The 144,179-nt window shown below is 35.7% G+C and overlaps 2 protein-coding genes and 5 non-coding genes across 7 annotated transcripts; 1 reads left to right on the top strand and 6 right to left on the bottom strand.

The window, feature by feature from the left end:
- Positions 1-4,666: 4,666 nt before the first annotated feature.
- Positions 4,667-4,739, bottom strand: Trnar-ccu (transfer RNA arginine (anticodon CCU)). The gene has a single exon. It is a non-coding gene; the product is annotated as a tRNA-Arg (tRNA).
- Positions 4,740-25,885: 21,146 nt separating this feature from the next.
- Positions 25,886-29,896, bottom strand: LOC128985310 (uncharacterized). Its single transcript, XM_054404702.1, has one exon. The coding sequence runs from the start codon at positions 29,894-29,896 to the stop codon at positions 25,886-25,888; it is 4,011 nt and encodes a 1,336-aa protein (XP_054260677.1).
- Positions 29,897-32,371: 2,475 nt separating this feature from the next.
- On the bottom strand, positions 32,372-90,632 carry LOC128985309 (histone acetyltransferase KAT7-like). Its single transcript, XM_054404701.1, has 8 exons — positions 90,599-90,632; positions 89,732-89,845; positions 67,080-67,150; positions 66,921-67,014; positions 43,035-43,181; positions 42,095-42,201; positions 36,158-36,296; positions 32,372-35,410 (listed from the first exon to the last, which is right to left on the bottom strand). Exons 1-7 carry the CDS (start codon positions 90,630-90,632, stop codon positions 36,177-36,179), a joined length of 687 nt encoding a protein of 228 aa, XP_054260676.1. The 3' UTR covers positions 32,372-35,410; positions 36,158-36,176.
- Positions 71,503-71,584, bottom strand: Trnal-aag (transfer RNA leucine (anticodon AAG)). Its single transcript has one exon. It is a non-coding gene; the product is annotated as a tRNA-Leu (tRNA).
- Positions 90,633-126,848: 36,216 nt separating the features above from the next.
- Trnai-aau (transfer RNA isoleucine (anticodon AAU)) lies at positions 126,849-126,922 on the bottom strand. Its single transcript has one exon. It is a non-coding gene; the product is annotated as a tRNA-Ile (tRNA).
- An 84-nt stretch (positions 126,923-127,006) lies between these two features.
- Trnai-aau (transfer RNA isoleucine (anticodon AAU)) lies at positions 127,007-127,080 on the bottom strand. Its single transcript has one exon. It is a non-coding gene; the product is annotated as a tRNA-Ile (tRNA).
- Positions 127,081-129,310: 2,230 nt separating this feature from the next.
- Trnar-ccu (transfer RNA arginine (anticodon CCU)) lies at positions 129,311-129,383 on the top strand. The gene has a single exon. It is a non-coding gene; the product is annotated as a tRNA-Arg (tRNA).
- Positions 129,384-144,179: the final 14,796 nt, after the last annotated feature.

Raw genomic sequence — 144,179 nt, 5'->3', positions numbered from 1 at the left:
TTAATAGTGCTGCACCCTGTTGGTAAACCGTATAACCTTTTAATGCTATTGAATATCATAGAACCAACTTGTGTAGTTGAAGCAGCTGGCAAAATTCTTTAATTCCATTTAAATGTGAATACCTATAAGGTTAACATGGAAATCTCTAGAGCCACTGGGGCGGAGCCCGTTTAGGACTTTTGAGATAAGAATATGTCTATATATTAATCGGGAATGTGAGCTATCATCATGCCAAATTTCAACCCAATCCGAAGAGTAGTTAATGTGTGATTGAACTTCAAACAAACATATTCTTTTGTATACTGAAACCATTTACTTAGGGGCGTATTTTAATTACTATTGTGATACTTATTTAATACTTAGCTGAATATAAAACTTAATTGAGTTTAAAATGGAGTTAGATAATTAGTTTTGTTGGGAGTAATCTTAGATACTAAAAAACTTTTGCAAAACTTATGACAGCTAGCTTGACCATACCACTGGACCGAATTACACGTGGTTGGTACCAAATTAAAGATATTTACCTGTAGATGTGCAGAATCCCTTTTTAAATTGAATTAGGCTCACAAATAAGCACGAAAAACGAATTTGAAATCTTTAAAAAAATAATATGGGTCTTATGGGCTGGTTGGGTTTTCAACCACGGGGCGACCTCTAGGAACATATTACATACTTAAAAATACTTACCATAAAATACTTATGGAGATTTAACATGTGACAACATTTTAAAGCTTACGAAAGCTAGCCTGGCCATACTACTGGACCAAATTACACGCGGCTGGTACCAAATGTAATAGTCCATTTTGCTTCGATTTAAGATATTACTTGACTAAGTGTTATAAAAACAAAAATTAAAAAATCTATTGACAATTTAACATGGGTAAAATTTTAAGTCTAAAAGGAGTGAGATCTGGAGATCTATTGGACAGATTTACATGCAGGTGGTGTTAAATGAAATTTTTCCCATGTGCCTGAAAAGTTTACTATTCCTTTAGTGAATCTTATATATTCAAAAACTTTTGGAAAACTTATGACAATCAGCCTGACCATATTACTGGACCGATTTACACGCGCGTTGTACCAAAAGAAGGTTATAGAAGAAATTCTATGCCCCCAGTACACTCTCGCCGAGGCAAGGCGAGCGTTGGCGAGTGCGAGAGTGTACTCGGTGCGCTCGTCTTCTCTCGCCTCGACTCGGATCGCCTCGCCTCGCCTAGCCTAGTGCTCGCCGGCGCTCCATCTGGAGTCGGTTTTTTGGCACGAGTCAAAGGACCCGAGACTGCACGAGTGGCGAGCGCTACTTCCACATCGATGTTTGCTTCCATTTCGACTGCGAGACAAAGCGAGAGTGTACACGGTTACCTCGCATAAGCTCTCGCCCGAATTACTCGGCGAACGCTTCGGCGAGGCGCCTCGGCGAGCGTCTCGGCGAGAGTGTACTGGGGGCATAATCACATGTTTTATTTACAGCGTGGGGTTAAAATAGGGAAGTTTGCACAATACATACTTTTGGTCACGGAGCGAGCTCTCATATAAACTACTGTACTTTTTTTAGCCAGGACCAATTATTACTACCATTGATTAACAGTTGTTGGGATTATACGGAGTTCAAGAAACTATTATATCTAACTCCCAGCATGTTTCTTTATTATTCAGAGAAGTTCAAAGTAAGAACAAGACAGCGACAGCGCCAATGGATGTTTCATTGACCCCGGCTGGAGAACACGGCATTGCGACGATCGATGATGACGTCATCGTGACGTCAGGATACCATACTCTATGGTGACGACACCGAACTTTTTCAACTTTATGTGGGGCTTAAACGGTCTCAGTAGCCATTAAATGTACTTTTTTACGATACTCTATAGTGAAACAGCCAACAAATAGGTCTCCATGTTCTGGGTCCGAGACAGCCGCACTTTTCGTCTAGGATCCAAGAAAATTCGGTTTTGAATGAACCAATGAGAACGGCACGGTGTTGCCAAATCTAATAATACCAGCTGATTTGAAAATATTGCTTTGTATATTTTAATTTGTGTTGTCATTGGCCATGTGGCAACGACGCACTAGCCTTGTCTTGTGATTGGCTGCCACCAACTGCAAACTTATGTGGTCCCGACTGTCATATGTATTAAATATTTGGATGTAATTAAATTAAGTGCGTAACAACAAACGATGTCTTCTTTCTCGTGGAGTTAAAAATTAGCTTAAATATTCAGTACTGTATTAAACAAAACAATTTAGGTTTCATAAATATAATAAAATCAGAAACCCCACCAATTTCTAAGGATTTCAGGTACAGCATACTAGTCCTAAAGTAGTTAGAGTAACACTGAGTGTTATTACAGCAGTTAGAATTATTACACATGGTGCTACAGTTGCTAGACTAACGCTAGGTGCTACAGTCGCTACGCTGGGTACTTTAGTAGCTATAGAGTAACGCTGGGTGCTACAGTATTCAGAGTAACACCATGTGCTATAGTATCAAAAGGAACACCAGTTGCTACAGTATCTAGAGTAACACCAGGTGCTACAGTATCAAAAGGAACACCAGGTGCTACAGTATCAAGGAAAACCAGGTGCTACAGTATCTAGAGTAACACCAGGTGCTAGAGTATTTTAAGGAACAGCAGGTTCTATAATATGTAGAGTAACACTAGGTGCTACAGTATACAGAGTAACACCAGGTGCTACAGTATCAAAAGGAACACCAGGTTCTACAGTATCTAGAGTAACACTAGGTGCTACAGTATCTAGAGTAACACCAGGTTCTACAGTATATAGAGTAACATCAGGTGCTACAGTATCTAAAGGAACACCAGGTTCTACAGTATCTAGAGTAACACCAGGTGCTACATGATCAAAAGTGATATCATGTGCTACAGTATCTAGAGTAACAACAGGTGCTACAGTATCTAGAGTAACACCAGGTTCTACATTATATAGAGTAACATCAGGTGCTACAGTATATAAAGGAACAGGAACATCAGGTTCTACAGTATCTAGAGTAACACCAGGTGCTACAGTATCAAGGAACACCAGGTGCTACAGTATCTAGAGTAACACCAGGTGCTAGAGTATTATAAGGAACACCAGGCTCTACAATATGTAGAGTAACACTAGGTGCTACAGTATACAGAGTAACACTAGGTGCTACAGTATCTAGAGTAACACCAGGTGCTACAGTATCTAGAGTAACACCAGGTTCTACAATATGTAGAGTAACACTAGGTGCTACAGTATCTAGAGTAACACCAGGTGCTACAGTATCAAGGAACACCAGGTTCTACAGTATCTAGAGTAACACCAGGTGCTACATTATCAAAAGTGATATCATGCGCTACAGTATCTAGAGTAACACCAGGTGCTACATTATCAAAAGTGATATCATGTGCTACAGTATCTAGACACCAGGTACTACAGTATCTAGAGTAACACCTGGTTCTACAGTATATAGAGTAACATCAGGTGTTACAGTATCTAAAGGAACACCAGGTTCTACAGTATCTATTGTAACACTAGGTGATACAGCATCTAGAGTAACACTAGGTGATCTAGTATCTAGAGTAACACCAGGTGCTACAGTATCTAGAGTAGGCCTAACACTAGGTGCTAGAACTACAGTATCAAAAGGAACAACAGGTTCTACAGTATCTAGAGTAACATCAGGTGCTACATTATCAAAAGTGATACCACGTGCTACAGTATCAAGAGTAACACCAGGTTCTACAGTATCTAGAGGAACACCAGGTTCTACAGTGTCTAGAGTAACACCAGGTGCTACAATATCTAGAGTAACACAAAGCAAGTTGCTACAGTATCGAGAGTAACACGAGGTGCTACAGTAGACAGCTAGAGGGCGATGGCCGACTATTGTAGTCTTCATTATGGCACAAAGTAGTTCCAGGAATCAGCACATTCCTGTCACCCCTCCCCCCAACATCACCTCTCTGGTCTTTACCGCCAGGAAAAATTGCCGGTGATATTCATGCCGTGCGGCGGCTGCGGCTGCTACACACAACATTGGGCGAACTGTCGCCACTGCTAGGACAAGGTTGAAGCGTTGATGGGGAATTAAAACATTTATTTAAGCCTAGTTTACACTAGCATGTAGCAGTGGCGTCACTTGAACCGCGCAAGTTTTAAAAGTGTTATGCCACTAGAGTTATACATCATTGTTAATCATTTTCCTAGTTGAAGTCAAACATTGATAATAAATATACATGAAACTCAATATAACCTAATTATTATTGATATTGTCCTTCAAGATAAATATATGCATAATTTAGCGATGGTAGGATCGTTGAAAAAAGAAATGAAAAGCAAGTTGAAAAGGTGCCAAAATTTAAACCTTTTTTTAATTTTTCTAACGAACGGTTTTGTAAACTTTATCCAACCCAAAATAATTTGTTTCCATAGCGAAAAAGTGCTTGATGTGATATATCAGTTGAATTATTTTATCTCGTCCTGAAGATGGATGGATCGCTGCCACGCAACTGAAACGTAGGCAATATTTATTTTTAATCACTGGTGTAATTGTTTTTGGAATATTTTATAATAATAAACTAATTAAAATAATAACAAAATAAATCAAATTCTAAAATGAAAAAAGATACAACATTGTAAATAGAAAATTCCATCCATGAGTTCGAAACAAAATTTTACTTACCCCTGGTGGGACTCGAACCCACAATCCCCGGTTTAGGAGACCGATGCCTTATCCATTAGGCCACAGGGGCTTGCAATTCGCGGAGCGTATTGTACAGTCATGGACTGTTTATCAAATATAAACATTAGATGCAATATGATCGATGCCAAAATAATGATATTGTAGGTGTAATAAGTAGTAGCAGTGTAATTTACTATCCATATTCCTTCTGTTTTAATATATTTTAATGCATTTAAATTATCAATTAATTGATAACTGATCTTGTTTAGGCAAAAATAAATATGGATAAAGAAATTAAACTGTTCCAAACCAACATAAGATAACTAACCAAACTTGCTGTACCATTTGCTTACAGAAAAGTCATCTGGGGAATATCAAACGGAATTTTGAAGTGTTACAGCAAGTTTGGTTAGTTAGGTAAGTTAGTTTATAATAGTTTCATTTCAGTGTATTTTTTTAAAATTGTTTGTTGATACTGAACATTATTTATTGATCGTAGTTGTAAGCTCATATGTTTCAATTCTTCAATTTCGTTATATCGGTCCGAAAAATACTTTAAAATATTGATATATCGAAAAACCCATCGATAATAATGAATGTTCACTTTAAAGCACCCTATAAGATCACTTAAATATGTGCTTTTAATGGACAGTAACGTATTGAAATTAGCAAAGGACAACACAAACAACAATGACTTTTTACTACCAATAAAAATCACCGAAGATGTCCTAATGGCCTTATTATGTAGTTTTTATCAATTATTCGAATTACATGAGCTGAAGAACAGCTTGCTGCGAATCATAGATAAACTGATGTTAGTATACTTATAAGAACAGATTTAAAATTCACTTCAGCTTTAAGGAAAGCTGTGGCTTAGTAATATGCCAAATAAAGATTCTAAAAAATAATCAGTTTGCTCTATACAACTAGAGACTTGCTATAAAGAAATGCTGTAGTATTGAGTTTATGAAATAAAAGAGGAATTTTTAATGCTGCCTGCTTGGTTCTTTGATTTTTAAAATTTAAATCCGTAATAAGTTGGCACAATGGCGTTGGGGGATTGATGTTTTCAGGTCATTTTTTCGTCTGAGAGGACGATTCGGGCATTCAACTCCTTTCGAGATGCTCTCTCGACGTATCCTCTCCTTCCCTCTCAACATTGGAACCCTAAAACATTAGGTACCTACGTTATCTCAAACCTACTACCGGAGTGCGATTTAAATAACCTGTAGGAAAAAATATATTTATGAATATTTTCTATATTTTTTAAAAGTTTGTATCTACTAATGATCTTTATTGAAGATTATCTTTGGATATAATCGTAATTAAATACCTTTCACTGCCAGAGCGAATCTTAGTCCTAAAGGCTAGGCAAGACTACAAGAATAGAAGAATCACTCCTGCAGAGATGTATCTAATAATATCAATTAAAATCAATACAGTACTAATATCCATTATAAAAATTATTAGGAGGCTTACAAAATAAAATTATCTTGATTGTACATTTGTTATACAATGGTCCTTTCGGCCACGTATCGCAGGTGAGCAAAGGTGTTGGCGAGGTTAGGTCGATGACGTCACAGTGTCTGGGCGCTGCATTCCTGCAAGTTCGCCGATCCCCCGCCAGGCGCGCCACTGTCGTCACGTAATGTACCTTCAATCACCTGTCACGTGACCCAAGAATCTGCCGATTGCCAACAATGGGAGGAACTACTTTATTGTAGCAAAAAGACTAATGTGTTGAGGTGGGGACACACCTACAGGTACTGTAATTGCTTATTTGATAAGATAACAAATTCAGCCTGTTTTGGAATCACAACTGACGTAGCTAAGCTGAGCTACCGACACAGTGCGCTGATAAAGTATAGTACTATAGGGTACAACCATCACAAAAGACCAATAATTGGTCTTCGTCTTAGGTGATGTGAGCCACCGGCATATTGTGCCTATCTAAATTGCGAACTTCTATTGAATACATGAACTTTATTGCCAAGTAAAACTGACAGAACTACTTATTTTGAGCTATAGCAACTGTAATGATCTATCTACTATCAGAAAAAATAAGGTAGAAACACATTTTTAGATACTAGCGCATTCTAGTTTACACAACTTAACTAGTTATATTCTTTTTTTTAAATTGGCGAGTACCAAAAACTAAAGGAAGAAATCTATTTTTTACAGAAACGCATTACGCATTATGTAAGTGACTCCATCAAGTTCAACTGTGTTCAAAAATATTTGACTACATGCATTGACTAGTGTTATGATTGTGCTGATTCCTTGTTCACAACCAAATGCATGGAATCTTCAGTCTATAGTGTTATATAGTCAATGCTACAGGTGATCCATCATGTGGCATAGAAAAGTCAATGTTTACAGCCTTACAAAGTCAAGTTTTATAGTTAGAGATTACTTTTTGCTGACTTTCAACTCCACTAAACTGCGGACGGTTGAGTTTTAAGACTATACACAGAAATAGACTTCCCATGTAATGTAAAAATTTGAAGCCAAAAAACGTGCTGCAATCTGTTGAGATGGTCACCAACTAAATGGTTTTAAGACTATGGTTTTAATAAGTGCTGTACTGTACCAAAAACTAAAGAAAATCGAATTTCGTCGGTTGAACTATCTGTTTTCTCATTAAATATTATCTATTTAAACGAAAAATGGCTGCTGCTGGTTTACATGTGGGATAATTACCACAGTATTCAAAATTCAGTGATTATTGGCTTACAGAATCAATAGATGAAATGTCTACGTCGGGATCCAAAAATAAATTATTACATGTTTTCATAATCAATACAAATAGGTAGGATGTTTACCTCTACCTGAGTATATAGAAGCTATGCTTACTGATAGAATGTCTACCTCCAAGACTACAAAAGTCAATGATTGCAGGCGTTCAGGAGCTTAATTTTCGCAAACTCAATCCGCCATGCGCCGCGCTGGTGGGTGGCTGGTGGCTGGTGGCTGGTTGCGCGGTGACTGGTGGTACCTGGCTGGACCTTGGCCTGGTTGCGTCGTCTAGACAGCCAAGGCCGCGACCAGAATACGCGCTCCCATTCCCTGCGAAAACTTCGCGAGCAATTAATTGCGAGGCCGATACCCAGGCGATAAAAGAATATTGGGAATTTTGCAACTTCGAGGATGGTTTCAGGTTCACGTGTAAATTGGTATTGTTAAGCGAGACTTTGCTTGTGTCTACGAAAATGAAAAGTCTAGTGGAAAAACATCAGTTTGTAGCTATTTCTGAACGCACACACACGAAAAAGTACAAACATAGGTCCAAGGTTTGCACACATTCATTAAATTGAGCAACCATTGACTTTCACTGCAGTAGATATAACATCTTTATGGACCACCCAGGCAAGGATTTGTCTTCAAATGGATTATAATTGAATACTCACAGAGTTTGATACATATTAAATAAATAAATTCTCTCAAAATTTCTGTTACCTATTGTGGTAATTAAATAAGAAATGGAAAAGCTAAAGTTCACGAAAAATGCTATCCGTCAGAAATCAGTAATTTACATCAGCGCAACCTGTCAGTGATTCATTCAACTACGGAATGGAAGGTTTAGTTTGTATAATGTGACCGTGATCTACTGGGACGTAAAATGGAAACGTCGAAGAAAATAAAACATTCAATCCAAAGTGCAAGTGTACACCCCTGGCTGCCGTTGTTTTCAATAAAGAGCACACGAAAAAAGTTTCCAAGTATGTAATGTAAACTATGTGTGGAAGTAATCTTGAATGGAAAGAGTTTAAAAGTGTTTAAATGTAAATACAGTTTATAATAGACACGAAAAAATGAGTAGGTAATGCTTTCAACATAGCATGATTTTCTTTGTGGTTCTGTACATGAACAGATACGGATAAAGTGTAGATCATAAAAACATTAGGCCTACCGGCAGTAAAATAGAGTCTTCCAAAATAAATTTATTAGAAAACTGGATGCGAACAAGTAAGATGGGAATGAAATTATCATTATGGTTTATATTATCACAATGATTATAATATTACTCACAAAAGGTGCAACAAAGTCTACACTACATTTAATTTGATATTGTATACGTACATAAATAGATGCAAATATGTAGAGTTTCGATTCTAAATCAAAGTACCGGCAGTAAAATATTTTATTAAAAAACCAAAACGACTTAACAGAGGCTATGGAAGCTTTAAATTCAAAAGTCATAACATTGACATTAGCCAAATGGCGACCCAGCAGACAGGCTAATATCACCCTTGTCAGGTAAGGAAGGACCATCCTATCCCCTCCCACCCCCTTGGGGCCGAACAGAAGTCGATGATTAGGAGCAATTAGGATGATTTCTCCTTCCCAGAAATGATCAGTTGTGTCGTGTGTCAGTCCCGACCAACGCCTACTCCTACTGTCCTGCAGATTGCCTATGGTTGTGTGCAGTGTACAAATGTAGTTGGTAATGATGTGTCACAACACTATCATTACATTGAAAAAAAATTATCTATGTCCAATATGGCGGATCCAAGATGGCGGCCAAAAACATGTTCCCTATAAAAATGAAGTACTAACCACCCAATAAATACAGGCGGTGGTCCCAAGTCAATATCCCGAAAAATGTGCATAAAAAATGCATGTGAAATATGTTTTTTTAGTTTGTCCAATGTTGGAAAAAGCCGCCATTTTAATTTCTGATTTTAGTGGTTTTCTCGTGCACCGATTTTTGGCAACTTTTAGTATGTCATTCTGCAAACCCAACTCTACAAAATAAAACGTTTTCTTGCAATTTTTTGTAACGATCCCTATGTAAGTTTGATTGGTTTGCTTGGACTATATACATATGTACAGATACAGATATGTCTATCTGTAGCCCTGAGTTAGCGTAGCGAACGAGCTAACCTGAAGGCAAGTGAGCGCAGCGAACGAGCTCCAACCTAAAGGTGAGTGAGCATAGCGAACGAACTTCAACCAGGACGTGATTGAGCCATGCGAACGAGCTCACTTATAAAGTTAAACGGGGCAAAGCCCGCGGGCGCGGGTACAGCTAGTACTGGATACTTTTCTTGTAAATTGTTATTGTAAATGTATGGTTATCATTAAGGGATTATTCTGCGAATTTCATAGATTATTGAACGCCTACTTCGTTTTAAAATTCTGGAACATTTCCGAGATTAATTGAATTTTCCTGCCCTGGAGTATGTTATTTTGCCCAGAAGATATTTTATACTAAAGAATTTGTGAGTTTTTTGCTGCTTGTATCATTTTCAGGGATTTTGTTTACCTAACATTTGCAACGCCTACTTGCGCCTTTTTTCCTCCTCGGTCGTGCAACATAGAATGCCTTTTTATTGTACTATCACTATTGATTCATGTTTATTTCTGAATACGAATGTTGAAGAAGTTGCAATTTCCTCTATGATTTGTGATAAAAACATTTTATTTTTTTTTCTAGCAGATTATATAGAACAGTAGACTATGATGTAAATGTAACACACTTAAATTGTATAACCCAGTGTATGGCAATATTTGAAGGAATGTAGCATAGATCGTATTGTTTGTAGTGATGCAATTTCCATTGGCTCTGGTACACTGTACAGTTACAGTGTATTGTATTATTGTTTGTACTCAGGAAAGCTGTTTAACGTCTGACAACAATGACCAAGCCAACGGGTTGTGATTATAGCTCGAACGTGTTTCTTCTCTGCTTCACTTTCCTTCTTGGAAACATTACCGTAATCTCTTCGTAGAGTCTGTCTTCATTTCAGCTGTCCTAGTTGCTAGTTAGTTTGGAAGCAAAGATATTTTAGTCAGCTCGTTCGCTACGCTAACTCGCCTCCAGGTTGATGTTTGTTCGCTACGCTCACTCACCTTTTGGTTGCAAATTAGCTGTTGCCATAAATAAATACCCCCGCCGCAGCAAACCTGCAGACTAAGCGAATTTCCATTTGACTGATTGGATTTACACTGAAATGTCTACTTAAAAATATAACATTTATTTCAGATTTAAATAGAATTAGTTTAACAAGTACTTAGGTTTGCTGCATCAGGGAGGGTAAAACTGTTTTTTGTCAAATGTGAATAGTTAGTAAGAAATAAAAACATTTTCCAAATTTGATCAAAATATGTTCACAAACAAGCAAACTACAACAGTTTACTTATTCTCCATAAGAATAACATGGGAATTTTAAATTTACAATTTTTTGGAATTTTCTCTGTAACCATTAGGCCCATAATAACGCTTCAATATACTAAATTTTTTGTTTTTTTAAGCTCTACAAAATGGTTTGGAAAGAAATTTCTAAATTTGATGTTTTTTGGGTCAAAAATGGGAAAAACCTATTTTTACCCCATAAAACCCCCCGTAAACCCCCGTTCCCATGGTCCGATCATGCTGGATCGCGAACTCGTTCGAATAAACGTACGTTTACACGTTTGTACCAAATTTCATCAAAATCGGATCATTTTTGCTCGAGTTATCGTGCTGACGGACACATATATATATATATATATATATATATATATATATATGAATTTGAACGGATGGTGTTTTTGGCCTCTAAGGACCTCAAAACGAAAAAAAATCGGTCCCGCGTCCAGGTCTTACCATGAGTACTACGGTAATAGCTTATTCCCTATATGGGAAATTCGCTAAAACAAAATAATAGTGCTGCACCCTGTTGGTAATCCTAATAACTTTTTAATGCTATTGAACATCACAGAATCAAGTTGTTTAGTTGATCCAGCGGGAAACTCCACAGCCACTGGGGCGGAGCCCTTTTGACGGATCTGCACCCAACTTCACACAAACCATCCTTGAATAAATGCTTAATAATGCCTGAAAGTTTCATTACAATCTGTAGAGCGGTTTCGGAGTCAATAAACGACAAACAAACATACATACATTGGATTTTATAAATAGATTTTTTACCAAGTTTCTTCAGTAAAGACCAGTTTTCAAAACAATTTTTTTTCAATAGTAGCCTATGTTTAAAAAGAGGACAAAAAAATTACTTGGAAACCTTAACTAACATTTTTTTGTTTCATGATACAGAAGTCCTTTACCATGAATTGATTTAGTTAATTATTATTGAAATATGATCCACAATTTCCAGGGTTAGAATAATTTTTGTTGAAATATGCTGCGTCGGTGTATTTCTGTGGTCAACGACTCGTCTATTGCTGGTAGGCTTATGATGTTACTTCTTTTTTTGGTGACTTCTTATACACGTGTCTCCTTTATGTACCATTAACCCAGAATGTCTCTTTTGCAACTTGTTTATCATACTGCATTCGTACTGAAAGATTTCCCCCCATTGGTATAAGACAATGATAAAACATTGGAAAGCTGTTAGAGTTTCCAACGATATCGTCAACTAGGTGCGCACTTCATACATCCCCGAATATCAACTATAATAGCCCGAATATCAACTAAGGGCCCTGAGTGTCCTGTAAAATTATCATTCTATAACCGTAGCTCCAACCAAGCAAGCTCTAAAATAATTAATCGAAGAAGCTTCTGCGGTCAAGCCCGGGGCAGACACCGGAAGTTGGGGTGGGGATTTGATCACTAATTAGCCAAGGACAGCCACGTGACCGGAAATATAACCTCGTTTGACGATCAATTATCCAAAAAATTTGCCAACTTTTGGTTCGAATACAGCAATAACGCTGCTGACCTCCGAAGAGTAAGCATTATAATTGGCAACACATAATGAAACTGCACTACTAAATTGCTCTACAACACGATACAAAATAAACATTCTTCATATTATTAGACAAACACACCTTAAAGTGTCAAGAGATTCCTCCTAACTTAAAAGTGCACAAGAAACCAATAACAATATGATCAACAGACAATTGTTCATCTCTTTTGTTGGTCAATATAGGAAGCTTGTAAAAAACCCAGGATTCCTATCAACTTGGATCACAAGAATAACTATGAAACTTAACACTTTTCCCACTTTGTAAATCTTAAGGAATGGTGAGCTCATAACAGGCTCAGGTTTCGTCAGCTCAATGTTCAAGTGATTTTTGAATCAATACTTTATCGCAAAATATCCATACTTTTCATGTTTCTTATCTATACAGGGTGTCAGGTAATCACTTCATTCGAAGGCCGTTACCAGATTTCAACAAATAAAAAAAATATACAACACACGATGACATAGAACGGACACACGTTTACAAAAACACGAAACATACATGGGACATTAACAAAATCGAACGTGACCGGGTTGATGAAAACTTGTTGCCAAAACAGCAAGACAAGATTACTATATGCAGGTATTGTAAAACATTTTAGGTATGATACAGTAATCCGGATGCTTAACAAGTCTTTCCAAATGTCATTTTTTAGACACAGTTTTTTATCTTTGACTTTTTGACTCGTTTCCCCAAAACTGTACAATGGTTATAATCATTATCATTTTGTAGGCCACTGTTTAGGCTATCCAAAGGCCCCAAGCTCCTTCCACATAATGCTTCATTGTCACTCGTTGCTTGATAGAGGAAATAGCGGAAACGATACATTTTGCTGATCACATTACGACGTGTTTCCCAAGTACCTCTTTATCTTACCGCCTTCTACTTTGAGGAAAGCTAACAGGAAGTCCGCCATGACAGTTCCGGCCGAGAACGGGCTGCTAACGCGATGTCTTCATTGTTGTAATTAATAAGTAATTGACGAAGAGTCAGATTTAGAAGCGGACATCCTGAGTCGAGAGAAACTATAGCGAGACAAAGAGGGCATCGAACTGGAGGCTGAAAGGATTTAATGCAAAATTGTAACGATGAAGTTATATTTTTTGTAGTGATGATGTGCCTCATCATGTGCCCAACTAGATTTGACACATGCAATAAGTCATATTCTTATTCAAAAATACAGAAGTAGTCTGTGGAATGGCATTTTTGAACGTTACGAGTTTCCTATCATAAATAAAATCCAGATGGATTTTCAACATAGAGCGATTGTTTTAACTCATTTGTGTGATTTTTTGTTTCAGTGCGTTCAAAATAAAAAGGCTGGAGGAAAACACTGTTTGCATTGGTATGCCTAAATATTATATTAGCTGTAAAAGTATTTTATAGGGAAATATCAACTATACGAAATGAATTGAAATTTGCAGTACAAATCAAGGATAGCTGGTATTATTTTATTTTTTACAACTAGACATTCCATCCCCATGTTAAATTTGTAGCCAGTTTTTTAACCAAAATCGTCGTAGTTGATGTGAACCACCGACAGATTGTGGCTCTAATCTAAATTACTGATTTCTGTTGAATACACAATCTTTTTTACCAATTCAAACTAATGGAATGAACTATGGTGTGCTCTAGCTCTAGCAACTGTTATGACCCATTAGCTTGGCCAGTAACAAAAAATAAGGTAGAAAAAATAGTTTTAGTCACTAGCGCATTCTGTGACTGGCTCACACAACTACATTCTTTAAAAAAAATGGCTACAGCTGGTCCATGGTTTTACATAAGCGTTTATATTGTTAACTAATTATTACTACTTTTAATAGGTGTGTGTTAAAAATGAAACTAGATCCATCGCGGAGGATGTTACCCACCGAAATATCACCTTACAATGTATATTACAATTGTTTGAGAAAGAAGATGGGAGGTGTTCATTTTCCCCTTTTTAGGAACAGTGAATCGTTGCCAAATGTGCTCATAGTTTATACATTTCAATTTATTCTCTGTAAAGTTGTACTTTACTTTCAATATCAACAATGATAATCTTTATTTTTTCACAAATTGTAAATAGTGTTAAAAAAACGGGTTGTCTATAAACAATAATAACATACTCTACTACGTATCAGTTTTATATTTAATAAATAATAATTCCAATGTCTCAGGGTTTGATGAAGAACACTTATATGACAATAATTTTTATTTGTTCGCAGGTGATGTATCACGCAGCTGAGCGGTTTACGGGTTCAGTCCCCACCAGACAAGGTCAAGGCACCCATAACTGCCGTCTGTCTGTCTGTCTGTCTGCTAATTTATAATTACTGCCTGTGTTAGTCTTGGCTTGATTGTCGATACAACTAAAAAACAAACAACCTTTCTAGAACCTTGGGGTAAAATAAAAATACAAAATGGATAAAGTAGGGTGTATTCCCTAGTCCAAAGTGTTTGTATTACTGTATTTTCTTTGTTAGAAAAAACCATTTAAAGGCTTCAAATCCTGTCAACAAACCTTTTAAAAACAATTAAGTTTTGGTTGTCATACTGCAGCAAAAACAGCAAAAAAGTAACCTAGCATTTTACTCTCTGGGGAGTAAAAATCAGCTGTTGTATACAGTTGTAAATCTCGATTGTGGCAATAGTATCGATCAAAATTATTTATCAATTGGTTTATTAAGTAAGGAGTTTGCCTACTGTTGTCGATCGCTCTACATATCGATGGGATAGATTGAACATACTGTAAGTTTAATCTAAGTGAGTATGTTTAATCTATGGTATAACCTACTGTAACACAATCATAATATATTAAATGATTGAATCACTTACAAAACAGCTGCTTATTTGTATTAGCAGAATTGAAAACAAGCTGGAAGTCGTTTTGAGAGGTTGTCTTTAAATAAAAGTTATTTCGTTTTCTAGCTTAGTTTGTTAATTAATGATGCAATATAACGAAAAATATTGTTCACCAAACGGGCAAAAAGTGTCCTCAATTTCTGACCTCGGCTTTGCCTCGATTGTAAAACTGGACCTCATGTTAAAAAGAGTCACTTTAAGGCCCTAGTGATGAAGCATACTATTTCTCTACTCACCAAAATATTCATGGTCCTTTTCTCTTGACTACGATAATTGACTATTGGATACTAATGTGTGGTATTATGTATCAATACAGTAGTCAAAGCTACAATGTAAAATCATAGAATATCTTGCCTTACTGCCAATATAAAAGAAGCCAAATGTATAGTAAATAAATATCTTGAGATTTGTTTTTAAATATCTTCATTGCTTTTTAACAGTATTAGTATGATATTAACAGTTTTCATTCTAAATTTATATTCAAGAAAACAGATGACTTTAATTATTGTTTCTTTTATTAGTATTGAAAAGAAAAATTATCCAAAAAATATGATAAGTCAGTCTATACAAATCTAAATGACATATGAATATCGACCATGAAATATTTAAATGTATGACACAAATAAAAAATTAAGAATACCCAAATCAAATTTGTATGTTGATTTCCATTGTTTGGTCATTTTAATATCAGTAGTAGTCATTTTGTACGTTCTAGGACAGAGGAGGGAGGAGTGTAGACCACGTGGGTTGAGGTAGGTAACCTCACTTTGCCTAACCTAACCTAACCTTACAGGCAGAGACTGATCCTCTGATTTGGACGACTTTACAGAAACGACAACAACTTTTGAATCTCATTTTATATAGGACCACCAATAGGTTCTCAACTGCACAAAAATGGCGCCGATTGCATCATTCGGTGCTCATGTTTTCACTAGAGGATTTGTATGAAGATGCAGTATTTCGATCTCAATGTATACTGACACGCCATTTGAAACTCACGTTCTAGGACAGAGGAGGGAGGAGTGTAGACCACGTGGGTTGAGGTAGGTAACCTCACTTTGCCTAACCTAACCTAACCTTACAGGCAGAGACTGATCCTCTGATTTGGACGACTTTACAGAAACGACAACAACTTTTGAATCTCATTTTATATAGGACCACCAATAGGTTCTCAACTGCACAAAAATGGCGCCGATTGCATCATTCGGTGCTCATGTTTTCACTAGAGGATTTGTATGAAGATGCAGTATTTCGATCTCAATGTATACTGACACGCCATTTGAAACTCACGTTCTAGGACAGAGGAGGGAGGAGTGTAGACCACGTGGGTTGAGGTAGGTCGGGAAGGGAGGTGTGTCCATGACGTCACATGTAAACAGAGGATGATCTTACAGACAGAGACTGATCCTCTGATTTGGATGACAATTTTTTTTGTGTAGATATAAAGAACGTTAAATCAGTTCTCATTTGGTATACTTGTCGTATAATAGGATCTCACGGCTGAGATCGAAAACGACAATAGCTTTTGAATCTCATTTTATATAGGACCACCAATAGGTTCTCAACTGCACAAAAATGACGCCGATTGCAACGTTAAATCAGTTCTCATTTGGTATACTTGTCGTATAATAGGATCTCACGGTTGAGATCGAAAACGACAACAGCTTTTGAATCTCATTTTATATAGGACCACCAATAGGTTCTCAACTGCACAAAAATGGCGCCGATTGCATCATTCGGTGCTCATGTTTTCACTAGAGGATTTGTATGAAGATGCAGTATTTCGATCTCAATGTATACTGACACGCCATTTGAAACTCACGTTCTAGGACAGAGGAGGGAGGAGTGTAGACCACGTGGGTTGAGGTAGGTAACCTCACTTTGCCTAACCTAACCTAACCTTACAGGCAGAGACTGATCCTCTGATTTGGACGACTTTACAGAAACGACAACAACTTTTGAATCTCATTTTATATAGGACCACCAATAGGTTCTCAACTGCACAAAAATGGCGCCGATTGCATCATTCGGTGCTCATGTTTTCACTAGAGGATTTGTATGAAGATGCAGTATTTCGATCTCAATGTATACTGACACGCCATTTGAAACTCACGTTCTAGGACAGAGGAGGGAGGAGTGTAGACCACGTGGGTTGAGGTAGGTCGGGAAGGGAGGTGTGTCCATGACGTCACATGTAAACAGAGGATGATCTTACAGACAGAGACTGATCCTCTGATTTGGATGACAATTTTTTTTTTGTGTAGATATAAAGACCGTTAAATCAGTTCTCATTTGGTATACTTGTCGTATAATAGGATCTCACGGCTGAGATCGAAAACGACAATAGCTTTTGAATCTCATTTTATATAGGACCACCAATGGGTTCTCAACTGTACAAAAATGACGCCGATTGCAACGTTAAATCAGTTCTCATTTGGTATACTTGTCGTATAATAGGATCTCACGGTTGAGATCGAAAACGACAACAGCTTTTGAATCTCATTTTATATAGGACCACCAATAGGTTCTCAACTGCACAAAAATGGCGTCGATTGCATCATTCGGTGCTCATGTTTTCACTAGAGGATTTGTATGAAGATGTAGTATTTCGATCTCAATGTATACTGACACGCCATTTGAAACTCATTGTTTTCATGTTGATTTTTACGTGTCTTCTGAGTGACTCAGCACGTGGTTCCGACCACGCCAATCCTTCGGAGGCGAAAAAATATTTTTTTGTGTTTTTCAGTTATTTTGCGTATTTTATTTCTGTTATATTAGTTTATTGTTGTAAACTCGATCTGACCATGGCTTTTGGGTATCAAAGCAAGTTTTTCATTGACACCGTTGTTGTAGTTTCTAATCATGACGTCTGTCAAAACGTTGTTGTACCTGCATGGGAGATACAATTTTCTTAGATTGCCACAAGGGTCTTCTTCGACAGTAGCAGTTACCGAGGGACCGTATCTCGTCACGACTCGCTGCAACTCCACTATTCTGTAGGGATGCTCATGTCGCAGCTCTTCGATTTTAGTGTATTTGGGTGCTTGGCACGCGTTAAGTAAATCTACCAATTGTGCCATGTCTCTCACTTATATAAATGTGCAGTTACATCACCTTGATTATGTTCCTTGATATGTCGTAGGCAAACGCGTTTTCAGAGACTACGATGACATATGCGGTAGTGCCTGAATCGGCCGATGGTGATGCGATTGCGTTTGTGAAATCGAATTCTATTTGAATGTCACTTCTAGAACGGTCTGTATTCATCGGATGAAGATGTGTGTCGACAACACACAGTGGGTAGTGTGAAATAAACTCGCTTGGGTCAATGATCATTGAGCTGTCATCGAAATTCACCTTACGATATCTCATGAATTGCTCGTAAATCACTCTCCAACGTCCCTCGAGGATTGCAGCGTTTTGTAGTTCTTGAGGGTAACGTTGACCATTTATTTTAACTGCAAAGTTTTTTATATTTTCGCTGTCAAATTGCGCTGGGTTCTTTTTCTGATCATTCGTGCGGTTAGTTTGAAAGCACATGATTACGAATCTAGGGTTGTATACGTTTCTATAAACGTTTGTAATGTCGAATGTGTACGTAGATCCGAACACACCCTTTTTGTCAATACATTGCCACTGATAATAGTTGTAGACCAACTCGTCTTTTTCACTAAGTTTTGTTAGACCATCGATTAGTTGGATTTTGCTAGTTGACGTATATTCCACTATGGGAACTCTGAGAACGAAGGAAGTGATTTTCACTTTGCCATCCTCAGGTTCGGTAGCTGCGGCACCGGTTCCTTTCCAATGGTATAGAGCGTCGTTATCTTCAGCTCTTGTGAATACAATCTCGAATCCACCTTTGTACATGGGGTATCGCATGTGGTCAAAGAACCCTAACCCGAGATGCGCTAAGGTTCCAATTGCTTCGAACTTGCCACCACCAAGCGAGTATCTTGATGCGAACCCACAGTTTTGTAAAGCGGGTTTCATCGATTGAGGATAGTTTAGAATACTTTTGATAGTGCTTGTAATTCCCGGATGATCGACCACATCGATTGTTGTGTTGTGTTTTTTCAGTTCGATTCTTGTAAATAGGTATGGTATGAAATTGTCAATAAGGGCTATAGTGGCAGTCGCATCATATGCTTTACCATCGGATTTTTTTACTACCTCACCGCAGATGTGATATTGAATTGCCGAGTCGTAAAACGTGTCTCCGTGATCGAGTTTGAAGATTGTGTAATTGTTTGGTGTGTTGAAATTCAACTCGGATATCGGCATAACAGCTCGGTACTCGCTTTTCACCACTCCAGTGGAGAAACGTTCGTACAGTGCTTCCATTGTCTACAATGACTTAATAACACAGAAGAACAAAAAAAATATAAGCTAATTATTTTTATTTATTTTTTAATTACATGGTATATATATATATATAGGCTTACTCATCGAAATCCTCTTCAATGTAAGCTTTGTGATCATCCAAAAACTGTTGTGAAACGATCTGGAATTTTTTAATGTATTCCCAATCGACTTTGTTTGCGTAGTCGTGTATGAACGACTCGGAAAGTATTTGGTGCTTGCTGACAGCAAACCACGCATGCTCAAAGTTTGGTGCCATCTCACGAAGGAAGCTCTCACTGAATTTTTGCCTCTTCAGAATAGGACCCCAGTCAACACGATGGAAGTAAATACGTAGCATATCGATGGAGAAATCATAGTGAACTGACAACAGGTCCCAGTTGAGGTACCTATCGAACTTCATAACGAGCTCGTCGGTGAGTACACCGTTCGGTGCCTTCGGTTCGCGGGACAAGATTCGCCAAGCGTTGTCCATGCTGTTCACTTATATATACCCATTTTTTCTACAGGGATATGAACACGCGGATGTACCTAAACCCATCCCTAGTTTACGTTTCAACCACATCGCACCTGTGGTCGCGAGGGCTACGCTCCTCTCGTTAAGGTCCGCGTCGCTAGACGTCACTCTATCCCACGCCGCTTTCTGTAACGCTTTATCTGCGACCCATCTGTCTTCGGGCTTCCGGTGGTCTCTGTACCATATGTCGTGCTGTTTACACGCATCGTCTAAAGGGTTCACACCCTTGTCACCACGACCTAATCGTTCAGCGAGCTTCGTGCCTGGACCGCAGAAGTTGTACGTATCGAATTTCCAGTTACGCGGGGCGTGTAGTTCTACAGGTAATTTGTTGATGATGTCGTTCAACAATCCCGAGCCTTCTATCGCGCGTTCAGGCAAGGCTGACAAACATCGTACTACGTATTTGACCCCGTTCGGTTGGTCAATCAGTTCTTGCATACGGTCGGATATGAATTTAACAACAGATAGTTTTTCGTTGTGAAAGTTGTTGTTGCCTGCAACCTCCTCTGCGTAAATAAAATTCAGACGGTTGATGAGCTCGTTGAGGTCTTTGATGTAGCGATATTCAACCGGACCGTCATGGTAGCGTTTTAAACCGGATCCCGTCAATAGATCCCTCTCCATATCTTGTTCAATCGGATCGGTCGGTTTGATAACTTCGTCCCAAATAGGTTTTATCATTTTCCGCCATTTTTGTCCTGAACTAGATTTTGGACGTCGTGTAGTAGGATCATTTTTCTGGAAGATAGAGTTTGTCATCAAAAGCATATCTTTATATGTCTGCCAATCGTTTGATGTGTATTCATTAGACTGCACAAACCCTTTCTTCGTTAAAAGTTTCCAAAGTCCTTCAGTACCTTTAAATCGTTTGTTGTTTACAATAATATCATCATAATCAAACCCAATCGGTTCAGAACCGATTTTTAGTTGCTCATCTATCTCATCGAAATAAATGCCGAATTGAGAGTCACTAGCTCGTGGTAGATATTTAGCTCCGACCACTCCGAGATTAACGACCTTGGTATCCATCAACTGTTTTATTGATTGATCCGCAACTACTTCCATTTTTTCATCTTCATCATCATCGTATTGAGTGGAACCGATATAACCAACTCGGTCTGGTGTACTAGAGACTGATGGTCTAAAGTTGCGTTTCATTAGCTGGTTGTATTTTTGTTTTTTCAGCATTTCTTTTGTTTTTTTCTCCAGTACCTCATCCTTTTCTTTTTTCTCTTTAATCGCTTTGGTGATAGCCTCGTACTTTTTCTCCCTTACACGTTGTTCCTCCATTTCCCTAACATGTATTTCTCCGAACTGGTTTTGCAGAGTGGTTTGCAGTTGCTCCAGTTGTCTAGCTTTTTCAACTGTCAGAGGTTCATCTCGCGTTTTACTTGTTACTCGTGTTGGGGGTTTTGTGATGTCTTGTATTGCATGTGTATTGGGATGGGAGTTTGTAATCTCCTCCAGTTTCTTAGCTCGTTCTTTCTTTTCCTCCTGTTCCGCTGTCCGAAATTTTTTGACGAGATTCTTTTCTAGAATCTCAAGTCGCTTAGCTTCTTTTGCATCCATTGTGCACTTAGTAACACATAAACACAACGTAAGATTCACATCGTTATTCCAACATGTACATGTGAAACGTTTATTGATTGTAGAAACGCTCTTTACATAAATATGACGTTTATTTAGTGTAGAAACGCTTTCGATAAAAATATAACGTTTATTTAACGCAGAAACGCTCTTTAATTTGAAATATCGTTTTTTAGCATAAACACTATCATTTAGTGTAAATACGCTCTTACATATCAAATATCGTTAATGTAACAAAATACACGTATTTGATGCAAAAATGTTTTTATTAGGGATATAGCGTTTCCTTAAACATACATCTATATTTACCTAGATGCGTTTTTTTAGTAGTGTCTATTGACATAAAACCGTGAGGTTCCGCCCAACACTTTTTACACATGCCTACAAACTCTTGGTATATCATATCGGATCCAACGAAGTCGTTGTATATCTTTTGTGTATAGTGTTTGTTCTGTGTGAATATACACAAAAGATTAACGTTATTCCTTATTACTTGCATGTCTACCCGCCCGTAGCTCTGACTCAAATAAATGCAAGATACCTGTTTATGACGCCCTCGTATGAAATAGTCTTTTATTTTTGTTTGTTCTTCTAAAAGACAATCGTCAAACACCACCAAAGAGTTGGACTTACATTCGTCTAGAGGTATCAAGTCACTACAGTTTGAGTAAAAGTATGCAATAGTTGTGCCGAGTGCGTGCTCTACTTTTTCATAGTGTTTACGTAGCTGTGTGTATGCTGGCTGATCAATGGATCGGCTGAATACATAAAGGTTTTTGAACTTTACACCCTTTACGTTATAGATAAAATTGAGCAATAGGTTTGTTTTTCCACACCCTGATGAACCGACTATAAGGCATCTTAATGGGTGTGGTAATAGATTATTTATGGATCCTTCTTCGATGCAGTACACATTGATATCCATTTTAGGACTTATATAAATCTAAAACTATTACACATTCAACGTTTTCGTTTTGAAGCAAGCGATTGTTTTGATCTCGGAGAGTGATGTCGATTCGGTTGATCGTTTGTAAGCCATTCCTCAGAGGAACGTACAACTTCTCCGTTGGCACTTCATATATCTTGTAGCCATGTGCTACATTCAGGAAGAACGTGTACAACAGTTCTGCTTCCACATGTTTGTGTCTGTGCTCATCGTGGTTGATGTAACTGTGCTCTACGATGTTGCAGTGTACCTCTATGGCGTCTACAGCCCTGAAATTGGGTGCGTTTGGCGCAACCAGAAGCGTATTGGCATCGTAAAACGATTCCTGCTCGGTTAATGGTTTCTCTCCAGGACTTGAGAATCCGAGGAATGAAGCCGCCTTTTCGTCGAGATAAAATTTCAATGGACTTGTTATTGCAATACGATTGTTTTCTCTTTTGATTGAAAATTGGTTGGTAGGTACGTTAAGTTTCAGTGCAGTAATATATTCGTTGATTTTTTCATTTAGTTTTTCAATAGTCCAATATCCCTTTGAGATCGTAAATGACGTCGAGATCAGATAAATATCGCTGTCCCAAAAATATATGTTACCCGGTTCTAACACGTTGTTTATGTAGTTCTCCGACATAAAGCTAACTAGAGCTAGTCGGCACTTGCTACCATCACTGAGGCGGATAGGGTGTTCTGGATGGAATGTCATTTGGCATCCTTTGCCCCGGATTTTCACTAGCGGCATCTTTGTCACTTATATCATAACCATTTTGTGCTCTCTTTAAATTTATAATGTCATCGTGTATATTAACCAATATCGTGTTAAGGTTTGTCTGGAATGTAACCAGTTTTTCATTTAACTCGTTTAGTTCTTTCTTTACGATCACGTCATAAAGATCTTTTGATCTGCTGACTTTTCCTATTCTTCGATGTCCGTTTATATTTACCACCTCAGGGTTCGAAACATCGAATGTTTTTGTTAGTCTATCCACCGTTGATTTGACAGTATCCAATTGATATTTGTTTACAACATCATGTTTATCAATTGCATTGGAGACGCTAACCAAACGTTTGCTTTTAAAACCAATGAAATTATCCTTGATGTTCATCGTAGATTCTATTTTACCAAGTCTATTGTTTAATGCTACATGGCTCGAATCGTCGTTAGGTGTTCTCATCATTTTCTTCATTTCCGAAAGACCTGATTTGACAAGATCTCTAATTTCAGACTTTGTTTGTGATTCGATTTGTTGACGAATTGAGCTTTGGTAGTCCACCTCGTCCCCGAATCTATTGAACACGAATCTTCCGCTGCCACCACCAACTCCATACTTATTTATCATCCCGTATAGCTCTTATGATATCATCCCAAGGCTCATCACTAGAGTTTCGTCGTAAAACCTCCAAACACAAATGACCACAGATAGGTGGATCATTATACTCTTGAACAGCAATGTCATTATAGAAGAGATCGTTTGAACCTAAATAGTCTATTAGTTCTAGTGGTGGGGGTGCGTTTCCAAACGAATCGAAATAGAACTTTTTGTTTTTGTCTTTAACATAACAAGTCCAATGGGTTCCAGAAGAATCGATATTACCCAGATTCAAGATTCCACATTCAAACTCCATAGGGGCTTCGGGTAATATCTGTCTCATAAACACTCCTCGAAAGCCACGGATGCCTAATTGGTTAGCGTAAAGCTCTATTTCTCCCAGTGACATAGGTTCAAACGATCTTACGGGTTTTTTAAAAGAGAGTCCAGCTTGTTGTTGATGCATCGCTTAAGGCCGGCTCCCTTGGGGTCTTTTTCAATTATTGAATCTAGCTCGTTATCGATCAGGTTTTTCAACCACGGCACGAATCGGTTCTTGAGAATCGGTGCCACCTGATGTCGTATCAATGGAGATATGAAACGTTTTCCATACGGCACCTTTGATTCAACCATTTCCAACATCTCTTTCAAAAGACCACCCTCTTTGTTTTTCAAAAGCTGGTCGTAGCTCACAGCCAGACGTAGACCGGTTTTGTTCCGGATAGCTTTTTCAACAGCCTTGTGTTGTGCTTCGTTAAGCAGTATATGATCCGCTCCACGTGAGAGGCTATCATTAGTTAAACCAATTATAGCAGTTCTACGCTTCTTAAACGCGATGCGTAGCTTACGCTTCTGACCGTCGGACAAGTGAATTCTGTGTCTGTGCAGTTCACTCATTTTTAAGTGTTTCCCACTTATATAAGAGCCAATGGAAATCTACTGTATGAAATGCAAAAGGAAAACCACGTCTCAAGACAGTGGGGAGTATGTCAAAACCGTTAACAACAAATGGCGTTTAAATACGACATGCAATATTTGCGGTCAGCGTAAAGGCGCCTTCGTCAAAGTTCCTAAGCCCAGTATGGCCGCCAAGGAAGTACATAGACCAGTGATCAAACACTTTCCTCGACGACGTATTGTTACCCTAGGTATAGACGATCTGTGGGCCGCAGATCTGGTTGTCATGAGAAAGTATGCCAGTGAGAATGATGGCTATAATTATATGTTGAATGTGATTGATACCTTTTCAAAATTCGCCTGGTCAGAGCCGTTGATGACCAAACGGGGTGCAGAAGTAGCGGAATCGTTTATGCTCATATTGAAGCGAGCAATTGACGTCAACGGTCACACCACTCCCAGACTGTTACACACCGATAAGGGCAAAGAATTTCTTAACCGTGATTTTAAGTCAGTTTTACAATCGTACAACATAAAAATGTATCATACTGAAAATGAGGAAAAGAGTGCAATCATTGAGAGGTTCAATCGTACGTTGAATGAAAAAATGAAGGTTATATTCGAGACTCGAAATTATTTTCGGTGGTTAGACATAGTTCAAGACTTGTTACATCAGTACAACAATAGTGTCCATCGTACAATTTGTATGAAACCTGCAGAGGTTACTAAGGCGGACGTACCTAGATTGCTTGAGAGGTTCTCCAATATTCCTCATACACCTAGAAAAATAAAATTTCAACTAGGAGACAGAGTGAGGATTGTGGCAAAAAAAGATACGTTTGCCGATAAATACAGTCGCAATTGGACTAGAGAGATATTTACCATATCCAAAGTGCAAGACACCTTTCCAATAACCTATAGAATCAAAGATAAAAGTGGTGAAGAAATAATTGGATCTTTTTATGAGAAAGAGCTACAAAAAACCTTGTGCACACCAGGGCAATAAATAACAACAGTGTAAAACACGAAAAAAATATATTTTACAGGAATAGTTTTTTTTACATTTTTTATGTACATTCAGTAGGAATTCTTCTATGTCCCCAGGGTAGCGTCCTTATTCCGTCTCGAAGAACACACCGTTTGTCGTCCTTTGGCGAAAGTGATTTCTTGAATTGTGTCATACTATAAACATCGTGCAGGTGGCTTCGGATGCTGTTGATTTGTCTGTACACATCTTCGAGAGTCTTCAAACATCTGCGATAGTCATCTATTGTGATTTCATTTTCCACCACTGATTTCTTGATTCCTTTAGCCTTTTTAGATGTTTTTATACAATTCAAACCTTCCTCTACGTCAGTGGCATACATTTTTGACTTCAGACCAACGTATTCAACCATGATCAGACCTTCCAGCTCATCTTTCATTTTTCCGAGAACCTTTTTGTTTACTCGAGGCATACCAAAAGGGTTGGAGCTTTGATATGCACTCGTGTCGAACTCGTCAATCATTTCTTTCATGTCCATGTACCAGTCTTCTGTATATATGATGTAAATCAGTGAGTCGGTATCAGTATAGGCGAGTATGATCCGATCACCATATCTGCTCTTCATCACTTGATAGTGGAAACGGTATATAAGGGTTTTCGACACATCTAGAATAGCCGCCCCCACGTAAATCGGTTTGTTGAAAAGAAGTGATGTTTTGGTCATGTGCACAGCTGCAAGATGGTCCGTAAATATTTTCCTACTCTTGAATGTAGGTTTGGCAATGAATTTATCCGCCTGTCGTTCATCAGTTACCAGACGAACGTCCACTCTATTCCGAAGGTTTTCCATAGTTTTCCCAAATACCGCGTTATTCATAAGCTTGTAGAAGTCAATTTCGAATTTATTCTTTGCCTTGGTCCTCATGTTAGTGTTTAAATCGATGTATGGTTTCATCCACGGTTTTTGAGAAAACTCAAGAACCCGATGTATATTTTTTAGTTTCATTCCGAGGTTGAGATACTGTTTTAAATTTCTGTAGTGTACAACGTATCTAGATCGGTCGTACAAAGTGGTGACTAGTTTGGGTATTTTTGACCCAGGTGGAATCATGTTGTGAGGTGCCAGTGGAAAGTCTGCATGGTGGTCATGAATTTCTTCAGGATACTCGAGGTCAACTTCGAGAATGTAGCCGGTGGCCGCGTCATCACTGATGTCTAAAACATTTATTTCAGTATCTTTTCGCCATCTAAAGTCACCGAATGGCATTGCCTGCGACATAGCCCAAGCATATAGGTTATTCGCATCTAAGTACACCAGGTAGCTAGGTTCTTTGTTCTCATCGAAGCCTTGACTCATGTACTTGTTGTTGGCTCGAGCTTGTCTCAAGCAACACTGCGAAACACCTCCACGAATTCCTTTTTCAACCATTAGAATCATATCGAGGTCGGTTAGTAACTGGAGCTCTACATCAGTGAGTTTCAGCATCGCCGACCAGGCTAATCCGGGAGCTGTGAAGTACCACGCTGGATCGAGACTATATGTTTGAAGGCAAACGTCTCTGAAGTTGTCCATAACATCTGCCAACTGGAGGACGTCAATCTTGTTGTAAAACAATGTGTACTCTCTCATATCTTTGATGTTGAACTCATTCCAAACCTTTTGAGCATGCTCATAATCTGATTCTGATACATCACACTTATTTAATTTGTTTTTGAAATCATGAAGTTCCGGCAGAGTTGTCATATCATATTTTGTTATGTTATCCATAAAGTCATAGGGATAAACTCCTTTTCTTGTTACCAACTCTATCTGTGATGATCTGACAAATCTCTTTGTATGCTCCAACTGATCTGTAGTTAAATTGTTAATCAATTGGTCTAAACTTGCACTTAAAAACTTAAAAGAGTCCAAGAATCTCAGTTCCAACCCTCCCCTAACTTGAAGGGTGAATGATATATATCGCTCATCATTTTGGGGAATCACTTTGAGTTTCTCACCTTGTCGTCCTATTTCTTTGATGAACTGATGTATGTCATAGCCAGAAAGGTTGTGCAAGAAAACAGGAATAAATTTGGGCTTAGTAAACAATAAGTTACATTTGGAATGGGCAGGGCCTCGATACAAACCGGTGAGGTGGTCGTGATCCCTCACTTTGTCGGTTTCATTGAGAGGTTCCTGGCAGATGTGACAGGTTACCGCTTCTCTATGTCTACGTATCTCTTCTTCCTCCAGTGGTTTCATTGGAATGATCTTTTCGTAGATTTGTTTTATCTCTACGGCCTCCTTTTTCAACACCTCGACAAACTTTCGTCCAGCATCTTCCCCGAAATATGTCGTTGGAGGCTTTTCACTGCCAGAGATATAGTAACAGAAACTTATAGCTTCGTGTTTCTGATAGCTGTATGTGTACGATCTCTTAGCACCGTTTTCATCAACTCCCGATGGTTCACAAGTAGAAATCGGGAGGAGCATGCTCTCCAGATCAGCATAAATGACATAAGGAACTTTCATTGATTTATTGTGTTCCGTAAATCTTATTTTGTCATTTTTTCCAGCGGTAGGGAGCTTTATTTTTAAGGGATCATGTCTAGAGCAGTCCTCCATATGTGTCTTCAAATTGTCTTCGTTATGAAAGTGTTGAAGACAACGTCTGCATATATAGCATTTTCTATCATGTTTTGTAGCTTGACTGTGAACTAAACGAGATAGGTTTTTGATTAGACAGTAGTGTGAGTTCGTTCCATCTTTAACCAACAACAGGTCTACATGCACGGGCTTTTCTTCATCTGTTACACACAAGGGAAAAACATCACTATTTTCTTCAAGACCGTATACATTGATCGATAATCCTGCACGCTTTTCGAATTTTTTTACATCAGTCAGTTTGACTGGAAAATCTATCCCATCAAATAACTCAAGAAATCCATCAACATAAGCAGTGTAGCTTTCGATCCGCTCCGGGTGTACCTTTGGAGGGTGGAGTGCTGCTAGACAACACCACATGAAACAACGCTGATCATTGTTTTTTATGTTTACAACAGCACGTTTCAAGCGAATTTTTTCTGGCAGGGCTATGTAACTAGACCCTTTCAAAGGCTTAAGTCGGTTGATATGTAAAAGAAGACATTCAATCGTTTTCATGTTCCAATTGGAGCCTTTGTGATTAAAACTTTCCATCTCAGTCAATAGTTTTTGTTTTGCCTCATTTAACAAATCTGATAGATTAGAATCTTCGTAAATGATGATGTTTTTCGTTTTGAATTCAAAATCAGATTCGACTTTTTCCGTAATCCCTTTAGCGAACTTTGACTTAAGGATAAGTTGGATTTTCAATGAAGTTCCCTCATCACGAACCTTTTCAATTATAAGTTTTTTGGAATCTTCGATAAAAGTTTCAACACTTTTGTAACCATTTACTTTGACATTATTGATCTCAAACGTCTTCATTCGACCTCTGAACGCCGTTTTAGATTGGATGATTTCAAGATTAGGTGGTGGCGGAGGCTTACGTGGGACTTGCACTATGATGGATGGCCGAACTATGATGGATGGCTGAACTATGACGGATGGTCGGTTTAGTTGCTGTTTTTGTATCCACGCCGCTTGGTGAGCTCCACTCCCAGTATGACGGGCCCAGTTTTTCCTAGTAATACTGAGGTGACATATATCACAGAACTTTAATGTTTTTGTATCGGCTCTCCTGACAGGTAGAACCTGCACGACATCCGAAACATCTTCTTCCTGCTCTTGAATGTCCATCATCTCACTAGCACCTTGTAGTTGTTCCGAAATATCCAACTCACTATGTTGGGCTCGACGACGCTTCGGTGATATAGGACGGGTCTCGTTATCACTGTCGTTGTCTGGAGGAAACGACCGCTTGATAGCACTTTGAACAACCGGTGACACATGATGTTCTCCGTCAGAGACCGAGGCAACATCCAAGCGGTGTTCTTCCCTAGCACCTTGTTGTTCCTCAATATCGTCTTTATAACGTTGGAACCAACGACGCTTTGGTGGTGTAGGAAGGCTGTCGTCATCACTCTCGTTGTCACTAGGAAACGATCGCTTCGTAGCACTGACACTAGCCATCACCGCAAATCCTCGTCACACTTATAAATGGTTGAAAACTTACTTTTCACGCACTACACAATTTCAAAGACTCGAAAAATAGCACCTCTCACAACCACCTCTCAGAGAAGACTGACGCAAGACCGCGCGGGCTGTTGCACAATCGTCGAAACACATGACCATATATGGTAATGTTCTCGAACGTTCCAAGATGATCACGTGACCTATCACGTGGCATTTCCTTTTATGGTAATGTTTCTAGAACATTCCATGATCACATGATCCCAAGACAAGTGACGTCACTAAACACGGAACGACTCAACTCAGAAGACACGTAAAAATCAACATGAAAACAATGAGTTTCAAATGGCGTGTCAGTATACATTGAGATCGAAATACTACATCTTCATACAAATCCTCTAGTGAAAACATGAGCACCGAATGATGCAATCGACGCCATTTTTGTGCAGTTGAGAACCTATTGGTGGTCCTATATAAAATGAGATTCAAAAGCTGTTGTCGTTTTCGATCTCAACCGTGAGATCCTATTATACGACAAGTATACCAAATGAGAACTGATTTAACGTTGCAATCGGCGTCATTTTTGTACAGTTGAGAACCTATTGGTGGTCCTATATAAAATGAGATTCAAAAGCTATTGTCGTTTTCGATCTCAGCCGTGAGATCCTATTATACGACAAGTATACCAAATGAGAACTGATTTAACGTTCTTTATATCTACACAAAAAAAAATTGTCATCCAAATCAGAGGATCAGTCTCTGTCTGTAAGATCATCCTCTGTTTACATGTGACGTCATGGACACACCTCCCTTCCCGACCTACCTCAACCCACGTGGTCTACACTCCTCCCTCCTCTGTCCTAGAACGTGAGTTTCAAATGGCGTGTCAGTATACATTGAGATCGAAATACTGCATCTTCATACAAATCCTCTAGTGAAAACATGAGCACCGAATGATGCAATCGGCGCCATTTTTGTGCAGTTGAGAACCTATTGGTGGTCCTATATAAAATGAGATTCAAAAGTTGTTGTCGTTTCTGTAAAGTCGTCCAAATCAGAGGATCAGTCTCTGCCTGTAAGGTTAGGTTAGGTTAGGCAAAGTGAGGTTACCTACCTCAACCCACGTGGTCTACACTCCTCCCTCCTCTGTCCTAGAACGTGAGTTTCAAATGGCGTGTCAGTATACATTGAGATCGAAATACTGCATCTTCATACAAATCCTCTAGTGAAAACATGAGCACCGAATGATGCAATCGGCGCCATTTTTGTGCAGTTGAGAACCTATTGGTGGTCCTATATAAAATGAGATTCAAAAGCTGTTGTCGTTTTCGATCTCAACCGTGAGATCCTATTATACGACAAGTATACCAAATGAGAACTGATTTAACGTTGCAATCGGCGTCATTTTTGTGCAGTTGAGAACCTATTGGTGGTCCTATATAAAATGAGATTCAAAAGCTATTGTCGTTTTCGATCTCAGCCGTGAGATCCTATTATACGACAAGTATACCAAATGAGAACTGATTTAACGTTCTTTATATCTACACAAAAAAATTTGTCATCCAAATCAGAGGATCAGTCTCTGTCTGTAAGATCATCCTCTGTTTACATGTGACGTCATGGACACACCTCCCTTCCCGACCTACCTCAACCCACGTGGTCTACACTCCTCCCTCCTCTGTCCTAGAACGTGAGTTTCAAATGGCGTGTCAGTATACATTGAGATCGAAATACTGCATCTTCATACAAATCCTCTAGTGAAAACATGAGCACCGAATGATGCAATCGGCGCCATTTTTGTGCAGTTGAGAACCTATTGGTGGTCCTATATAAAATGAGATTCAAAAGTTGTTGTCGTTTCTGTAAAGTCGTCCAAATCAGAGGATCAGTCTCTGCCTGTAAGGTTAGGTTAGGTTAGGCAAAGTGAGGTTACCTACCTCAACCCACGTGGTCTACACTCCTCCCTCCTCTGTCCTAGAACGTACAAAATGACTACTACTAATATCTATTACGTTTTTATTAATTTGTGTGATGTATCACACAATTGTAACCAAGACTAGATTTTTGCATTATAAAAATAATAAACAGCTTAAGATGATTTGCTGAATAGTTCCATTAACAGGTGGAAAAATTAATAAAAACGTAATAGGTACACAAAAAACTTAAAAAATAAAAATAAAAATATAACAATGTATGAAACATTTAACACAACCAATGATCAAATGAACAAATAATGATAAAATAGCAATAACATATTTTCAGTAACTTAATAAACAAGCACAATAAAAACATATATAGTTAAAATTGTGTTCACTTAAAAAAATATAAATAAAGTAAAATATGAAAAACAAAGAAAAAATTATTACTAAGATTTAAATTTTACAAACAATAATAAAAAAGACCAAGTATAAGACAGAGGAAACAATCGGGATCAGGTAAGCATGAAAAATAATGGAAAACTATTTCTAAAAATGGGTTTAATAAAACACACATAGAAGGTTCTTTCTTATCGATTTTAACAATGTGAAAAATCTTTGAGATTTTGTACTTTTAAAGAGGCTTCAAGTTTGAATTTTTAAAATCAACATAGAACTTGTAAAAGCTTGGCTTGAATCAGCATAAAAAAAACTTACCGTACCGGTATTTAAAATTTAGAAATTATAACAGTAAAATAAATAAATGTTACCTGCAATGTACTGCATTAAAATCATTTTCTTCAAACATTTTAAAGTTTATATATAATAATACAATGATGTAATTTTTTCTATAAGTATTAACAAAAATCATAATTTTGTCAACAAATTAAAAATAATTTATTCAGTTCCACTTTTTACATACTGTTTAATCAGCACTTAATTAATGTGTAAGTTTTTAATAATATAATTAGTTATTACAATATCTAAGCATTTAGTTGTGGAACTGTACTTACAAATTTTACAGAAACATTGTGGTCTTACTACCTTTCTTTTAAATTAAAAAATACTAAATTCCAAACATATTTTTTTAAAACCAAATCGACTTAACACATTTCCAATATTCTATCCACACTAACTACAACAGCCCTGTATACAACTTAAAAGTATCAACATTCATCGTTTACATTTTATTATATGTACACTTTCATCGCATGATGATATCACTACAGTTTAAGAAAAATTATCTACATTTTGGCCGCAATTAATAAAGACATAATACAACATTATGTCTGCTATTTATATTTATGTACAACAATATTTAAAATTAAATAACGGATTATAAGCAAATCAATTTCATAGTTGATTATCTTGTTCAAATTTCTATTTTTTACCCTCGTAACTATTCAATATTTAATTTAAATTTAGTCAGTAAAGTAGAATTAAGATAAGAATACAGTATTCAAACTGTAGAAATGAATAATGTGGTTATTTAAATCTACTGCAGTACACCAATTGATTGTTAGGACAAAACTTTATTGTACTGTTCAGTTTTTTTTTTCTTTTAGGTAAATTTATTTTTGTGTGCCAACAAGGTAAAATTTATAACTAGGCCTACCTACCAAAATGTGCGAAAAGTAAACTAAAACATTTACTTATTCTTCCTGTTTCCATAAATACCAGTAAATATTTACTTAAACATTTTAGTAACTGGTATTTTAAAAGTATAATATATTATGTAGTATTTTAGGTTCATACTGTACAGTTTTAGCCAAATTTGTCAGATTTTTCATTCATTCCGAATTCACACATTCAAACATACATCAAACATATCTTCTTTATGAGACTAAATGTCCCATTACTTTACAATCAACCAAAGCTTATAATGACTACATTTAAATTCTTTCAACATGGCAAATTGTAAAAACTAAGCTAATAACAGTTTGTTAAAATCATGCAGTTAAAATGTATTACACAGTAATTTGTTGAGCTGAATCCTATGTATATAATATGTTTAACAACAGGTATATAAAAATAGAAATATGTACAAACTCTCTTTTAGACTGAATAAGTAAAAAACAATTCAGTGTTAAGTTAAAAATTTAAAAAAGTTAAAACTACACTTTAAAAGATTGCTATGCTATCTAACTAAATCTAGTTCAACTAGTTCAACAGTTACGCATTCAATCAACAAGGAACTAAAGAACTACACATAAATTCACAATTATATACAAGTTAAAAGTTATTTAATGACCAAAGTAGTCAAGAATTGTCTGTTACATTTTATCCTGCTTCATTCAATGAAGTGAACTGGTCTATAAAATCAATGTTAAAATTATCTTAAACAATATTAACAATGTTAAAAAAATTTAGCCGAATTAATTCCTATATGAAAAAAATATGCAAAACAGGTACAATTGTTAAAGCAATCTTACAAAAAATAACAGAGCTATTTTACTTAGGAGATAAATGAATTAGTGACCACAGTTTAAATATAACTTATACAAATAGAGCTAACTAAGTGATCAAAAGGTAGCTGGTTAAATCATGACAAAAGTCAGTAGCTTTTAATGGAAACTGCATCCTGCTGTTCTTGATTGTTAGGCAGCGAGTCATTGGTGCCTAGACAACAGTTAAAAAACTACAAAGAAAATTTCTAATCCCACATAGCATTAGATATTTAAATTACAAGCATTTTGATATTTGAAAAAAATATTTTAGGATGGCAAATTATATAATTTGCTTCAGCGGCTGTTTGAAATAAACAAAATTAACATTGCTGTTACGGCAAATCCAAGATGGTGGTTTGCCTCCATGGACTCCCTTGGAAAACAATTAAAAACTACAAAGACATTTTCTAATCCCACAGTGTCCTAGATATTTAAACTACAATTACTTTGGTGTTTGAAAAAATATTTTTGGATGATAATTAACTCTTCAGCGGCGGTTTGAAATTATCCAAGATGGCCGCTAGCCTTCATGGACTCTTAATAAATGGTCCTGGCTAAAGAGTAATCATAGTCAGTAACAAAGCTTCAAAAAGCATCTCACTCCATTCTACGGCCATACCCATTGGCACTGCAGGAAGCGCATTAATTCCTTCCCCAATGGGTTAATCATAGAAACACATAACATTGTATCATTGAGTAAACATCCCTAATGACTAAGTAATAGTACTTTCTTCAAAATAAAACCAATTTCTATCTTCAACCCTTATTAGAGTGTGAGCTTTTGTTACTGATCAAAAGTTCCTATGTCCGGAACCATTGATCAAAATAAGCTCCAAGATCAAAAACAGCTGTGCCCAGTTTTGAACCATCAAAAAGCTACTGACTTTTCCCTAGATTAATGGATAAGCACTATATTCACTAATTCAGCCTCACTCATAAAGCGTAGTGTCATGGAGAAGATTGATTCCAAAAACATTTGGTCCTAGAGAAAAACAAGTAGATGTAAATGTGTTGACTTGTGAGATACTTTGGTTCAGAACACTCAGTGGATCAGAAAAGATAAAAGGAGCGGACGGCAGACGCAGGCTTGTTCCATAGTCTGGCAGATATCTCTGCATGGGCAGACACAAGGGCTCAGCTGGACAGCTCCCCTAGACAAGTAATACAAATAGTTGTAGTACTATTTTTTATTTAAATCATTCAATCAGTCAGATTTGGATTAAGTAATGTTTTAAAGATAGCTTATGATAGGCTATGACAGATTTTAGCTAGGGTATGGTTCAGTGGACGGATGTGGCATAGGTTAACTTATGCTGAGTTAGGTTAGTCTGAGTTTTAATCAAAATCATTAATTTGAATAATTACAAATCAGGGATTTTTTTTCATTTTCCTCCCAAATGGACAACAATCTGGTGTTTGAGAAAAAAGCTCTGCTAAAAAGACTAGTTTAAAATAATGGTACATTTTACTGTACTACGTCCATGTATGGGATTTGTAAAACCCATAAATAGAAATCTAGAAATTATGTAAATCCTACAAACCCCTAATGATTTGAGTACTGTACCAGAAGCTTAAAGAGTAAGACCATAGGTAGGTGGACTAAACACTGAACGTAACAATACGTTTTCAAAACAAATTAGGACAATATTTGAGACTTTTGTTCAAAGAATTGGAAGCTCTGTCACCTTATTGAACTCATATTAGATAGTGTAAAATATCAAAGTTTAAATTATAAAATATAAAATATTATAATTCACAATATTAAATGAAGAATTCATGTCCCAATTTCTTTTCAATTACACAGCATATTAAAAAGCATATAGTGCAGAACTATTGGAACGTATAACTATCGAGTAATTTTATACGATAAATTTGTTTAATAAAAGTTGTATTCCTACCTTGTGCCAACTGTTGCCTTCATGTGCTGGCTGGGTTGTGGGGGGCCACAAACGGGGTCCATTTGAGACAGGCGGGGTCTATCTCCTTGTAGCTAGGCCCCCGCCGCTTGGTCCTCTCTACATACTCCTCTATCACATCCTGTGGAATCATCAGTTAAATTGAATAAATATACATAAAATATAGAAACAAAAATTTTAAAAGTTTACCCAAGAAAAAAAATTTTCTGATAAATATCGGTGTTAAACTTAAATTAATCATATTAATTTGGTTTTAGTATGGAATGGAGAACAAGGCTGGAAAAAATTCCAGTTTCCGTCCTTGAGCTTGAGCTCTTGAGATAAAGAAAAACTATTTTTGCAAATGATAAAATGTGTCTGATCCAACCGAGCAAGGCTTGGTCCCCCGGTACTTTGGTATTACAAACAGAGTAGAGCATTAAAAACTGTATTATTATTTTTTTAATAATGTAAAGCATTTAAAAAATATTTTGACTTAAAACTAATATTTTAATGTTTAAAATGTTTCTAAGCTCAATAATGGTGTAGGTAATTTCTATAAGAGTACATAAAGTTTAATTGCACACGTTTTTATGTAAATATTTTTTTTTATTTGTTTTCACTATTTATTATTATTTACACGTATTAGAATGGAAGAATAAAAATATTTTATATTGTTAAAATACCTTCTAATTAATTAAAATTAGGCATTCAATTTAAATTATTTTAGATTGTATGTCGATTAATTCCCATTTGAATTTGGCAATAGCCATTCATTAGTTTTAAAGAAATTGAGTGCATTACAACAATACGTTGCAGTTTCATAGTAAAAATAGTAATAATTCTGATTTAAAATCAAAGCATAAGTTTGATTAATAAAAATTGTAATCTAACAGTCAAATATTTTTTTACCCTTTCTTGGATGTAAAATCAATTTTGCAAAACGTTAAACAATGAAAATGGACAAACAACTAATATTTACTTCAATTCAGTGCACTATTCAAACGAGACGGTAGGCAAACAAATAGTGAATGAAATAATCTAAAAGTGTGTAAATTGCAGACAAAAATAACTGGGGAAACAAAGCTCTATTAGTTGGCAATGTTTATCCCATCCAGGCCACTTACACCCACACTTTATATCTGCTGAAAACAAACTGTTATCACAATTAAAATGTAATGTAAATCTTTTCCAAAACTATTCTAGTTATATTCTTCTATTCATTTATTGTATAAGGACGTGTTTACTAACTATGTAAGTAAGTTAATTTAATCAATAATAAAAAAATTTCCCAACATAATTTATAATTATTTGTTTGTGTATAATATTACGCGTTTTTCAATCCTTTGGCATTACTATAATTGTAAATACACAAATAAATACACTGGGTTCATTGTTATTAAAACATTATTTATGTAATATTTCTAAATCATTAATATTATTAAGTGAAAAAGATTATTATTTTCTTGTAAATCGTAATTTATTGTAAATTTATCTGCGGTAAACTACTGTAAATATAACAAGAAAAAAATATGTTAAAATTCTTTAAATAATGTAAGAATAGATTTTTAAATGTCTACACTGTCTACATAATTAATGAAATCAAGATGTGGCAATTTTAAAGATAGTCAAGGATTTAATAATTGTGTTACATATGTGTTGGATAGAGTATGAAGTCAATTAGTAGGCTTAAATTAAATTACAGTATGTTGAACAGAGCAAGTATTTACAAAGATTAAATAAATCATTTGGATGTTATATTCAACAATGGGATATGTCTATTCTATAATGATATTGTTATTAGTATTTTCAATTAATCATTTTAATTTATATAATTATTAGAACCTATATTTATACGGTAATAACCCAGGAAAAGCTGTACTTGCATTTATAAAGCAGTAATAATAAATAGTCTTTTTGAAGAAAATTAGTAGAAAATTTATGGTGAATGACAGAAAAACTTTGTCAAAGAATAAAGGGTAAATAAACATTGTTTTCAAATGAGTTTACAACAATCGTTATAAATAATTAACAACTCCTTGTAAAAGTTTTTAAACAAATAAAATTCAACGTTCAATGGAAAATCTTAATTAGACTAAATGCATGAAACTTATTGATGAGATTTTAGTAATATATTTTATAATTTAATACACAAGATTTAATGAAAACGGTTATGATTTTACTCTTTGTAGACTAATGACGAAAAGTATTCTACTTTACGACTAACTCTAAAAAGACGCAATCATAGTTTAAAAGTTTAGAATAAATCTACGTACAAAAAGACCTGCATATGAAATAACTATGACGTAACTAATAATATAACCTAGAAACAGAATAGGGAATAAAAATTCAGACCTCGAAACACAAGAGAGATAATACAGTCTGGAGCTTGGAAGGGGGGGGTAAAGAAATGCTACAAATGTGGTCGACGGGTCTGTATTAGGTTGGGGGGGGCTTATCAAAGTCTGGCAAATAATGAATGCAAATTTCCACAGAACCCTGCGCCACAAGACCCCATTGAGAGGGTCCCACTTAAGTGTTAACTGGCAAAGAGACGATCACATTTTAATGAATTTGCTCAGCCTTTGTTTCGATCTAAATCCTGTTAGCCTGTTAAGCTGTTTACGTCAATCGCTTGTGTTTGAAACAAATAATTATCTGAAAAAGTCTTTTGATGTATCAAAAGTGGTTGAAATTTTTCATGTGACAAAGGTAAAAAATGCAACTCTTTAGTGGAAAACGATGAAAAATTTCGTTAGTATATTTTGTCTTTGAAATTACTTTTTGACTATAGTTGTAACTTTAATATTAGTACGGTGCAATTAGACCTAAACCGGGACATTCAAAAAAAAAGTTTCAAACCAGTGCCAAATTGTTGAGTACACTTCCCTCAATATGTAAACAAAAGTTACACTGATTTGAGTGTCGGGTTTGGGGGGGAGGGGTGAAAATGGGGTGAAAATAGGACTTTTTTTACTTTTTCGCAAATACCTCAAAAACGGTGCGTTTTTCTTAGAATATAATGAATTACAAAAATAATCTACATTAAATTTCGAACAAAATGATACCATACAAAACCTATCTACTATGAACGGTTCAGGTAATATTGAGGGGTAAATGTGATTTTTTTCTTAAAATTCTAAAAAAGTTGTTTTTTAAATGGAGGAAACCCATGGACACCCATAAAAAAAGTTTCTAATGAGTGCCAAATTGTTCAATAAACCTCCCTTAATATGTATAAAAAAGTTACACGGATTTGAGTGTCGGATTTGGGAAGGAGGGTTAAAAGAAAAAGGGGGGTGGATGGGACTTTTTTTACTTTTTCGCAAATACCTCAAAAACGGTGCGTTTTTCTTAAAATATAATGAATTACAAAAATAATCTACATTAAATTTCGAACAAAATGATACCATACAATACCTATCTACTATGAACGGTTCAGGTAATATTGAGGGGTAAATGTGATTTTTTTCTTAAAATTCTAAAAAAGTTGTTTTTTAAATGGAGGAAACCCATGGACACCCATAAAAAAAGTTTCTAACAAGTGCCAAATTGTTCAATAACCCTCCCTTAATATGTGTAAAAAAGTTACACTGATTTTCGTGCCGGTCTTGGGTAGGAGGGTGTGAAAACGGGGTTGGGAATTTTATTCATAAGTAATTTTGTAAATTTTGTTAAGTAACACTTTTTATTTTCCATTTTATCACAAATATAACTACAATATAATTAAATATGACTTACCTACCTAAAAAAGACAAACCTACCTAGATACGGGAACACGGTGAACTTTCTACCGTTTGAATTCTTAAGAAGATGAAATAAAAAATAACTGAAGTTACAACGATTTTTAGTTGTAAAATTATTGTGATTAAGGCTACGCTATTCAGGGTTGCCTCATTTTACAAATAAAAATCGTAATATTTATTTATTTTTTATTATTTTAAAAGCTTAATAAAAGTGTTACAGACATTTTTTCATAAAATTAGCCATTTCTAGCAATTTCAATTTGAAAAAATTAAATGGCCGCCATTTTAAAATTTTTATTGGATTAAGATATTTTTTTCTAACGTGGGTCTATTTTACCTCAACATACATATTAAGTTTGTTAATGATCGGTAAAAAAATTCAGAGATGAAATAATGTTTTTGTGAAAAAAACAAAATGGCAAATATCTGGTTAACGAAGCGATTTTGAAAAAAAATACTCTTGATTTTCTTTTTATTTTCACCCATAGAACCATTTCCTGGGGTTTGGCTGTTTACTTACAGGACTCCCTGAATACAGGATGTCTCACCTAAAGTGAACCAATAGCTAACTTTTTTATCATGGGTTATACAGTTAGTTGACTTCTTATGGGACACTCCCCTTTATTTTTTTAGATGATTTGGAATGGTTCCCAATTTTAAAAATATGTTCGCCATTTTCTAATATGGCCGAAAACTTTGTTATTTCTTATGGAACACCCTGTAGTTTATGATTGTTTTGGTATATAAATCCAATTTAAAAACATTTTTAATTTTGACATTTTCTCTTAAAAGCTACTCGTTTAGGAGTTACAGCATGTTACACTAATGGAAAAAGGCTTGTTGTGTACATTCCGCATCCTGTAGCTCATAAACGAGTAAGTTAATAGAGAAAATGCAAAGAACAAAAACTTTTTTATGGGTATCCATGGTTTTCCTGCATTTAAAAAACAACTTTTTTAGAATTTTAAGAAAAAAATCACATTTACCCCTCAATATTACCTGAACCGTTCATAGTAGATAGGTATTGTATGGTATCATTTTGTTCGAAATTTAATGTAGATTATATTTGTAATTTGTTATATTTAGAGAAAAACGCACCGTTTTTGAGGTATTTGCAAAAAAGTAAAAAAAGTCCCATCCACCCCCCCCCCCTTTTCTTTTAACCCTCCTTCCCAAATCCGACACTCAAATCCGTGTAACCTTTTTATACATATCAAGGGAGGTTTATTGAACAATTTGGCACTCATTAGAAACTTTTTTTATAGGTGTCCATGGGTTTCCTCCATTTAAAAAACAACTTTTTTAGAATTTTAAGAAAAAAATCACATTTACCCCTCAATATTACCTGAACCGTTCATAGTAGATAGGTATTGTATGGTATCATTTTGTTCGAAATTTAATGTAGATTATTTTTGTAATTCATTATATTTTAAGAAAAACGCACCGTTTTTGAGGTATTTGCGAAAAAGTAAAAAAGGTCCTATTTTCACCCCCTCCCCCCCCCAAACCCGACACTCAAATCAGTGTAACTTTTTTTACATATTGAGGGAAGTGTATTCAACAATTTGGCACTGGTTTGAAACTTTTTTTTGGATGTCCCGGTTTGCTCTTTTTTTAAGCTAATTGCACTGTACTATATATGTAAAACCCTTAAAAACAGAACGAATTTATATCCTTTGTATGACATTTATTGGTGGTCAGGGTAGATTTAAGGAATTATGACAGACCTTTTCCACCACATAAACTTTATGGAAAATGATGTAACGACCGCTGAATAACATACGCTCTAAAGAGTTAAAACTAATATCTGTATATCCACTACGAATATATATCCATTGTTAGACATTTATTGGTGGTCAGAGTAGATTTAAGGAATTATGACGGACATTTCCCATCACATAGACTAGACTGAAAATGTTAGACCAATAACATACGTTCCAAAAAGTTAAAACTAATATCTCTATATCCACTACGAATCTACATTCATTGTTTTGTTAGTCAGGATGTGTTCTTAGAAGGAATTATTGGCGACAAAGATTTCTAAATAGGTTTGAAAGACATAAATAAATGTGGTAACATAATTTTCACAAAATGACATACGATGAACAGTAATAACCCACTAGCTTACTTCTTTTTGAAAAAAAAAAACAACACGCATTTGTACACTGAAATCTGGATAAAAAACATACTGTACCTGTTTCTTTAGAATTATGTGCTTCCCCTTCCAGTACTTCATCATACCAAGAGCTTGGAGAGTGCTGACTATGTCGTAGGAATTTATGGCCATTTCTTGACTTATGTCTGAAAAAAAACCCATCAAAGGTAAATATAGGGTAAACCATCTATTAGGTATAAAAGACAGCACTGTTTTCGGTTACAATCACCCTCTTTCAATATAGCTACTATGACATTTTTTCGATTTTGTGGAACACGTAGTCAATGAGTATTGTAACAGATTTCCAGGGGGATTAGTTGGTCAGAATAACATATGAAATGCATCACTTCTAGTAGTTTCCAGTACTCGGATTTATCCACCGAGGAATATTTTTTAAGCATCCTGTATTTTTTAGTTGTTGGTTTTTTATAATAATTCGTAGCTTTTCTTTCTTTACGGTAATCATGCACCTTATTTAAGTTTTGATGCCATATTTACGACGATAAGGGGCAGTAAAAACTACAAAACATACTGTATATGCATTAGTTGATTGAAAAACATCTTTAGTCAATTTCTGACCGAATTGTATTAACCATGAAGATAATTTCTCTCTCTGTAAATACATAACCAAGACTTGATACATTTTTAAATCTTACCTTGCATTTGAATTTTGTGGAGAAACCACACGAGTCATTTGCTTATTTCCCGTTGGTTGTAGTTTTGGATTTATTTGAACTAATAACCAATTACAGAAAGTTTAGAGGTCAATGTTCCACAAAATAATCATTTTATTTAATATACTAAGTTCAAAAATATAGGCGGTTTAAGGGGAAGGGGAAGGTTTCCTAGTTCCGCCGCCACGTTTTTTACCTTAATGTATTAATCAGCTGATCGGGTATTGTTTTTTGGGTGATGTGGAAGGGATGGAATCGATTCCCCTCAAACCGCATAAGTGTTGGATAAGAAATACCATACACACCTTTAACGGACAGAGTCTTGCCTCCCAGGTTACAGAGGTACTCTAGTAGGACGTCCTTCCAGTAGCTGCGGTAGGAGATGAGGCCCAGGTCAGACAGAGGCTTCTCTGGGGAACCTATCTTGCCTTCCACCCTGGTCAGTAGATAACCTGGGACAGAGAAACACATGTTATACACAACAACTTACATCAGCTGATTGCTGAGTTAGGATCGGAAATGATAATTACTGGAACCACAGAATAAAAAGTCTGTGGACATTTCTCTTTATTCTGAGCGAAAAGATACAGCCACATCACACAATCCCTTTGCTAGGCACTGTATACCTGTAGTACACTTTTATTAGCTAAACAAAAGTGCAGGGTATTTATAAATGAATATAATGTTTTTATTCTATATCATACATACATCAATCAGTTATATATTATACTAGCCACCCGTGCTTCGCAACGGAAAGAGAATAATCATGTTCTATATATCTGTTGTATGAAAATGTAATTGTATATAGTGTATTGCATTTAAAATGCATGCAAAAGTCTAATTCATTAACCACATTGCACCAAGAAACGAATGTTCATAAAAACAAATAAAATTAAATGGCAGAACAAAACATATTATTAATTTACATCACCTGTTTTAAATTTGACTTAAATATGTTTTTTTAGCAGACAAATCTGACAACAATGCTTTCAAAATATCGGTACCTTTAAGACGGTCCCAGGGCTAAGCCCTGAAAGTTATAACGAAATTGATGTAGCATTAACCTACTCCGTGAAATTCTTCTTTTAAGTACCAAGTTTCGTGGCCATCGGTCCAGCGGTGTCTGAGTTTTATCACTGCCAAATGTATATACAAACAAATATACTAACCAACATCATCTTTTATACTAATGGACATAAAAAATAGTAACTCGAAAAGTATTATTTGTCGGTGTTATGTGTTAACTAAACTCTTTGATTTGACAAACAGAACTTATCTAGTTATTTTAACAAATATTCCAAGACACTAACCAATATTTGGAAAAAACCACCTATCAATTTGTTTTGTGCTTAATAAACTGGGGTTTTAGCACATGTATGCTTATACAAAACTTAGTTGAGCTACTCTATCATTTGATGAACAACAAAAAAGTGTGAGTTAAATGTAACTCCACATTCAAAACTTGAAAACCTGAATATTCATATTATTTAGAAACACTGTCTTATAATGGTCTATTTTAGCGATACAAACAGGTCCACAACTTCTACACGAGTTGATAAACATATTTTTAAAAAACAACGCTAAACCACAATACTTAAACACGATTTAGTTATTTACTAACAAGCTTAATTCATTAGTGAATCTGGGATAGGCCCTACTAGGCGGCAAAAGAACGTTTAGTAAAAATTTAATTAAAATTAGCATATCAAGAAAAGGAGGCTGGGACAAAGAAGATTAGAGATAAAATAAAACTGTCATTACGCGATTGTCCTCAGACATCTGCAGCACTTGAGTCTTTTTTAATTTCCTTCCTTATTTAATTTCCGTTTCCAATAATACAGGGAAGAGCCAGGTGGGAAGGGGAGGAGATGACAGCGCTCCTGGAGGAAAACTTCGGAACTACAAGAGAGTGTGTTGTTGGCAGAACACAAAACTGCGGCAAAAACTGGTCCTATGACAAACGTATGGTGGTCCTTCTCCGTGATCATATCTCCTTCATATCACAGATAGATTTCAAATGTGAGCCTATCCATACCGTAATCCGCAATACGTTGTCTATACCAATTTTTGTTGCGTTTGTCGAGTCTAAACTCACAGTGTCTGACGCCAAATACTACACAAACTTCACTAGACAAAATTAAAATTAACACACCACAATGTAAAAAATATTTACAGTGCAAAATAATTCCCTCAGTAATAGGACTTTTTCTGTTAACGCTTTTAAAAAGCAATAATCGTACCTCAATTAATTGAACTTGGTTACGACATTTATTGGAACGTTTAAAGATCCAATAAAATGTCCCTGCGATACAAAGTTACATTAATCCATGTATATCCAAACTAATATTACTATCGCAACTGTCACTAGCTACAAACGCTAAGTTCTAGCCCCGAACTGTAATAGATAAAACAGTTCCGGGCAATCCTTAAAGAACTCTATATAATATCTCTATATGATACAGCGTTGTAATATACAGGGTGTTTTTTTAAAAACTTGCATCTTTATTTATGCAAAACCCGCAATAGATAGAAACATGCAGTTGGCAGTAATCATCTATTGACGTAGGGGGCACAATTTTCTTTTTAAATTCAACGTTACATTCACATTCCCCTTCTTTTCCCCCTGCCCCCAACTTAATTTTTTTAAACAGCAAGGTACCTCTTGTGACATATCAAATAAAAGAGCATAAAAAAAGAAAATGTTTGATGAAAAAAAATTGAAAATCGGTTCATAAATGTGAGAGATATTCCCCCCTCCCCCCACGGAACTTAATTTCGATGGCAGGGGGGGAAAGGGGGGGAATGTGAATGTAACGTTGAATTCAAAACAATTGGGCAACCTAAGTCAATAGATGATTCCCGCAAACTGCATATTTCTATCTATTGCGGTTTTTACATAAATAAAGATGCAAGTTTTTAAAAAAACACCCTGTATAGAGATTTAGCTAGAACCAAACGTCGATGTAAAGGTGGGACATAAAAAAGCTACAAACCGTCAAAGCATTTAAATATAAGCCTAGTCTGTACCAAAGGGACAAAACATGCTTACTCGCCAAACATACAGGGACATTCCACATCAGCTGACCAAAAATAAATAAACTTCCCGACAACAATTATCATCCCCAAAGTAACAACTATTCATGTGGCAGCAGATTTCGGCCCCAAAGTAACAAGAATTCATCAACAAACGATACACCTGCTAACAGCTACAGGTACACAATAATTAATTAATCTTTACGACTTCCTTCGCTTCATTACGACGTTTCGTAGAGCTGCAGCCCCCCTTGTCCGTACCCGATATTTAAATGGGCGGCGACCAATTCCCAGCTTTCTTCTTCGAATATATTGCGGAAACGTAAAATCCACGCGTCTAATTTACTAGTCGGAAATAATAGTTTTTGTAGAGATTTTTCTTTAGATTCGCGCCGACAAACACATCTGATGTGTTAATTAGAATTCGTTATTTTGAATAGTAAAATTGGGTGTTAGGATCGACTGTGTTGATTACGAGTTTCATGCTTTGAATTTTAATTAATTATGGGTTTAATTTTATTGGATTATAGATTAAAACATAACATCGATAACTAAGTCGTATAATCGATAGTAGTCGACGGCTAGTGAGGGCTTGCTAAGTATAAATTAACCCACGGCCATAAAAAGACAATGCCCTGAGAAATCTAGTCGTTGAGATCCCTAAATACAGGGTGATTGATATAAGTGTGCCAGCCGTTTTGTTCTAAAACTATAAGAGATATCAAAAAAAGTTAAATGGTAAGTGCCTTGGATTTTTTATTAAAAAAATTGTAGTCAAGTCAAAAAAAATATTTTAGCCGCCATTTTTTCAATATGGCCGCCAACTTTGATTTTTCTTATGGAACACCCTGTATTTTATGATTTATTCTGGTAGAAAATGTAATTTTAAGACAATTTTATTCTTGTAATTTTTTTGATAAACCTAACCGTTTCAAAGATAATAATGGTATAAGTTGTGAAATTTTGAATGGTTTTCGAATAAAACAACTGGTATGCTTGCTTAGGCCTTTATCGAAGCTCTTTCTCACGCAGAAATTTCAAAACTTTAACCATTATTATCTTTGAAACGGTTAGGTTTATGAAAAAAATCACACGAATAAAATCGTCTTAAAATTACATTTTCTACCAGAATACATGATAAAATACAGGGTGTTCCATAAGACAAATCAAAGTTGGTGGCCATATTGAAAAAATGGCGGCTAAAATATTTTTTTCGACTTTACTAAAAATTTTTAAATAAAAAGTCCAAGGCACTTACCATTTAACTTTTTTTTATATCTCTTATGGTTTTCGAATAAAACGGCTGGCACACTTATATCAATCACCCTGTATACTCAAAAAACCAACCATAATTTTGTGATAAATTTAGTTCGTAAGGGTTTGGATGAGAGTCCAAACCATAAACGTAAACGATAACTGAAATTAAGTTTTATGATGCTTAAATAAATATAAAAAGTTTAAATGAAAATGTGTTTATGAAAAAATGAAAAAATCTTACTTTCAGGTTAATTTAAATATGTTCTGATGTATACAAGATTGGTTGTGTTAAGAACAGTAAACTTCCAACCATCCGAATTATTTGTTACAAGTGATATAGACCAACAAGGTACCAATTGCCAAAACAGAATATCATTCCCCAAAATTCCACCCGACCAAATTAATCCACAGTTAGCAAGATCCTCGAAATTCCAGACATTCAAGTCAAACATCCAAATCAAAGGAAGACAGAAGACAAAGTAACAACACAGTAGTTCTGAGCACCTCTTCATTCAAGGGGTGAACCCTTGGCTCGCTGAAACAATAACTAATAATCGTCAAAAGATAATGTTTCCGCTGCGGCTGGCATTCAGCGCGTTGAGATCAACTTTCAATGACACTTTGGCTGATTATCTGGAGGGTTGAAACAACTATCCCCTCCCCTCAAAAACTTTAGGATTGCACCTCCATACAATTTGTCTGGGCACAGTAATGTGTTGCCACTTCCCTACCCATTGCATATAGTGACTGTCTGGGTTAAGACAATTATCTAGAACTATTTAGAAAATGATTACAGAATTTTTTACAAAATCATAATGTATAAATACAGGAGAAAATGTGGAAATTCCTTATTTCTTGAGTTATTTCCCTTTGCTAATGCTATTGCAAATAATATCCTTTTGTGTTATCCAATTATTCACAGAGGAAGCGTGAATATAATATGTAGATTTAATTTTTGACAATACATCTGTTTATTAGCTTGAGGCAAAATTCTGGATAATAGAACGACTTTTATATGCTTTTACCATTTTATTTACCACTTACAACGAGCAAACAGGCTAGAAACACATTAGGTATTTTGACATCAATATTTGGCCCACGTAAATATAATTTCAAAATACTGTCAAAGTTATTTTATTTGATAACAATTATTTTGTTCGAAAATATTTAATTCAATCAAACAGGTCACATACATATTTTTATATCTTTTATTAATTCTTAATGGGGAATCTTTACTTATCACCCATAAAGTATAACCTAAACGACGTACTACTATCACAAATAAATTCAAAATATCTTTACTACCTACCTATCATTATTTAGTTACGAAATTTTCGATTTGTGTCTATATAATTCAAATGTCTCTTAAAACATATAAATAATGGACAGACACTTCATTATCTTTCGATAATTCATATGAAAAATCGGGACAATTATTAAGCGATTCTTGGTAGAGTAACTCCATCCCTATATACTGCAGTGGAGGGAGACAATTTAGCTTGTATCGTGGAAGGAATGTTTACTTTAACGCTACATCACCCAATATTCTCCGTATCTATCCTCGAATATATTCACATTCTTTTTTCAGCACAGTCAAGCCCCCGGTTTTAGAGTTAAAAAATAAACGAAAAGAATTGTAAACCTCAGGTAATTTCGATGAAGGTAGCTTTTCGAAATTATGATAATTGTTTTCTCATATGTCAGAATAGGTATAAATCTTGACTTTTTTATCTGTATTTGGCCATCTACATAATTTATAATTTACCAGTTAGGTTTATTATACCTACAAACATGGCAAACATTTCAAATTACAAATTTTTGAAGGAGTGACTGTACATTATTTGTAATCTGTTTAAATAAATTTAAAAAAAAAACTTAGGATTAATATTTACTTCCTTAATGTTCAAACATCGTAATATAAAATCCTTAATTAAATATTACAGGCCTACATGATTATTTTTGTTTTTTTTTAACCAGGTATTTAGAATATACGTCGTAGGCTATTCGTGAGTAATTATATCGAGGGCAAATTTTGGGCAAGTGGGCCATGGCATAAGATTCTTCGTACTAACGCGGGGGATATTTTCCCTGTTCAGTGGACAAACTTCGGGATAGGTAGAGCTATGTACAAATTCTGAGGGCGGGATAAAGTGGGGTATTTCGAGCCGAAATGCGGGATATTTACCCGTGTCTTGTGGATACGAGATACGGGATAATGTAATACGTGAGATGTAATAATATAAAAAGATTTTTTCTAACATTGGGTGAAATGGAATTTTTCATGAGAAAAGCACGTTATTCTACTACGCATAGTGGTAAATTTGCTGGATTTGAGTGGATGAATAAATAGGTTTGCGTTGTAAATGTGGGATGTATTGGGAACTTTCATCAATAGTGCGGGATATTTTTCCGTTTTTAGTGGAAACACAGCTGTGTAGCTGCGTTGTGGTAAATATTGAAAACATCGCAGTTTCCTTTCCAAAGTGCAAGATTCCCTTCCTTGTCGAGTGAATATACAATTTGGAAGAAGAGAGTGTTCTACTAATTTTACAAGTGATTAATTTGGTATTGTTGTACCGAAGTGCGGGAGTCTTTCCCTTGCTGAGAAGACACATTGCTGAGTAGTATACACATTATAAACGTGGAATGAGTTTTGAAAGTTTTATGCTAAGGATGGGGATATCCTTCATTTGCCAAGGAGACACATAGATAGGGGGAATGCACGCTTTGTAAATGTACCTACGATAAATTAGGTATTTACCACTAATTTGCGGGATATTTTTCCTTGCCAAGGGGACAAATAGTGGTCAGGGGATGTAAAAATTGTATTTGTAATCAGGTATTTTCCCGCCAACCTGCGGGATATTGTTCTTTACCAAGTGGACACATCACTGGCTTGAGGGTAGTGTACAAATTGTAAATAAGGGATCAATTATGATTTTTCCCCGGCAATTGCGGGCAATGTCCAACCTTACCCAATGGACACAACGCTTGATGGGGGATGTACTACTGTAAATGTAGGATAATTTAGGTAATTTTCACAACAAAGCGTGTGTTATTCTCCCTTTGCAGGGTGCAAGTTTTGTACCTAACCAAATTTCAATAATTTTACCATTATCTCTGGGTAAGGGGAGGTTTCGTATATGTGGAATAAATAGGTATTTTTTCGCCAGAGTGTGGGATTTTCTCCCTGGACACATAGTCACATTGCTGTGAGGGATTATACGTAATGGATACCCTTGGGTGTTCGTGAATGAGGGATAAATAGGTTACTTTTCACCAAAGTGCGGGATTTTCTCCCTGGACACATGGTCACATTGCTGGGTAGGGGGGTGTACGCATTGCGCCGAGTTGGGGTAGGTTGAGGGTTGGAGTACTGAGGTTCAACGACCTCGCTCGATATGGGCGACCCCTAGCGGCGTTGGGGGGAGGTTAATTGAGGAAAAATTATCGTCTACCTCTCGCTACCCTTCCATACGCAACCCATATCGCGATTCTGGGAATGCAGTATTGGTAATTTAATGAAAAGAGGGCTTCTCAGAAAAAGATATTGAGTCGTATGCACTTTGTGAGGGAAATTGCAAATTTGTCAATATAAGTTTTGATTTTGAAAATTCTTTGCCAATAATAGGCAGCTTAAAATTAGAATTTGAGTATGCTTGACGTATGACGTTTGAAGCTTCATTTCATCCTTATAATGGCGTTTACATTAAAAAGTAATAAATATAAAAGGCTTGTGATGTACTTATATTGACATTTAGATTAATAAAATAAAACAGCAGGAAAAATTTGTACAATTTACAATGCCTTCATAGCTAAATTAATTTTACAGGTTAATCTCAGACGACATATTGCAAAAATTAGACTTAAGAATTTTTTTAGAAACTAGTACACGGTATTTAAGGGGTACATTACGCCGTATTTACACTGATTTACACACGGTATAAAGGATATTTTTAATGATGTTAAGTTTTTGGGTTTGGCTGAATTTCACAATTCCTCAGTCCTACGAGAATACTGCACGGGTACGTGATAATGAGCATTTGAGGTGAGAAACCCCAATATATTTTCAATTACTTACATTTTGATTTGCAGACATGACGTACACTGTAGTAATTTAGTGTAGTACTAAACTACTCTCTGAAGGCTGAAATCCTCTTCTACATTTTTAAAATGCTTCATAGGTCCAATAATTTATATAAACGAGTAGTTGAAGTTTACAAAACCATTTTTGTAAGACAATGAGCCACGAAAACAACTTTTGGCTTTATTACGTACCATAAAATCTATATAATTCAAATTATTACTTTAAAAAACATCACACACTATACAAAACTCCGTTAAACCTTGAAATCCACAACTCAACACAATATTCGACTTGTACCCGTATTCTGAATCTCACAAAAGTTACTAGTAATTAAATGAGGAAAATATACGTTGGAAAGATGATTAATGCAGACAATTACAGTACACGGGTAGCGTGCAGCGTGACGTATAACAGATGCAGTTTTAATTAACAAAATCAGCTGCAGCGATCAAGTTTCGATCAGCTGATATAAACACGTGTAGCTGTCATGAGGCTTGTCATAACACGTGAACACGGCTTGTCAACCGACACGCGTCACGTCATTCTCAAGCGTGTTGAGACACGCAGTTTACGTGGTAATTTGGTATTCTTTGAAATGTATTTCTATTTCGTCGACGAGGATTCGTAGCAATGTGGTTTTATATCTGCGTTCAGACGTCTTTGATTAATTGAGACTTTAACAACTGATAGCCAGGAATCCTTATAATACGTGAAGGCCATTTCTACGAAACAACCCTTCCATTAAAGGCCAAGTCACACCGAGCTCGCTCCCGCGGCGGGAGCGAATTTTGAAAAATCGCTCACCATGTTATCAAATGTGCCAAGTCACACCGCACTACCGCGCGCCCGCGGGCGTGCGGTAGTGTCCTCGTCCGCCTGCTGAGCGATTTTTTGAGACTACCGCGGCGGGAGTTTTGTCTAGCGCATGCGCAAAGGGGCATTTCGAATGCTCAAGCTATTTAAAGTTTAAAAGTAATACAGTTTAATACAGATTTAAATTAAATTTAACATGTTTCTTTTGTTTGATGATGTAGTCTATGTTGTTTTGTATTATCTTCGTAATTATGTTTATCACCAGAAAAAAATCATTTTTGTTTACCATGCAAAAATAATGTTTACGGTGGAAAATTGATGTTCCACACAAACATTTTTATATTGCCACGTAAACAATTTTTTTATTGTTTCATCAACTTTTTCGATTTGCAACAACCAAAACTTTACAATCAATGTAAACTTGAACTTTCAATAGAAGGCTTAGCAAAAAAATACATTAGTGTTAAAATGGTCATATGTTTTTATTTAAAAAGTAAATAGTCTTTGTAGTGTAGCGAAAAATAACGTTCAAAAGCTGAAAGTGGATAATTTATACACAACCATATTTAAAATGCTTCGAACACAAGGTCTAAATTAAATTAAAAAAAAATAGTTATTCACTTTTTAAAGCAGCCCTACACTAACAAATTAATAAACATTCAATTGCTTCTTAAACACTTTACTTAAAACCTGCAAATTTACATGGCATACTAAACAGGTAAGATGAGTTTCTTATGTAAAACGAATTGTAATGAACTCATCTCAAAACTCCCGCCGCGGACGCGAACTTTTGGTGTGACATGGCTCGAGGAAAACCGTCCGCGCGGGGTACTCCCGCGGCGGGAGCGGCGGATGTCGGTGTGACATGGCCTTAAATGGATTGATTTTTACAAACGATGTGTCAAAATTAAGTATTTTTTGTGTAGACGCCCTCTTTTACCAATTCCCGTAATAAAACTCCTCAGGCTCTGCCCCACAGGCCATCAAAATCCCAATGTATTTCTTATGAAGAAAACATTTTGTTTACTTAAACGGACGAATAATTTGTATCAATTGCATACTAAAACACACGATACACACAAGAGCGTTCGTTTTCAGAGGGAGTTCTTTTTCAGTTTCGATAACTGGAGTAGCGTGATTGATTATATTATCTTTGGGACTCTTTTAAGCATTGAGTTTTAAGTCAGTGGAAATTATTACTGTTATTCATTTTGAAATCACGCCTTTAATACTTTGTAATTGCTCGAATTCGAGCAACAGGGGCACTAGTATTCTAAATAATATTTGAAAATGTCTACTAATTCTAATAACGTACGGCAAATTGAAAAGATTCCGTTCTCCGCCCTTTTGTTATACTGTGTACTTACATTGATTTATGTATTAGCCTAATAATTAAAAAAATATATAACATGCTTTGAATGATGAGAGTGACATACCTTACCTAACCTAACCTGACTTGTATTTAACATAGCAGGGACAACAAAATAATCCTGACCGCAATTTAAAAACTAACCATATAAAAAGTTGAATCTAGCTAGTTTATGTGACGTGTATCATTCTCATCATTCAAAACATATTATGTATCTCATGAATAATTATTTTATAAATTAACAAACGCACCCTTATTTAACTATTTCTACATCTTGACCGTCATAAAACACCGTTAAACAAATGTAATTCTAAACTGATTTTCCAATCAACACTTTAAATTGCACACCCGACCTAAATAATATATTTTCAAAAAACATCGTGAGACAAACATTGAGAATTTATTTAAGACACTGTGACCAACGAATGCCACAAATTTAGCATGTCTGGCGTTGGAGGCCAGGGGGGTTTGGGCAGGGGGCACCAGGGGGGGTGGCTGGGGGGCAACTCCAAAAAGCAATATCTCGTAGTCGAGTCCGTTGCCCCAGTCTCAATATCTGCATCACATGGGCGGCATACTTCACTTACTTATTGGTTTTATCTGTTGCAAAAATATTCGATAAAACACATTCCATAAAAATCGGCAAATTGATTCACAGTTGATTCGAGGTACGATTGCCTTATTGGTCAAACAAAAAGGAAATAAAATAAATATCTTAATTTGTCATGTTTTGTTAAAAAATTATACAAACTATTTAGAGTTTATTTTCAACACAAAAAATGTATGACAGTTAACTTGTACATAATGAGCATTTTTCCATAGGATAGTGTATGTTGAAATCGGTATTTCAACACCCATAAATAAATATGCAAATTCCACGTTTCTTGAAATAGAAAAAAAAATATTTTTTACATTTGTCATTGGTGTAAGCTTACTGCATCCACATCTTACAATGCAAAATAATAAATACTCGACTGCACCTAAAACTTACAACGCAAAATAATATGACAAGCTTTAAATGGTCGCTTAACTTATAGAGAAGAAAGGTAACTCACTTTTCTTTGTAACCGGATAGATTAATCAATAATCAATTATTTAACTAGGTGGGACGCCACTAGGTAGAGTACTTGAACAATATATATTTTGATAGCTTGCAGTTCATCGCGCGACGAAGACTTTTTAATGAACAAATTCTTCAGCAATTCAGGAAGACTAATTAAATTGGTTCCTTCGTGAGTCGGTACTGCAAATCACCTACCTCAAATTCTATTAAAAGAGTATATATATGATAGTCCTTAAAAATAAGGTAAAAAAATTTAATATATAAATTCCATGTTTCTTAAAATATATTCTAATTATTTTCGTACATAGTATACTTAAGTTTTTTTTTTTCATTTTGACACTGTCGAAGTATTACATTACGTATTAATATTAAGATAAACGTATCTGAAATATCACTTACCTTGATGAAATCATGGTAAAATTGAAGTGGTTTGCTGTATAAACTGAAATTGTAAGTAGAGAGTAAAAATTGAAATTTATACTGCTTGTAAACTAGCTAAGCAGACTTATTACAAACCGAATAAGAAACTGAAAATATTTTGAAATTTTAATACCACAAAACTCTATATACGACAACAATACTTGAATGCAGCACGTTATGAAGATTTCTTCATTAAAACTTTTGAAGATTACTGTTTATGTGATGCTTCTTATAGCCTCTTCGAGCCGAATATTCCCCATTTCTAGTCCCTAGCTACCAAAATCCCGGTTGATAACAGATGCCATCTCTCAAATTTCTGTAAAATGTAAACATTTCAAGTAATATGACGTAAAATGTGTTGTATTATAATGAAAAATGGTTAACCTGTATGATAATGTTACATGTCAGTAATGATTTAAGTGGTAAAATATTTTCCCTGGTAAAAAAATCACAAAACAATTGTACACTGTACGTAGTATTTTATTGACACGAGAATTCTCAAACTTTCGAAATTGAATCGTTATTATTGTTACTTATCTTATGACAGTTGTTCATGTTGATTTACACAACCAAATCTATTTAAATTCAAAAGAGTTGCCAAAATAAATTTAAAATAAAAATACTTTATTTCTGTTAAAAAATTTAAACGGAGGTATGTTATGAATCTTCCCAGGGACAAATAACACACATTCCATAAAATTCCGTGTGTTTCTGCATGCATCGACTGCACCACACATGACACATATTGCAGTGAAGTGTGAAGCGCAAACGACTTTTACGGTACATTTTTAGTTATTCCATTCTAAAAAAGAAAACTTACTAGAATTATTTATTTTTGTAAAAAACCATTTGTAAAGAATTTGACAATTTTGAAAAGTAAAGAATAGACAGTTAGATATTTTAATGTTGTAAAAATGTATATAAACATTCCCCGCAACCCTTGGATTTTTTTACAAGTGTATAGGAGTAGAATTGAAATTAATCAATTAAAATCAAGATTTGAACATCTCATCCTTTCTTGTAATAATGTAAAAGCTATATTAAATCGCCCCAAAAGTAAAATTTAAGTTACTTACATACACCCATTCTGACTTCAATCTCTTATTTTCTTTTTATGCCACTTCTTTTCTTTTGATTGGATTGTAAATTGGCGGTCTTTCAATTTCTGATAATATTTATGTTCTGAAAAAAGACAAATTTAAAAAAGTTAAAAAGTTATTTTGTGTTCTAGAAAAAACAAAGGCAAGAAAATGTCTTCCAAAAACCAAAATAGCAAATCAGAAATTTGAGAGATTATGGCAATTTTTAGTACTGGAAAACTTAAAACCCGTTTGCTAAAACCCGTTTGCTAAAATCAGTTTCCTTACTACGTTGTTCTTTAAAACTCGAGGTATAGTGCCCAGAAAGGTCACCTTTTATATAGCCTAGATAAAACATTTTTTCTCAGCTCGTGTGCATCTCAAGGGATAATCTACGCATACTAGAAAGATATTTTCCTATAGATGTGCAGAATCCCTTTATACATTTAAATAGGCTCAAAAATAAGCACAAAGAGTGAATATGAATTTTAAAAATTAACATGGTCCTTATGGACTGTCATACTGATACTGATACTGATGTCGAATTAACAGCGAAATATAAACAGAAAATCAAAACAAAATCCTAGCAGCATGAAGGAAGGATCTGTCGTGGTTGTTGGTTGTCTGTTATATCCAACCAAGTCACAACAAAATCCTAGCAGCATGAAGGAGAGGTTCTGTCGCAGTTGTTGGTTACCAGTTACATCCAATCAAGTCACAACAAACTCCTAGCAGCATGAAGGAGAGGTTCTGTCGCAGTTGTTGGTTACCTGTTACATCCAACCAAGTCACAACAAAATCCTAGCAGCATGAAGGAGAGGTTCTGTCGTAGTTGATGGTTACCAGTTACATCCAACCAAGTCACAACCAAATCCTAGCAGCATGAAGGAGAGGTTCTGTCGCAGTTGTTGGTTACCAGTTACATCCAACCAAGTCACAACAAAATCCTAGCAGCATGAAGGAGAGGTTCTGTCGCAGTTGTTGGTTACCAGTTACATCCAACCAAGTCACAACAAAATCCTAGCAGCATGAAGGAGAGGTTCTGTCGTAGTTGATGGTTACCAGTTACATCCAACCAAGTCACAACCAAATCCTAGCAGCATGAAGGAGAGGTTCTGTCGCAGTTGTTGGTTACCTGTTACATCCAACCAAGTCACAACCAAATCCTAGCAGCATGAAGGAGAGGTTCTGTCGCAGTTGTTGGTTACCTGTTACATCCAACCAAGTCACAACAAAATCCTATCAGCATGAACGAAGGATATGGATATGTCGTAGTTGTTGGTTACCAGTTATATCCAACCAAGTCACTGCTGTGTTTGTAGACAGCAGGATTGTACAGAGAGGTAATTCTACGTCTAATGCAGTTATAACCACCTCTGATGTGGCTAATTGTCTGTTGCACCGAGTGTACATCTGATGCACTTCTTACTAACGACCAATTAGCCAACAGGAGATGTATTCATTATACTACGGGAAGTAAAGGCGCTACAGTCGACTTGGTCGAAATCCACGTTAAGTTATTTCGTAGCCATTATACGACTAATTGGTACAGCTTGTTATAAATATTTAAGGCCATGCACTGTTGGCCATTTGGAATATAGATATGTAAACGTTCGCTTCGGTTTTGGTTATTGGGGTATAGTTGGTAGTTTAACGCAGCAATGTTATATGTCTGATAACATTTTAGCCTTAGGTACTCAAAGTGAATATTATTGTATTGTTTTGATTCTAAAACAGCTTTAAGATGATATTGATAATATAATGTCTCCTTCACAGTACTGAGGTGTGTCTGTCTATGACTCAACCAACTATGATTCTTAATTGGAACAAAACGAACGTTACGAAACGGTTATGGAAAGTTGGCAGGTCGTCGAAAGACGACAAATTGTCTAAGTTTCTAAGAAGGGAAGGAAAATGTAAATGTAAAAGCGACCCAAATGCAAATGCAAAACTCACATTTAAGGCGTTACATTACCGTCCCGGGGTTCATTTAGAGCTAATAGCGGGGGTTATTTGAAATTTAGATATGAAATTTGGTTTTACAGAAGAGTTGGGAATAATGCCTGTTGTTTTTGTTTACATGATTTCTTCGTTACCATATTCATTTTTCATAATTGCAAATAGTCGACATAGACGATCATCACACTTAAAGCACTCCGTGACTATTTCATCGTTTTCTAGGTTATAATTCCAATGTTTCTAAACGACGAACAACTAGTGTTTAAATTAAAATTAAAATATATTTATTCCTAACAAAAGCCTGGTCAACTTGTCAGCGATGTTCAATTGATACTCCAAACATTTTAACATCATTTATCAGTAAATTGTATCACTATACAACATATAAAACAGTATACCTTTTCATTCTAATGCAGTTGGTGGCAGGCACATATATATAACACAGAATGTATGGCAGTAAAATGTGCATCTTACTAGTAGTGCAAGTTTATCTAAAGAAACTACATTTTTCACTCCGTATAAGTGTTTAGTCATACCGTACTGTTTTGTTTCGAGATATCTTTAACGAGGATCGAACTGATGATGTGCGTCGTCATGAAACCGGTAGTCATCAGACAAACGAAAGAATATTAAACAGGTAACAGTTTATTTAACAATTTAAAAACTGAACCTCCAAACATTGGACTTCATGGGACTTGTTCTGAAATATTTACATTATGAATGGCCCTTATAAGCTGATTTCAACCCAGTAACGGCATGAAGGAGAGGTTCTGTCGCAGTAGTTGGTTACCAGTTACATCCAACCAAGTCACAACAAAATCCTAGCAGCATGAAGGAGAGGTTCTGTCGCAGTTGTTGGTTACCAGTTACATCCAACCAAGTCACAACAAAATCCTAGCAGCATGAAGGAGAGGTTCTGTCGTAGTTGATGGTTACCAGTTACATCCAACCAAGTCACAACCAAATCCTAGCAGCATGAAGGAGAGGTTCTGTCGCAGTTGTTGGTTACCAGTTACATCCAACCAAGTCACAACAAAATCCTAGCAGCATGAAGGAGAGGTTCTGTCGCAGTTGTTGGTTACCAGTTACATCCAACCAAGTCACAACAAAATCCTAGCAGCATGAAGGAGAGGTTCTGTCGTAGTTGATGGTTACCAGTTACATCCAACCAAGTCACAACCAAATCCTAGCAGCATGAAGGAGAGGTTCTGTCGCAGTTGTTGGTTACCTGTTACATCCAACCAAGTCACAACCAAATCCTAGCAGCATGAAGGAGAGGTTCTGTCGCAGTTGTTGGTTACCTGTTACATCCAACCAAGTCACAACAAAATCCTATCAGCATGAAGGAAGGATATGGATATGTCGTAGTTGTTGGTTACCAGTTATATCCAACCAAGTCACTGCTGTGTTTGTAGACAGCAGGATTGTACAGAGAGGTAATTCTACGTCTAATGCAGTTATAACCACCTCTGATGTGGCTAATTGTCTGTTGCACCGAGTGTACATCTGATGCACTTCTTACTAACGACCAATTAGCCAACAGGAGATGTATTCATTATACTACGGGAAGTAAAGGCGCTACAGTCGACTTGGTCGAAATCCACGTTAAGTTATTTCGTAGCCATTATACGACTAATTGGTACAGCTTGTTATAAATATTTAAGGCCATGCACTGTTGGCCATTTGGAATATAGATATGTAAACGTTCGCTTCGGTTTTGGTTATTGGGGTATAGTTGGTAGTTTAACGCAGCAATGTTATATGTCTGATAACATTTTAGCCTTAGGTACTCAAAGTGAATATTATTGTATTGTTTTGATTCTAAAACAGCTTTAAGATGATATTGATAATATAATGTCTCCTTCACAGTACTGAGGTGTGTCTGTGTATGACTCAACCAACTATGATTCTTAATTGGAACAAAACGAACGTTACGAAACGGTTATGGAAAGTTGGCAGGTCGTCGAAAGACGACAAATTGTCTAAGTTTCTAAGAAGGGAAGGAAAATGTAAATGTAAAAGCGACCCAAATGCAAATGCAAAACTCACATTTAAGGCGTTACATTACCGTCCCGGGGTTCATTTAGAGCTAATAGCGGGGGTTATTTGAAATTTAGATATGAAATTTGGTTTTACAGAAGAGTTGGGAATAATGCCTGTTGTTTTTGTTTACATGATTTCTTCGTTACCATATTCATTTTTCATAATTGCAAATAGTCGACATAGACGATCATCACACTTAAAGCACTCCGTGACTATTTCATCGTTTTCTAGGTTATAATTCCAATGTTTCTAAACGACGAACAACTAGTGTTTAAATTAAAATTAAAATATATTTATTCCTAACAAAAGCCTGGTCAACTTGTCAGCGATGTTCAATTGATACTCCAAACATTTTAACATCATTTATCAGTAAATTGTATCACTATACAACATATAAAACAGTATACCTTTTCATTCTAATGCAGTTGGTGGCAGGCACATATATATAACACAGAATGTATGGCAGTAAAATGTGCATCTTACTAGTAGTGCAAGTTTATCTAAAGAAACTACATTTTTCACTCCGTATAAGTGTTTAGTCATACCGTACTGTTTTGTTTCGAGATATCTTTAACGAGGATCGAACTGATGATGTGCGTCGTCATGAAACCGGTAGTCATCAGACAAACGAAAGAATATTAAACAGGTAACAGTTTATTTAACAATTTAAAAACTGAACCTCCAAACATTGGACTTCATGGGACTTGTTCTGAAATATTTACATTATGAATGGCCCTTATAAGCTGATTTCAACCCAGTAACAGCATGAAGGAGAGGTTCTGTCGCAGTAGTTGGTTACCAGTTACATCCAACCAAGTCACAACAAAATCCTAGCAGCATGAAGGAGAGGTTCTGTCGCAGTTGTTGGTTACCAGTTACATCCAACCAAGTCACAACAAAATCCTAGCAGCATGAAGGAGAGGTTCTGTCGTAGTTGATGGTTACCAGTTACATCCAACCAAGTCACAACCAAATCCTAGCAGCATGAAGGAGAGGTTCTGTCGCAGTTGTTGGTTACCAGTTACATCCAACCAAGTCACAACAAAATCCTAGCAGCATGAAGGAGAGGTTCTGTCGCAGTTGTTGGTTACCAGTTACATCCAACCAAGTCACAACAAAATCCTAGCAGCATGAAGGAGAGGTTCTGTCGTAGTTGATGGTTACCAGTTACATCCAACCAAGTCACAACCAAATCCTAGCAGCATGAAGGAGAGGTTCTGTCGCAGTTGTTGGTTACCTGTTACATCCAACCAAGTCACAACCAAATCCTAGCAGCATGAAGGAGAGGTTCTGTCGCAGTTGTTGGTTACCTGTTACATCCAACCAAGTCACAACAAAATCCTATCAGCATGAAGGAAGGATATGGATATGTCGTAGTTGTTGGTTACCAGTTATATCCAACCAAGTCACTGCTGTGTTTGTAGACAGCAGGATTGTACAGAGAGGTAATTCTACGTCTAATGCAGTTATAACCACCTCTGATGTGGCTAATTGTCTGTTGCACCGAGTGTACATCTGATGCACTTCTTACTAACGACCAATTAGCCAACAGGAGATGTATTCATTATACTACGGGAAGTAAAGGCGCTACAGTCGACTTGGTCGAAATCCACGTTAAGTTATTTCGTAGCCATTATACGACTAATTGGTACAGCTTGTTATAAATATTTAAGGCCATGCACTGTTGGCCATTTGGAATATAGATATGTAAACGTTCGCTTCGGTTTTGGTTATTGGGGTATAGTTGGTAGTTTAACGCAGCAATGTTATATGTCTGATAACATTTTAGCCTTAGGTACTCAAAGTGAATATTATTGTATTGTTTTGATTCTAAAACAGCTTTAAGATGATATTGATAATATAATGCCTCCTTCACAGTACTGAGGTGTGTCTGTGTATGACTCGACCAACTATGATTCTTAATTGGAACAAAACGAACGTTACGAAACGGTTATGGAAAGTTGGCAGGTCGTCGAAAGACGACAAATTGTCTAAGTTTCTAAGAAGGGAAGGAAAATGTAAATGTAAAAGCGACCCAAATGCAAATGCAAAACTCACATTTAAGGCGTTACATTACCGTCCCGGGGTTCATTTAGAGCTAATAGCGGGGGTTATTTGAAATTTAGATATGAAATTTGGTTTTACAGAAGAGTTGGGAATAATGCCTGTTGTTTTTGTTTACATGATTTCTTCGTTACCATATTCATTTTTCATAATTGCAAATAGTCGACATAGACGATCATCACACTTAAAGCACTCCGTGACTATTTCATCGTTTTCTAGGTTAGAATTCCAATGTTTCTAAACGACGAACAACTAGTGTTTAAATTAAAATTAAAATATATTTATTCCTAACAAAAGCCTGGTCAACTTGTCAGCGATGTTCAATTGATACTCCAAACATTTTAACATCATTTATCAGTAAATAGTATCGCTATACAACATAGAAAACAGTATACCTTTCCATTCTAATGCAGTTGGTGGCAGGCACATACATATAACACAGAATGTATGGCGGTAAAATGTGCATCTTACTAGTAGTGCAAGTTTATCTAAAGAAACTACATTTTTAACTCCGTATAAGTGTTTAGTCATACCGTACTGTTTTGTTTCGAGATATCGTTTACGAGGATCGCCCTGATGATGTGACGAAACCGGTAGTCATTAGACAAACCAAAGGATATTGAACAGGAACAGTTTATTTAAAAAGCTGAACCTCAAACATTGGACTTCATGGGACTTGTTCTGAAATATTTAAATTATGAATAGCCCTTAGCTGAACATATTGAAGAACTAACTTAAAGTAAAATTTCAACCCGGTTCGTGAAGTTTTCGCGTTCACTCGGACACACTTGAAACCAACGTGGATGTGGATTAAGATTTAGTCATGAGTACTGCACACAAATCCACCTTTTGATTAAACATCTCACACAAGAGTATTGTAATAGGAGGGTCAAATATTGTAAAGAGGAAGTGTTTGGCAATGTTGTGTGAGTAGGCTGGTAGTGTTGTTAAACAATAACTTGTTGTGCTGACCTACTGAAAGCTGTTGCTTTAAGTAGGCCAGTGCACTTGATCAAGGGGTCAGATTTGGTGTGTAGTCTTTGTGCTGGATGCACAGGGTTTTCATTTGTTACGTGCTGGGAGCACAAGGTGAATTTTTGTTATGTGCTGAGTGCACGAGGTATTTTTGTGCTGTATGCTATGTGCTAGCTGTACAAGGTTTTTATTGGTCCTGTGCTGGGTGCACATGTGTAATGTGTGTTTCAGATCTTGTTTGCTGTGCACAAGTGAGTGTATTTGCCTCGTTAAACTTATGTTAAATCTGGGATCTTGTAGTTCCCAGGTTTCTTGATTATGTGATTTTGTGGTTGCAGACCTGCTATTTCTACTCTAGAATGTATATTGTGCGAATAGTGTGGCGGACACATGCTATCCTGTTTCAGCTCTTTATGCGCAGTAGATGCAGTGAATGGTGGATAAATATATTATATTTTGTAGAAGTAGTTTGAGGGATAATTATTCATAGTGTATTATGGTGTGTTTAGAAATATATTTGAGTTTTAACTTTAATTTGATAGTAATATATTTTTTTCAGATGGGGATTTTTACAAATGGTTAATACTGTTAATGATTAGAGTAGGTGTTCATGTTGATATTTCAGGGTATTGCACAGGCTTAGTTGCAGTGGCAGAAGTCAGCTCAGCATGTTTGTAGGCTGAGGAATGCTGAGCGTGGTGTAAATGGCCTCTCTGTGACCTGACCTTGCTGACTGCTGACCGTGTTTTGTGACAATACTGACAATGTTTACCTATTAATACAGATGCTAGAGTTTGCTTTGGGAAATCAGTAATGCATGAATGTTTGATTTTGGGAACAAATTTTTGTTTTTACAGGTGATAGATTGTTGGAGATATTTTAAAGGGAAATTGGTTTTGCTTACGGGTTAGATTGTAACGATTTGGGCCCAAATCATTTTTTTCCAGCAATCTTGTTTTCGATTTGTTTTGAGAGGATAAACATGAAATTGTTTAAGTACATTTTTTTTTAATGATTTTTTTTTAGTTGTTGAAGTATGTGATTTAAAAATGTAGCCTACTGAAGTAAAATGTTTAACTTGTTTTAACACCGAAGCAAAGTAGGGAGTGATTTGAAATGTTTGTTTAACTATTTTTTTTTAATAGTAATCAATTTTGGTTGTGTTTTTAAAGATACTATGGGAAATCAAATTTGATTCGGGAGATAATTTTGTTTTGTTAGTTAAGAGATAAATCGCATGACTCCCCGAAAATAACTGTATTGGGAAATAATAGTGTCCTTTAGTGAATTTAATAGTCTCACAAAATTTTGAAGACAAGACGGATTATGTATTACAAAAATATTTTATTGAGATATATTTTGGTTTTTAGATTTTTAAGTATCAGGGACTTCAGTGGGAGACATATTGTTTACAATATTTTATTTTTGATTCAGACTTAAATTGCAAAGTACCAGATATGAGAGACAACTGTTAAACTATTCCTTGTTTCGAATGCTTTAAAAAGGTCATACTTGAAGAGTTAAAAGTAAACCAATCAGAAATTATATATAATGTTTTGTTATTTAATCGTATAGGCCTATGATTTGTTAAGGTAACACATTCCAAACACTTCTCTTAGTTTCAATAATTTTTGTTTTAATGTTGGTTGTTTTGTTTTGTTCTTAATGTGAGTTTAAGAATTTCTTTAAAAGTCTAGGGTTTTTTTTTATAAATTATATGTTGTATTTGTGAGTTATATGTTTGTGTAGGCTTCCTATTTACCCATCCCCACTGACCAACTGTAGACAAGGCTACAAGAACTTCATGATTTGCCGTGTTATCTTCAACATTGTGATCGGAGGAAGAGACTTTGTCAAATTCAATAAAAACTGGGGAAACGCAGCTGGGGGCAAGGGCTTTTAAGAAGAGGAGAACTTCAGGCTGCAGTACACTCAATCAATGGCAAAGGCAGTCCAACATCATCGTCAACCAAAGTCGATCATCATCAATGCTGTCAAGGAACGCTGGACGGACTACAGACTATAGACACCGAAGTGGGAGACATCGCAGAAGACATGGCTGTGGTCAAACATCTGAAGACCAACGACTGTTCGAGGAGGCTTTATCGACGCAACTGCTGAGGTAGTCAGCAAACAGTTGGTCAGTTCTTCCCCTCCTAAACCTTATTTTAATTTTGTTTAGGTACAATTTTAAAAGATTTTATCAGTTTTTGTTATTAATTTTTTTCTCTCTTTGAGTGGATGTATCTATGTAGTTGAGACGCTGGGGACATCGTCTGGAGGAAATGGGGGGATGTAATAGGAGGGTCAAATATTGTAAAGAGGAAGTGTTTGGCAATGTTGTGTGAGTAGGCTGGTAGTGTTGTTAAACAATAACTTGTTGTGCTGACCTACTGAAAGCTGTTGCTTTAAGTAGGCCAGTGCACTTGATCAAGGGGTCAGTTTTGGTGTGTAGTCTTTGTGTGGTGCACCGGAGGACAGGGTCCTGCTGGGGGAGCTGGAGCCCAAGGCCCTTGGCCTTGGGTCCAGGTAAGACAATGTAAACGGTTTTCAAAATTGGGGTTTAGAGTCTTTTCCAAATTGGGGTTTAAGCTACTAACTTATTTATACAGTTCCAGTCTACTCTACCTTATTGTTTGATTTTAATTTTTGTGTTCTTTGTGTTGTTTTGAGTAATTAATAAAGTTGGGTTTTGTAAGCGAGTGCTGAGTTTCATTCCTGAGCTACGTCACCCAAAGTAACAGTACGTATTCCAAGAGGAATTCAACCGTTACAGTATTCATACTTGTGTTAGATTCCACACACGCGCCAGGCTGGGGCTCAGCTGAGCAGGTCATCAAATATCCATGACAACGTTGTACCCTCCAGCTGAGCCCTCCCCCCCCCTACAGTGTCTGTGTCACTGATGGATCTGTACAGAATGACAATAAAACAACAGCTTGGGTGTCATACGGGTTGATACTTCATGAACAAGTACTGTAGTATAAACCCCCGCCGCAGCAAACCTGCAGACATGAATTTCCATTTACCTGGCTAGAATTCCACCAAAATATTCCCTTGAAGTTGTCAGATTTATTTCCTATTCAAATAACATTAATTTTAATGAGTACCTAGGTTTGATGCTACAGGGCAAGTTTATTGATAGTTTTGTATGAAATAATCAAAATTGCCAAATTACATTAAATATATCCATAACCAAGCAAACTTTGTGTGAAAATAAGAAAACCCAATTTTCATCCCCATAACCCTCCCCCCCTTAAACATCCGTTCTCATAGTCCGATCTTGCTGCGAACGGTGTTTTTTGGCCTCTGGGGATCTCAAAACGAAGTACCCCCGCCGCAGCAAACCTGAAGACTAAGCGAATTCCCATTTGCCTGATTGGATTTAGACTTAAATGTCTCCTTAAAAAATATCACATTTATTCCCTATTAAAACAGAATTAGTTTAACAAGAAGGCGTGATTAGGTTTGCTGTAACAGGGAGGGTAAAGGTGTGTTTTTTTTATGTTCATAGTTTAGTAAGAAATAAATGCATTTTCAAAATTTGATCAAAATATGTTCATAAACAAGCAAACTACATAGCTTCATTCCCTATATGGGAAATTCGCTAAAACTGTCTTCAATTTAAACGACATTGGCTACTGATGGTCTAAAAATAGGTTTTAAATATGAACGATGCTTCCAAAAGTCATTGTTGAACACCCAACATGGTTGAAGAATAAATAATTACAGCAAAGTACCACGTAACCATCTTATATCACATTAAGTTTACGATATAAGATTGGTGTAATATCCACAAATTGGTACACAATACAGATTCGCGCAAAGCCGGACATGGCAATTCAAAAGCAAGCAAAACCTTCTACTCACTCAAAAATTAATTATCATCCCAGTGAAATTAGTGGACAGACGAATATCGTACGAAATACAGTAATAAAAAAGTTTGTTTCAAAAACTAGCTTCATAAAAATATAAAACTATATATATAAACATAGCAAAAATATAATTAGTAAATTGATTTTTACTCACTAAAGTCGATGAGTAACCTTCCGTAGCCTTGTCTCTGGTAAGGTGGCAGAGTGAGAATACACGAGACGTTGTAGTTGAGAAACGAGTTCTTCTCCTGAAACAGTGACAAGAAAATAGTTAAGGATGGTGTCAAATTGTAGCTAAGCTAGGGAACTGTACTTCTTGACCTAAAGTGTCAGTGTAGATTATTGCCACTATCAAGAACTGTACAATGAGGAACGGGTTCTCCTCTGAAACATACGAAATTGAAGTTAGAAAACAAACAAACACTGATGGCTTTGCATGATTGACACGTGGAAGATGAAGAAAGGAATATTCGCCTGAAATTATCATGGAAATGACAAAATTTATATTCTTAAACAATTGTACTATTTTTACGAAACTGGGCGTATTTTCACCCAATTGAAAGTAAATGATAAGTGGAAAACTCAGTGAGATGCTTTACGAAGCTTTGTTACTGACTTAAAACAAGCCAGCCAGAACCATTTTAGCCCAATGAACAAACACTTTTAGCACTATTTGAATACTACTATAAGTTTTAAGGTATGTGGTGAAATGTAAATAAACACTTCGACAGGACGATCGATTCCAACATTTTGAACGTCGACGAAGATTAGTGGTAACCCCAGAGACTGTCCCCTCTCCAGGATAACCTCTGATAACCCGAAATTCCCGACCGGGACCTCCCCACCCCCCGCAACCCTTATCTGGAGGCTTGGCTTCCTGTAGACCCCGCTGGGAATAACTTATCGTCCAACCTCGAGGTTTTTTGTGGGCGACACACAGTCAAAATAGCTCAGCTTGGATGATGTAAAATCCAGCATGAGTGCGTCATTTGTGACAAGGTTTGTTTGTTACCTGTCGATAACTGGGTCTAAACTCAGCCTAGATTGATTCGATCCAAATCAAGGTGTTTTATTGTAAGTATTTGATAGTTAAAAACACAATATGAGTGTTGGGTGAGTGTAAAGTGAAGAAAGATGCCTTGTGTAGCTTTGCTGACTAAGATTAGCTGTTTCCTTAGCCAGGACCATTTATTGAAATTTCAATCAATAACAGCTGAGTCCAGTTTCGAGCCCCCACAACGTCTGACTAATTGACAACCTAACAAATTTAAGGAAAAAAAACTCAACCAATGGTTTGGCCTTTTATTGATGCTAAAATGAAAACATAAAATTCATTTCCAAAAGAAAACACTAATTCATGAGTTCATTCATGAGGAAAGTCTAAACTTCTTTGTGTCGCCTATCCTTTTGATAACTGAAAAACAAGAGTACCCAGTCATGGAAAATGTATCAAATCTAGAAGTTTTTGTAAAAATGTTTTTATCTTGTGCATTCATTTAACGATATTTGCTTCAATCATCAGACAACCAGTTTCAAACAACAGTTTCACATTGGGTTATTGTGTTACGAACAGAAGCAAAAGTAACCTTAAAGTTTCTTTAAAGTGTGACAACAGTTAGATGAATGAGGGAATAAACAAATTAATTTATCAATTGTCTAAGCAGAGACTTCGCCTTCAAATATGAGAGTTCAATACAAGTCAGTGTCGATTCTGGATGCAGATTGCATTTACCATTTGGCAGTTGAATTACTCATTCTCTAAAAACGCCAATGGCAATAAACGCGAAAAAACTAATAACTGTACTTTCTAAGCTTTGGAGACACTAGAAAAGTAAAAAAGACTAATCCGTACAAAGTAAACGTATCAAGTAGACGATTCAGTAACGAAGTTACACGGTGCGTGTGCGTGTGAGACGTATGTCGGTTGTAGTGTGTACGTGCGTGGACTGCGTATGTACAATATCTCGCTCTCAGCGTATTTCTACACGTGATTTACGTATTTCCACGCTTCTCTGACTCCAGCACCCCCTAGGGACCGACTTGTAACCGACGACGCATTTGGTTAATCTTGGGATACACTGGAATATTTTGTACCAAGGAAGTAGATCAGTATGAAACAACCATTTGCACTAGCGTTCTTTCGACTTCAAGTTGCATAGTTTTTTTTTTTTTTGCAGGGACACATTGGTTTTCCAAAAACACGGATATTTAACGCATTTGTACATTTAACTTTTTAACGATTTGGCAGAATGCATTATTGTCTAATATGTATGTAGGGGTGTACCTTACAAGTACACACAGTGTCATTTCAAGAAGCACTTGGCATAACGGAAAAATATGTGCTGAAAGAGGTTAAAATCATTTTCCTCCATACATGAAGCCCCCTACAATTTTCTGTTACCAACACAAGTATCTATAATCGTAATTTAACAATTAATTTTACATTGAGTCATTTTATAATTCTTTTGAGTAATTTATCGCGAGAACATCTTTATTGTTTAAGTCCTAACTTTCTTCACGATAAAGTTCACCCGTGTGATACTGATAGCTCAGCAAAATTCGCGACAAACTGAATAAAACTTCACACTCCACGTACCATATCGCGACAGCAAAGTGGTGTACATTTATTACAGAAATAGGGATATTTGTGATCGGCTCATCCCTGCAAGGCAACACTGATACCACCATACGTCACAATCACTCCATATATCGCATGTATTGCAGGCTGCCATTGCTGCCAACCTATCAAACCCGAATTCCCTCTTCAAAAGCTGAATTTATCACCTGTAACAGCCGAACGAGTCTAAACAACGATCTGCGTATTCAATACGAATTGGAGGTTGCGTTCCTCTCAATGGATCAGGTTTAGTTCGCCGGTCAAGTTAATTACGAGTTTGGCTTGTAAAGTGGTCACTTTATAATATTGGCCAAAATAAGATTGGTTAGTTTGATGCGTAGCTTAAATTTAAGGTATCAGGCGTTCGATTACTGACTGAGTTAGGGTTTTTGTTACTTAAAATCATCGTTTCTTTCATCAGTGTTTCCTTCGAAACTTTGTAGATGGAAAATCCTCATCCTGTAATACTAACATATGGACATTCCTGTCTAGTTAAGTTCCATCGAAGGTATCATCAGTTGGACAAGTTGACAGGCCGATTAATGATTGCAGGGACTAATGATTTAACATGGACACACTCCAGACCCGTAATATTTCCATGTACGATTCCGAGAAAAGTCAAAAGATTTTAATTGTTTGAAAATGGTCTTGGCTTTCCTCAATCAAAAATTGGGGCTAAGTAAATTATTCTGTCTAAAGAACCAGCTGATAATTAGTTGTCACAAAGCTTATCCAAAAATCATATTTCAGTCATATTCGCCATACGCAGCGATGTGTTGGCGTCTAGATCTATCTAAACAGGTCGTTGAGAAACTATATTACTGAGGGTAAATTGATACGAAAGCATATTTTTAATATGACCTATCATCACCTCTAACCAAAATTTTTACACAACCTAAAGTTTAACAAATAAATGTATCTTGTTAAATAAATGAAGTATTGAGAATTTACTCACCTAAGGAAAAAATTGGTTAGCTGTACATTTTACGAGTTTTCCCTCGAAGAAAACGCACTAGGTATTATTGGCGAATCAAATTACAACTCAACTTAGTCCGATACTATTTTATCACGATTAAATCACAAGCTTCCTTAAAATTAAAGTTCTACATAAGATCACTCCATTTATTTTTACTTCCACTTTTTACTTGTAGTAATGCGCTGAAATAAATACAGCCTACAGTATTTTCTCACATGGAGCCCTACATCGGTTGAATACTGAACACCAGAACACTGTTTTGTAGAATGTTCAATGCACACTACGCCCCATCACGACGAATATAATTTTTTAACACAACTATACTTTTAGACACAAAAATAAACAGAGCCTTTATTATTTTTGATACCTGTCTAGAAATCGTTAAATTTCATTAAATTGTTTCGTAGGAGCTAAATGATCCATCAGAAGGTATGAATATATAACGTCTTACTCAGTCTGCCTACTAATTATTAAGTGAGACTGTTTCACATTTTACTGATAAATCCTGTAGACCGTGTAAGATTGATCTACTCTCACACCTCGAGAAACTTCCCCATAACAAAGTTAGTGTCGCCGACGAGAGCGTGACAGATCTTAAAATAGCCTCAAAATGTAAATAAATACGGCAAATAAGGTTATTAAAATATTTAGTAAACTTTTGAATAAAAAAATATATATTTAAAATTTTAACTACAACATTGCGTTTTTTTTTTTTTTTTTTTTTGCTTGAAATTCCATAGAGAATAGGAATTGTATGAGTTTTAAATATGACAAAACATGAATTCAAAGGTTTCATAGTAGTGGTAACACGTCTAGGTTAAAATTTTAAGTTAGGCTGATTTTTGCGTACCTTTTTTCTTCAAGTAATGACGATTCTTAATCTACAACTAAAAAGGGTATGCGAGTATTTACTCTAAGGTAGGTAACGCAATTATACCTCAATTATTAATGCTACCTTTCTTTACATTACTCAGTTCATTTGGATCGGATGGAGAAGACAAGGGTATTTCCAAATCGGCTAGTCATTGTATTTTTAATCAACTAATAACGGTTAGGGCCTATGGGCTACAGTAATTTTTTAGAAATTACTAAAAACGGGCAAAAAAAGACCAACAATAAAACCAATGGGCGGTAAAAAGTTAGTGGCAGCGGTGGGATTCGAACCCACGCCTCCGAAGAGACTGGTGCCTTAAACCAGCGCCTTAGACCGCTCGGCCACGCTACCATGTGAGAGGAGGGTTTATTTGTCGGTTAAGAGAGCAAATCATTGTCGGACAGGTTAAATTATCAAAGTGGAAGTGAATACTAAATTGGTGTGTGAAGAATTGCAAATGTAGGCTGGAAGTCACAATCCATAATGGTAGAATGATTTTACAACTAACTTGGAATGAAGCGCAGACATATTTGTCCAAGCCATGGAATTGTCCAATCATTCCTGAACTTAATCACTTTTCGATTACACAAAACCGAACACAAACGAATGCCAGACCACCTGTTATTAGTTGGGTCAAAGAACAACAAACAAAAACTCTGGTTGGCGATTGGCTGGAAATAATTAACGATCGTGGACAAAGAGGTACATATACTGGCAAATAGTGGAGAAATTACACACTGTAAACCGCCTGGAGCGCACTAGTGTATTAACAGGTAGCAAATAAACCTCCCGGTGTTAGAAATGTATCACTTTTCATCCTGTGAAGTGACTAGAAAAATATTTCCTCTAGTTTAATAACATATAGCAAATATTTAATTATTTATCCACGGTATAACTATTTTAAAATAATTATGTATATAACGCATTATGCTCAAGACATTTTGTAAAATAATAAATAATAATGTAAGAATCTCCTAATCTATCTAGTAATAATAGAAAACCAGATACAAAATGACTATTTGTTACGTACAACAGAACATATTGCTGGATAATACTTTATATTAAATGGCCACATACACACTAGATAACCTACATGTAACACATAACTAGATAACACACATAACAAAGGTATGTACAATTTTATTTAATTAATCATTATTTAATTTAATTTATTTTATTTAATAAATACATCCATATGAAACATGACAACAATAATAAAATTAAGAAACTTAACAGGTCGATGAAAAAATACTATAACGGTAATACTGTATCTTCCGTTATTGTTAAAAAAAAAACTGAAAAATATAGTTCCACTAAATATGATTTTAAAAATACACCAAACCGTCAATCACAAAGTAGTATCGGAAACATTTTTCTATTCAATAACCCATCTAAAATACTTAAAACTGTATAGAAAATGTTCGAGATATCAGAACATCTTAATCCAAAAACTCATCTCTTGACGTAAAGTACTACTGTAAAAATAATGTACTACAGTCCTATACAAACTTATCGCCATTACTTTTCAACTCCCTTCAACATCAGTGGTAAACAAAATTTGCCGCAATTGAAACGCCTAATATATCGGGGCTACGGTATTTCCATTTCCATATTGGGCTAGTCAGTTAAGGGGGGGGGGGGTTGTAGGAGGACGCTCAATACTCTTGTCTAGTCTCCACCCCCACCAACCCCTACAGTATCATTCATATCGTCTGCTAGGTCGAGATATAGGTTAACACGTCTGTGTGTGTGGCTTTGCTGTTAAATCCGCTGGCTGCACGCGCTCTTTATCACTGAATAAAAAACTATCGCATTTACGGAGTGCGATTGTACATTTACAATGCTATAAAACGAATTTTAATTGGGTAGGTGGATGAAAGTGTGGTTTAAAGAATACCTGCTGTAAATTAGATAATACCTTCTTGATCAAAACTATTCTTGCTAACTCAACAAATTACTAAATGGTTTGAAAATTTACGAACAAATTTTGAATTTACTGAATCATCCCCAAAGATTCCTTACCAGAGACCTCAGAATATTAAAAATAGCACGTATCTAATAATACGTGATGATAGGTGATTCCAAATATAATCTGTTTTGCCACGGAAAAGATTTCTAAGATTTAGGCCTACGTAACGATGTCTTGGAAAACTAACCCTTTATTAAATATCCAATTCCGCATTTTACCAATTGAAAAAATTACGAATGCATAGACTCTACCTAGAGATCAAAATTTCCATCCCGCTATCATATTTCAACCCCCCTCATTTGCTTTTTCATTAGGTAGATTGATGATGGACACGTTTTTACCTATATTTATCTCCAAGAATTACAACTGCTATAGCTAAGTACTTCACAGCATAACCGTCGACAATATGGTCTGTGTGACGTAGGTTGTACAGCGACTCCACCCCAGAGCGTTGTTTTACGACCCCGCAGCGCCGCGGCCCCAAACTTTGACCTAGTTGTGAGGTGTGCCGCGCGTGCGTCCGAAACTACCCCCTCAACACCACAAACTGGGCATTGGACTCAACCCCACATTGGCACAACATACTGGAGTCTAGACTGATAAACAATAGCGAAGAAGCGGATAAGGTAAGAACAATAACTACAGTTGGAAAACTTGGCTGGTCCACTGTAACGAGTTAATAAGTTAACTATTTAAAATTCATCCATATATTAGTTTACTGTATATTGATGGTTTTGAGTAGATGAAGTTACTAATACAGAGTTAAACATCTTTATGACCATCGGAATAAGGTGGTTGGTCTTGGATGGAAAAAGAGTCTTTGTCCTCCGACACAACAGCCGTTGAACTGGGGAACCTAGGTTACCTCTTCATGTTACGGTGACGAAAAAGTGCAAACAAAAACTCAATCGAAATATAACCACAAAACATGTGTTGAACAATTACCATGTTATTATCAAATTAACTATTACTGTCAACACACATTTCTAATAATTTTGGAATTCACATCCACATCGGCGTTTGGAAGAATAATAACACCCGAAAGACCCAACCCACGGGGTAGCGGATTTCTACCCCCGGATATTTACCCCCATGAAAAAACGCCTACGTCATTTTGACGTCACGAGGGGCGGGGCTTATACACGTTCGAGAAACAGCCCGCAACTGGAAATCTACCCCCGGACATCTACCCCCGGACATCTACCCCCAGACATCTACCCCCGGACATCTACCCCCGGAAATCTACCCCCATTGGTCAGCTCTGCCGCGTATCGGCCAATATTCATTGTGTTGTATAATTGATTTTATAAATTGCTTTACCTTCTTATATCCAGTAGTAAACATGCGATATGTCGATGTCTGTTTTAACATTATCCATATTTATAATTCAATAAGTTGTAACAGTCCTTTTCAACCCGACCTACTTCACTGATTTTTACGATTGAGGTGTATTTTAAAAGCTTAAGATCTAGCGCAGCACAAAATGGTAATTAAAAGGATATTTCGATTATGGCTTCAAAATGTTGACCCCTAAGCCTTTGATTTATTTCTAGAAGGTGCTTCCAATGGTTGACCAACTTTTACACTATACAGTAACAGTTTAAAAGTGAAATGTGAGGAGTACTCATCAGATCAATTTTTAAGTCAGGTTGTGAAAACATGAATGATCGTCTGCAACTGTAAACAGGAGATGAAAAAGTTATGAAAATAATATAATATTGCGCACTTTTCACATGGTCAAGTGTTACATCGTACTGAACCATTGTTTTTACACACATTTCTTAAAGGATAAAGTGAATAAACTGTGGTGACCTTCCGGTTTGTTCAATGTAGGCCTAGTAGGAATAATTGTTTAGTAAAACAAAACTCAGTTGTAAACTGTTAAATTGAGAAAGAGGGTCAATAAAAGTCAGGTGTATAATGGTAAATTTTTCATATCATCTAGTAAAAAAAATAGTTTCTAAGATTTAAATGCGTACAGTCCACTCTTGGTAATTCAAACACTTGATAATTCAAAACTTTCGATAATTCAAAATGAAGGCTCAGTCCCTAGAGAATCTCTCAATATTTCAAATTTTTACCATGCATTTTGATACACTCGGTATTTCAAAGTCCAAATAGAGGGCAGGTCAATTTGTAACACGCAGTAATTCGAAGTTTAGTTGGCAAAACACTCTATAATTCGAAGTGATCTCTTCCTGTTATAACAGGAAACTATACAGTACAGTACATCCTGTTCCTATGGTAGGCTAGTGTTGGACGTTTTGATGTTTATTTAGTTAGAGCAGTAGTAGTCTGAGTTAGTTCACTGACTTGTTTTTCTAAGTTGGCAATCCGATCTCTAGATTGCGCGACATCTCCTTGAGCACAAACGTAGTTGTCGACAGCTGATAGTTCAGCTATTGGCGAAATATATAGCGCTAAATAACAGACTTCTTTGCAACTAAAGTAACTGAAAAATAAGCCGTTGATTGTTTAAAAGTGTACTAAAATACGGTACAGCATGATGTTTTATTGTAACGTGCTGTACCTTTGTATGTATTAAAAAATGAACTCTCTGTAATTCGAATGGTTTATTTTTCTCCCGATAAATCGAACTCTTGATAATTCAAAACTCTTGATAATTCAAATTTATATGCTTGGCCCACCAATTTCGAATTATCAAGAGTCTACTAAGAAAGGATTTAATGTATTTTCTCTTAAATACCTAAAATAAGACAATTCAGTTGTAAACTGTTAAATTGAGAAAGAGGATCAATAAAAAGTCAGGTGTATAATGGTAAATTTTTCATATCACCTAGTAGTAAAAAAATTTAGTTTCTAAGATTTTAGATGCGTACTAAGAAAGGATTTTAAAGTATTTTCTCTTAAATACCTAAAATGAGACAATTATTCAAATTCAAAATAATGGCCACATTCAATTTTTTAAGCATAGCCTAACATCTTTTAATATATATATATATATATATATATACGCCTAAATACCCCCATTGCAGCACATTCGCATATTCAGAGCATGTATAAAGTCTTATTGGAAAATCCTGCCTTAAAACAAAACTTGTCAACTTATGTCCATAAATAAGTGTTCAAAAGATTCATTCATAAGAATACCAAATAGGAAGTGAATAAGCAGGTTTCCTGTTAGTAAAATGTTAAAATGAGGCATTTTAAGGTAGTATACAGAACAGAATTAGGTTAAACCCGTCGACACTGACGGTTACTTTCAAGGCTTATGCTAATTCATTTTATAACTGCGATAAATAGATTGAAGTAATACAAATTTTTAGCATTTAGCTCTTTAGCTTTTTTGATGAGTAATAAGTGTAAAAGCAATAATGACTATTGCGTTAGTTACAAAATATGGTTGATCATTCAATGAATAAAATATTTCCCATACCGTACGTCATAACAGTTATTATTACAATGTTAACCGGTTTCTCTTCTTTTGGAAGAACCTTTAAATAGTATTAAAATCGTATTGGTCAATCTTTTGTGATAAACACTTCCGATCCGCGCTCATGCATGCGCTGTTAGCTGTTACTGTATGTGAAAGTTTGTCAACCATTTAAATCACTGTCTGGAAATGAATCAAATGCTTAATGGTCACACTTTTGAAGCCCTTTATCAACATATGGTTTTAAATACCATTTTGCGTTGAGCTGAATCTTAAGATTTAAAATTAGACCTCAATCATAAATATCAGTGAAGTAGTTCGGGTGAAAAAGGGCTGTTACAACTTATTTTATTAGGAAGATAGATAATGTTAAACAAGGCAATGACATATCACATGCTTAATACTAGATATTAGAGGGTAATGATTAACCGAAGAGACGTTGGTTTACATAAAACAATTAATAAAATCAATTACAACAATGAATATTGGCCGATACGTGGCAGAGCTGACCACTGGGGGTGGATTTCCGGGGGTAGATGTCCGGGGGTAGATGTCTGGGGGTAGATGTCCGGGGGTAGATTTCCAGTCGTGGGCTGTTTCTCGACCATGTATAAGCCCCGCCCCTCGTGACGTCAAAATGACGTAGGCGTTTTTTCATGGGGGTAAATATCCGGGGGTAGAAATCCGGCGACCCCAACCCACCTCAGACTAATGAATAGCGCATCCAATGAATTATTTCCAAACGTCAACAAGTTCATCTGTGTTTCATCACGCCGTGTGTATCAAGTCTTCGAGACGCCCGTCGCCTCCTGACTGGGGACTGTGTCAAAGACAAAGCTTCCAAGACAAATAAGATCGCCAAACACCCGGGAATGTTCAGGGTTGAAGGATAGAAGTCGTCGGACGAACGAGTCTAGGTGAAGTTTAATGTTTACCAACGTTGACAAAATGAGTATTATGACACTTTCATAGTGCTAAATTTTCTTTGGTGCCAGGAAAGTAGAGTTAAACTAAAAGAACGGACTAAAAGGTCTGTTCGCCTCAACAAAAGAGAATTGTTATTTAATTTCATTTTAAGTGTTTGCAGTTACATGACAGATTTCTGAGACAGTCCTCGCACGAGATGAGCAATTTTATCAGGTGCCCTGCATGTAATGAGGCGATGCCTAAAATGTAGGTATTCGCGGCCGAGGCTGGATGCGACCTGGACAACACTCGTAATTTGTATGAAGGGTCAATTAGTATACTAATCCATTATCACGTAATGGACAACCTATTTAGGGTGGTAGGCGGAAAAGATAACAAACTCGGCTAAACTAGTCACTAAGTTTTTCAAAGACACAAAATATCTATCTAGTACGAACTCAGAGAGTCGAATTTGTCACTACCGGTTTTCATAATTCATTTCTTTCGACGACAACCTTGTGGTGAGATCTTTCTCTGTAGACATTTCGACCTTTCGTGGCAAACTCTATGGCTAAGGTGAGACCCGACCGTAGATGAATCGATAAATGGAAGAATAAAAAAAAAAACACGTCAAATATGAATAAGTCAAGTTCAACAATACCGATATGAGACGATACGAAAAACAGATGTAACAATAGGAAATGTATTCACAATTATGACTATAGATGCTATAGCCTAGTACTGTATATTTCATCTCTAGGAACGAAAGTGGCTCGTTGGAAATACGGTAACAAAAAGACACTTTCGGCACAGCCTAGTCTGTACTTTCGCTCCGTGTGATGAACAACTATTTTCATCATACTGGGGAATAACCTTTTATTTGTTACAAAATTAGACCACATAATTTGATGTTGTTCTAAGTCGTAACCAATGTTTACATTTCTGTTGTTCACAAAAATAACTTAAAATAATCGAAAACGGCTGTTTTCTGGAAAGTATCATGACAAATAAAATTTCTTAACTAGTTGAAAGAGGCGCATTATTATCAATAATTAATCTTCCAAACTAGAATCACAATGATTCCTTATTTATATTTTTACCTAGTTTATAAAAAATTTAACAACAAAATAATGGACATGTGTAGTGGTGGAATTGTAGAATGGAATAGTGAATACAGTAAACTATATATGTACATTGACCAATAAGGAATTTTTTCAATTCAATTCAATTGAATTAGCAAACGTTTGTTTCCCAGAAAATAATTTCCAAAGACGACCACGTTAATCGCATTAAATCCGAATGGACGCGGAGAGAGGTATTGAAGGAAGATCAGACAATAGTGGAGTATCCAACAAGACAACAATACAGGGATGGACCTGAAGGGTTACCAATAACCGCAACGGAGGGGAGGCTCGATATCATAAACGGTACAGATTAAGATTAACTGGTGGTTATTAACCCTTACAAGCACGGCAGGGATGTGGGTTGGGGAGACTGCAGGGATTTTTAATGTGTTTTATTACCGTAATTGTTCAATATTTCTCCACTTATAACGGAAACGTACAAGGTTTCATGGTGAATGTTGAAATATTTGGGGGAGGGGTGGTTAAAAGTTGGTCTCCAATAAACTAAGATTCTGAGCAAAATTAAATTTTGAAACTTAGCAATATTATTTTAATTTTATTTTATATTTTGTGTGTGGTTAAGCCAGTAGAATATTTTACCTTTTTGTCAGGACACGGTCAAATTCGTTAAATAGGCAACCTGTTATTAGCTAGCTACATAATTAATAGTCCTAACAGTAGTTAGTTAACTAATAACCTAATGATAAATTTTAATAATATCAGGGTCCAGAATCAAGACTATTGGGAATCGAACCAGCAACTTTCAGATTTGAAGGTTAGCGCTACCACTCGACTACCTAGAGGTTATTTAAGACAACTGAACTGATGGTTTACTCATAAAGTTGTAATTATAAATGTAGTGTTTATTTAAGTAATGGACTGTTGGGTAACTATGCGTTTAAGTTCATGTTGTAAAGGTTATTTTGAGAGAATAACATATTTAAATAATTTCAAAATAATTGATCAAATCGTTAAATAAACATTTTAGCAAATTTATATTAAATTTAAAACAGAAAGTGTATCATTAACTAAACAGAGATTTCCTCATATATTTTACAAATACATACTAAAGTTTTAAACATTTCAAAATGGTAAGAGGGCCATTTATTGTTCGTTACTAACCTAAATAGATAGAGATGGGGCGGTTTTGAACATTTTTAAATGATAAAGAGTGCCATTGGATTTTTTTTAGCTAAGTGGATGACACATATAGTTTACGTATTTATACGATTCCATGTAATATAACAGTGTCTTAATAATTTTTAGGACACAGTGGGTTGTATGAAGACAAGTTAAGAGGGGGGAACAAGGAATACTTAGATGGTTTTGAGAAAAAGAGAGATAGAAAAATTATATCGTTGATCATAAAAGGAGACTAATATGGAGAGGTAGAAGATGGTGGACAGGTGAAAGGGGAGATGGAAAAGGAGGAGTGAGGTGGAAGATAATGTCTTTAAAAGGAACTATGAATAGATAGAAAATGGGAAAGGATTTGTACCAGAATAGGAAATGTAAATTTATGAATAGTTTATAACAGAAACGTTTTAGGTAAAATTCGTTCCTTGCTCCAAATGTCTAAAGTGAGCATAAAATTGGTATAAAAACATGTTGTGAAAAGAGCTGTGGGTCCATTGGAAAATCGGGACAAAGCCGGTGACGTCGGGCCTCAAAACGACAAAGCTGGTCAGTTAAGCTCAATTGTCATCTGATTGAACTAGATGAGAGAAGTGATCACCCGCATGGGACAAGGGGCGAACCCGAGGTCGAAATCGATCTGTTGCGATAATCGATAGGCTGAATTTGAATATTCGAGTATCAGAAGTTGCCTGCGATAGTCGCAATCTCGTCGAATATTCAAACATGTTTGGTACTGCGATAGTTCCTGGAGGTGGATCCTACGATGCGAACGATGAGTTGCCGATCTCACTGCGATAATCGATAAAATACATTTGAATATTCGATTTAACAATTTTACCTGCAATATTCCAATCATAATTATACATCGATGATCATAGCGAACAATATATTGATCTATGCTACGATGCAACCGTTGGGCTGAATATCATTCAACAGTAAATTTGGGCATTCGAATGTTCTGCAATACAATGTCACCTGTGATCATCAATAAAATCGAATACTCAAATAGATTATCTGATACTGTAATAATTCCTGTGGAGTGGAGCCTACGTTGCAACTGATCTGATTGCGATAACCAATAAACCTAATTCGAACATTTGAAACAACCACATAGTGGTTTCTATGTAGTGTTAAAGATATCGACTTTTATTGAAACTAACATCATTACTCCATTACTTTAAAAGGGTGCATTTTATGTGTACATGTGTAATTACACATTATTATTGTCCTGCTACTGACGTGAGTGTAGGGCCTCAAGTCACTTAGACTCGCTAGTAACCGAGAGAGCCGCTAAGTGATGTATGGTTTATGGTTGATTAAACCATAATCTTAAGTGATCGCTCAACATTCCAACCACTACACACAGCTGAGATTCACAGGCTACCGAGGCTAAACAGCAATAACTATACCCTCGCTGCAGCAAACCTGCAGACTAAGCGAATTTCCATCTACTTAGATGGAATTACACAAAAGCATCCCCTTAAAATTGTCAGACTTATTTCCTGTTTAGTTATCATTAATTATAATGAGTAGCCTACTTAGGTTTGCTGCTACAGGGAAGACAATAAAGTGTGTTTCAATATTGAAATAAAAATTTTTCGATATGAAAAAAGTAAACAATTTTTCCAAATACCATTAAAATATGTCCATATGTGACAGCAAGCTATAACAGTGTATTTATTCTCAATTTTTTGAAATTTTCTCCGTTACGCATACAACAACGCTTTAATATACTATTTAAAACAAATCATTTTTTATGAGCTTTACAGAATAGTTTGGCAATAAATTGCAAAATTTTATGTTTTTATTGCGAAAATGGGAAACCGGCATAAACTCCCGTTCATAGTCCGATCCTGCTGGTTTGCGAACTCGTTCGAATAAATGTAGGTTTACACGTTTATACCAAATGTCATCAAAATCGGATCATTTTGGCTCGGGTTATTGTGCTAACGGATACATAACATATAAATGAATTTGAGCTGATGGTGTTTTTGGCCTCTGGGGACCTCAAAACTAAAGTAAATCGGTCCCGGGTCCAGGTATTCTATGGATTGGAAATTCGCTAAAATCAAGCAGTTGTCAGTATTCAGTAACAAATAACATGCAATTATTCGAGATGAATAAGTGTAATAAAATTGAAGAAGAAAGTATGTTACAATGTATGCAACTGTGAACCACAGACTATCATCAAAGAAAACAGAGAGAGATTTAATAAAGAAATGCAACATACTGTACTATAATATTCTACCATTGACTTTGATTGATTGATTCTACGCACATTGCTGGTTCCCCAGTCAATATTTCGAGGTTAGATTGCTTTTAAGGGCATGTCAATACGCATAATATTATTGCAGGCTATTTAAAACATAAGGTTATTGACAAAGTACTCATGTGACTGTTATAGTATTAAATATTCAACGTACAAATAACATACCTTAACACACATCTATTCTTGTTGGAACGAACAAAACTGTCATGTGTAGCATCCTAAATTGGATCCACAGTATCATTTCTTAGACATTTGTTTCTTCTCTTTAATTCCTTATTTTCACGTGTTTTTTTTTCAGAATTTGTATTTGATGAATATTTGGTATGATAAACCCGGCTACTGCTGGTCTATATTTAAGTAAACTTTAGTATTGAAAGTCGATTGTAACTTTTTGATTAACGCTTGCAAGATGAAAAACTTAGATTTTAATTTTATGAGCAATACTAATAATTTTGTTACGTCCCCTGTTCCTTCGTCCTAAACACTTTTGTATAGTCCTGTATATATTGTAAAAGACACTAAAATGTTTACAAGTCAATATATAAACAAACCAATCTCCGTGTGTCTGCATTGCCCCGTCAACCAACGCCCCAACGTACACCACACACACACACACACACCCTTGCAAACAACCAAATCTACCATCCACTGATGGACTTACTATTTACATTGTTTTGTGTTTGGAAACACATGTGAAAACCGCTACAACAAAGACCATTACTGGCTGTGTCAGACAGTTTGTAAGGTGAGAAAACGTCCAAGTTTTACGGTCGTATATGTAAAACTGTTGTACAAAAATATAGATTTAGTGATTTGAGAACATTTTACGTAATCATTTTGCTTTTATCAAGACAAAATATCCCATCAGCGATTTTGTTTACTCAAATGGGTTTTACAACAGATTATGCATGTGCAGTACTGAGTTTTCTCCTTATCATTTGAGCCGTTCAGGAGGAGTATTTGTAAAACAAAAGCAGGAGTGTAGTAAGAGCTTTGCTCCGCTCAACTCAATTATATTAAATTTTCTATTATAATGTTAAAAAAGGTTTTATTCTTGCCATATTGTACGTGTGATGTATATTAATCGTAATTACTAAATATCTACACTTAAACTAGTGGTATTAAATTTAAATATTTTCAGAGACTTCCGAGATTTCATAGTAAAAAAATATGACATTACGGACATTACAGTGATATCCGTGGCCCAACCGTGGCCCAATGCCCAAGTAAAATTCTATGAAAGTTTAGGAGTTCCGTGATCTCTAAGTAAAACCCATGACTTTCCAGTTTACTTGTTTACTCCATGAACACCTAGTAAAACCCACGACTTTTCCGTAACTTCCATGATCTCCAAGAAAACCCCATGACTTTCCAGTTTATTCCTCGATCCCCTAGTAAAACCCATGACTTTTACGTAACTTCCATGATCTCCAAGAAAACCCCATGACTTTCCAGTTAATTCCTCGAACCCCTAGTAAAACACATGACTTTTCCGTAACTTCCATGACCTCCAAGTAAACCCCATGACTTTCCAGTTAATTCCTCGAACCCCTAGTAAAACCCATGACTTTTCCGTAACTTCCATGACCTCCAAGTAAACCCCATGACTTTCCAGTTTATTCCTCGATCCCCAAGTAAACCCCATGACTTTCCAGTTTATTCCTCGAACCCCTAGTAAAACCCATGACTTTTCCGTAGCTTCCATGACCTCCAAGTAAACACCATGACTTTCCAGTTTATTCCTCGATCCCCTAGTAAAACCCATGACTTTTCCGTAACTTCCATGACCTCCAAATAAAACCCATGACTTTCCAATTTATTCCTCGATCCCCTAGTAAAACCCATGACTTTTCCGTAACTTCCATGACCTCCAAGTAAAACCCATGACTTTCCATCGCCTTCCCCAATTTTAGTAAATTCCATAACTTTCAGCTACTCTATGATCCTCTATCGAAAACCCATGACGTTACAGTAAACTCATTGTACATTATTTTAATTTTCCAAACCAGGAACGTCCAGTAAACACTGAGGAAGGTTGGTCTGGTGCGGGTCGATGACTCCCTGCTATTTCTGCCGCAGCGGCGCAGCGCCGCCGTACGCCGTTCTATTCATTTCGCCGACGAGACGCTGCCAAAATCCCTGCAAATATTTACGGAAAGAATTTCAATGTTTTCTTCAGCGGCCAATTCGATTCGCGTTCGTTGCCCTTGTGCTAAACATAGTTGTTATCTCTCGGCCAAGAATCAAACAAAACCGGGCCTTAAGCTATTTTGATGAAAAGTTATGAATGGCTTATGAACTCACGTCCCAAATTTACATTGGTTCCCAATAAGAATACAAAATCAAGAATCCCAATTTGACGCCAGTTGCTTAAGATATTAATTGATTTAAAAATGAGTGCATGTTTCAATATAAAACAGAAAATGTAGATTGTTGATATTCATTGATACTTATGATTACTTATGATTATAGGTCTATGTATAGAAAAAAGGAAGCAAATTAATGGGGACGGTTATTGGTAGCTTAGTGGAAATAGTTATTTATTTAGTTATATATATATATATTTCCTACAGTTACTATAAAGCATATGAAATAGTTATTTGTTATTACTAGTGGGTGAAGTGGCACTTTGCTGCATACGAGAGAAATGTATGAGTGTGGAAGGTTTCTCGAGTGCAGCTAAGGCAGTTTGCACCCGTGTTAAACATTATATTTTTCCTACAGTTACTATAAATCATATAAATAATTAGTCTTTCAAACACTGTCAGACACGTTTTTAGGAAAGGTTAAATCCAAGCGTTGAACGAAATGGGGAACGCTCCACCAGCTGATCGTAGTCGTAGTATCTTTAAGTGTTGCCAACTTATTTTTAAGCGTACCCATATTACGTACTAATAAAAGCACACTGTTTTGTGTTGTTTGGTTGCGTGTACTGGAGTGCGGCAAAAAAATAGTGCGGCAAAAGTAAAATGAGTGTAGCAAAAGTAAATGAAGCAATTAGCTACATGACGTATCAGTGCAAGGAAGGCAACTTTGTCTGGTAACTGTAGGAAAAAAGTACTTTGTTCAGGTTTTAGACAACGAGTTAGAAAGAATGAGGAGAATCCCGATGCAATTTGAAAATGTGACATGGTAAATACGCATTGAGATTGTACTTTCACTAAGGGACTGATGCTAGAGTAGTGTTTGTGTCCTGAAGCCTTAAGTTCGGTACTACCATAAGCTTAAGTTCACCTACCAAGTCAAACGGATAGGTACCAGGTTAAATGAAAGCCCCATAATTATTTACTTGTTGTACAGAGAAGTAAGATGTCTTCATATCTTACTTCTCTGAGTTGTTTGTTTCTTATTGGTAAACATAAATGCTCCACTGATTAAAAATATCCAACTTTACTGTGGTATACAATTATCGTTTCACTCATGCAAACCCTTGAACTATTGCCCTAAAACTTACAATTCCAAAAAGCTCATGCATTTTTCAACTCCCAGTCAAAATTCTAAACACGTTTAGAACTAATGAAATAATTGCAAAATAAGCCAAAACAGATGATTGGGGTGGAGTGATTACTGTTAATTACAGACCTAACGCAGTTATACAAACGTTGTTAAACTCTGGGTGTAAAACGACCCCCGCTACGGCTACTATGTAAATGTAGGCTAATGAATGAATACAGAGTCGGTCTCCGCCTGAAGATAGACTTTGAAAAGGTTTCCATGAAAGGTTAAACAGTTTAGAAAACATTTACTAAAACTGTTTGGAAATCCTGCGAAGAGTAGTTAGAGGGACTTTGCACTTATGAAAAATAAAGATTATGAAAGAGCTTTAAGCTCATATACAGTACTACTTGGGCAGTAGTAAATAACGTAACAACGAAAAAACACAAAGAAGAAAGTAACACAATGTTTTGAACAGTTCCTTTTGAAACCTTCCTCAGGCTTAGATGGTCAATTAGTTTAAAATTATTAAAGTAAAATAATTTAAAAACAATAGAACGTAGAATGCAATTATTGTCTATGTGCTTCATAGTTGTTTAAAACTCCATTGCACGTCCACAAGACTAATGATTCGTTTGTCTTCAATATTCAAACAAAATTAAGTCAATTTTTCCTAAGTAGGTATGTTCCATTTGTTCCTGTATACAAAGCCGTCGCACAATCCTTCAACATTCCTTCAACATCAGTGTCTTAATCTAATGCAATCTAAATACAAACAAGCTATTCGATCTTGAGCCAATTAAAAGCTGACTACACAAATATCTGTAGAATAAATAACTATAGTCCATCATCAATAACGTACACTTATAACCCTTTAATACCTGTCAATTAAAAATCAATCTAAAGCCCCGTTTACACGACCCGTTCCCGACCACCCTTTCCCGTCCTGGTCCCGACCGTCCTGGTCCCGACCGTCCTTGTCCCGACCGTCCTTGTCCCGACCGCCCCGTCACCTGATCGACAGAGCGTTGTGTTTACACGACGTTCTCTGCGCGCCTCAGTCCAACCTACATTTGCGGCAGCGATTCAATAACGCAGCTAAGTTTAGCAAGTTAACTCCCAACCACTTAACTAATTCAATTCGAGTAAACGAGGCTGGCAAGAAGCGAGCGGCGAGGCGTAGATGCGATAAAGATAAGCAGAGGAAAATGAAAGGCGATTACCAGGGGATTATAGGCCGTTAACGAGCGTCGCTGCAGTGTGGAATACGGCTGCTGCTTCTGTGTCCTCTCCCTCTCCCACCCTTCCGTACCCTTTGGCCATATCTTGGAAGAGGATTTAACTTGTTTGTTTAAATAAACAGATGTATACAAACGAAGTAATTTTTGTTCCCACCGGTAACACTAGAATGCCTTGAGGAATCAATGAGTGTTAAAACCCAAATTTCAGGAAAACCGAGACTGACATGTTTACATGTTTAAGTAGAAAGTATCTGACACTATTTAATAGTGTCAGATAATTATAATAATAAATAATAATAATAATAAAGAAAACAAATCAAATTTTGATTTGTTCACAATTCTATAATTACTATAAAAAATGTTAAATAATAAAAGATAACACCTAAGCTACATCATATATTACGAACAGTCATGCCCATCTCCATAAGATCAAACCGAGACATGAGTACTGTAATGTGTATTTAAGAAAAAAAATTATAAAAACTACACAAAGTAATAAAATCTAAAACTTTAGAGCAAAATAATTAAATTACACTCAACTGCAGCACCTGTTGAACGCAATGTTGATGCTTTTGTTATATTTAATTGCTCTCTTCTGCGAGTTCATTTTACCACCTTGACATTTAATAATTGAACCGTAGGACCAAATGTACAAAACATACATCTTAAACTTTTCTGATTTAATTGTCCGATAGTGATAGGAATGAAATGCCCATACAATCGTACTTATTGATGACCAGTAGTTTAAATTTATTCATAAGCCATTGGTTTGTACTGGATTCTTCTCCATCACACATATTCCATGAAACCATCCTCCTAAATTAACAATTCATCCCTTGAAAGTAGCTAAATTAGAGTTCATAAACTTGTGGGATTATCAAGCATAAAAGCCTAATAAAAATTCTGCTGTCGAACCGTGGTCTCCGGAGATAATGTTCTGTGCAAGCAAAACAAACCTATGTTGAATTCTACAATGTGAAATTGTAGCTTGTCCCGAAGACGGACGCTGCAACGTATTCAAAACGTCAGCCAGTACTTTTGCCAGTTGAAACGCAACGATGTATTGGTTGAACGCGTTGAACGGCAGTCATAAGAATACGGTGGCATCGTCCTTGTAGCCTACAAAGAGGTCACGAACTGTGGATATTTATTGGCATGCACTGTGGATGCGATACTCCCTGGTGTGGATTAATGTCCGCACTAGTGAGTACTACGACGATCCGCAGTACTATCCTGATAATTAGAACAATTCGTTAATTACAAGGCAAAAATGTGGTTCGGATTCCAATATAAACTGTAGGTCCCTTAGTTGCCATTGGCTGTACGGTACGGGCTATTAATTAACAGCTGTGTCCAAAGAACATGTCTGCCTTGTTCACTAAAAAGACTACTATACAAGATCGCGCCACTCATCCTACACTCATCTTCATTCATACTTGGCTTATAATACCTACATTCACCATTTCATAAAAACCATTTCGTATGGTCACCATTTCAGATAAAAGTATTAAAGACTCCAGAAGACCAAGATACAGTCTAACCATGGAAGCCTTCCTTTTAGAAAAAGGTCTGCAGTTATAAGCGTCTATCAAGCAATTAGGGTGTTGAATTAAGTCATTCTGACACTTTCTCACAAATAGTTCACACTTGTTACAAAAACACGAAGTAAATACAATCAGGCGTACTGCAATCCGCTATATTGTGGACACTAATAGTTTATTAGTGCACACCCCAATCTAATTTTCACATGTTTTCATGTGTCTTCCAAGATTTTCAAAAGGTTATTGAGCTACAACCATTATATTGTTTCCAGTTCCTCTAAAGAACACAGCTTTCGATCTGTGAGAATGCAACGTGGAAAATTCCCATCGTCACCCTTGTGCACTTCACACTTTTTCCATTACTCCAAGTCTAAGCCTAGGTAAGAACCAGGTTATTAGTAAGAGGATAGAATCAGATTAACAGCATACCAGAGGACGAGAGGCGATGAAACCGGCCTGACCAGAGATCGAGCTCGGCCTAGCGCAAGAAATACTTAGTTGTGACTGGATAAAGCGAAATAAATATTGAACTAAAAGTATTGACTTGATCACACTGAAGTTCTATTCATCGTCCTGTCAAAGCACCAAATCGGATTATCGACTATCTTCGAGCGATTTATCATTTATGGAATCTAATACAAAAAACTGTGCTACCAAAAATCGTTGACCAATTGCCAAATAAGGCTAATTTAAGCAGATACTGAGACGTATGTTACCAGCTGAAACATTTCAGCAGCTCCTGATGTTGACATACAATTTGATTAAGAAGAAAGGCATGTTCAGTGTTTTCGAGATTCTTGATGCAAGCGATACAACAAAGAACCATATTATTTTTTTATATTTGTATAGGTACTCCTATACTGTCATTTTGCACACCATTTTTTTATATTTTAGTAAGTAGGTGAGCTTGTATTCCTTGCTGAAATCCAGTAATCTTTTCTCATTCTACAATTCAGTATCATCATTACAACATTCGTAAAAGAAAAAAGACCACAACGTATGTAAAGGCAAAAGAACGGCGAGTTTTGCTAACGTTTTTTGGCAACTAACAATTCCAATGATATTCAAAACTATGAGATTACAGTCTGTATTCCGTAGGGTGGCGAACGGATCTGGGTCGGCCCTCATCTACCCTCGGCGCTCGCAAATGTTTCCACGAAGATTCACCAACAAGCATTCCCACAAAAATTACCAATTTTATTTTATTTTTCTTGAATATATCCATATCTAATATTCCATATAAAGCTGATATAAATTAGTAACCACAACTGAAATAAACGCCAACAAAAGAAAATACTTGCGTCTAGTAACCGTCCGGAATTGAACGAATCACTAGTTCTCGACAGGAAAAGGTCTGTCAATTTACGTTATAAATAACTTGAAAAACTCCGGAGTCCGGATAGCTACGAATGATGTGCTCTAAAATTGGCAACATCGGAAGACGGGGAATGATCGGCATGTCCGGACACGACCGAACTGTACCGGAAACGTCCGAGTGGCGCGCCACATTCCTGACACAATGGTGTAGAGCGACTTCGTCTTCTGGAAACGATGACGTTGTCGGAGATGCAGTTGGTTCACTTTCATTGCTGCATACTGCAGTTTTTCAATTTCTGACGGGTATTTTTATTTGTCATCGAATCACAGGGTAAAAAACATGCAGATTCTATTTAATAATTGCAAAGGATCTTTCTTCTGACCATCAAGAAAAAAAAGTACCCCACGTTTAAAACAAAATATCTATTGTGAAGCCAAAACTAGCCATAGGTGAAGATTGCTTTTTTTGCATCAAAAATGCGTCAAAACAATGTGTTCAGTTCGTTATAGCAGGCCTATGTTACAAAAAACTAGTTTAATGGAAAGCTCAACTGTCCTCGATCATATTCCATGAGATGAATCTCATGATATTAAGATCATGTCAAGTTATATCCCAACATTGGCAGCTTTAGCCAAACCCGTTTTACAAATGATAGGTAAGGTACTGAAACAATACACGGATAAGGATTATTTTTGTTTTTGATTCTAGTCACAAACACTGTCTGAAGTTAGTGTACTACATTGAGGATAAGTTGAATGATCAATCGTCTAACAATTCACAAAATTTGTTATTTAATCACTTTAGTTTAATTGGGTAGGAAGAAAAGACCAGCGAATTAAGTATTTTAAGTATTTCCGAGGTCCATACCAACATGTGCAGCAAGGAAGCAACGAGCTATGTTCAGCGGCTTGTATAAACGGATTTTAATTCCATCACAACCAACATCCAACAGAAAAAATGAGAACTTTGATGCTACTTATCAATTTTGACTGCTCTTAATTTTGTGTTCATCTTCATTACTTGGCGGATACCTGTAATCGTAGCTCCAATGCTTATGTGTGCCATTTCGACAGTTGAGCATCCAATCTAAAGCATGGTTATGTAAAATTAGCACACGAAACTTAAGACTCATTTTCACGATATTGTATGGTGGTCGGACAGGTTACGATCTAACAGCAATGATTGTCGATAATTTCATATCGTCTCCCACCTGAATTTACCGAAGGAGAAACATACAGAGCCCCAAACTGCGGATCCACGTTTCTTCTGACGACAAAAGGCGAGATACATTCCTAGCAAGATGATTTCCTAGAGAACCGACACAAGATGAGAAAACTGCAGGTGGGCCAGGTATCTTGCCATCGCACTCTGTATTTCACATTTTATGGACTCAGAGTCTGCAATCTGCAATTACGGTATTGCAGAGTCGTGCACACTAGCGCTCGTAAACTGCAGCGGCCGTTCAACCAACCACGACCACCAACGCCACCGAGGGACGATCTTCTCTGCAAGCTACACTTTTAATCAGGCAAACTATATCTCGAGGATGACCAGTGATTGAAGAAATCTAGTGGAATGTGCAAAGTGGAGGAATGAAGAAAGACTGTGGGTCAACGAATTCACAGGCAACGTAAATCAAAAGTCATAAATTTTCAAAATCAATTGGAAAATATACATGGGGATTGTTGATAATTGATGAGTGAACACTTTTCATAGGTTTAAGTAAATTCACTTCTAATTAGGCCAAAAATTACTCTGGAGGGTGACAGGCGCTTGAAGAAAGTTGAATATGCAAAGTCGGGCGATGAGCAAAGACCATAGTCAACAAAACGCAGACACCACATTTTGACTGGATCGGAACCGGTGTTTCAATACAAATAACTATGGGAAATTCTAAATCATATTGAGAGAATTTATGAATGAGGGAGGGTGAACAGTTTTCAAAAGTTAAAAGCGAATAGGAAAGATTTAAATTAAGGAATTACGTTGGTTGAGGTTTCCTTGACCGTTGGACAGTACAGTATATACTGCAATTCATTGGCCTCTCATGCCGTTTCGCTTCAAAGAGCAACAGCATAAATTCTCGATTGAACGTTGGTAATATTGCAGTACCTACATACTTAAAAATTTACGTTTTTGGGATTACAACAGTCAGTACCGTTTATAAAAGAAGTGTAGGCATTTGGGAAAAAGTATTTTAGGGCATTATTTTAACAAAAGTCTATCAAATGAACCCAAGGACTGAACAACCCAATTTCTACTGCAAAATATGGGCTTTTTCTTTCATTCTGGAGTCACGAGATAATTTAATTGCACATAACATTAACAGCAAGTAAATCTTTAGCGCGAGAATCAAAGCAATTGAAAAGTTCCACGAAACTGCATTCACCCAGGTGGGAAAGTTGATCGGCAACACTTCACTGTAAAGATTGATCTTACGACTTCCAGTTATGCAGGACGGCAATCGTGAATCATCTCATATCTCCCACGTAGAGTACTGAGAAACGCCATGAAGTCATCGGCAAGTTGAGTTACTCTCGGAACACACCAGTTGGCGGCTGGTGCATTATAGTGTGCAGTGCAACATCAGCACACTATCAATTCATCGATCGTCAGTGAGGTGATAAAGGAAAATAAGTTAAACTTTTCAAGCAGAAAAAGCCTAATCATTATCTAATTTATCTACCGTTGTGATGTTGGAAATAATACACAAAGAACATGCAACAAAACACAAACAAGCTATTTTTACAAACCAAGCAAAGCTCAATAAAGGAGCCTAAAATAAGATACTAAAAAGTGAAAGTCAGACGTGATCATCAGACCATTGCCCCCTCACTGTGGGCAGAATGACCTGGAACGTTTTCAATTCGTTTGGCAATGACTAGTGCAATTGTACAGTGCAATTGTAAAAATTTACAGCTAGAGGTATGACTACTATGGGTAGGAGGGCAAACAATACATACTACGGACCGGTAAGTATTCTTTACAGCTTGTTTGGAAATATTTTCTTACACAAGGCCCAAATGTTGCAGAAATTAACCCCATAACAATATGGGAGTGTCATTGAACATATGTATTTTACGTGGCGATCAGGGCTACTCCCATATTGCCAATGCTGATTTAACGGTTTTGATTGGATCGTTGGATCACACAAGGCCCAGCCACTTCAGACATTCCTATTGTTTCGATCTTCTTTGGCAATTTTGGCTCGGTACACAAGGTCCAACCCAACGTCCAACCAATATAGAACATTCCTATTGTTTCCATCTTGTTTGGCAAATGATGGCTCGGTACACAATGCCCAACGACTATAGACCGTTCCTGTTGTTCCCATCTTGTTTATATAGCAATGCTGGCTTGGTACACAACGCCCAACTAATATAGACCGTTCCTATTGTATCCATCTTGTTTGGCAATGTTGGCTCGGTACACAACGCTCAACCACTATAGACCGTTCTAGAACCGGTATAGAAGGTAAAGGTCCGATCCCATTGTTTCCATATTCATTGGCAATGCAGGTTCGGTACACAAGGCTGAACCACTATAGACCGTTCCCATTGTTTCCATCTTCTTAGGCAATGTTGGCTCGGTACACAAGGCTCAACCACTATAGACCGTTCCCATTGTTTCTATCTTCTTAGGCAATGTTGGCTCGGTACACAAGGCTGAACCACTATAGACCGTTCCTATTGTATCCATCTTGTTTGGCAATGTTGGCTCGGTATACAACGCCCAACCACTATAGACCGTTCATATTGTTTCCACCTTGTTTGGCAATGTTGGCTCGGTACACAAGCTCAACCACTATAGACCGTTCCCATTGTTTCCATCTTCTTAGGCAATGTTGGCTCGGTACACAAGGCTGAACCACTATAGACCGTTCCTATTGTATCCATCTTGTTTGGTAATGTTGGCTCGGTATACAACGCCCAACTACAATAGACCGTTCATATTGTTTTCATCTTGTTTGGCAATGTTGGCTCGGTACACAAGCCCAACTACTATATACCGTTCCTATTGTTTCCATCTTGTTTGGCAATGCTGGCTCGGTACACAAGCACCAGCCTCTATAATTGTTTCCATCTTGTTCGGCAATGCTGGCTCGGTACACAAGGCCCAACCACTATAGACCGTTCCTATTGTTTCCATCTTGTTTGGCAATGCTGGCTCGGTACACAACGCCCAACCACTACAGACCGAGCCTATTGTTTTTATCTTGCTTGGCAATGTTGGCTCGGTACACAACGCCCAACCACTACAGACCGAGCCTATTGTTTTTATCTTGTTCGGCATTGTTGGCTTGGTACACAACGCCCAACTACTATAGACCGTTCCTATTGTTTCCATCTTGTTTGGCAATGTTGGCTCGGTACACAACGCCTAACCACTATAGACCGTTCCTATTGTTTCAATCTTGTTTGGCAATGCTGGCTCGGTACACAACGCCCAACCACTATAGACCGCTCCTATTGATTCAATCTTGTTTGGCAATGTTGGCTCGGTACACAAGGCCCAACCATCTCACGCCGCACAGAGGTGATTGTTTACAGCGGGCCTCGACCGGGGAAACCCCTCGACCGTCTGGCGGAAGCGGCTGCGGCCTTGTGTCTGAGGTCGTCTACCAGAATAGCGACAAGACCGCGACTGGGCAGACTGCGACGTTGCCGCGCGAACTGGCAACACCGCCGCGTCTCCGCCAACTCCCGGCAAAGGGCAAATCAGTTCATTTACATTGGGAGTTATATTAGTGTGCAGTCGGACCTGGAGAAAGAGTAATTGTTGTGGCAGCCAATCAAAGCTACAGTACTGAAAATTTATTGCAACATAATCTATTCTTCTGGGCTTACTTAGTTAGTTGTCACGTTTTCTAAAAAAATCGTCTGATGGATAAATTATCATGCGTTCGGTGATCGGATTAGTAAAATGTTAACGCTATTCAAGTTTACTTTACAAAATTTGTTAAAAGTAGTCTTTGAAAATATTTGAGCAGAACAAGCGATAATGCCGATAATGGAATAACAGCTCCATCACTCAGTGTACTGTAGTTATTTTTCGTCCATAAAGAAATCGAATTACGTATGTAGAAATCATTAATGTAGACAGCAAATATTCCTGATTTAGTACAATCCAGTACAGCCAAAACAAACTCGAATTCTCCTATGCCCGACTATTTCATTCAAACCATTTTTGGCAAATGACTTAATTCCAGTTTTGATTCATATTATGCTGACATTACCACAACAAATGGTAAGTTACATTCAATTATTCACTGATAAAGATATTTGATTATCATAGTTTAATACCTTTTTCCGTCACGTCACACGTCCTACGTCCACCACAATCTCTTAAAAAAAATCTCCAAAAAGTATATAAAAGCCGATTGAAATTAAGACATTACAAAATTATAAAGTATCGTTGTTAGCATATAGCACTACTCAATGGTAGGTAATTTAGATTCAAACACCAGTACTGTACCTCAATCTACGACTTGATAAGATTTTTAGTTTGAACCCCACACAAGACGCCGCGCCGTAGTACTAGCCATCTCTGCCAGGTTGCAGCACTGCTCGCTACGCTCGGCGCATAGCCTCACTTTAAATTACACACAGAGGCATTTATTAGCATTAAGCTGACAAACACGAGAAATTTGATTGTATATTGTTCATGTACAGTCTTTTTGCTGTAATTTATAGTCAACTGACAGATGTTGTGTCTACTTTCCCTGTGTCTCAAATAAATTACGGATGAGACAAGTTCTAACACAACTTTAGGTGCCGTCTTTAACTTTACAATTCATTACGCGGTTTCTGTAAATGTAATAGTGGTTAGTGAATTAAACACTAAGATTTCATATAAGGGATAGTTACAGGATATTGTATTTAAGTAACTAGAATAATTAAAGGTAATCATACTTTCAAAAAAAAAACTTATTGTAAAGTAAATAATTTTTCCTATTACATCAGGTATCTAATGCTAAGGGAAGGAATGCATTTTTATAATTCTGTGAATGGCTTGTGAATTACTGTATATGCGATACATTTAGTTAGTTCAAATCGGTGGGATGTCTACCTAAATTTGCAAAGTCAATGCTAAAGGCAGCTAGTTAAAACAGGATCAGTTCCACTGCATCAGTGCACCAAACTAACCCATCCCCAGCATCCAACTGCAGACATCTTTGGATCATTTGAACTCGCAATCCACACCTCCTATTCTGACCACTAAACAAATTGTAAGTTGTGCCATTTACTATTGGATACTGAAGTTGTGTTAATAGTCAAAGGTTGAACGAACAAACTTGTACAAAATACCAAGACAAAATAAAAACTAACAAATCCATTGGTTTGAATGATCTTGGTATTCGTCATGATCAAAACTACACAAGCATCTTAATCTCATGTTCGTCTTTCCTTTATATCCTGAGTAAAGTTCTGCCACGTTCATTTTCAATAGTAATTTAATGAAAAACTCTTAAAGAAATTACTGGACAACATTCACATTGGCACAAAAAAGTACACCAGAGATTAAACTACAACGCCAACCCTCCATAAGCTAGTCATAACATAACACCATGGTAGGTGATAAAACCTTACTTGATAGTTAAATAAGTTAGTACCAAGGTAACGAAGCTATTCAAGCTTCAAATACTAAAAATTCAACTCGAAGACGTAAAGACAATTCTAATGTCGCCATTAACAGTGTTTTATGGGTTGTGTTTTGGATCTCCTTATGGGAGACGTAATGAACGAGTGAAGTAGAATCTTTATTACTTCTGTTTGTGAGGTCTTCGTGGGAAAAGATAGGAGTGAAACGAGGAAAGTCCTTGGAGAATCGCCCAGCAGTGAAGAACACTGGTCGAATCAGTCAGTTCTGATTGGACTAATTAGATTCTTCATTTTCTGTAAATTTACTCATTAGTGCGGAGAATGTACGCAATAAAACTGCATTTCGGCAAAGACCTTCACATTCCGTGGTTTAATTTGACGTTAATTGAAGACTGGATGTCTGCCAAATTCTCCACGGTCTTTGAAGTACTGATGTCTTATGCAACTGTAGATCGTACACCTTCAATGATGCAAAACTGATTTCTATATAACATCATAGTCGCAGTGCTGGATGATGATTCAATAATTTTTGAACTCTTTTCTGATATTATCATTGTAAGATTGGGAGTTTATTAACCTTAATAATTAATTATCAATCATTGAGATGGTCACGCCACATAGGTGCGTATTTTAACCCAAATATGAGTGAAAGGTGAGAGTAGAATGGAGTGTATGATCTGTGTGTGTTTGTTACTGATGAAGATCAGCTGTTTCATTAGTCAGGATACATTATTTTGAAGTCTGGATGATCAGAACCAACTGGATTCAGTTTCGAACCATCAAGAAGATTCGCACTTTTCTCAGGATCGATGCGGCGACCTCACTGCTGAGTTGAATATAGACACATAGCTTCATATTATTTTCATTGGAATCAAATAAATCCATAGTGTTGTAGAATATTTAATGGAAAGTTTTCAAAAAAATATAGCTTTTTATCCAGTGTCTCGTTTTTCCTTACTATTTGCTTCACAAACGTTTAAATTTGCAAATCTAACAAGGGCGAATTTAGTCTTAGGGGGTTGAAAACTTCTCTTACTGCATTCGATTTAAGTGGCGAAATTGGTAATTTGGTGCATATAAATATAAATACAATAAACCATTCCACCCCTTAGTAAATGGACTTGGCTTTAGTATGTTTTCATGCTGATACGGTATACATTAATATACAGGGTGTCCCGGAACTCTCTACCAATATTTTAGGGCATTGCTCCTGGGTAAGAAACATACCTAAATATCATATTTAAATTGTCCGGAAGTCCTTAGTTACTCACACAGCCGCCATTTTGTTTTTTTCAGTTATTAATTTTTTTCTAAAGAATGGTTAAACATACGAAATGGAAACTTTGCACAAACATTTATGACAACTAAACAAAGCTACCAAAAAATTATCACGATTTTTCAATTTCATAAAACAAAATGGCGGTCATTTAAAACTTATGTAAAATCAATGGTTTTTGAGTTATTTAAGAATGAAAATTTTAAATGGCCGCCATTTTGTTTTATGAATTTGAAAAATCTTCATAATTTTTTTGTAGCTTTGTCTAGTTGGCATAAATGTTTGTACAAAGTTTCCATTTCGTATGTTTAACCATTCTTTAGAAAAAAAATAATAAATGAAAAAAACAAAATGGCGGCTGTGTGAGTAACTAAGGACTTCCGGACAATTTAAATATGATATTTAGGTACGCTTCTTACCCAGGATCAATGCCCTAAAATATTGGTAGAGAGTTCCGGGACACCCTGTATGTGTCATTTTCCGCCTGTTTTATTTATGCCGATTTATTTACGTTTTGTAGTTTCTGCTGAAATAGACTACGGATTGTTTATTGTCCACTTAAATTATACAACACACATCGTAGCACGAGACCCAAGTCTCTGATCTTTTAAAAATCTAGGATATCTAGATATATAAAGCTCAAATACCACTGACTCATTCATTCATTCATTCAGTCCCTCATCACGAAATCTCAGAAACCATAAGACCTAGGAACCTGAAACTTGGCAGGCATCTTCCTTTTGGGTAGTGGACGCTCACTAAGAAAGGATTTTTATTTTATTGTCTGTGATTTTACCCTCCGACCTCTGGGCTCCGCCCCAGTGGCTCTGGAGTTTCCCATGTTAACCTTTAAGATAAGGAATTAATGAATATTAACAGCTGTTTCAATTTAACAAGTTGGTTCTGTTCTATGATGTTCAATAGCACTAAAGTTACAAGGATTATTAACAGGGTGCAGCACTCTTATTTTTTTAAATTTATGACAACAGCTAATTTGCAACCAAAAGGTGAGTGAGCGTAGCGAACGAACTTCAACCTGGAGGCGAGTTAGCGTAGCGAACGAGCTAACTTGAAGGCAAGTGAGCGCAGCGAACGAGCTCCAATGTAAAGGTGAGTGAGCGTAGCGAACGAACCTCAACCAGGACGTGATTGAGCCATGCGAACACGATATTCTGCAGTAGTGACCCAATACAGTTATAATTCAATGAAATAATTTACTTGTGAAGAAACCTAAAAAATAATTATTATGATAAATAACTGTGTAGATAGAAAAATCTAAGAAAACGGTGGCAAAAGGAGTCACTAAACGGCCTTAATGTGTATTCCAGGCGGCGAGGACGTAGCTTCCCTGCATTATTCATTATGATCTCAAAACCCCCCAGGAGCTGAATCGGACCCTGATTGGCGAAAGTAAGTACACTTAGACGCCACGTTCAGTGGAAACATCGAGGGTTGAGTTTATTTTTGATTCACTCATAAATGTCAAAGAATAACAAAAACAATGTGAGTACATAGAGCGACGTATGACTGTTTTACTGTACTATTTTTATACTTTTTGTATTTTTTTGGTCTTCAAATCAATCTTTTATTCCGATAAGTACAAAATTATATAACGTACAACATTTTATTAGTGGTATTATGTTCGAATGAATCACACATGCTACGGGTTTCAAATCTTTGTGGATATACCGATATAGAACCCGATTCTCTCGCACTGAAGTCCAACCTTAGCTCACAACAAACGCTAATTTCAGTTGTACGACGATGCATTGTTCTTCATAACTTAACTAAATAAATGCCAAGGTAAATTAAACCGAGGACTAGCGGATACACCATTAGGCAAACTTTTAAGTTTTTGAGTGTTGTGTATAGTTTTAAACCTCATTGACTATATTCAATTCGAAAGTTGTTCGCCCAAAATATCACATGACAAAATACAAATTCACAATATTCAAATTTTTTTATCCGAGTTTGAAATTGTCCAACCTTTTACTAACTCTGATTGTTAGCGGATGATTGACAATAGAAGACACTTGAGAGTAGAGGTATGTACTGTAATGTGCCGCGGGGGTGGGGGGGGGGGTAAGATTAAGACATTTGCCGCACGTGTTGCTGCTGATACCGGGAGCGCGGAGTCAGCTTCGACGATCTGCTGACCCGGCGTGCTGCAGCAGCTTGCCGTAGTGGTCGAAATATCTCTGAACGCTCACCAGTCACCATCCAGGTCGGGAGAGTCAATGTACTTTAAGTACTCGAACCTAATATAAACCACTGTATAACACGTAACATAAGATGCATACGATACCTACACACGAGGGTAGTATTTTATAAAGATGGGTGAAGGGTAGAGTAGACTGAATCATGAAAGCTTGTTCCTCACTATTTTAAACAGGTTGTCCAGGACCATTTATCTAAAGGTCCAATCCCATCATATTCTTAAAGGCAGTAACGTAAATGTATGTGCGTATTTTATGCTGCATATGAATAAAAGGCAAGTGTCGTATGATGTAGAATTTGAGTGAAATGATCTGTCTTGGTTACAGACCTAATAGGCGCCTTAAAATAAGAAAAAAAAAGCAAAACCTAGAAATAATTAGAACACAGATGAAACCATTGTTATTCAATAGTGAAAGGTATTGTGAATAACATATCAAAAGTCTCCAAAAATATCTTTGGTGGAACACCACCTTTTTTCCAAAATGGCGGCCAAATCCAGTAGTTTTTTGCTTTTTATTGAAATTCTGACTTTCCAGTCAATATTAGTGAAAAGTCGTAAAAACATTTTATTTTCCTCCTGAAATTACCTTTAAAATAATACCAAATACATGTACCTACAACCAAAAATAAACCCCGTAGAAATAATAAAATAATTCAAATAATAATATTGTTTATAAATTAACGTAATAGTCCTAGTCAGAGAAATATAGGATATGACTTTAAAAAAATTTCAAGAAAACGTTTTATGGTTTTATTTTGTAGTGTTGGGTTTGCAGAACAATATACTAAAAGTTGCCAAAAATCGGTGCACGAGAAAACCACTAAAATCACAATTTAAAATGGCGGATATTCCCAACCTTGGAAAAATTTTGAAAAAAGATTCTACATGCATTTTGTATGAACATTTTTTGAGAAACTGACTTGGGACCACCGCCGATATTTATTAGGTCATTAGTACTTCATTTTGATAGGGAACGCGGTTTTGGCCGCCATCTTGGATCCGCCATATTGGACATAGATATATTTTTTTTAAATCTAATGATAGTATTGTAACATATCATTTCAAACTACATTTTTACACTGATTTCAATGCCGAAATCCGTTTTTAAATATCTTTTTTAGTTTAGAAGATATGTTCAAACGAAAACTCTCCCCCATACATTTCTTATGGACGTTTCGTAGTTTGATAATTTTTTTCAGATTATTTTTCTTATATATCGAGTTCTTATTAACGGTTGCAGTTCGTTCTGGCCTTAAAATATTCAGTATTGTAAGGGCTTCCATTTGAGCTCTTGAGCATTAAAATTAGAGTTAAAGACCAGCTACAAACCTCAGAACAATATCAATTTTAACTTTTTAGAAATATATTTTTATTAAAAGAGTTATAACTCGGGTTGTCAATAAGTCGCCAAGTTCTTTCTGGTCTTAAATTATTCTGTAAATGCTTTTCTTTAATTTTATCAATCACTAAATAAAATCTGAAAAATTTAAAATGAGTCATGAATCTTCATGATTCTAAGTAATCCATAGCTAAAATAAAAGTAAATAATGTTACAAATTATTTAAGACTATAAAGAGTTTTGGGAGTGATTTAGAATTGGGGATATACGTCCAAAAAGACAAATTTAAAAATAAATACATTTAAATGTTAAATTAAGATCCATGACTCATTTTAAAATTGTCAGATTTAGTTTAATAATTAATAAAATCAAAGCCAAACATTTACTAAGTAATTTGAGACCAGAAAGTACTTGGTGACGTATTAACAACCCGAGTTATAAATCTTCTAATATATAAAATTCTCGTGTCACAGTGTTTGTCTGCAAACTCCTCCGGAACGACTTCACCGATCGTTATGAAATTTGGTGTGTAAATTCTGTAGGTATGCGAATCGGACGTAAACTATTTCCCGTTTCGAAATTCGTAAAAGGGCTCCGCCCCAGTGGCTCTGGAGTTTCCCATGTTAACCTTATGAGAAATGGAATTAATGAATCTTAACAGCTGTTTCAATTAAACAAGTTGGTTCTGTTCTATGATGTTCAATAGCATTAAAGTTACAAGGATTACCAACAGGGTGCAGCACTATTATTTCTTTTACATTTATGACAACAGCTAATTTGCAACCAAAAGGTGAGTGAGCGTAGCGAACGAGCTCCAACCCAAAGGTGAGTGAGCGTAGCGAACGAACTTCAACCTGGAGGCGAGTTAGCGTAGCGAACGAGCTAACCTGAAGGCAAGTGAGCGCAGCGAACGAGCTCCAACCCAAAGGTGAGTGAGCGTAGCGAACGAGCTCCAACCCAAAGGTGAGTGAGCGTAGCGAACGAACTTCAACCAGGACGTGATTGAGCGATGCGAACGAGATCATCTTGAAAATTAAACGTAACGGTACTTTCTTTCCATCGGTCTGTATTAGGGGAAACCTATAACTTAGGCGATACGAAGTTCGCCGGGTCAGCTAGTATTTAATAAAAATTTATTTCTAAAAAGTTAAAATTGATATTGTTCTAAAGGTTCTTAGCTGGTATTTAACTCGTCTGATTTTAATGTTCAAGAGCTCAAATGGGAGCCCTTACCCTGAATATTTTAAGGCCAGAACGAACTGCAACCGTTAATAAGAACTCGATATATAAGAAAAATAATCTGAAAAAAATTATCAAACTACGAAACGTCCATAAGAAATGTATGGGGGAGAGTTTACGTTTAAACATATCTTATAAACTAAAAAAATATATTTAAAAACGGATTTCAGCATTGAAATCAGTATAAGAATGTGGTTTGAAATGATGTGTCACAACACTATCATTGCTTTAAAAAAATATATGCCCAATATGGCGGATCCAAGATGGCGGCCAAAAACGCGTCCCCTATCAAAATGAAGTACAGTACTAACGACCCAATAAATATTGGGGGTGGTCCCAAGTCAATATCTCGAAAAATGTGCAAAAAAGTATTTGGTATCTTTTTGCAAAATTTGTCCAATATTGGGAAAAGCCGCCATTTTATATAATTAATTTAGGGGTTTCCCGTTGACTGATTTTTGCAACTTTTGATATGTCACTCTGCACACCACAAAAATAAAAATAAAACCATAAAACGTTTACTTGCAAATTTTTATACGATCCTTGTGTCTGTTTTATTAGTTTGCTTGGACTATTACATTAATTTATTGGAAAACTTTTATTTGAAATATTTTATTATTTCTGCGGGGTTTATTCTTGGTTGTACGTACATGTATTTGGTATGATTTTAAAGGTAATTTCAGGAGGAAAATAAAATGTATTTACGACTTTTCACCAATATTGACTGGAAAGTCAGAATTTCAATAAAAAGCAAAAAACTACTGGATTTGTCCGCCATTTTGGAAAAATAGTGGTGTTCCACCAAAAATATTTTTGGAGACTTTTGATATGTTATTCACAATACTTTTCACTATTAAACTACAATGGTTTCATTTGTGTTCTAATTATTTCTAGGTCAAACCATATATTCAGGGGCCTATAAGACCAGATGTCTCTAAGCCGGGACAATTTTGATTAAAAACTCAATGATCGAGGACAGTTGGACAGAAAAGGATATACTTTTCTCAGGTTCGAACCCACAACCTTCTGATTTCAGCCAAGCTCTGAATGAAGAAATTTATTTATTTTGAAGGAATTTATTCTGTCAAACATCCATATTCGACCTTTTGACCGAGTATTTCTCCTATATCGTTGACGAGTATGTATTTTATTTACAACGTAAAAACACATACTACGATAGAATATCTGTACATACTGTACCACTATCCATGAGCAATGAGTATTTTGGTGTATTTCAATACTTCTGTTAATTATCCTACAACTGATACCCACGGTCAATTGTATAGCAGTCCATTTCTTCTGGCAACATTAAACTGGCAAATTAAATAATCCTCACAACTGCTTAGTCAGAAAAGGTAAACATTCATAGCGCAAGCTTTACATCAATGAATGTTTTATAACAATTGATTGGTTCCTGATGGTACCAACCAAATTTGGGGGGTTTTTATTTACCCTTATAAAAACGATATAAAATACCTATGAGGTTTAAACACACAGAATCACCCCCCCCCCATTTACAGACAATGAAAGTCTCTACCAACCATTGCACCTCAGCTACAAACGCAGTGTATAATCGGAGGACTATAGTTACTTCCGTCCCAGTCTATATTTACCCCATTACCAATGCAGATGGACGGTCTATTCCGAGCACAACTATGATGCAACTGAAGCGGCAAACTACGTATCACTCATTCATGAATGAAGAATGAATCACCGCCTCACGCTATCATTGGTACCAACTATCATGGGGAGTTTGGTTAGTCAGGGAGGAAGTTAGGGAACTCCTGGTTTAAACTTAGCTGTGAATATACAATGTATTCCTGTTTACTCAAGAACAACTCTACCCATCAACACTAATGTTAGAATACCTAGAAGTACGTTATGGCCAATGCAATAATCCACAAACAGGGTATCCTTGAACTCCATCCTGGACCAAAGACAAATTAAAATATCACATTTAAAATTTCCAAAACTCACAAATGACCAGTAGAGGCACATTTTTTTCTTACGAAACTATTTTTACCTATGACCGTTTAATAACTTCTTAGCCTTTACATTTCAATTTTTAGAATCAAAAAGATTCACTTTACCGCATTGTTTACTTACTTTACAGCACTAGTGTGGTAAAGTAACGGACTAATGTGGTTCAATGGTTGAGAGAAAAAAGTCCCAAGGACACCCTGTATCAAACAACTTTCTGTACTTTCCTGTTAAAGGGAACATTCATTATTATCGATGATTTTTTCGATATATCGATACCTATTTTTGTTTTCCGATCCATTACAAATTGACAACTGATCTTGTTTAGGCTAAAATAGTCTATTATATGGATTAAGAAATGAAACTGTTCTAAGCTAATCTAACATAACCAATCAAACTTCCTGTACCATTTAAAAACTCTGTTTGATAACAGAAAAGCCAAGTTTAACACGGAATTTTTTTAATATTACAGCAAGTTTGGTTAGTTATGTTAGGTTATTTTTTTAACAGTTTCATTTCATTATTGTTTGTTGATACTGAACAATATTTATCGTAGTTGTCAGCTGATATGTTTCAATTTGTTAATATCGTTACATCGAGAAAAATCATCGATAATTATGAATGTTCCCTTTAACAGGGAAGTACCATTGTCTTGCAGTCGAAATGCCTATTTTTCCGAACGATTTTATAACAAACAGGGTTTTGAAAACAATAACTTGCATTTAAAGTAGTTGTCAAAAAAACTAGAATCATTTACTAAGGAGTCAATATAACTGGTCAAAATTGAAAATATCTTAGAAATGTATAAAAATATCACTAAACACAATGGAGTTGGTGAATTATACAATCAAAATCAATGTTAGCAACTCCCGAACAATTAGAAAAGTGAGAACAGTACCAACCAGACTACCTGATACTAACCAACGGTAATACTAATAATACTGATATCAATATCCATTGAAGGGGTGCTCGTTGCCCGTCAGTTATTAGTATCCATCCGCTATCCACATTATTGGCGAAGATCGCAACAATTATTGCCAATATGGCGGCGCTCCAAACTCCTCAGACTCTATTGTATCACAAGCAATATCGTGCGTAAACCTTACACAAAGATATTTCTCGTTAAAATACATTTTACATTGTATAACTTAAACCGGGCGAGGCGTTATCCTTATTAGCAAATATCCCAATAGGGAAAAGCTGTTCGTTTTTAAAAGGTCACGTCACTTGAAAGAATATTAGTGGAGGCCCTAAATAGATATGAAATTAGAATCACTTCTAAAACTTTTGGTAAATTTAATTATATTGCAATTAGTCTTTATTGCATTTTAAATTTTATATATGTTTAGAATTCAAAGTTAGTCTTAAAATTTAAAACATTGAAATAAATAATATTACATTTCAAGGAATAAAATGCATTTTTTCCGTTATAAAATATACGCGTTGTAGTTACAAATGTATAGCTAAAGTAAGATATATTTTTATAATGTACTGTAATGTGTACCTTATTTAATTATTGGCAAGAGAGTATTTACAAAATAATGACAAACCGACAACCATTCTTAAAGCGAGGAAATACAGGTATTAAAGTAAACTTAACGACCAGAAACTAATAACAAATATCACAGACACAATTGACGTACATTCGAAAATATAATCAATATTATCATAGCCCAACTAGCTTTGAAATGATTAATACACGATATGGATACTAGTTTTGAACTGAAGATACGAGCTATCTTCAGAAAGATTGAAATATTACGCATATTCCTAGGCCTAGACGTAATCGAATATATTTTATTTAAAAAATAAATTGACAAGAAATGTTAACAAAATTAGGGTGAAAACGAATCTTCCCCATTCACAGAATGTGCGAAGGGCCACCACATCAAACATACAGAGAAATGAATTGAGGCAAAATATTACTATTTAGGCAATTAGTCATACCACATGAACCTACTTTGTATACAGATTCTTCAAAAAACATTTGAAAATCTATTTCAAGCATACTAATTCCTAATTTTTAAACCAGGGTTTCTCAATATCCTTGCTACATGGTTTTCACAAGCTTAAATAGAGTCAATAAAATCAATATAACACTAAACCTCATAGATAATCATGCAACAATGCATATCAGCTGATCGACAATGAATTGAAGAAAACAGGGAGACTAACATATAAGCTTCAAATCAAATCAAATCAAATCAAATAATCTTTATTAATTTTTTTTGTATTTACATGAATACATTGAATAGAGTCACATTTCTTATAACTAATGTCCTTAAATAAAATATGATGGTTACAAATAAAATTGTTTTACGTTGTTGTATGACAATGACACTAATAATTCTTTTTTATTTTTATTTTACATTCCTTGAATTAAAAAAATCTTTACTTGAAAACATAGGATGAGTCAATAGGTATTCTTTAAGGCGGGTTTTGAAACTGGTATATTTTTCTACACAAAGAATATTCTTAGGTAGATTATAAAGAAATTTAGTACCAATAAAAGTTGTTTTATTTTCAAAAATCTGTAATTTATGCAGTTCTACATATCTGTTATTTCTCAAGTTGTATGTTTGTGATTTTTTACTGTATTTTTGTGTGTTTAATTTTTTTACATGTAAAATGGTTTCAAATATATATAGGTCATAAACCGTCATAATTCCTAATTTGGAAAAATATGGTTTTGTGGATTTTCTATTTTTTATATTAAAGATAATTCGTAATGCTTTCTTTTGCTGTTTCAGAATTCTTTTAAGGTTTTTATTGCTAGTCCCGCCATATATAGCAATACCATAAGCCATATGCGAGTTGATCAGAGCAAAATAGATTGATTTGAGAGTGTTAATATTGCATACATGAGACATTTGTCTCAAAGCATGTATGCCAGTTGACAATTTATTTACTACATGATCAACATGCTTATCCCAACTCAAATTCTCGTCTAGAATCAATCCAAGGAATTTTGTATGGTTTACTTGAATAATTTTTTATCCATCTAGCTGAACGTTTGGTTGTAATTGTAATCTAGCCTGTTTTGTGTTGAATGATAAAAAATTTGATTTATTTGAATTAATTAAAAGATTTTTACTGTTTGAATATTCACTGACTGATACAAGATTTAAAAATGTTTTAAGCTCTATTTCTTCCTGGGATTCCCCTGTAACTATGATACTGGTATCATCAGCATACAGGCATACAGAACCTCCTGCATTTATAGCTTTTGGCAATCCTCTCATGTAACAAAGGAATAATAGAGGGCCTAGGATGGATCCCTGAGGAACCCCGTGTTTTATTGTTTTAAAATCAGAATAATAGTTTTGAGTATAAGTGTATTTACTATTGGGATAATTGAATTTATGTTGAATTTGGACACATTGTTGCCGATTTTTTAAATAAGAAGAAAACCACTTGTGCTCCTTATTATCAATATTCAAACTAGAAAGAACATCAAGCAGCTTATCATGAGTCACACTGTCGAATGCCTTTGAAAAATCAAGGAAGATCCCAATTACTTTTTCATTTTTGTTGATTGAGTTTATAATCGATTCTATAAAGTTTATTCCCGCAGTAATCGTAGATTTACCAGGGCGAAAACCATGTTGTTCATTGTCAAACAACAGATTACTTTCTAAAAAGTTTAGCAGTTGGTTATACAACACTTTTTCTAAAATCTTTGAAAAAACCGGTAATAATGATACCAAAGCTTGTGTTGTCATCAAAATGTGGGTCACAGTATATTATAAATGTAGGATGAATATGTATATTATGTAGGTTATGTACACCTATAGGTTAAGGTTCCAATGCTCTATCCACTACACCACGAAAACCGATGTCAGCACACCACATAATATTGTTGCGGTCATGGTGTTCATTACAGTAATGACATCAATCGATTGAATCGAGCCCATTTGATCCTAAATAATGTATATTATAAATTACATCTACACTCTTTTGAAAACCGATGACTTAAAAAATCTAATGATCCACTCAGAACTGAGGACCAGCAAAACGATTTTCTATCCATAACACTCTTGTACTCGAATTAAAAAATCACGCCGAGACAGAAAACCCCCAAAATTTTACTATCACACCAACACCTAGATGTAGCGAAGGACAGTGGTTGGTATCGTAAACATTAAGTGCGTTATCAGGCCCACTAGAAGCCCAAGGGACTACTGGCCGTTGTCTAAGGGCCACTTTACAAAGGGCCAATCTTGGGAGCATCTGGGCTTCTGTAATTGAGCGTAAGTTACATTCAACAACTTGTATTTCTACTCTACTCTCCACCCAACGCACAACACTCGACACTGGCTGTTTATGGGTAAGTGAAAGTGATAGTTGTTTGTTAAACAATTTAAAAGTTGTCATCAATTTTACATACGAAAATATACACAATGAACCATTGTCAACTTTGACGACTTATTACCCTATTGATTTTGAACCCGTGATTTTTTTAAATGGATTTGTATGCTGTTGGGTCAAATTTAAAAATGCTATAAGTTCAGTATAGTGTGTAGGGTGATTTGGGTTTTGGTTTGACGATCAATGGTTTAGGGGATCAAAATGTTACTAGCAGAATATAGGGTTATTATGGTATTATTCATATATTATGTAGATATTTTTTTCATTCCTGCATAATTTCTAGGAGGAAATACGCACACGATTTTTCCTACCACCATAATTAACTTATCATAACACACAGATTATCTTTTCAGTTGTGGATAAATGTAATTTAGGTTATGTTTGCTCTTTTAAGTTATGTTATTGCTTACCAAATGTTAGTCATTATAGAAAAGCCAACAATGAAATCAGCTGATTAAGTGATTTAGCGAGCGGGAATGATTATTCCCGGTATAGAGCGGAAATTAGCTATTTTGCGTACTATCAACAGGTGTGGACAATGTGATTATTTCAATGGAGTGGTACGGAAAAAATCCACCAAAAACGTAATCGGTGAAAAAGCAAGGTAACGGGAATAAAAAAAACTACTTTTGCCCAAGACTGATAGAATTTTTACTCCCGACAAGAGATAAAATTAGTTAAAATGATTAGCTTATAATGCAACCACCATTTTCAACATAACTACTGTAGACTAGATGATTCTATTCTAGTAATTAAATACTGTACCTTCAACGTAAATACTCTTGCAGCATTGCTTCAAATGTTAATAAATATGACGATTGTTCGTCAAGTCACAAAAACCAAAATTTAAGCTAAAACACCTTAGAACCAATCCCAAATTAACCTTTTCAGAGCTTGTAGTGACATTCCAAAAAGTATAAAATAAAACTAAGGTACCATTATAACGTTTTTAAAAGTATAGTAGTTTTAGGAGAGAACACCCTGAAGGCACATGTCTTAAGTTTGAATCCCTCTCATTTCAAACTATTGGGTTCCCAATATTTCGGAGACTAAACTTCATGTACATACATTATTTGCAATCTTTCCACCCGATAAAAACTGTATCTTAATTGTATGTCCCTCCAAACTAAACCGTAATGGTACTCAGGTGCACATGGTGTACACCCTCATTAACGCTGCGGACTATTAGTGGACCAGGAAAAGTAATGTCACCTATTAACAATCATGTCAAGCATTATGATTTTGCTACTTATGCACGGTACCCATATCAGTCAACGATGAATAATTATTTTTACAAAATACGTAACCTAATCTAAGCAACATTGAAGTAGAATATTTATCTGAACAAGTCTAGCGGTAACAGGTACAGGAGGAAAACACAATTTTAATTTGGTGCTGAAAAAGGGCAAACATTCCAAAATCGTGCTTGAACAGACAATCAGAAACTATTTCACCCCTCATGTTAACGTACGATAGAAATATTGCCCCTTGTCACTTTTTCCAAAATTAAAATTGACTCAAATAATAATGATAGTTTTGTATGTTGAATATGTAAATCTGATGGTGCTTACAAAGTACAAACCCCCAAAAAATTGATACACGCTTAGCTTCAGCACAGACTTCGCTCAATTATCGAGTCCTGACCAATAATGAAGCAATTCATATCACATCCGATACTCCGACTCGAGAGTCTCTTTATCATACAATGGGCGATTTGACGAATCAATAGTTGTAGTCTGGCGTTGGAAGATTGCTACAACTGGGTCAAAACGTCTGCATCCCCCACCTCTCTCCACTACCTACCCTCAGACACTTCTACTTGAACCGGTGAGTATAGAGTATACATTGTTGACTTGCACTTACTGCGAATAGCTATACTTGTATCACTTGAGATAAGATTAAAGGTTTGCAATAATCGATAATCGCACCTCAAACTTCGTTTGTAACTTTTACAATGATAAGAGTCAAAGGATGGTCTGTAGGGTACCTGGTGACTGAGCTTTGCTCACAGGATGTGACATGGTCAAAACGTCTGCATCCCCAACCTCATTCCACTACCTACCCTCAGACACTTATACTTGGAATATTGAGTATACATTGATGATTTGCACTGACTGCAAACAGCAATACCTGTATCACTCGAGATAAGATTAAATGTTTGCATTAATCGATAATCGCACCTCAGACAAAATTCGTTTTAACTCCTACAATGATATGAGTCAAAGGATGGTCTGTAGGGTAACTGGTGACAAAGCTTTGCTCACAGGATGTGACGTGGTCAAAAGGTCAAAATAAAGTTAAACTCCGATTGTGCTGCAGCGCTAGTACTGAATTACCTATTGACTAAATTACGCGTAGCCACTTAAAACAAAAAACGCCGCATCTTATTCCACTGCAGGTAAATATTGATTGGGGGGGGGGGGGGGCAGACACTTTGACCCACATTGCTACTTCTCTACTTCTCTCGTACTCTCTTATCTCAGATTGCGATTTTCCATTGGATCCATCACCTATCTAGGTTCAAATTGGATCCACCCCTCTAGAGAATTCGACGACAAACTGATAATGAAATAAAGATATTGACTACTGTGACTTGATACCTAAACGCGGATTTAGTTGTGCTCTGCTATAACGCAGAGTAAATTTGCATTTAATATCTGACTGTAATTCTTCAAAATCACTAGCGTTAGTTCGAAGTTTAATTTGTACCTAAAATTATTTTACACCCTTACTACAACTATTTTACGATATACAAGGTAATTCTAAAATCTCATTACTGTATATAGGCCTACTACGTATCAATAGATTTTGCACGCTAACAGAAGATTTATTCGAGATCACATTTATATTTTCTTAATACTTACAAAATATCAATGAAGCTGGATTGAAAGATGGTCTAACCTGCAAAAACATGAAATTCATTAACAACCTTTAAATATAGCTATGCACTTTGTGGAGGGGTTGTAAAATGGGGTAAGATTATAAGCTTTGGTAGTGACTAAGATTAGCAGTTTGTTTTTGTAGCGAGGATTATTAGCCCTATGATTGGGTATGAAGACAAGTATTCAAGTCTGGTCTAGGTATAAACTCGGGTTTATATAAGCCAATCACCAGAATCTGAAAATGAAAACAACTAAACTGTTAGTTCGGAACCTACTTTAACTGTAGGTTGGCATAAAGGAAAAAGAGCATATTGTATCTCATACAAGAATAACTCTCTCAACGAGGTATTTTCTAATCATAAGTAATTTGAGCAAACCATTATTTTAAGTTCTGTATATAATTCCCAACTACGTTTACAGCCTGGGACTGTAGTGTCGTCCTGTAATCCAGCTACTTAGGTTACATATTGTGGATATTTTTTAGGCATGCACTGTGGATTCAATGCTAACTGGCGTAGATTAACGTCCGCATTTGTGAGTACTACGAATGTCCGCAGTACTATTCTGATAATTAGACAAATTCGTAACTTACAAGGCAGAAATGTGTTTCAGTATTCACTATAAACTGTAGGTCCCTTAGTTACCGTTGTTTGGGCTAACAGTCCTGCCGTAAGAAATATGTCGGCCTTTTCACTAACAAGACTACAAGATCGCGCCAATCATCCTACACTCATTTCCATTCATACTTGGCTTTAAATACCTGCCTTTGTATGGTCCCCATTTCAGTTAAAAGTAAAAGTATTAAGCCCATGTTGATAATCAATCTGCTCGTCACGATTAGAAGTCAATTCACGACAATCACTACCCAATATCCAATCCATCCTTAAAGCAAGTAGTCTATTATATCACGTAGTCACGGCGTCTACCCGTCTGCTCACGCTCCATTTGCTCCCAATATCCGTTTACTCCTCCTTTGACTCCTCCATGCTCCATCCTCTGTTTTATTTATCGCTCCACCTTCCATCAACGTCTGGTTACATTGTTCACCTGGACTATTCTCGGAGCGACGAGCGACGCATGTGGGTTGTCGGCTGACGACTCCGTCAATAATGCAACACCTTTGACACCTTCACTGTTGTGGCGAATGGTGGCCAAGCTTTGCACAAGGAAAACGCGATATACTGCAGTTGTAGTTGTCTGGCACAACGTATAAGTTGGTTGACGGCTGACGACTCCGTCAATAATGCAACACCTTTGACACCTTCACTGTTGTGGCGAATGGTGGCCAAGCTTTGCACAAGGAAAACGCGATATACTGCAGTTGTAGTTGTCTGGCACAACGTATAAGTTGGTTGACGGCTGACGACTCCGTCAATAATGCAACACCTTTGACACCTTCACTGTTGTGGCGAATGGTGGCCAAGCTTTGCACAAGGAAAACGCGATATACTGCAGTTGTAGTTGTCTGGCACGACGTATAAGTTAGTTGACGGCTGAAGACTCCGTCAATAATGCAACACCTTTGACACCTTCACTGTTGTGGCGAATGGTGGCCAAGCTTTGCACAAGGAAAATGCGATATACTGCAGTTGTAGTTGTCTGGCACGACGTATAAGTGGGTTGACAGCTGACAACTCCCTCAATAATGCAACACCTTTGACACCTTCACTGTTGTGGCGAATGGTGGCCAAGCTTTGCACAAGGAAAACGCGATATACTGCAGTTGTAGTTGTCTGGCACGACGTATAAGTGGGTTGACGACTGACGACTCCGTCAATAATGCAACACTTTGACACCTTCACTGTTGTGGCGAATTGTGGCCAAGCTTTGCACAAGGTACCACGATATACTGTTGGTGAAAGAATATCTCTCAAACGTACCTCCCAAAAGAATGTCTACACTCTAAACATGTACATTACACTGTGTAACGCCAAACATTACAATGACGCCAAACTAACCAACAATGTTTAAATTTCAAGATTTTATTAATATAGATTAAAAGAAACTCAGTATTTAGTTAAAATTGTATGTAACAACAAATACATCAAAAGAAAATCCATCTCAAATCATTTATGAAAACAAAAAAAAAACAAAAATCTTAATTGTATTGATATTTTATAAGACGAATGGCCGTCTTTATAAAAGGGTTAGTCTGAGCGACTATTCTTGGAATTTCATCTGAGAAGGCTGGCGCTGTTAATTAAGAATATCGTAGAAGTGTTAATTAAACAAAGTCCAATAATCGCGACGACGAAAGCTTAATATTACTTGACAGCGTCGACTTTCCCCTCCTACTGAAAGATGTCCCCAACATAGTAACAGATAAATTTATTTTTAATTTAAAAATAAATCCACTAGAAACTAAATTAAAGACTTTTACATCCAAAGATCCGGTTAGTTTGAATTTATTCTGTTTCGGCTTTGTACGTAATATATGAATTTTGAACCTATTGAAATTTGAGTGATCTTAAGTTCAATTAGGACCTAATATTTTCAATGGAGCTGAAGGTTTTCCAGTACTCACGAGTTAAACACTTAATAAGTTCGTGCCCGATGATCGAATTCCTTGTATGAGGGTATAGAGTTGGAGTAAGAAGGCATTCCTGAATGGCATTGTGCTTACAATAAGACCAATATTAATCATCACAATCTACACACATCAAAGAGTACAATACTAGTATGAAAAGTTTTAACAAATAAATTACTAGGCTTATCAGTTAAAAGGTACATTTTTTCAATATTTTGATTTATCTGAGGCTTATAATCTTAAAACAATATAAATAGCATAAAACTACAGTGAATAAGCGAAACAATATTATTTCAACCCGCTATCCAGTTGCTGGTTGGTATTATCATTACGTACTTTGTATGCGCCCTCCCAACGAGTCGCTCCAAAACTAACACTCTGATTATGGTTTGGAATTTGTTTTGTAAATTCATAGTACTGTACTAGTGTACATGTTGCTCGAATTCGAGCAATTGCAAAGTATTACAGAAGTCATTTAAAAACGAATAACAGTCATATTAATTGTCTATTAAACTACTTTTTCTTTAAATAAAACTCTGCTTTTATCAAACATAATTACTTGTATTTTTACTAACAAAAAATACCAACTCAATATATTACAAGAAGTAAACAAACATTATAAAAACAATAAACCATATGTCATAATTTACATCAAAACCTTTTGTTCATTTGCAGACTAAATAAAAAATTATTTCAATACTCCCCCTTTTTGTTTAGGCTGAAAATCACAAACAAACACCAATCTTACTACACAGTATTTTAAAACGTCCAGGTTTCAGAGGTTTCGTTAGTATGTCAGCTATTTGATTCTCTGACGATACTCTTGTAACTTTTATAGTTCCATCAAGTACTTTCTCTCGAACAAAAAAATGTCTCACTTCAATGTGCTTTGTTCTTTTATGAAACTCAGGATTTTTCGATAAACGAACAGCTGCCTCATTATCAACATAAATAATGGGCTTCTCATTCATGGTTGTCAAACTTTTAAATATTCTATAAAGCCATACTGCTTCCCTAGTTGCTTCACTAGCTGCAACTATCTCTGCTTCTGTTGTCGATATGGCAATGGATGATTGTTTTTGACTCAGCCAAGTGACTGGTCCTCCCGCATAGAAGCTGATTACACCCGTAGTTGACCTTCTAGTTGCCATATCACCTGCAAAATCAGCATCGCTATATATGGTTAACTTTTGATTCTCAGGCTGCTTGTCATATTTTATTCTATAGTCCATTGTGCCTTTCAAATAGCGCATAATTTGTTTCACCATATCCCAGTGCTCAGAAGTATGGCAGTCCAAGAATCTTGAAACATATGAAATAGCAAATGCTATATCAGGTCTAGTTCCACAACATAAATACATTAATGCTCCAACAGCCTGCCTATAAGGAGCCGTTGTTGTCTCTGCCTTTATATCAATTTCCTTTCCTATCTGCAAGTTTTCCAAACCAATTGGTGTTCTTCCAGGGTTACAATCGTTCATGTTGAACCTCTCCAACAGTCTCTTTGTGTAGCCTGCTTGACTAAGAGTAATTGAACCATCTTGTTCCTTCAAAATTTCAAGTCCTAAGAAGTGTGAAGCATTCATGGTTTTGATCTTGAATTCCTTACCTACCATTTTGAAAAAAAAACATCTATTTCAGATTCTGAGGTAGCAGCAACTAAACCATCATCGACATATAAAATAACTATGACTTTTCCTTCGCTCCCATTCTTATGAAAAAGGCAAGGATCTTCTGTGCTACTATTAAACCCATTTTCTTTTAGACAGTTGCTAAATTTTTCATTCCAACAACGTGACGCTTGTTTCAACCCATATAAACTTTTCTTCAACTTACAATATTGACCAGACCCATCTTCAAAACCCTCTGGCTGTTTTATGTAAATTTCTTCTTCCAAATCACCATAAAGAAATGCAGTTGTGACGTCAAATTGTTTTATAAACATGTTCTCGTTTGCTGCAATGCTTAACACTGATCTCACTGTCCCCATTCTAGCTACTGGACTAAAAATTTCATTAAAATCTTCACCTTCCTTTTGGTTAAATCCTTTAGCTACAAGTCTGGCTTTGAACCGATCCACTGAACCATCAGCATGTAATTTTATCTTATATACCCATTTACACGGCAACACCGATTTTCCTTCGGGTAAGTCTGTCAATTCCCAAACATCTCTTTCTTTCAATGAGTCGATTTCATCTTGCATAGCACTTTTCCAATCAGAAGCATCCGAACTTGTAATTGCTTCTGTGAATGATTTAGGAGTAACATGGTCCGAGCACATTATCTCTGCTAGTGCTACATAATCAGACAGTTTTTGTGGTTGTTTGATAGTACTCCGGTCCCTTAGATTCATGGAATAATCCTTTTGTAACTCATTTTCTTTCCCACAAGACTGATCCGACTTCTGCTTAATCAGAGAAGTTGAGCTGTCAATGTCTTTAATCTCTTCAGTCTGAGAACTGTTGTCACATGATTTCCTTTCTTGACAGGAACAATTATCAATACCATGAGTGTTTAGAGGAATCTCTTCAAAAACTACATCTCTTGATCTTATAAGCTTTTCATTTTTACCCCAAATCCTGTAGCCATTATCTTCAAACCCAATTAAAACTCCTTCCACAGCTTTTGTTTTCTTTATCGTCATTTTTCTTATGATATCCTCTTGATACCAATGCTTCCACTTCAGTATTTTCTTTTTCTTGTAAAGTTCTCTCAAAGGCACACAACTGCTCCGTTAGGTTTTCAATGTTCTTTTCTTGCTTGGACAGCAAAACCCAACTGGATCTAAAATTAAAATAATTATCGGGCAAAGTTCCTAAAACCTTACAGATGAGCAAAAAGTCAGGCAAAGCAGTTATATGTTCATTCAAAAGTTCTTTTTGCATATCATACCACATCTGTTTTAATTTACTCAGATGAGTAGATATATCATCATTTTCAAATTTCTTATACTGAAAGAACTGCAGGCCTAGATCATATATTTTGTCTTCTGACCTCCCTTCAAAAATCTTATGTAGTTCAGCCCATACCTCTCTTGCTGTTTCAAATCGCAAAACCTTTTCTAAATTAGCATCACTTAAGTTGGTTGTTATGATAATGAGAGCCGTACCATCTAACTTGTTATATTGAGCTAAATCTTCTTCATATTTTCGTTTTACCGCTACCGATGCTTCAGGCGGTACGATTAGCGGCTTGGTAATTTCTCCTTCAACAACTTCCAATGCATTAGGTACAGTTCTTAACAATGCCTTTACTTTGTACTTCCATGCAGTCCAATTCTTCTTGCTTTCTAAAGGCGAAATATTTATGTTAGTAATATCCATTTTCTTTACTTCAAAAACAATATTTAACACTGTGTGTCTGGGCCCATAACCATTGTCTATTAAACTACTTTTTCTTTAAATAAAACTCTGCTTTTATCAAACATAATTCCTTGTATTTTTACTAACAAAAAACACCAACTCAATATATTACAAGAAGTAAACAAACATTATAAAAACAATAAACCATATGTCATAATTTACATCAAAACCTTTTGTTCATTTGCAGACTAAATAAAAAAATATTTCAATAATATTTATAATGATTAAAAGAGTCAACTCAAAGATTACCGGTGTGTAACTCAGACCATGTTTATCTTTGTTATTGATAAACAATTCCGACCAGTTTTATTCTTCTCAAAATGCCTTGCTGTACAGGCAACACAGGTCATTGATAGAGGGTCAATAATTATTGAGAACGAAAAGTCGTTTTGGGGTACAGCGTTAGGGCGCATTATTTTGTAACCTATGCGCCACTGTTCTGTAGCTGCGGTCGTTATCACGACTACGCCTTCTGTCTATGTTTCGTTGTCGCGTCGGAGGCATAAAAGAAAAAGCAACAAATAAACAAATTATAGCTACACAAAACAACGATAAATGCACAAATTTAAGTTACAATCATGCTAACACGATCCGTCATAGCGACACAAAACAACAATAATACACAAATTTAAGATACGACCATACGAACACGATCCGTCTTGGGGGTTATGTTTACACAAACTCGTAGTAAATAAATGTACTTAATGCGTTTCATTGAATTGAATAATAAATAACAGCAATTAAACTATACAGCTGATCAAAATGTAAACAATCATGTTCTTCATAAGGATAGCATGGGAACTTTCAAAGCCACTGGGGCAGAGCCCAAGGGATTTTTTCAAAAATGTAAGACCAGTTTGCAAATCTATGCGACACGCTCATTCCAATGAGACGTCAATGGATAAAATCGGTTAAGAAATGGCGGAGGAGTTCAACCGACAAAGTTTCATGTAGCGTATTAATTATATAGATTGTGACACTGATACTAGTTTATGTTAAATTTTATTGTAGTATAGTAATGTGTCGGAGCCCCAAGACAATTTTCGGTACCAAAGGTTCATGGGAAAGCAACAAATGCTGACAAACTGAATAGATGTAAAAATGTTGGTACCAATTCTTCGGTACTTGACGGTAAATGACTATTAAATGACATAAGAACTCTCAAAAATTGCAACTTACTTTAAAGGAATGGCTACTGTAAATTTGTACCTATGGTACCGGAACCGAGAGTAAAAAGTGGTCCAATCGTTTATGGATTATTTAAATCTGAGAAGTTTTTTTTCGTATGAAGAGTGGAGGTCATTTGACATTTATTTCAACACTATCTCAATTTAGCAGCTTTTTTGGCAAACATAAAATTTGCGGGACGGTGGTTGGATAATGATATGTAAGGTACTTGGAGAAACGGGTAGAGAAAGAATAATTAAATAATAATCTACTCTCCTAAAGAATTAGCATTTCAAAATTACGTTGCTGTGAAAAGTTAGTATGAAAATATATAATTATTTGTCCATTTGTTTAACTGTAAATTCTAGTTCTTAGAGCCGGCAACTTTTCTAAACAATACATATATTTCGAGGGTAAAAAATGTCATAGTGTTTATTACATTTATCTACATGGGGTTTTTCTACTCAAATTCATTAAATGCTTGGATTCAGATTACACAGCAACTAAGAAATATACGTGGGCAAATTTAGTACAAAATAGGAAATCTTTAAAAAAGTAAAAATTATAACCATAATTTATAAAATGAACCTCAAATATGTGGATAATAGTTCCGCTTTGAATATTTCAACCTTTATCAAAACCTAACCACACAGTATGTCGTCTTCAATCATTAAATAACAAATACAAAAAACCTTTCAGTTCACCCACTAATAGTCTCACCGTGTCTTTAGCTTTGCAAAACCACATTATCTGCATACAGAACGAATTTAGACCAAAACTGGCGCTGAATAAAGGCGAGAGAAGCGGGCGCATATAAACTGCGCATTAGATTGGGTAAAGGCAGCGGAGATAAGGGATTAAAACTGGCCTTTACACAACAATAACTAACAAGGGAGCCTGTTGCGTGGACCTCACCCAGACCTTGCTGTAACTGTGCTTGCACCCTTGGGATGCTAGCGGTAGCGGCTGAAATAAGATGACGTTTCAACCCTTAGGGGGGAATTGACATCCAATCGAGGACCAATCTGTGTACATCGATTTAACATTACAGGCAGTATTGCACTCAAAAAGTTTTTTCAGGGGGCAAACTGGCATATTGTAACAAGGGGGTATAAAAACACGTTCCTAAAACATGCTTTGACAACTCATCAAACCAATTACTAATGGCAAATTTTAATTGTAATATCCCCTAAATACAATGAAATTAAACTAACATAACCAGAATTAAACATAAAAAAATGTATGCCTGTATGCCACATACACGATAAAAAATCGCAAGTGAAAACATCTAGGAAAATAGTCAGGATATGGCATATCGACCAAGTACATTACAGTACCTCAAGAATGCGCTAGCCGCGCCGCGACGCTCTCTATGTCTATGTACAGTACTATTTTTAGCGACCCCCTCCCCCTCAGCTCTGACCTTGCACCTAGGTGCATCAGACTGGTCGTTGGACTGGTTTCGCCCCCCCCCCATATCCGGGTTCACCTTGGGTCGATGTCGTCAACCATACGGTGGCAGCCGTGGCATCGCCGAAATCTCAGTCTGCAGATTGCACAATACTTTAATCATTGATTGTAGAACAGAAAAGACATACACACACAGCTGTAGCCAATTTTAGAATAAACATAAACGTTGTTCAAATTGTGCTGCCGACAGAGTGCGCTGATATCAGTTATAAAAATTCGTCGTTTTTTAAAATATAAGACAATCTGAAAGATCGAAATACTGTATTGTAAACCATCTTTTAAATAATAAAACTACAAGAGAATGAAACATCAGAGGGTATAATCAGACTATAGACTCTAAGTCTGTGACATAATGTTGACAGTATCCCACAACAATTGTTGACAGTATGTAAAAAAATCGGCTTTGATGGAGACCTTTAAAAGTGAAATAAAATTATAGCTTACGATGAATTAAATTGTATATCGAAGAAATATATTAATGCGGACCAGGGTTGCCACCCGCTCCGATTCTGTCGGGACAGTCCCGATTTTGGTTCCTAATGCCCGTATTTAAGCCTATGTTAATCCGGGGGATAGAGGGGCCATGTCCCGATTTTTCCCTAATCTAAGGTGGCAACCCTGATGCGGGCACTTTTAAATTATCAACTGTTTTAACTATTCAAAATTAATGCTAAAATCTAATTTAAATCATGCATGAAGCAGTAAAAAAAATTGGAGAAAAAACTAACAAAATTCAGCAATACACACCAACAAGTATAAAATGTAAAACATATAATTTACTGTATATTGGAGTGGTCGTAAAAAAGGGTTTCGTTTATTCATTAATTATCTTTCTTCAATACATTTTTGACAATTTGTCTGATAAATCTATTTATGGAAAATATGGGCAAATAAGTTTTTCAAAAACGTTAACTATTTTTACTAGCCATACTAGAGATCAAGCGAAAAAAAACAACCACCAAGAAACAACAAAAGCCCAAACGTCACACTAGCTACTAGAATCGAAAATAACGAGTAGTGAAACTACACGGATCATATATTGTCAACAAACAAAAGCACGACGTCGGAAATAGAGTAATCTGCAAAGAGGCAGACATCGCTAGTTAGTGGCAATGTTAATTAATTAACATCAGGTGGATCAGTGGATGGTGATTGGCGGGACTGCGGCAACAATGAATTATTGAATGAGTCCACGTAGTTCCCGCGATGGCTACCAGGTCGCAGCACAGAGCAGCGCTAGTATCGATTCCACGCTGTTGCCGCTATCGCCAATCGCGCCGATTACGAAAATCATTATTATAGTAGTTGATTATTATTACTTGGTTAATACAAAATATCAATGAGGTGTTCTATGTCTGTAATAAACGTTTCATTGTCTTATTTGATTTTATTGCACCCTATACTTTTATTGCATGCCTTTAACCTGGTTATTATACGGTTTGTTATGATAAAAATATATGGATCGAGATACAGGTATATAAAATAACAATAATATATTGTTTACATTTACATTTCTTCAATTTGTCTTTCTTTGCCTGAAAAATTCGCACTCTCATTGTTTAATTGGTTATTATTCTCATGGTAACACATTTGTCCCACATTGGTAACACATTGGTTATACATTCAGTCATGTATAGTTTTATATTGTGTAAAATAAACGTTTTAAGAATTACAAATTGACAAACAATTCAAGGTAAAATGTAAAGCCCGATAATCGATTCAATAATTACTTTTCAACTATCTCGACCTCATTTGTGTCGGAATTAAAAAGTTGTTGTATATTTTGTACAGCTTGAACCTACATTCAACACACATTCAACTTGTACATGTACAATACAACTACAGTACTGTATACGGAAAAGAGGAAACGTACCGACGTCACTGGAAATGAAAAAAAAACAACACTACTTATAAAACCAAGTTTCTGTTGTACAATATTGGACTGTTCTATTTTTTTCCATTTCGAATTCATATTTGCAATAAAAATTGAATGTCATAATATTTAATCGATTTTCAATGCCCGTGTTTCAAGTAAGCTATTTCAACAGTATCCATGTCTTTAAAGGGACACACTTTTTAAAGTCATTACAATACCCCTTAATGTTCAAGCCCCCTCATGGTATAAGATAAGAGGTTGCTATTATAAAAAAAAAAAAATTCTCAATCAATCAACATTCAACTGAATAAATTAGCATCCCTAATGTAGAAAACAAAAGTATTTATGGACAATCGTAAAATCACAACAGCAAACTCGCAAACCTACACAAACATTCCAACTGAGATATGACAAACCCGGATATTATCGAATCGGTTATTGGAAATCGGTCAAAACAAAGGAATTTATAAACGCATCTTCAAACATTACCAACTCGAAAACGTTTCAACATTTTAATTTCCAATCCTATTTCATTGCGAGATTCCACAATGATTTCCAGTCACAGCTGGATAAAATTCAAAACGAAGAAAGGATAAAATTCAAAACGAAGAAATTGGAAAAATGTGATTCTTGTGTTTGACCGAGCGTTTTCGCAGGCCGCACCTTTTGGTTCCTGTCGGTTGTTCGGTTTTCGGTTTCTGCACAGGTACGGAAAATTCCGCGGCCACCGGAAGTGGCGCGGGCGCCAGCTGTACCGGAAGTGAGGTCAAGTAGTTTCCTGCGGCGAAATTCCCGCCAAACCGCGACGTGCGGTTTACGCTGATGTCCAGTGACCAGTGAACAGTGTCCAGTACACAGCAACATTTGACAGATTTTGCTAACTGAAACTGACGAGATCGTAGCTATGTCATATTGATATGAATGATTACAAATTCAAATGTGTGGTCATTTGAAGTAAATTTTGGTAGGTCCCCGGTTTCGGTACGATACTCCTAGGACCTGTGAAGATCTTATGGGGCAGTAAAAACGTCCTGTATAAAAAAATACAACGGAAATTATTTTTTTGAATATTAATAAAAATAATAACTAGCAGCAAATGAAAAAAACCAAATATTTTATGAACGAGAAAAAATCGTAATATTTGTAAAAGAATCATAATATGCATCCCGTCCAAAGAATTCAGCCATTTTCCTCGTTTACCAGAGCGGGAGCGTGAACCTGTTTTCAGCCAAAATACATCAATATTCTTGAGTTGTACGTTGTGTACAAAAATGTTGGTAAATGGTAATCCGTCTCATTCTAAAAGCAACGATCGATTTTAATGTATCATTCATTAGAATAGGAATTAACAGGATAGCTAATAATCAACTCAATAATTTCTAAATAAATAAAGTAGTAAAAAACGAGGTAGGTGGTCTAGAGCTAGAGGTAGGTAAAACTTAAAGATAAGCTACGTGTTTATTTTTCATACACGAGTATTTCTTTAATATAATACAAAACTCAAGGTTCATTCAGATACTTATAGACTGGAAACAAAAGTTTTGTTTCCAGTCTATGCTGGTATTCCTTGCTCGCTGGTATATGCGTTTGGCTAAGTACACTATCAGAATGAATAATACATTCAGGTAAATTAAAATTAAAATTGTAAACAATTCCAGCGTAAACAAGAATATGGTTAATTTAAGGTCTGAAGTAAGTAATGCCTCGTATCAAAAGTTTTTTTTTTATAAATCACACCAAACCTAGATGGCTGCAATTATAAACTGGATATTGTTATATCACCATCCCCTATGGAAAGCACAACGAGAAAATAACACCACTGTTTCATACTCCTACAGAAGGTGGTCCTATCGATGGGATATCTAAATAAATGTTGCATAGAGGATTGCCAATTCCTTGTAGTCAAATAAATACGATACGGTTATTCCAAATTATTTTGCGAACTCCATCTAAAGTGTCCACGCGCTGAACGCTGAGGTAGACGACCTATGAGTCAGCATTCAACGTGCTGACACCCGACCTGGGCCACGTCAGCGCGGAACATTCCGCCAAACATCACCGCGTTGACAACAAATCGTATGACTATTGGAACTGTCCACAGCGCAAAACTTTGTTAACGGTGGCCTGATCCCAACAGAAAATGTTTAAACATATAGATAATAAAATAACTTGCTGCAACAGTAAAGTTTGATTCAGTTCTCATATCGAAAAGGTTGTACCGAGGTAAAATAATATTAACAGTTTTGAAATGACTAAAATAAAATTATATTTATAATCATTGGTAGGAGGCGCAACAAGAAATATAGTAGAGTATTTTACCCTGTAGATTGGTAGACCAGTTTAAAGCAGATTGTCAGCTAAGATCACTGGAAACTGAGGACTTGAAAATAGTGGTTGCTGTAGAAATTGTAAGTACATTTTTTAAATTGTTTGGTAAGATTTCAGAGAATTTATTGTAGGTAGTACCATATATAGTCAATGGTAGTACTTGGAGGAATCATATTTGGATTGTAAAGTAAAGAAGTGTATAATTTTAAAATTTGTTTTTAAAATTTCAATTTGTTTAACAAGAGTAGAAAACTTGCAAATTTCAGACAAACCTGTAGATTTTTGTTCTTGAGAAGGACATTTTCGCAAATGATTGTAAGGATCTTCAATCCACGTTTAATTATTAGAAATTGTCAAGAATAGTTACCCATTATTGCATTTGTTTGGTGTTTTCAAACAGAAATCAAACACTTCTACTACGTCCTAGGTATGCCAGAGTATTAATTATATTTTATTTATGTAAGAGTTCTGTATTGATTTAAAGGATTGGACAATTTTGGCCTATTTTGACTTACTTCAGGTCTTTTCCAGAAGAGGGCCTCTACTAAAAACTCTAGAAAACCCACTGTTTAGGTTAGGTTAGTTAGGTTAGGTCAGGTTAGGTTATAACTTTCCTCAAACGGTTGTTATTTACTGAACAGAAATAATCACAAAAACTAAAAAATCACAAAAACCATTAAACCGATAGGTAATATTACGGGTGATAAGATAACTCGACAACTTTCGATATGCAAAATGCGGATAGTTTTCATTCGACTCCTCTCAATACCAGATACTCATTTGAAAACAATTTAATCGTGTAGGGCCTCTTCTGAAAAAGACACTTTACTTCTTGTTGAACGACATAATCAGGGAACTTGTCCTATCACGGTCCCAGGTTTGAGTCTCGCCGCACACTATACACAACTCATTTCCCGTGGATATTCGCCATTAAGGAGCTATCTAGAGTAAAAGGTTTTACCTGTACTTGTCGCTTATCCTGGTCCATAGACTTCATCTATACCACCAATCCATCCACACAACATCCATCCATCCCCACCATCCCACCATCCGCCCTTCCATCTATCTGTACCATAGATTGAAGAGTAGGCATGTCTACTTCTTTAATCTATGGCCATGCGCATTAATGCATACATAAAAAATAAAACGTCAACAAAGTTGCTTCGAAAGATGGGGTTTACTTAAGACTTAAAAACTCCATCTTCTAAATCTAGTTTGTTGTGCAGCTCGGCTGAATATACAAATACCTAGGGATAAGCTACAGGTTCTCGCTGGAATAATAATGTTCTGATGATGTTGAAAATCTTGAAGCGTTTTCAACAATCCTACTACAGTACCATGAAAACCTTGATATAGAATACTAATAATTTATTTTGGTCTTAAATTGTTACGAGGTGTTAGCCCGTCCTACATACAGGAATGCAAGTTGAGTAATTCCATTAGACAATTAACCGTCAAACATAGAAGAAATGAAGTTATGGTAGGTTCATTAAAATTATTAAATGCATTACATGTTTCTAAGGTTATTGCAGACGTTAATATTTGTTAACATTAGTTAATTTGTTAAGATTTTGAAATTGTGTGCATTTCGTCGACACTAGTGCGCCAAGTGTCACCATCAACATCAAGCCACGAAAAACGAACTTCAAATTTTACAATGGCATAAGACGTCTACTTATGTTGGTTAGTCTATGCCAATACCAAGCCATGTGTCCGTGTTCCTTGAGATATTCTAGGTAAATATGTTGTATATGGCATCGCCTGCAAGTTGTTGAGCGGCAGAGAGCAAACATAGACACTAGTCACATTGCATACGTTCCCCGTCGGGCGCTCACTACATCTCCGTAAAGTTGTATGAACTTCCAATTTGTATGAACTGTAGTGTTTGTACAACAGTTACATTTTTCTGTTACTTGACTACCAATCGATTGAGTATCCCGAAATCGGATATTATTCATGGTGGTTTGAGTTTTATACGCTTTACTGAGTTAGGCTGCAAGAAAATTGTTTTTGATCACGCAATTTGCCTGATATCTATAATAATTGGGAATAGGATAAAAACATATAAAACCATACAATACGTTATTCATATATCAATTTTAAGTCGCTAGATATTTGACTTGCCGTCGTAGATGAGATTAATCCTTTTTCTCTTTAACAGTGGTTATCTAAAACAATTGAAACTTAAGTTACCGATTAAATTTTCTCGGAAAAATTGTGAAACCCCACGCAGTTGTGATAGGATATCATAATAGATTGTGATAGGCTTGATAGGAAAAAAATATTTCAAGTAAAACAGATATGACTTTGAACACAATTGTGACTTTTACACAACGTGTAATATTCCACGTTATGTAATATTACACAACGTGTAAAAGTGATTAGTTTACACAACCATCACATCAAGATAGTCTCTACGATACAAGTAAAAATTCAAGGCACGAGCATTACAATTTCACTTATTTTCTCTAGATCTTTCTGTCGCCCCATTGGTCCGTTACTTTACCATTACCACACTACCAGTATTAAGTCAAAACAATGTGGTAAAGTGAATCTTTTCGATTTAAAAATTGAATTGAAGGGCTATTTCAAAAACTGTCGTTGGTTATAAGTGGTGAAAACCACAAATAAATACGCAAAATGTTAGTGGCCCATGGGGGGATCGAACCCACGACCTTCGCGTTATTAGCACGACGCTCTAACCAACTGAGCTAATGGGCCAGTTGGGCGGCGCAAGAGATTGACCTAGTAATGAGATCTCCAACTTTACTTTTAACAAGAACAAGGAACTAAGCAAAAAGTAAGTGGCCCATGGGGGGATCGAACCCACGACCTTCGCGTTATTAGCACGACGCTCTAACCAACTGAGCTAATGGGCCAGATGAGTAGCTTCGGGATTAGCTGACTTTTGAACTTCGCAGCTTTTCAAAAGCTGTTTTATATGTAAAAGAATACTACCATACACAAATTTACTATAGCCATACAGTTATGACTAGGATGAAATAAATGTCCACGTCTGTATTCATTTGCTGCTCCATTTCCAGCAACATCAAGAACGCGAGGTCTGTATTTCATGCATTTTCACACAGAAGCTTAAACAGTTAATTCAGGTTAAAAACAACTGCCATAACCCTTTTAAAGCTCATCAAGATAAAACACCTATAATATTAAAACGAAACAGTGTTTTTTTATTTCACGATTCTGAATCAACCACTCGACGGATTTTTATGATATTTGTGTTGAAAGAAAGATAATTTTGAGAACTAGGGAATGTCGAAGCCATAAATTTAGTTTAGAGTCCCAATTTTTTAGAAATTAAGTTTTAATTTTTAAAAATTCTAGCAGCCGACGCTAAGATTCTAAACTAGCTTTTGGCATAAAATAATTTGCTTAACATAACAGCTGTAAACATTCAGCTTTTGTGTCACAAATTCAGCATTTGGATAAAAGTGTAAAGACATACTTAGGGTTGACTTATTTATACTATGTATAATAGTAATCGATACGTTCAATTCTTCTGTAAAAGAATGGCAGATTAATTAAATTATACATAGTAAAATACTAGGATGTTTAAATTATTTTTTAAAGCAATCTTTGTAATCTTCGATTTTTTTTAGAGCAATATAATTTGTTTTAATTAACAGCTGGTTAAATATAAACTATGGAACTATGAGGTTATTTTATTTACTCTTATTTTGTCATTGATTATAGGAAATATGTAAGTTTAGTAGAGATAATTAGACCACAGTTAAAAATAGTTTAGACCAAAATTAATTAAACCACAGTACAAATCGAGGCTCTGTACACGAGTCTTAATAAGAAAGGATAAGGAAAATAATTTTACTGCTCCACTTTTCAAGGAAAGAATAGAAAAATTACAATGTTTACATGTTTTAATTTTTCATGGTAGCTTTTTGTTTACAATTAATGTTTGTCTGCTTTAACTTTGTTTGGATTCGGCCCGGAAATATTGATGTCATAAAAAGAAGATCAAGAATAATCAGGAATCACGATTTTAAATTACCACCACAACCTCAGCCGGGTTTTATACAAAGATAAACAGATGGATGACATAGATTGAACACAACGTCAACATTGACCTAGGATACAGCAATTAGACAAACTCGTATTTTATTAAATTCCAATATACACATTTAAGATATTACAACAGCGCTAAAAAAATCATCTAAAACTAGTGTTTCTAGCGGATTGTAATTGGCAGCAATAACTACAAAACTCTAAAAGTAACTACGGCATTAAATTTGGAATTGGATTTCTCGATCGCTATTATAGCTATATGCAGATATAAATATATATATTTTTTCACAGGTGCCAACCTGATTATAATGCCTTTATGATTCCTAGACTATTCTAAGAGTTACAGTATTACTGGGAAAATATGAATTAATTACGAAACTAATAAAACTAGGATGGTGTGCAACGTAATCAGAAAAGTTTGTGTCTAAGTTCAAAATATGCCCGGCTAATAGTCATGGTCACTTGTTACCTTAACACCTACCTATCTAAGGCCAATTCACGTAACGATGGTAGGTAAAGAGCTTAAGCATACTCTGATTAGTTGTAATTGTAAAACTATTTCATTAGGTTATGATTTTCACAGCAAATCTAGCACCATTAATTATTGTTCCAAAACATCATTATTCGATATGTTCCGGAATTGAACAAAACTTGAGGTAGCGCTTATTAAAAAACTTAGCCCAGCAGATCCTCTAATAGGGACATCAACAACTTTTAAGGTTGCCGGTTATATTGTTCCTATAATAATCTCGTTTTCCAAAAATAACTGAACTAGTTTAGATATTGTTACATAGTATCAAATATCCCATTACAAAACAAACCGATAAACACAAGTTTGTCCAGCCATACAGCAATAAATACCATTGTTACCGTTTTATCATACCTTTGATTTCATATACCATTTCGTCGAAACAAGTAGGAGGTTTGAAGTATATCGTTGGTTTGAAGAGCAGCTACAACTAACTGTGAACTGTGAAGAAATCAACAATGCAGATCGGCTGGGGGGTAGGAGGGGGGGAGGAGGGGGGGAGGTGACACTCTCAACGGCGCAGAAGTGCCGCCAGATCCCAAGCCCCTGTGGCCTAATGGATAAGGCATCGGTCTCCTAAACCGGGGATTGTGGGTTCGAGTCCCACCAGGGGTATTAAAATTTTATGTCCCACAATTAAACGATAATTTGGCAAATAGATGGAACTAATCTAAACATAAAATTACTGTTCTCAATTCATTGATATTGATGGATTTTTCATTTATTTTTTGGTTATGAAATTTATTTGCATTTTTTTATTGTACACAGCACGTGATAGGCTACACGTGTGTTATGATTCTCGTTCTCAGACGGACATGTAAATCATTATTACGTGAAATCGCTGAGAATATTGTTTAGGAAGAAACAAAGAATAGTGTTTACAAATACAGTACAACACAATTTAATATCTAACCTGACATTGAATAGCTTGTAACTATCATAAAAAAGCTTATTCCCTATATGAGAAATTCGCTAATAGATCAAGATAGGTCAAATATAAGTAGGCAAATGTAAATTTTAAAATCCCCCAAAATGTGTTAGCAAGCAATTCAACAATATACTTTGACTAGTTCCCTACTAGCAGAGTACCTACCCGTTCTTCGTACGGGGTTGGTGTATAGTATAAAATGCTTATTGCAGTTACTCTAGCTTTGCGTTTGCAATGGGGGAGGATAGGGCTTAAGAGAATTTGATTCTTTATATTTACGGTATGCTATAGTATTACAGATATAGTATAGTATATACAGTATAGTATTACACATCTACCATAGCCATTCTGTTCTACCACTGCACCTAAACAATATAAAAAAGTAAACTATCAAACATTCACACAATATCACAAATTATGTATTAAACTAAAAAAACATAAACATTACTCTAAAAAATCCTACTTAGACAGTTCTCATTATGTATCACAGCTTTTTGATGCTGCTTACTTCAAATTAGCTGTTATCATAATTCAAAATAAACGGTATCAGCATTCTGACACATACTTTCTCCCATAAGTTTGTCAACAACCTTTATCATGTGTAAGCGGTGAGAGTAAATATACGGAAATGGGATTTGTAAGATTTTCTTCAGAATTTAAAGGACTATAACATACTAAATTTTTATCAAAATCGTTCGAGCCAATATTGGGAAAATATGATTTTCCGTTATTTTATGGGGTTTTTATGGGGAAATAACATAATTTACAATAACATTTGAACCGTAATTTTTACAGAGATGGGATTTGTACCATTTTGTTCAGAATATAAAAATACATACTAAATTTTTATCGAAATCGTTCAGGCCATTTTTGGGAAAATCTTTTTTTCCGTCATTTTATGGGGTTTTATGGGAAAATACCCATTAAAAATAAAAATATCTAAGAAATGAGAAAGACTATCAAAATTGTAAGGATCATAACATACTATGTTAAATAAAAACGGATTTTTTTGTCTAAAATCCTATTTTTCGTTATTTTATGGGATTTTTATGGGAAAATAACATAATTTACCATAACTTTTGAACCGTAATTTTTACAGAAATGGGATTTGTACCATTTTGTTCAGAATTTAAGGGCTTCAACATACTAAATTTTTATCAAAATCGTTCGGGCCATTTTTGAGAAAATCCGATTTTTCCGGTTTTTTATGGGTTTTTATGGGAAAATCCCCATTAAAAATCAAAATTTCAAAAAATGAAAAAAACGCCTGGAGATACCATGGATTAGAACCTACATACCAAATTTCATCGAAATCGGACCACAGGTGTAGTCTCTAGCTCTGTACACATCCAGACACACAGACACACACACACACACACACACACACACACACACACACAGACATCACTTCGAAAACCACTTTTTTGGGTCCAGGGGGACCCAAAACGAATATATCCACTCAAAACTCAAACTCGAAAATTTTGACGAAAACAATACTTTCTCCATATACTATGGTATAGGGGGAGAAAGTAAAAATACTATAGTGCTGCAACCTGTTGGTAAACCTTACAACCTTTTAATGCTATTGAATATCATAAAACCAACTTGTTTGGTCAAATCAGCTGGCAAAATTATTTAATTCCTTTTAAATGTGAATACCCATAAGGTTAGCATGGGAAACTCCAGAGCCACTGGGGCGGAGCCTGAAAGGAGTTGAGATAACAATATGCCTATATGTTAATCGGGAATGTGAGCTATAACCACCCCAAATTTCAGCCCAATCCGACCAGTACTTTTCGTGTTTACTTGTCACAACATCCATACATACATACAAACTTTCTCATTTATAATATTAGTAGGATAAACCACGTTTGCGTTGGCATCGCGATCACATCATAATCGATCCCCATGGACCTGCTGGTTGGCGGGAGAGGGTGGGTTTTGGAGGGAAGGGGCACATCAGCTGTGAGTGACAGATACAAGGCGACGCGACGCGCGTGATGCGTTCATTCATCACCAGGCGTCATTACTCACGCAAAGGGAAATGTCCCCGCTCGCCCCTGTCCAACATTTCGAAATTAAATTTCCCTAACACCTCTGGATCATAGCGCCGTTATTACTGAGCTTATGGTAACTGTTCAATACACAATTTTCACTAACTGTGGCCAAATGGAGTGATCTATGTCAATCAGAGCCAAATTTGATAAAATAAATTAATAAATATAAGAAACTGATCCAAGCACGTAATACTATGCATTGATAATACTTGAGAGGGGTGTTGTTGGATTGTGGAGTCCCACAAGGTAATGCTTGTAATTATCCTCTATTTGACTCATTGTCTTCGTTTCAGCCATACATTTACAATACTGATCTGGGACCTGCGATTTTCCGTGAGTATACATTTTAAAAGTAAAACTAACCTATTGCATAGTTAGTATTGCTGCTTGGTTCTAAATTGTGGTTAGAAGGAAGACAGGAGTGATTTAGCTTAGTGATTAAAATAATTTCAAAATATTTTCCCCACATCCTCATCTTAAGACCTTTACTAGGACTGAAGTTGACTCAAATTATGATGTATAGATGTGTCTGGCATAAAACAATTAATGCTATTTAGTAATTACTGTAGCCTAGTGGTAAACACATTTGTGGCTCTGGGATATTTCATATACTGTACCAGAAAATGGTTAGAACGGAATATTACGTCTAAAAAATTTAAATAAACGGTATCAGCATTCTGACACATACTTTCTCCCATAAGTTTGTCAACCACCTTTATCATGTGTAAGCGGTGAGAGTAAATATACGGAAATGGGATTTGTAAGATTTTCTTCAGAATTTAAAGGACTATAACATACTAAATATTTATCAAAATCGTTCGAGCCAATTTTGTGAAAATGTGATTTTCCGTTATTTTATGGGGGTTTTATGGGAAAATAACATAATTTACAATAACTTTTGAACCGTAATTTTTACAGAGATGGGATTTGTACCATTCTGTTCAGAATATAAAGGACTATAACATACTAAATCTTTATCAAAATCGTTCGTGCCATTTTTGGGAAAATCTTATTTTTCCGTTATTTTATGGGGTTTTATGGGAAAATACCCATTAAAAATAAAAAATTCTAAAAAATGAAAAAAAACTATCAAAATTGTAAGGACCATAACATACTATGTCAAATAAAAACCGGATTTTTGTCTAAAATCCTATTTTTCGTTATTTTATGGGGTTTTTATGGGAAAATAACATAATTTACCATAACTTTTGAACCGTAATTTTTACAGAAATGGGATTTGTTAGATGTACAAAAGAATGTTTTTGATATAAATAACAGAATTAAAAGTTTGCAACACAAGTTCATCTACTACAGGAACGTTTTACTGAAAGGGGGCATCAAGTTGCCAAGTCTCTGAAGCAGACGAAACTCAATGTAAATAAATCACACTACACTAAGTTGCCGAATCTTGAATCACGCTGGCCTTTAATGAAGGCATAAATTATAAGCAGGGCAAGACTCGGCCCCAGGGGTGGCAGGGGGGTCTGAGTTAGCAGGTAAGTTGAGAGAGGGGTGTCTAGCCACCCCCCTGCGGATTAAGATTTAACACCAGCATTCAGCTGAATTGGCAGATTATATCAAGTCCGCCAGACAGGTCTTTTTATTTCCTTGTCTGCTTTTAATCTCTGTCATTCAAAATTTTAGTTTATTCATCGATGGAAAACACTCTGCAAAGGGTCTACTGATGTAGCTAGCGAGAGATTTGATACAAAGTTTTACTTAAAATAGTGTATCACTCAAACTTGTACTTAGAGCTATTTTTACTAAGAGTTGTTCTTAAAGCACAAGTCACTGTGTCTTCATCACTGTGTCTTTGTAAAAAATACCTGGCAAAAATTATTTACGTAAAAAGATATTAGGCAAAGCATGAAATGGGGAGATTTTACCCCGTTCCCATGGTCCGATCATGCTGGTTCACGAACTCATTCGAATAAAGGTAGGTTTATACGTTTGTACCAAATTTCATTAATATCGGATCATTTTTACTCGAGTTATCGCGCTAACGGACATATATATATATATGAATTTGAACGGAGGGCGTTTTTGGCCTCTGGGGACCTCAAAATGAAAAAGTAAATCGGTCCCGGGTCTAGGTCACACCATGAGACCTACGGTAATAGCTTATTCCCTATATGGAAAATTCGCTAAAAAGGGCAAAGTAGATTGGTTCACAACAACTATTTTCTTTACAATAGAAAAATATTGTGTATAGGTTTAGTCAGCTTAGGTTTGGATCAAATTAGATAATGGCAAACAAGGAATCAAAAGTAAAAAAAAAAAAAAAAAAAAAAAAAAAAAAAAAAAAACACTTCTAGAACTGTATTTTGTTCTTTAGCTGGAGAGCCAATAGGTATTCTAAATATCAGATAGGTTATGTTGGCAGTAACATATACTAAAACAGTGCTAAAATAATTGAAAGTAGCACATTCTGAGCTGGTCCAATTCCAACATTTTATCTGTTTGTTCTAAAACTGACAACTTCAACATAAAAATGAAATGTCTAAGTGAAAGTATAAAGTTATTCAATAATAAGTTAAATGAATATTCTGTAAAGCAAAGAGATAATGTCAGTTTGTGTCAACCCCTAAGGAAAACTGCTGCTCAAATGCTACAAGTCTATAAATTAGCTTTTCCATTATTTTAATATCAAACGTCTTAAGTTTTCATTTATTTCTTTTACATTTACAATATATTAACAACATATAAAAATGTTATTGAATTTCCAATGTTAAAAAGACTATCATACCTACCAGAAAAAGAGTTACGCTTAGGAATTACAAATGAACAATATCTAAATTGAGTCTATATCTATATATAAAGCCAAAAGTACCCATGAACTTTTGAGAAGACTACAAGTCACACCCCCATAAACCATAACACATTTAGGGAAACCATAACATTTTCTTAGGAGCATTTACTTAAAATGTTCGTCATGACGAGAAACCTTGCGTAAAATTATCCATTATTTCATAAATTGCCCTATAAGGTCGTAATTGCTTTCCAAAGGGAACTTTCTATTTACCTAATGTTAAAAATACCTCAGCTGTTATTATTTGTTTGCATTCTGTTTTGTTTATTTCATCTTAACTTAACCAATCAATAGTCTATATTATGATTAAACTCAAAACCACTTCTCTACACGAAATATACAAAGTGTTAAAGTATCCCAGAGGTAATTTACCTTCCCTTATCTAGCCAACACACTCACCCTTGCCTCAGCAAGTATTATCAATTTGTTACCTATAACAAGAGATTTTTTTTATAAAACAATAAAACTAAAAGAAATTTACAAGAAATAATTAATAGTTAAACAAATAACAATTTTTAGCTTACACATCAGAACAATATCTGATTTGGGCCATTAAAAATTTGAATCTATTTACACATCTGTTATGATTTCTAATATGTTAGAAAGACATTTTCCTGTAGATGTGCAGAATCCCTATGAATAAAAATAGGCTCAAAAGTAAGCACAAAAAATGAATTTAAAATGAAAAAAATTAACATGGGCCTTAAGGGTTGCCATGCTGTTGATGAAATAACATCAAAATATAAACATAAAATCAAAACAAATGGAAGGAATCCCAATCACAAATGTTTTATTTATGGGGTGAAAATAGAGAAGTCTGTACATTACATATTTAATTTTTTGGTCTACCACTGGACAACCACTAGTTATTTATGAAAAGGCTATTGATCAAGGATGGATGAGTATTGTCAATTGTATTGATTTATCAAATACAAATGTACATTCAATCTTTGAACTCCTAAAAAAGTCTCTAACAACGCATGTTTTTGAAAAACCTTTCAACGCTCGCTCACTCTATTAAGCGTACAGCCTACTATTCTCTTCAAACAAAATGGAAATCAAAGGTATTTTGCTGACAACCTCATCAGCAGATTTGTCTGGGTACAATGTGATCAATTAGTACCACAAGGGTAGCCGTTGCTGGGTACAGAGGTAGTGAATCAATAGCTGCGTCTGTCTAACACATGGCGGTGGGCGGGGTAATCAGCTGGTCTAGACAGCAAAGTGAAAACCCCCCTCCCCCCTTTGTACCCTAAGTACACACATACGCAGGCAGATTGGCAATTGGTTTGGTACAAGCAATGTTTTGTGTTAAATTTTAAAGTAACAGTTGAAAATTCAAAACTTTCATTTTTAAATCAAATAAATACTTTTTTTACAACTCGTTGAGTATTTATTTATATGATCCCTCCAAACCTACTATTGTACCCTAATTAGACACCCAGACAGTTTCACAATTGGTTTGGTACAGGTGAATTTTAGTAGTTGATTTTCAGGCACCGATTAAAAAGTCTAAGAAAATTGAAACTGTAAACGTTGTTGTTAGATTATAATTTGTTTATGCAACTCGTGAATAGTTTAAATTTTGAACTAATTTTACGTATGATTTTTTTATGTGGCGTGGTTATCGAGTTTGCCTGGTAAGACTTTTGATGGTTTGAAACTGGATCCAGCTGTCTTGGTCATTTTGGGGGTTAAATAAATGGTTTTTATTGTTTTAAATAGATTAGTAAAAAGCTGGTTAGTCAAACACTATGACCAAGACCAGCTGATAACTAACCCATTTAAAACAATGGAAACCATTTATTTAACACTAAATTGTTTGAGGGTGTATAGCAGACGTTTTCTATCTTGGTCCATCAAAATATAATTCTGCAACATGCCTTAGAGTTCTTTCCTTAGCCTCTAAGTATGAATGATTAACAAAATTATAACAAGAACTGGTACCAGTCTTCCAGTTTCTTAAAATTATTTTTTACTGCGTGGCTTCAAAAAAACTTCAAATCTGTTATTGAACTCGTTAAAATGAAGATTAATTAAAGACTCCAAGAGAAAAAGCCCAATGAAAAACGAGTCAAACCGCAATGAGATTTGCATACATCTGAATTAAAACTGTCTCCATGTATCCAAGTCACCAATCAATAGTCCCATCATAATTTTTTTGTATAAGAAAAAGTACACGACCTCTTCTCTTTTTATAAATACCTATGAATGGTTTGGTGTATCCAAGACACCAATCAAAAGTCCCATGATCAATTTTTTTTAAAAAGATAAGTACATGGCCTCTTCTCTTTTTATAAATACCTATGAATGGTTTGGTGTATCCAAGACACCAATCAAAAGTCCCATGATCAATTTTTTTAAAAAGATAAGTACATGGCCTCTTCTCTTTTCATAAATACCTATGAATGGTTTGGTGTATCCAAGACACCAATCAAAAGTCCCATGATCAATTTTTTTTAAAAAGATAAGTACATGACCTCTTCTCTTTTTATAAATACCTATGAATGGTTTGGTGTATCCAAGACACCAATCAAAAGTCCCATGATCAATTTTTTTTAAAAAGATAAGTACATGACCTCTTCTCTTTTCATAAATACCTATGAATGGTTTGGTGTATCCAAGACACCAATCAAAAGTCCCATGATCAATTTTTTTAAAAAGATAAGTACATGGCCTCTTCTCTTTTCATAAATACCTATGAATGGTTTGGTGTATCCAAGACACCAATCAAAAGTACCATGATCAATTTTTTTAAAAAGATAAGTACATGGCCTCTTCTCTTTTCATAAATACCTATGAATGGTTTGGTGTATCCAAGACACCAATCAAAAGTCCCATGATCAATTTTTTTTAAAAAGATAAGTACATGACCTCTTCTCTTTTTATAAATACCTATGAATGGTTTGGTGTATCCAAGACACCAATCAAAAGTCCCATGATCAATTTTTTTTAAAAAGATAAGTACATGACCTCTTCTCTTTTCATAAATACCTATGAATGGTTTGGTGTATCCAAGACACCAATCAAAAGTCCCATGATCAATTTTTTTAAAAAGATAAGTACATGGCCTCTTCTCTTTTCATAAATACCTATGAATGGTTTGGTGTATCCAAGACACCAATCAAAAGTCCCATGATCAATTTTTTTAAAAAGATAAGTACATGGCCTCTTCTCTTTTCATAAATACCTATGAGTGGTTTGGTGTATCCAAGACACCAATCAAAAGTCCCATGATCAATTTTTTTTAAAAAGATAAGTACATGACCTCTTCTCTTTTTATAAATACCTATGATTTTAAGATATTAAAATAACACAATGCATCATAATTTTAGTCCCATGGTCTTGGTAGATCAATATTAGTACATTGCATATCATAATCCTTGTTTTAGAATAACTAAATGGGGGCACTTGATAAAGAAAAAGTAAAGCCAAAGAGTTGTCTACCAGAATATTAAGATAAGAAAAATGAATTCAACAATATACAACCGTATAAACTCTAACCGTTCTAAGAAATATTTTAAAACTTACCATCTACAAAGTTACGGCAGTCAGAAAGCATAGGTACCTGAAACAATGAACTAGTTAATAAACAATAGAATATTTTTGTGCACTCAAAATACTTGCTAAATATTATAAACCCAAGTTACTAAAATCCATCCTTAAGTAAATTTTTTAAGGGATCACATGAAATATAACTGTTCAATTTCATAATTTGACTTTTCTTAAAAGCCACTTAGTTTGGCTTTGGTATATTATGGACAGTTTGTCTAGTTTTACTATAGATGAAAGGAGTAGACTTTGTCCACTCCTTTTATCTATGGTTTTACTCTCCACCTTTAAGCTATATTTCTCAAAATCTATGAAACAATAAAATATAGGTCTTTCAGGTAAAGAAGTACGATGGTGAACAAAAAATACTTGACATACCCTTACCAAATGTATTACCACCCTGTTAAAATGTTTGGTAGTAAATGACAGAAACCTAAATCAAGAGACTGCTGTATCAGAGTGGCTGGAGCCAAAACTTGCCACGAACCCCCTGGTTCAAGTCCTGCCAATCACTAATGGGAAGGTATGGTGTTTTGACCAAGTGGTTTAGAACCAACTTAAAGCATTGAGGCTACTATTGAGGTAAAAGAGATTGGTTTCTTGTAGAGGAAAATCAGAGAAAAAAGCGTGAATCAATCTATTAAATCCTTAAATCAGTCCTGTACGAAAAACACTTGATAAAATAAATCGTAATTGAAATAAAACACCCCAAAAACATAATATAAAGTCAACCCTTTCCTCAGGACCATTTAAAACACTTAACTGTCAAAATGTACATCAGAGTCACTAAGTTGCAGCAAGTTAACAACAAAGTTTGGTGATTGCTCAGTCTGTAAACATTGTGGTAATGTTGGTGGTTGGGGGGTTGGGGGAGGGGGGGAGGGGATATCAGGTGTCTAGACAGAACATCCTGTCAGTCACTTGCCAACGGAATTGATTTTATCAAACACTCTATTAACCTGCGCCGCATGTTAACTTTTGACGTTTTCCAATGAAAAACTGCACTTTTTCACAAAGTGGTTTGCTGCGTCAGTGCACGTAGCATGAAAAGTTTTACCAGTATAAAAATATATTAACATACATGTGCTAATGTGGTTGTTGCTAGTGTAGTAAAAAACATTTTCATGTAACCGGTTAGCAATTCATTTTTTAAAGAAAAGAGTTAAACATTTTAGAGTTAAAAATATTTAAATTCTTAAAATCATAAACAGGATTTTGTTAAAAGTTGGGTGTCATGCTAGCCTGGTGGTTAGCTACCGGACTAACGTGCAAGAAGGGCGGGTTCGATTCCCCGCACACCGAGAACACATGGGTTTGGAACGCTTTCCCTAAAAGCGTTGTTTCAATACATACTGTACGTTATCTCTCGTCTAAAGATGTGAGTGGCGTGCAAAAAAGGAAAGAAACCAGTCTTTCGTTTCTTATTAATTACTTGAATAGTTATAATCTTGATTTTATTGTATCATAATAATACTATACCAACGTACCAAGGTGCCTATTACAACGTAAAGATGAGTGATAAGATAGCTTTGTCACTGAATAACATCATCAAAATACATTTGAAGAGCTAAAAATCGTTTTCACAAAACAAAGGGAATTCAATAAGGAAAACAGGTAATACAGTGTGTTAATTGAAATAGTTTCCTCCTTACCAACAACTCAATAACAAGAAACAGCAAGTATGTTACTCCCAGACTAAGTCTGAAGATGTAGTAGATTTAGAGAGTTTGCGAGACAATAATGATCCCATAACAGTCCAAGTTTGTAGGGTACTTAGTGCCTGTCTGCCAATTATCTGGTCGGCCCTTGGAAGTTTGTCAGACAGCTTGAATATCAAAGGAGATCCTCAAACTGTCTCAAAAATCCTACCTCCACCGCAGAAAAAATCAAATAAGTTAACGTTAGGATGGTTAAAAAAACCCCCTTCGAAAGATGAATGAGATGGAATATGCAAGTTCACAACAATAATGAAGAATTGAAAAGCAGCATTGCCTTTTGATACTAGAGTTAACATACTACCAATTGTGGATATTTATAGGGATGCACTGTGGATGCGATGCTCACTGGTGTGGATTAACGTCCGCACTAGTGAGTACTACGACTATCCGCAGTACTATCCTGATAATTAGACCAATTCGTAAATTACAAGGAAAAATGTGGTTCGGATTCCACTATAAACTGTAGGTCCCTTAGTTGCCATTAGCTGTATGGGCTATTAATTAACAGCTGTGTCTAAGGAACATGTCGGCCTTAGTCACTAACAAGACTACAAGATCGCGCCACTCATCCTACACTCATCCTTCACTCATATTTGGGTTAAAATACGCACATAGTGGCGTCCCCATCTTAAATAATTGATAATTGATTGAATTGAAGGAACAGATGTGGCTAGTATTTTTTATTCACGGAGAACTGTAATGGAATGACATGTGAGTTTAATTATTTATTTTATTGCAATAATAGTTGATGGAGACAAACAATTCTATTGTTCACGTTAAGCATGGTTAAAAGGTTGTGGATAAGAACCACATGAAATCAGGCTCCAGAACTAGGATATTTTCAATTTTAAACTGGCTATAACTTAAACTATATTCAAACCAAATCTTGAATTTAGATTAGTCCCAGAATAACTTAGGAAAAATATGGATTCAAAAACTATCTACACATTTCAGCGTTTGAAATAGAATTTCTTAATTTAGGAAACAGAAAAACATGTTTAAATGTAACAATTACGTTGGCGACAAATTAAAATTTAGAAATAGCTTCTACCATATGTCACAAATTAACTTAATTGTACAATTTTGTACTGTTAAAAACTAAGGAAAACTCTAGAATCCTAACTAATTAGTAGATGAGCAATGGCAAAATATAACTAATCGTCTTTTATACAGACCAATGGCAAACTAAACTTCAGAATTAGCCTCCGTTACCACTTCAAAACGTTGTACAACTTTGTACAGCTAACATTTATGGAAAGTTCAAAACTAGCCTTTACCACCTCACAAGTACTACACTACACAAGTACTCACTACTGTATCACTATTGTAGTAACTACAGTAGCTACTCACATCAGCTACTGTGAACTACTGTATAACTAACAACTAAGAAAAGTTTACAATTAGCCTCTAAAAGTGAACACGCAATTGATAATTAGACAACTTTTGCACAAGTTGCTCTGCTAATTTGGAAATTTCAGTTCAGAACTATACTAACTTAATAGTAAATCATTTTTATAAAATATTAAAAACCATATAACAAGCTGAACTAGCCACTAATCCTAACCTATATCCTAACTTATAACAAGTTACAACAGTTCATGATCCCCCTAACACTTAATAAGTTAACAGAACTAAGAAACAGTTGTTTAAAACTAGCCTCTAATACCATCTCACAAACTTATTGTACAGCTTTGTACTTCTTACAACTGATGAAAGATTAGAACTAGTCTTTACTGGTCTCTAAAACCATCTAAAAAACTTGGATATTCACTGTACAACTTTAAAATTAAATGAAAATGCTTCTTTATTGAAGTGAACTTAGGACCTTATTTTCCTTTCCTACAGTTTTCCTCTACTCTACTTTGTACCACTATCAACTAAGAAACATTTTTAAAATAGCCTCTGCTTTTGCTCAAACTTATCTGTTGTACAACTTTGTAGATCTTCCAACTAATTTCAGAATTAATTAGTCTCCACCGCAATAAAGTCTTGAAAATAAGAAAAAACTTTGTACAACAAACATCTTGATAAAAACACCAAGAAAAATCACTAGAACCGTCTCAGAAACTTGTTCCAACTCATACAACTTAAAAATACGTCACCAAATTTCAACATTTGAAAAAAAAATTAAAATAAAAACGCATCTACTCTGTTTAAAATCAATGAACAACACACATCAGAAACAATAGAGAAATACCTTTCCTCTAGCTCCGAAAATAAATTCCAACATAAAGCGTAAAAATTCAAGTGAATGTGAACAGAGGACATTAACATTGGCCGCAGTAGGGTGGCAGTCACCTGTAGTATCCCTGTAGTGGTTTATCTCCGCATTATCCCGCGGAATGTTTCCAGTCCTCCCTATGCTTACATTCTTTCCGTTTGTTCACCCATTACATTCTCCTTTTAACCCTTTGAACTTCATAGTTTGGTGATTTGCATTTTAGAATGTTTAAATCTTATTTTGAGAACAAAAAAGTCCAAATCACTTAAAAACAAGTTTTGAAGGATATACTCACAGTAAGCAGCAAACTGACTTATTTGTTTTTTTTTTTAAATATTTTTAGAAGTATAAAACTTTTAAAACATGCTATCCCAAAATTTACTTTAATTTCTTGGATATAAAATAGAGCGATAGAGTAGGTAGCTATTTTAGATTCTAGGTTTGAGCCTGATGAAGATATATAGCGTATCATGTTCTATGTGCTATAATGAAATTATTCTATTTTAAATTTATTGCTTGATATTTATTAGTTTTGTTGTCTAGTCCTTCAATTAAAAATTTGCCTGTTTTTCCCTTAAAATGTTTTAACAGGCTATAATGTTAGATCATAAATGCTGCAATCTGCAATGTAATAATATGGCTTATACTGTTCAGCATTAAAAACCGCATAACTAACAACAATTTGTTTCAATGTACTCAGCTTCACTTGATAATTTCAAATATTTTAGATTCGAGTCAAGCATTACCAATCATATGCATATTGATATCTAGACCGGGTTTAGCTCCTGATGACATTATTGAAGGGCAAAGGGCATACAATCAGGCAGGGCTTAGTAGGCTGTACTGTGTGGAAATCGTTTAATCCTCTAATACATTGGGTAACAGGTCAAGCTGCAGTAGTGTATTAATGTATGCAACCTCCATCCAACTTATTGATTCTGCACTAGCAATAGCATACAATGTATGCAATCGCAATAACATATATCGATTCCGCTAGGCCACAGCTAAAAAATGTATCCTAATATTTTTAATTACTATCACAGCTCAGGGGCTAAAAATGGATTTTAACTTAATATTTTATTGATCTCGCTAGGCAAAAGTGCTACCCTACCTTAGGTTATCGTTAGCATGCTATCTCTTAGAAAACTTATTGTTTTCGTTAGGTAACCGTGAAAAATGTAAGCAACTTATTTCTGATTTGTTTCTACTATGCAACAGTGTACACATTTATGAAATCTTAATCTGGCTCACTTGGCAACAAAATAATGTAGAACTTAATTTTCCTCAAGTGCTTTAGTCTTTAGATTAATGTATTATACTACCAATGGTTTACTATAACTGATAACAATTCTTGGTTGCCTACCACCTTCAAAGACTACTTGACACCTTTTATGTCTGATGATGGTTCAAAGTAAGAACCGAATCTAGTTGCAACTACAGAAAGGATTATGCAGTGCAGAGAAGTAAAAATATATTTTACTCCTCTGTGTATATGCAGGTATTGTAAAACATAACAAAAAAATTAACTTGCATTATCGTCTTTGTTTAATTGGGAACTGGGTGCAATATAAATATGACTTAATTTTTTTCTAATAAATTGACACTATACACAACTTATTCTTCCCAATGAATAAACATTTTATTTTACTTGTGTATCTATAAGCCAATTATTCCTTCATGTTGGAAATTGTCTTGGATAGTAATTGATAAATGGTGCTCTTATGAAAATAGTGTGGGTAGGTCTGTTGCATAGACATAGACTGTGGACTATGCTTTCAAGGGATCAACCTGGATCAACAGTCCAAACTATAAACTCGTAACTATATGCCCCTCCCACATTTCAACTTCCTCGTGTGATTGGAGTCTAAGCCTATCATGATTGGACACTCACCAACACAACAACACTAAACTAAAGACTGACAATGCAAACAAGGAAATGTCACATTTAAATATTGTGGATTTTCTTTACATTACCTAATATGCTCATTCCGTTACAAAATCAGAAGCTTTTTTAGATGTTGATCTACAACTAATCTAAAAATTTTTAGCGAATTTCCTATATAAGGAATACAATACTCCCGTAGATCTCATGGTAAAACCTAGACCCGGCACCGTTTTGCTTCTTT

Source organism: Macrosteles quadrilineatus, unplaced genomic scaffold (assembly GCF_028750875.1).
Source record: "Macrosteles quadrilineatus isolate MER2022 unplaced genomic scaffold, UCM_ALF_1.0 Scaffold_2__2_contigs__length_208266976, whole genome shotgun sequence".
Classification (NCBI taxonomy): domain Eukaryota; kingdom Metazoa; phylum Arthropoda; class Insecta; order Hemiptera; family Cicadellidae; genus Macrosteles; species Macrosteles quadrilineatus.
Note: the sequence above shows the minus strand (reverse complement) of the source record. Positions and strands in the feature narration are given on the sequence as shown.

Excerpts from the sequence above, each read along its gene's own strand:
- LOC128985310 (XM_054404702.1), bottom strand. The coding sequence starts at position 29,896 with ATGGCTAGTGTCAGTGCTACGAAGCGATCGTTTCCTAGTGACAACGAG.
- LOC128985309 (XM_054404701.1), bottom strand. The coding sequence starts at position 90,632 with ATGGCACACATAAGCATTGGAGCTACGATTACAG. Across the intron at positions 67,151-89,731 it reads GCGCCACTCGGACGTTTCCG|AGGAGAACCCGTTCCTCATT; the intron begins GTACAGTTCGGT and ends CGTATGTTTCAG. Across the intron at positions 36,297-42,094 it reads ACATAATTCTAAAGAAACAG|GATGTGATAGAGGAGTATGT; the intron begins GTACAGTATGTT and ends ATGATTCCACAG.